Below are 144,179 nucleotides of genomic sequence, written 5' to 3' on the forward strand. Positions count from 1 at the left end.
TTATTCAGTTTGTACATTGAACAGTAAAGGAAACAAAAGAAAAATTTGAAGTAGGAATTAAAATCCAGGGAGAAGAAATAAAAAAAACTCGTGGTTTGCCGATGACATTGTAATTCTGTCACAGGCAGGACTTGGAAGAACACTGGAACGGGATGGGCAGTGTCTTGAAAGTAAGATATAAGATGAATATCAACAGAAGCAAAACGAGGATAATGGAATGTAGTCGAATTAAATCAGGTGATGCTGAGGGAATTAGATTAGGAAAACAGACAGTTAAATTAGTAGATGAGTTTTGCTATTTGGGCAGCAAAATAACTGAGGATGATCGAAGTAGAGAGGATGTAAAAAGTAGATTGGCGATGGCGAGGAAAGCGTTTCTGAAGAAGAGGTGGCTGGGTGTTGTGTGATGTCCTTAGGTTAGTTAGGTTTAAGTAGTTCTAAGTTCTAGGGGACTGATGACCATAGATGTTAAGTCCCATAGTGCTCAGAGCCATTTGAACCATTTTTTTGAAGAAGAGAAATTGGTTAACAACGAGCATAGATGAAAGTGCCAGGAAGTCTTTTCTCAGAGTATTTGTATGGGGTGTAGCCACGTACGGGTGTGAAACATGGACGATTAACAGTTTATACTAGAAGAGAATAGAAGCTTTTAAAATGCTGTGCTACAGAGGAGTGCTAAAGATTAGATGGGTTGATCACGTCACTAATGAGGACCTACTTAATAGAACTGGAGAGAAGAGGAGCCGGCCGGTGTGGCCGAGCGGTTCTAGGCGCGTCAGTCTGGAACCGCGAGACCGCTCCAGTCGCAGGTTCGAATCCTGCCTCGGGCATGGATGTGTGTGATGTCCTTAGGTTGGTTAGGTTTAAGCAGTTCTAAGTTCTAGGGGACTGATGGCCTCGGATGTTAAGTCCCATAGTCCTCAGAGCCATTTGAACCATTTAGAGAAGAGGAATTTGTGGCACAAGTAGACTAGAAGAAGGGATCGGTTGGTTAGACACGTTTAGAGGCATCAAGGGATCGCAAATGTAGCACTGGAGTGAAGCGTAGGGGGTAAAAATTGTAGAGGGAGATCAAGAGAAGAATACACTAAGCTGAATATGAAGGATGTACTGTATTTATTCGGTTATGAAGAGACCTGCACAGGACAGAGTAGCATAAAGAGTTGCATGAAACCAGTCTTTGGACTGAAGATCACAACAACATTACATGACAATTAGGCTGAAGGCCTCTCACCATATACGTAAGAGTAACGAAAGTTTTCGTTACCAACCAATGTCCAACAGTAGAGTGTTTGACACATCGAATTTATCAGCGAAAACGGTCATCAGAAACCGACTCCACGTTCTTGGCTTGCGCACGAAGAGAAACGGGCCAGTTTCTCAACTCAGATTCTAAAGACATCCCAGCACTACAGCGACCGACTGTGAAAAGCAAAGAGTTATGTTATTCCTTCCCTTTAAAAAACAACGTAACTTGCGGAGAATGATGGCATGCTGCAAATACGTTGCCACCTTCAAACGGCCGTGAAGGGGTTTTAGCGGTGGGAAGGTGAAGGCCAGCTAAGGAGCTATGGTGTGGAAGGGTAACCAAAGTGTAACACAACAGCAATACCATTCACAGGTAAAACGTTTTAACAGAAAATTTATTTAACAGCTGGCAAGATTAATTTGAAATAGCATGTATTTATGATAAAGGAGTCTTAAGGATTTTTCTTTTCACTGGTGCCACTCTGCTTGAACAACCTCAGATATAATTAAGACAATTATTTCTTCAAAAGAATAAGTTTTCTTTATAACATAAACAACATATACAAAGAAAATGATATTTAAAGTAAGCTGTTTTCTTTACATATTTAGCCATTATTAAGGCAATCAACATCTTCAACTACTAGCAAATCCATGATTTCGTGTGGAAGCATGAGGCTAACAAATACTGACGTTAAGGAAATTACTGATTAAAGTTACAACATCAGGAATGAAAACACGAATATGACCGTTAGTTATTCCATTTCAAAAAATAATTTCTCAAGACACACAACTGGTTAAAATCGTAAAACCCACATTCAATAACTGGCTAATAATGTACATAGATTAAACAGTGATTTAAAAAATAGCGTGGACTCCCACAGGTACGTACCTAAACGCAGTTAAATTTCAAAGCGGCTAGAAAATTAAGTGAGACACTTTAACAACCCTTTCAACATCATAACTTTAACACAATTGTTATGTACATAAGTTAATCCATAATAATCCAAGGCCAAGGCGCCGACTCGTTCTTTGTTACAGCAATATTACAATTACGGTTTCTGTACTCGGAAGTTTCCTTCCTTCCTTAACTGTTCAGTCCAGACTATTTGGACCGCGATGAACAGCTTGAATTGCTTGCCCTTCAGGATTGAGAGGAAGGCGACCAATTACAGGACCACAGGAGTAGTGCACTAAAACAGACTAAGTTTATAATAGTACTAAGGAACGATAGTTCGCCGCACCGAAAGCTTATACTGCTTAAGGGGACGCTTGGCATATGAGCACTGACAAGCTTGAACTCCGTTATCTGACAATAATGAAATCTCAATGTACCTAGTTACTACGAGTTTGCACTAATATGGTTCTATGTGTGTAATCGCAGATAGCACGACACGAAGGGGATCGTTTACAGTTGTGAATGCTAACAGACAAGGCCATGTAATTCAGGTGACCAAGCTACACCATAAAGTCATATGCAAACTTATAATTGAGCCTATTACATTTTTGAGACATTTAACCAGGATACGCAGTTCCAAGCATTAATCTCTACTCGCCACTTTATAAACAGTCGTTACACCCAGCTTTGTGCGATGCGCAGCAAGGCTCCTCGTTTTCAAACGCCGGAATTGGTCCCATCGGGCAGCTTACACACTTCATGGGTCCACGGACCACTTCAGCGAAGGACAACGTATTGTACTGTATGGGAATGGGGACCTAGAAACGATGGAAAGGCTTCGTCCCCGCCGTAGCCCTCAGTGGTACACAACCCCACAACAGTCACCGCCGCCTCACACTGAACCCAGGGTTACTGTGAGGTTCAGCCCCCAGTGGAGCCCCCCCCCCCCCCTTCCCCCCACTCCCAGCCCCTGCCCCTCCCGGGATCGTTTCACATCAGACGAGTGTAATTCCAATGTTTGCGTGGTAGAGTAATATTATGGTGTACGCGTACGTGGAGAACTTGTTTGCGCAGCAATCGCCGACGTAGTGTAACTGAGGCGGAATAAGGGGAACCAACGCACATTCGCCGAGGCAGATGGAAAACCGCCTTAAAACCATCCACAGACTGGCCGGCACACCGGACCTCGACACTAATCCGGCGGGCGGATTAGTGCTGGCGACCGGCACGCATTCCCGCCCGGAAAGCAGTGCATCAGACCCCGCGGCTAACCAGGCGGGCAAGGACAACGTACTCGACAGACTTTGGTCTCGTCTCCACAACCCCTGCACCCCCACAGCACTCGCTTCCACTCACTGTCGCGACATCCGCCCGCAAGCGTCTCCTCGTTCGCACCGCAGAACCGAGCTCCGGCGGCAAGTTTCTCTTCTCGAAGCGGTGTCTCTAAATTCCCGCAAAGATCTTCTTGCCCAATCAAAGCGACGCCACGCATTGAGCGCTACGGCTCAGGCCGTTTGCTATAGAAAACGGATTATCATTTTTTTTATCATTTCGAGTAGTGTCACAAAATTTCTTCTTGTACTTGTGGTAACCAACAAGCTCTGTTTCTAAACCTGCAGACAGCCTTGTTTGTCTCCAAAGCTTCGTCCGTTTTGTTCTGCTTGTATAATTTTCTCCTTCCTTAATCTTTCTAATGTTGTGCGCGACGCTCAACTCGGAAGTACGAGGTGTAAATGCTGGTAGTGGATTAAATTTTCACCGCCTGCATTTGCCAGGATGGGGAAAAGATCTGGTGGTGTAAAGTTCCTGATCATTGTAGTCTAAGGAAATATTCTGGATTAAGTTACAGTTCTCTTCACAGTGTGTCCTTGAGCGAGAGTATTTGTTGATGGTGATCAGTCTGTCGTATGAGAACGTTAAATTTGATGACCTCCTTGGGGCTGCGCAAAAGGAAAAGGCTATGTGCTGCACCAGGTGCCGCCTTGCCTCTTTCCACATCATCATGCAACACAAACACAAAACCACATTATTCTACTGTTTCGGTGGTGCAATGACCATTATTGGCTTGTGAGAGCCATCTTGATGCTCGACTCCAATCCGTTACCTCCTCGCGTTGAACGAGGACTAGAGAGAAAGGTGAATCCTGCAAACAGATAGGAGGACGAACAGAGTAATTCTTTATTAGCCCAGCTGATTTGGACAATCCTATGGGTGCGCCTTCGTATCAGGCGTGCCTTGGCGGTGTCTTACAATCTGCACTCTTGGCGTGACAAGCGAAGTAGACATATCAGATGACGTGTGGCGCTCGCAGACAGCTGGAAGACAGACACCCTGAACTGGCCTAGGTGGCATACTGGAGTGCTGGCGCGGTGTTGACACGGCTCTACTGGTGGTACGAGGCAGCCAAATGTGTCTTCTAGTTTCGTGGCAGGCGACGGTGAAGACCAGATTCTAACTCCGGACCATCAGCGAAGTGCACCAAGGGCTGGATGGCGGTTCAAAATGGTTCAAATGGCTCTGAGCACTATCGGACGTAATTTCTGAGGTCATCAGTTCCCTAGAAATTAGAACTATTTAAACCTAACTAACCTAAGGACATCATCACATACATCCATGCCCGAGGCAGGATTCGAAACTGCGACCGCAGCAGTCGCGCAGTTCCGGACTGTAGCGCCTAGAACTGCTCGTCCACCCCATCCAGCGGTACGGCAGTGGCAGATACGATGGCGAGGAGTCTTATAGATACTATGGTGGAGTGTTGGCTGTGAAGGGACTGGATGGCCAGGCAGCAGCTCACGGGAACTGTATCGTTTTCATGGCTTAGCCTCTCAGGATGAGTCAACGGGACTTCAAATGATTCAAATGGCTCTGAGCACTATGCGACTTAACTTCTGAGGTCATCAGTCGCCTAGAATTTAGAACTAATTAAACCTAACTAACCCAAGGACATCACACACATCCATGCCCGAGGCAGGATTCGAACCTGCGACTCAACGGGACTCGTGGTAATCAGTGACACATTACAGCTGATGCGCGTGGCCCTGCTATCCTTATGACCTATCGGGCTGGGCTAGGGGTTTAAGTACAGCTGCCCAGCACTGACTGTGCAGGAGGAGCCCCTTTTCTGTGCCTCACAGAAGTGTCTCAAACAAAGGCCACTGACTGAGATACAGCTTTTGCCTTACGGTACAACTGTAGAAACCTCTTAAAGTTGGAATGTATCCAGATCATTGAAATGTGGAAGTTCACTATGGAAAATATTTCATTAATGCCGGTCAGGTAGACTGTTGTCCGGCGACGATCATGCTCGGAAATTGGCTCTCTGTCTTTGGCAGTGAGCACTAGCTGTGGTCTAGGCCATTACACAGCATATAACCGGTGATCAGAAAAGTTTCCATTTAAGGGAATTTCTGCAGCGTGCATGCAACACAGCGCGACTCTAATGCAGGTATAAAATCACCTACAAGTAGGGAAGTGATTAGTGTGACATTCATGTCATTCCAATGTGCATGTGCTAAATGTGGAAATGTTAACAATGGTGACATCACCAAACGCTGAAACGTCCCCTTAGAAAACTTAATGAATTACTATGCAGATAAAGCTCTTACATTATTTGCTTTTCAAACAGCTGAGCAAAACTGAACCTACTCGGACATTACTCTCTTTACTTATTCTGATCAACACTAAACTGACACACAATATTTTTAACGCAACGCAATCCGACTTTCAAAAATCCCTACAAAAGAATGACCCTGACTAACATTAACCTATACGTTTCACAAATCACTTACCTCACAAAAATATTCGTTACTCGAACTACTGCAATACAGCGAGCGCCACTACTGCCAGCTAAATAAAAGATTCAACCTACTGAAGGCACTAACTACTGGTAGGCATAGTTAGCAAATGAAAGATTTTGATAGAGAACAAGATATGTATTTACGTTAATAGTGTTCAAAAGTCATAATATATATATAGCAGTTCATGATATCCAATATTACATATTTAATCTTTCTGGTGGACACACGTCCAGATTGTCCGCTCTCAAAATTCCGCCATCTCTCTCCCCACATCCACCACTGCTGGCGGCTCACCTCCAACTGCGCAACGCTACGCGCTGTTAACAGCATAATGCCCAACACTACAATGGCGAATATTACTCCAACAACGCAAACCAACCACAGCCTTCACACAGCACAGTCAGTGATTTTCGTACAGAGCGCTACGTGGCGTTACCAATAAAAAAACCTAAACAGGCTACTTACAACGCGTTCAAAGAGGATGGATGCGCTGTAACTTTCTTGGCTGCCGAAAGACAGACTCTGGTAGACATCAAAACAGAATGCAGGATGTCTCCCGAAAATTGCCATCTCTGAACGGTGCGCCAAGTTCCGTGTTAGTCGCAATTCGACACTAGAAGCTGGTCGATGTGGGAGGCCAGCAGAAGTTGTCACCTCAAAAGGGAGATATTCGTGCACCCGTCCTATAGTCCTGATCTTCCCTCTCAAAAAATGTTTTGAAGGGTCGATGGTTCCTGTTATTTTATCAAATGGTTGACTTTAACCTGGTGCGTCAGTAGGATGGTTGTTTCAGTGCTCGTGGCGATTTTGCGTGTTTGGCGTGCACATTGTGGGACCTTTTTGATCGCCCCTTTTACGTATCCATTTGAATCATCTACATTCAGCAGATACACATGAGACACAACTCTCTCCTATCACAATGAAAGGACTTATTGTTTGCTCAGAAAGATAACCATTTTCAATTAGGAGGCTTAACGCACGACTCCAAGCTCCTCACCCAACTCTTGCTTTTATGCAGTGGGCTATCATAATATTACAACCGTTTTCTTGCCTTTCACAGTTCCATACCACGAAAAGCATGCAGCATGGTTTGCCGCCGTGACATCGTCCACATGGACTTTTCCTTCCCATTGTTAAGATTCTTAGGAGCCTCAAGCATTGAAAAAAATATTGACCATCTATTAAACCGATGAAACTAAAATAAAACAGTAGAAAATGGAATAGTTAGCAAGCATCTGTCTACGAAATTAATGTTCTTAATCTCACTCACAGGCAAGAAGAGCATAGTTACTATAAGGATATGTTGAGGAACTGGTCGTTAAGTCAGTTGATGATCAAGGGGATCTGGGGGTCCTCAGCACACTGTAAAATAATAAGGCACCTGGCTCACTTGGCATTCACGATTATTAAAACATTTACAATGGTGCACGTAAAGCTCCAGCGTTAAGCAGGAATTGAATGAATACCCTCACCAAGAAAAATTTCCAAGCGTGTGGAAATCTGTAGAGGCTATAATCTTGAAAAAGAGGAAGGATGATGATTCTAAAAAGAGGTTATAAGTTCACAAGTGTGAAACTGAAATCAATAATTGTAAATATATCTTTAGAAATGGGTGATCTGCTGAGGATGCTACTACAAAGACTGTAGAGATCTAGGATTCAGAGTCCCACTGTGTCGCCCCTATTCTGACTGACGTATCTGGTGTCTCACAACTATTGATGGCAACGCTGGTAGAGCACTTGGCCCGCGAAAGGCAAAGGTCCCGAATTCGAGTCTTGGTCCGACACACAGTTTTAATCTGCTAGGAAGCTTCATATCAACGCACACTCCGCTGCAGAGTGAAAATCTCATTCTGAACTATTGATGGCCCTCATTAGTCACACGGCTGAAGAGGTTTAACTGTCGATGTAAAATTCATATATGTCTTCTAGAATACGGTGGGCATAGAGAGGTTAATCTGTTGTGTCGCGACAATAATCGGACAGAAAAATTCAACACTGGTTGGCCTCATGTGCCGTATCAGATTTTGCGACATTAACCTCTAAACATTCTTTGAATAGCCTACAACAAAAACCGCAACCTTTGGGAGGCACTGTGTATGTTAACAATACCATACTTTTAGACGAAGGTAACAATAGACAAAAAGTAGAAAAGAATATGAATGTGGTGTTGGACACAGCTCAGGAACGTGTAACGGTTGATATTCTCCTCTCTGTAATGTCTGTCTACCTAAACAACCCAGGAATACTGTTCTGTCACCTCGTACAAATGACTAATGACCTGCTAACTTTCACTATAAATAAACGACACAGATCAGGCCTGTTACTGCTTCATCAAAATAGATCATTGCTAAACAAATGCCTTCTCTAAACATGACCGTAGCTATCACTTCTGCGATTGCTAATAATTGAGGACTTCCTTCTATTGTTTGGGGCCAAGTTTATGCTTTGTTTGGTTGGAATCCCCTTATATCTATGATGAAGATTCTTAAAATGGTCACTGACAGATTTTCCAAGAGAAGAAAAGTACTCATTAAAAACATTTGCAATCTGACATTGACATTTCGTGATATGCCCTTTATGGTTTATAGTAAAATCACTTGTTGATCTGTCCTTACAACCCCTAAAGCTATTTAACACCTTCCAAACAGCTAAACCAGTGTTAGTAGAGTTTCTCAACATTGTGGCTATATATTTACTTTTAGTTTCTAGCAGAAGATCTTTATAATAATCCTGATAGTTCTTAAAGTCTACCTTTAGTCTATTATTATTGTTATTATTTATCATTGTATATTGGAAAACTCTAAATCTCTCTCTTGCTGTTTTTACTTCATGATTTATCCAGTTATTTTTTTGTATCTTTTTGCAGTCATTTACTGTAAAGGTCATTTCTGGGCATGAGACATTGAAGCAATAATAAAAATCTGATGAAAAATCACTGAAAGTAATGCTGTTTTTTTCAACCCAATGTAAGCTTTTCAGCAAACTGTTGAAATCTTTAACATTGTCGTCATTGGTGATTCTTTTTGTCACATATTGTTTCTCTTTTCTATTGACATGAAGATTTTCAGCTTCTATCAATACCTGTATTGTATGATGGTCATAAATGGCAAGCTTCAGAACTGACGCACTGCATGTAAAGTAGACATGTTAGTTATAATGTTGTTAATGCATGATTTTACACTATTGACCTCTCTAGTGTAACCGCTGGAAGAAACCAAATCTAATTACAGTCGTTCTCAGGTAGTACGCCGGAAATTGTACGTAGTACATGAAGTAAAAATGTAGCGCTGGACGCAAGGCATGGCAGGGGGGCCATAAAAGAAACACGACGCAGCTAGAGAGCCGAGGCGGCAGTCCAAACTGCCTGCGGGGCAGCTGTGCGCGATAAGAAAGCAAACAGCCACCGAGTTATAAAGATGCAAAGGAGCTCTGTGGACCACTTCCGGTTAGAGACGGAAGTCTGGGAGCGGAGACAGAAAGAAAGAGGGCCCCTGGTGGGACTGCACTACGTCATGGGGGACCAATGAAGGGTTCAGGACGCAGTACGTGACCATACAGGGAGAGGCCCTTTTATCCCTCCACCCAGCTTCTGAAGAAAATTAATGAAATTAATACTTAAACAATACCCAATAAGGACAAGTTGCTCTCGACGCTACGTCATGCCAAGCGCTAGCGTGGTCGAAGGGGAAAAGTTAACAAAACTAGGGAGCGCGCCGCTCCGCATCTCACTCTCTCTCTCTCTCGAAGTTAGGCTCCCGGTAGTGGCAGGAGCCGACTCGGGCTGAGGAACGGGCTGTAGGCAGGCAGCCGGAGACAGTCGCCGATGGACGTTTAAGGCAGTGGCCGTGGGACTCTGACGTAGGGTGCTAGTGTGGACAGAAGGTACTGAAGAGCTTCTATCAGGCAGTCGGAAAGGTGGAAGTTAAACACCGTCTCTGTAATAGACTTGGCCATCCTGTTGGTACAATCACTACGCAGTTAGGGCAGTCTGTATTACTTCTGAATAAACTAGAACTTGTGTAACGTTCGGGAGAGTTTACTTCTACACACTTCCTAGCCTTGTACCTTCACACCAGGCATTTCAACAACTTAGCCAGATCAAAAGTCTCCCTCTCACTAAGGTCGACCGGTTAAATCCCTTTCACGAACCGTGTCGCTCAATCCCTTGCAAAACCCACGCTTGGGACGCGATAATATACATAGTCAAATTTACATTAAGCTGTTAAAAATATAAAATTACAACAATACTTGTAAGTTTACTTGCTGACAAACCTAGCATTGCCCAGGTATTGATTCTGCCAATACTCTGTTAGAAAGGGAAACAACAAAAAATTTCCTTTCAGTGTATTCTTGAAGACACCTTTGAAATTATGAAATAGTCTCACAAAGAAGTATGCATAATGTACACATGTATAATAAGTACAGCTGCTTCGTGTGTCTTCAGCGCGATTTTGTAAAAGTCTTTAACCAATACCTCTTCATGGCTGCATAAATGGCTATCGTTTTCGTCTACAGACGTAAGCACTTCGCAGTTGAAAGCTCTCAAATGCGCTGCCAACTGTCAGGTATTCACCAAACTTGTCTATAGGAGTGTCTTAGCAGTAAAGAATGAACGTATTAAAAGCTCACGCATGGTGCGAAATTTTTTCACGCGTCTCAGTGTTTATGACGTCGTATTTCTTGAAATATGTATCGTACAAGGATGTATTTGTGCAGGTACATTCAGCGGAATATGTGGATACCGTTTCCGAAGTATCTTGCGAATAGAATTAGTAGCAAGGAATAATAAATTTAAACGTCATGCATCATGTTGCATATTTGGATAACACTTCCTGTAGTTTCATACGTTCATGTGTACTGAGAGCGGTAGCTTCATTTATCTTATGATCAATAAATGTTTTCAAGTCCATTAGCTCTGTGTCAGATGAGTGTGTGTGCATGTCTTGAATGTCATTGTCAAGTACTAACTGAACCTTGTACCCCGTACAGTGTTTGTCATGCTTTAGAGTTCTCCTGTCCAAATCAATAATAATTACACTGCTGTTATCATTTAAAATACATTTACCTTTGAAGAAGTCTATAATGCAGTCCTTCTCGCTCATAATATCTAATCCTAATATGCAATTTTTCACAAGGTTTTGTACAACCAGGAATGGCCATTGTACGGTTCCATTACCTATTTTAATGTTTACAAAAACTTGCTTCTTAACCATACATGACTTATTACTTAGAGCAGTAGCTATTTACTGTTTTGGGCGGGAAACTCAGGCACAGGTTCCAATTCACACATCTTTTTATAGAAATTAAAAGACAAAACGCTCACAGCTGCACCTGTATCTAAGATAATAGTAGTTGGAATCCTACCTACTACACCAGTAGTAGAGGCTAAAACAATTTCATTTGTGTTTGATCGACATTGTGTACTGTCTTGCAAAAGTTCATCTGATATATTCTCATTGTGGTTGTATCTTATGAATAAAACAGGTAGTTTTTGTTTACAATTATTAGGCATATCAATATTTTGCTGTTCAATGGTGGTGTGAAATAACTGATTAACACTGAAGTCGCCCCCCATGAATTCTTCAGCCACGACCCGGTGCATAGAAGTGACTGTTTCTAGTTTGTTGGATTAGCATTTGTATTAGGTACTGACACAGATTGAGGTTGTGTATCAGGTGTCACTTCTATTATATTCACATTCGGATATTGCATGTTGTGATCTCCATACTTTTGCGGTTATTGTTGCTGTTGCGCATTATGACTTACCTGTCGGTCGTAAGGTATATTCCAATTTTGTCCTGGTGGCTGCTGTGGTATTGCAGTGTTTGAATGAAAGTATTGATCGCTACGAGTCCAGCCTTGATGCTGCCTTCGCTCGTAGTTATTATGGTTTCTGTTTCTGTTTGTGTTTTTGTTGTTATATTTGTATCCGTTGTTACCGTTGTTGTTGTAGTTATTACCGCGGTGCCTTTTGTATGGATTGCCCCATGAAATGTTATTACTGTTGTAACTGTTGTTTGTATTGGAATACGCGTGTTGATTTTGATTTCCGTATTGAGACGGCATGTGAGTTTTCGGTTTTTGGTGTACCACGTATCCAACTGTCGGCTCGCCAGAACTGAGTTGGCAAGCCTGCATGTTTTGCATACCACTAATATAAACATTGTGGCTGCTGTTTTGCCGCGCGAAGCGCTGATCTTCTAGTAAGATGTCAACCGAATCTAAAGCTGTTAAAAAATGATCTGGATCGTCATCCGGAATATGTAAGAGTTTTTCTTTAATGTTGAAAGGCAATTTGGCCTTCAACGCACGGAGTATATCACGTGTTGTGACTGGTTCGTCCAAAAAATGTCCCATGTTCAAGTACTTTTCAAAATATCTGCGTAAGTTACCATTTTTACTGTTAAAAGTTTCAGGTTCTAAAATTTGTCTTCTGAGTCGCTCCTGGACGGATTGCGACCAGAATTTGTTCAGAAAGGCACACTCAAACTCACTGTACGTGGTACATACGTCAGCTTGACTGTATGCCCAAACAGCTGCATCGCCTTGGATGTAACCGACAATATATGAAATCTTTTTCCGGTCACTCCAAGTGCGTGGAAATGCGTTACTAAAAGATTTAAGAAAAATCACCGGATGAATGGTTCGTTTTTCTGGGGTAAAAGTCTGAAAATGCCTCTGTTTTGTTAAGCTTTCTTCTTCCTTTGCATTATGATATGGATTTGTTCCACTGTAATTACTGTAATGTTCAGATGGCGAGTAATTACGATAATGTTGCTGTGGTTTACCGTGATAATAGCTTGTGTTTGTGTTCTTGTCGTGGTGTGTTTTGTTCTTGTGTGTTTGTTGTGTGCGGTATGTGTGCGTCATACTCGTATGTATATTGGTTTCTGAACTGTACATTTTGACTGATATTTTCGTTACATTCAGACTGTGGTTGATCGGTGAATTGTCTCATGGGTGCAGCGACGGATTGTACTGCGTCACTAATCAGCTGTTTGTTATTAGTGATGTATTCCGCTACGGAGTCGCGCACAATTGTTGGTAAGTTTTCACGTATGCATCTATCAAAATGTTTGTCTTTGTTCTCTTCCCAATCATGAAATTCCTTATTAATATTTTGAAAATGAGCTGTGGCATCAGATTGTAATTTGTCAGTCAGGTGTTGTTCAACATCGTCAAATTTATTCTGCACGTCAGTAATTCGTTTTTCAAGGTTGTCATGTACTCCAGGATATGTTTGAATTTGTCCAGTAAGAGCTTCACACGTGACATTAAGGTTTTTTACTTGTGTCTGTAAAAGTGCTACGTCATTTGTAGTCTTTTCTTGTATCGTATTAAGCTTGGAAAATTTCGTAGTGAGTTCAGTCATCTGTTTGGTCACGTTTACATAAAGTGTCATTACCTGTCTTCATTGCTATGAGATCAGATTTAAGTCTTTAACTGTTCATTTTGTGTCTTTAAGGTTGCCGTATTTTCTGCGTTTTGTTTCATTAGCATTTGTAACATGTTGGCAATGTTTACTGTTTGCAAGGTCACTGCCCCCGCCGCGTCATTAGACGTGACGTCATGTATTAACATGGGCTCTGACTGAGACTTTGAAATTTTTGTGGTTGACGACCTATTGTCAAAATTTCCGTTAACACTTGCGTCAATATTTGATGAATCGTCACTACCGGTTGCTGTCGTAAAGTCATTTTCTAACATTTGTCTCTCGTCCGAGTCGGATTGCGTCTGAATAGTATGTCTTTGCTGTTCCTTCTTTGCGTATTGTTTTCTAGTTATGACCATGCCACACGTAAGATATGCTTCAAGAAAATAAAGTTTGACACTGGTTTTAAAATAAAATGCAGTTGAACATGAATCGCTAGTAGCAACAATGACTGTTTGCTGATTTAAAAATGTAAACTGAATATGGGATTATTGATAATGGCTGCTGGCCATGTTAAACGTATCGTACAGAAGTCGGCCATATTGTACACTCGTGTATTGGTGTTGTTGCAGAAGTTATTGTTTAAGGAAAAGCACTGAGAATGAAATTTATCACTGAAAACTGCTACGTGCGAAAGAAATACTACAGAATCTACTGAAGAGCTAATACACTGAATTATGCGTCTGGTCAAGCCTGCCAACGCAAAGATGTTGCGTCTTACCTTATTTTGCTGGAAGCTTCGTTGCGTCCTCCCGCAAAATTTTAGAATTGGAAAATATCTTCAGATTTTTGTTATTACTCATATATTCAAGGCCAAGTCCAGAAAGTTGATTTTTCACATGAAACAAAGAGAACAATGTAACAAATGACGAACTGAACAACGTCCTGTCACGGTCGCCAATATAAAATAAATAAATAAATAAAACAAAATAAAATACTGGTTATTTTATATGTATGACAGTGATTGGTTGTAATTAATATTTGCTTATCTGGAAGGTGGACGTTTAATTATTTCGTATCAGACGCTTGACAATGGCTTTTTCGTAAATGCAATGTTATTCGTAGTTGACCTTGAAATAAGACTCAAATAATTGGACTTCGTATTTAAATCGTTTCCAAAGACTGCTGCGGTAGGTGCGGACTCAAAATCTAAATCTCAATATTAGAATAATTTGCCAGCCATGTCAATACGTTGTACAGAGGTGACTGTCTACTAAACATAAAAAAGTTTACACAGTTAGTTAAATTCGATATATTCAACGAATAAGCCCACAGTTAAATAATTTTACTTACTTTCATAAATATAAATTCTTTACAGAATCGAGTGCCTAGTAAGATTGCAACTCGCAGTGTTCTTATATAAAATATGGCAGTGTACCAGTTAATAAAATATACGTGCTTCCCGCACCAGCTATTCTACTCGACCCCCTTCCCCTTAATGAAACATAAGAGTGTCTTAATTGTATTTTGTTTTATCAGCGGCATAGCGCTGCACTTCTGTGCCATAGGCTTTATTTATTTGTCAGAGATTAATTATTTAATTAAGATTTCTCGTTTCCGAGGAAACTCACGCACGGCATGCAAATGTGCCTTTATACCCTGAACTATGATAGGTGTGTGGTTTTTATTCCAACAGTGATTGTTGCCTTACAGTAAGGGATATGTGTACTAAGTTTGGCTGAAATCGGTCCAGTCGTTTAGGAGGAGACAGGAAAACACACACTCACATGCTTTTTAATAATGTGTATGGATTTAGACAGGTAAGTTATGCCTATGTTTTGACAGAAATGCAGTACATCAACGTAGTTAGAAGTACTTTTCTTGTATGAAATCAAAAATACTTAAACCACTGTGAATTATTGAATCTATTAAGCTATCTGCACGTATGAGTAAAGTGATGATGGAATGGAAACTGTAGAAAACATGGCTCTTGGAAGACTGCTACTGTAATGTAAAAATTTGAACTTTATGTCAAGTTCTGTTTTCAGTTATATTTCACATAAATGTCAGTGCGAAGTTGATTCACGGACGACTAATGACGCAGGACATTGGGAATGTTTTACTATGCTAAAATTTTAAACGATAATTCATATTATTCGACTGAGAGAGAGAGAGAGAGAGAGAGAGAGAGAGAGAGAGAGAGAGAGATAGTCAGTGTTTGACTGTAAAATATAACATATTAAGTTTATTATTATTCTATGTAAATGTCTCAATCTGAATGTCTTTTCCTGTTGACTACCTCTACACAAAGTTCCGGTGAAAACATTCACAAATGTGTTGGGATGCTAGCTGACCATATAGGTATGAACGCTTCCCTCACCTAAGAGTTAACTGGTGTGGCAGGTGACAATCACTTGGCCTATTGTGCATCACATGTCTTTGATAAGGCAGGAGCAGCTAAAGATAACTGTGAGGTACCCCGTAAATGAACAAATTAATAAAACAGTCACTTCAGCGCACCTCCCTGATTTGGAAAATTCTTTAAACATTTCGGATGTAATATGAAGTGAAATATGCTGAGCTGCTTAAGATAGTCACACAGCTCTTTAAGCAGAACAATGGACGACCACTCAAATATTTATTTGAACAGCGTATCGTCACTTTACTGCGCTCTCACTTTTGAATAATGGCCCTCAAAAAATGGTTCAAATAGCTCTGAGCACTATGGGACTTAACATCTGAGGTCATCAACCCCTAGAACTTAGAACTGCTTAAACCTGACTAACCTAAGGACATCACACGCATCCATGCCCGAGGCAGGATTCGAACTTGCGACCGTAGCAGTCGCGCGGTCCCGAAGTGAAGCGCCTGGAACTGCTCGGCCACAGCGGAAGGCAGTGGCCCTCACACTAACTAAATTTACAATATTTACTTCGTTCTCAGTTCAGTTAATGAAACACTAAATTAGTAAAGAGTCACTTCCTGTAACTAGGTCCACATGAATGCTGTAGATCCTGGTCTGCCCGCAGTCCAATAAGGATATTATTACTTTATTTCACAGCCTCCCCTGGTACGCCAAATACTAGTGCCTAGTGATGAAAAATACCAACAGTTCTCATCCTCTCAGCTTCTTGAAAACTTCGCTCTCCTGTTGTCTTCTGTGATGACCTCTGAGACGTGGTAGGGCAACAAATGGTAGCACCAAATTTTTTCTTTCAACAGGGTGGCTTTATTGGAGTGAACAGTTACACTAATTCTCAGTCTTTCAAATCAGCTTTAGTTCTTTAAGGCAAGCAGCTGCGATTAGTCAAAACAGTAAACACTTTTAATACAGTAGCAAAGGGCAAGCTGGAAAGACAATGCAATTTAAATAACAAGTCTCCACATATATGGCTTCACAGGTAAGATTAAATTTATGATTGTTAAATTTTTTTCTGACATCGCAGCAGTAGGCAAGATAAAATTCGCTCAGTGAACAAAATACAATTGTACCAAAACTCAAATACAAGTTAAAATTTAACACACACGGTCACAACCCCCAGCTTGCAATAGTTCAAAACATTATTCAATCTCATAGATGTCACTCCCAAGGGGATAATGCGAACCAACTTGAATAACTATAACCTGGCATAGACCAAATTATCAGGAAACGATCACCGTCGCCCACATACTCACTCGCGCACGGGCACAAAGGAGCCAACCTTAAGCTAGGGAGACAGGACAGGCAGGGTGCAAAAAAACAATTCTCGTGGCGCACACCGAACCACTGGACGGGAACTACCAAAATTCACTCACTTTAAACTTTACATACGACCCCCGAGCGAGGAAACTGGATATCGTACCGGCACAGTCCAGGAAAAACCCCAGACAAACACACAGAATCCGATAAATTTCAAAACATAATTTAATCAATTATTCCCCAAAACCCGGGATCTTGGTACAAGCGAAGTTACAGGCCACAGGATCCAAAGGCACTCTGCAGTAGAGTAAGGAGGGAAAAGGTTGAACAAAGTTCTGCAACGGCACAATAGAACGCCAAGAAAAACACGCTAAGTAAGGTACATCACCCCGAAGAAAGCCGAGAAACACCAACACTGGGGTTTGCCCATGTTTCCGACACAATCATAACAACGAAGATAAACTTCTTCTCCGGCCACAGCACGCTGAAACACACACACAGCACCAAACTTCTGAGGACGGAAAAGTACTCCCATGTAAACTATATCTGGGAGCAGTGCAGCCACAAGCTCCTGCGCGGTCCAGGGAAATCGCAGCGAGAAAGATGATCCAGCACGAGTATCGTCACCCAGGCCTCAGCAAGCACAGTCAGACAGGGCAGGAAAGCTGGTAATCAGGCGAGTCCAACTACGGACCCCGAGAGCAGCAAGTAGCATCAGACCCGGCCAGCGACAGCGCGGAGGGACCCACCGCCCGATGCAAAAGGCAATGCTCGCGCCGCTCGCTCCCAAACTTCACTGCCCACGCACACGCCACCGGGCGGAGACGGCGCCATCCGCCGCAATGAAGAAAGAAACACCACTCGGAGGCCCAACGATCGAGAATCTATCGAGAATACTGCCGCCACAGCACAACCTCTTTCCAATTCTTGAGTCTTATGTCTTGACTTTTCCGCCCTGCACTTTTCTTCTTGGTTTGTAAAGTGCAGTACAGACGTCTCTCCCTAAAATTTGGTACTTGATGAACAAAAGTGATGAATTCAGGTTAGAGGAATATATTAGCTGCTAAACATGCCACACTGTATGTTAATGGTTTCTCTTCGTGCACACTGTCAACTGTACAGGGTGTTACAAAAAGGTACGGCCAAACTTTCAGGAAACATTCCTCACACACAAAGAAAGAAAATATGTTATGTGGACATGTGTCCGGAAATGCTTACTTTCCATGTTAGAGCTCATTTTATTACTTCTCTTCATATCACATTAATCATGGAATGCAAACACACAGCAACAGAACGTACCATCGTGACTTCAAACACTTTGTTACAGGAAATGTTCAAAATGTCCTCCGTTAACGAGGACACATGCATCCACCCCCCGTCGCATGGAATCTCTGATGCGCTGATGCAGCCCTGGAGAATGGCGTATTGTATCACAGCGGTCCATAATACGAGCACGAAGAGTCTCTACATTTGGTACCGGGGTTCCGTAGACAAGAGCTTTCAAATGCCCCCATAAATGAAAGTCAAGAGGGTTGAGGTCAGGAGAGCGTGGAGGCCACGGAATTGGTCCGCTTCTACCAATCCATCGGTCACCGAATCTATTGTTGAGAAGCGTACGAACACTTCGACTGAAATGTGCAGGAGCTCCATCGTGCATGAACCACATGTTGTGTCGTTCTTGTAAAGGCACATGTTCTAGCAGCACAGGTAGAGTATCCCGTATGAAATCATGATAACGTGCTCCATTACCAACAATGCCTGCCTAAACGTTCACAGAAAATCTGTGTTGATGACGTGATTGCGCAATTGCGTGCGGATTCTCGTCAGCCCACACATGTTGATTGTGAAAATTTAGAATTTGATCACGTTGGAATGAAGCCTCATCCGTAAAGAGAACATTTGCACTGAAATGAGGATTGACACATTGTTGGATGAACCATTCGCAGAAGTGTACCCGTGGAGGCTAATCAGCTGCTGATAGTGTCTGCACACGCTGTACATGGTACGGAAACAACTGGTTCTCCCGTAGCACTCTCCATACAGTGACGTGGTCAACGTTACCTTGTAGAGCAGCAACTTCTCTGACGCTGATATTAGGGTTATCGTCAACTGCACGAAGAATTGCCTCGTCCACTCCTGACGGTTCTGAACACTCTCCTTGGAGGACAACAAACTGGGTTCACCTGCTCGTAACATATGCTCATAACTTCGTTTAACAGCCTGCAGCGGACACGGTTGTCAAACGCTTTCTAGGAATATGGAATCTGCCCGTTGCCCTTGATCCATGGCTCGCAGGATATCGTGTGAAAAAAAGGGCAGGCTGAGTTTTGCACGAGCGATACCTTCCAATTCCGTACTGATTTGTGAAGAGAGGCTTCTCCGCCTCAAGGAAATTTATTAACTTCAGTCTCAGAATGTGTTTAATAATTTTGCAGTAAACCAATGTTAAGGATATTGCTACGTAATTGTATGGATCCGTTCTTACCCTTCTGAGATGGAGTGTTCCAGAAATTCCGGTTACAATTTTCTTTGAATTACAGAGGGGAGTGTGTACACAATAAAGACAATTCTTTTAATAGGAACCCATGTTCGGAAACATACCGTTTTCGTGCTATATCCGTTTGAAAACAAAACTAGGGATGTACGCAACACGGTAGACAGGCTGAACGGTGGTTACTTCCGATCAGCTGATGTCATTTGTCGTCTATCCTACCTCTCTGAACTGATTTTAGCCTCTTTCAAGAATCTGTGAGTGTTAGAGCAACAGGGTTGTGTACACGATTGCAGAATACACCGACATGGCCCTTCCGAATGAAAGAGCTGCTCGTCGCCCTTATCAATATCGTTCTCTACAGCGTCCGACACTATCGTATGCCATTTTCTCCACAATTACGCAACGGCTTCTAGAAAGGGGTACCTTCACTATCGGCAGGCACGACTGTGGTGCTGCAGAGTGACGCTGCACACCGGTATTGGAAGAGACTGTACTGCATCACGTTCGAGCGAAACTGGCAACGAGCAAACGAGCAATTTCTTTGGCCATTTATGTCTGAAACTGTAAAATAACTGATGTGCTGGGTCACGCCTAATCAATTACTTGTAAAAGTGGTCGAGTTACCAACATGTTTTCAAATGGTTGCACTACGAAAATATTAAAAATATTATGTATTCATCCCCCAACAAGTTCTAGAAATTTATAACGTGAATTTGCGAACATCCTATGCACAGGAGTCACCTGAGTTTCCTTCGAGTCGCTTGGGACTAGCCGGCCGTGGTGGCCGAGCGGTTCTAGGCGATTCAGTCCGGAACCGCACGACTGCTACGGTCGCAGGTTCGAATCCTGCCTTAGGCGTGGATGTGTGTGATGTCCTTAGGTTAGTTAGGTTTAAGTGGTTCTAAGTTCTAGGGGACTGATGACCTCCGATGTTAAGTCCCATAGTGCTCAGAGCCATTTGAACCACTTCGCTTGGGACTTTACACTGGCCGAGAGTTTTGTTTTACATGCACGCTGAGTACGGGGAATGACGGTCAAACGAAGCAAGTTTTTGTTGTTGCCGCAAGATCGGCGGCGGTTGTCGCAAAAAAAACGTGCTAGGATCCCCCGATAGAGAGTTCGAAGTGTGATGTGAGGCTAATAAGTTTATCTGAGGGGTGAAAGGCAGTTATCTAGTGGTACCTTTGCGTGTGTGCTGCATATGCGTGTTCTAAGCTTACATTAGTACTCATCTTCCGCCTCGGACTGATGTCATCTTGATGAAGATGATGATGATGCCGACGAGAAAGCCATCGGTAGACGTGTGTGGCTTGGCTAACTAATGCAGATCTTCGTGTGGGAATAACGTGTGGACAGTGCAGCACTGAGAGAGAACTAATTTCAGAATAGAATTTATTTTACTCCACGTGTGCCTTAAATGGTACAACAGCATCCATTCCTACCGTGTCAGACTTTATATTGTGCTAAAAAAAAAAAATATTTCAGCATATATACGAGCGATAGTATCATGGTGGGGCGCATCCTGTGCTGAAGCTGTGCGTAGGTAGTACAGGCCACGGCTGCAGCTTTCATTTCAGTTAGCGAAGTGCAACGTAGAAACTTTTATTATTCCATCTGGTCTTCTAATAGATTATCAGCACAGGTTTAACTGAAATAGATAAAAAGCTTGCTGCAGGTATATGAAATACAAACAGAGGTATTTCTTTCTCTGCTCTAAACTCTTATTCACGGCTTTCAATTGGTCCATCATGCACTATTCAGTTTTACAGCCAGCATGTTTCTTTGCCTTATAGAAACGTGATGTTCTTTGTCTGTGGTTGGTGGTGATATTAGTAAATAGCTTGTATATTATGCATAGGATGTCCGCCCCAGTAGCTGAGTGGTCAGCGTGTCGGATTGCCGTCCTCTGGGCCCGGGTTCAATTCCCGGCTGGGTCGGAGATTTTCTCCGCTCAGGGACTGGGTGTTGTGTTGTGTTCATCATCATTTCATCCCCATCCGGCGTGCAGGTCGCCCAATGTGGCGCCGAATGTAATAAGACCTGCGATATGGCGGCCGGACCTGCCCCGCGAGGGGCCTCCCGGCCAATGACGCCAAACGCTCATTTCCATTTCCATGCATAGGATCCTGTAACATCTTCAGTAAAATTATATCTAGTCTGTCCCTGTTTGTGTGAATGCGAAACATTGCAACATTTATCTGGTGTTGAAAAACTGTCCTTTTTTGGAATTCATTATCTAAATAACATTTCATGCCCCTTTAATGAAACGTATAGTCAGTTTCATAGAAACACCCTTTCTTCATGCATCGAATGGTTTTATAGACCTAGTTTGGCTTTACTTCCGGAATCTCATCGTATACACTATTAATTATCTGCTACTAACTCATCTCTTCAGTTGAAGAGATGGAAATCATGTACAATTGAACAGTTGACCCTCGGGTATTAGTTATTGTATCATTTTCTGCCTTAACTGTTGATATGTGGTGGCATCCAGCGTAAGATTCCATTAGACCTACTTCACTTGCTGCTGTTTACTGCTATTTTTCTTATCATATATTTATTGTATCATATCACATCTTCCCCAACCAATTTCTGAATTGTTATCTCTGTGATAACTGCCTTCTTCTGTTTCAGGGATGCCTTACTTCCGTTCACTTCACAGCTGCTATATGGTTTGCTGCTTCCACAAATACTTTTTTTGAATAATGCAACCCTTCATCTGCGTCTATATGTGTTTCAACTCTGAACTGCTAGCATAATGTATTCCGATACACCTCCATATCGACAAAACAAATTATCATACTCTACATTTCCCACTTCGTAACTGATAAATCTCCTTTTTTTGTCCCTCTGTACCTGTTTTTATTCTGCTTCACGCAATTGAGTAATCTTCTAAGATTCTTTAATACTGCCCTGTACAACGTCTAATTATTTGATAAAATGCTATTTCCTTTTTATTTCCTTACGGTATATTTACTATTACTTTCCTTTCGAACGCATCTTTTAAAGACAAGTAAGATGTTCTTATTGACCAGTGTTACTCATTTCCATCGCACAGTTAATACATCCCAGCACCGACATTGGAATTCTTTTTTATAAACATAATAGCGTGGAGAGAAGGTGGAAGGACCGTTGCAGTCTCCTCACAATAAATCTCTTCGGGCTAGTCTCTTTTCACGGTCTTTTTAATGCAGCCAGGGACTACCAATCAATTATCGATGGAATCGCTGAAGTTCTCAATTCTGGATTCTATGCAGCTTGGTTGAGCTCTAGCCGATCGGTCGCGTGTGAAAGATTGTCAAACTTTTTTTCATCATTATCTGAAGAGCAAGAGCTTAGCCTGATTTTCGCCCTTTGGAACGTGAATTAAGTCAACGGTTTGAAATTAAACTTTCTGTGGAATGACTGTAGGAACTATCTCCAATTTATCACCTTATACAAATTTACTAAATGGCAGAATACTCTCTCCGCGAGAGTAATCCCTTACAGAGGAGAAATAAAAATGGGAATAGACATGGCGTTTTTAAAAATAGCTTTTTATCTTTGATCAGTGTGAAAGTATTGCTGTAATGAATAAATGTTAGTGCATTTAAATCGCGTTCGTACAAACTTATTAATAAACAGTTTGTTACACGAACTCCCTGTAATAACCTAAATTTCACTGCGAAATAGTAATACAATCGTCATCTCTTTACTGTCTTTTTGTCAGATTCAACACAATCGAATATTAAAGATTACACTGTCTTCGCTGATGACGGTTTCGTACGTAAGATTACACTTCAAAATTACACTGACCCACGTTTTATAATAATAATGATAACAGTAGTAATAATATTTGATAGTATGCGGCTACCATGCACGATTTTCCCCCTTGTCGCAGTTTCTTCCTCTCAGAACCCCAGTTGCACCAAACGACGTAATGCATAAATTCCACTGTGTCCTTGCTACAGTTTAGACCTTTATAGCTCGCAATTATCCTTCTTATAGTTACTGTTTCCAATACATCTTTTCTCGCTGATATTGCAAATAGCCTCTTCATTACCTATTTCTTCAGCAAACGTGATTTTTCAGCAACGTTCTGTAACACGACATCTAAAAGGTTACGATTTTCTTATTTTCTCTTTTCCCCTATAGTCCGTGATTCACTTCCACCCAATTCTGTGGTCCTCGTACACATTCTGCGAAATTGCTGTGGCAAATGAAGGCCTTAGTTTGATTATAGTTGACTTTTTTGTGACGAATGCTCTGTCTTTACTGGTCTATCTTCTTTGCTTTGTCATTATTTTGCTTTCAGTGTAGCAAAATTCCTCCAGCTCTTCACTTCTCCAATTCGTCTACCATGTGACCCTCGATTCTGATGTTGCGATAGCCGCTATTCTCAGTCCTTTTGCTCATCAATACTTTCACCTTTGCTTAGATTACAAATGAAGACTATATCCCTACACATGCTCTTTCAGCTTCCATTCCTTTTGCTCCACCTTACGTCCTACACATATTGTATATGTTTTGTTTCCATACTTTCTAATGACTTAAGAATTCTTGCGATACCGTTCGTCGGAAGTTTTATGTACGTCACCAAGTACCATGAAAGTGTCTTAATATTTTTAAAGTCTGGCTTCCCTCATGAAGAATGACGTCATAGCTGCCTCTAGGTTGCCTTTACGTCTCGTGAAGACAAACAGGTTATCATCTAACATATCTTTAATATTATTTTCAGTTGTCCTCATATTATTGTGGTCAGCAACTTGGATGCATGAGCAGTCAAGTCGATAGTGCGGTAGCTCTTGCGTTTTATAGTTTTAAATGTCTTCGGTGTTGTGTCGACGGATATGGGTCGCGCACTCTGACTGAAAGCATCAGTATAGTCAGCAACTACATCTACAGTTTTAATTCATGACTTAGGTGATGGAAACGTCGTAAAGTTAGATTATCTGCATATTTCAGTTAGCTAGTTTATGGAATAATATCTTGTAACAATTCCACTTATAGGCACAAAATTATTCATTGCATGAAAATGTGTTGTGAGGATAATACCTGCTGTCAGCAACGAAAGGCGTATGCGCAACATCCCATTTTTAAAGAAAGTTATATTGACAACTTGGATATGTATTTACCCTTGCGAAGTATACTGTCAATGTCAGATCAGAATTTGAAAATAATAGTTGTATTCGCAAATACATCTTTTAACCCTCTGCCAGGCACTTAAATGTGATTTGCAGAGTATCCATGTAGATGTAGATGTAGGAATAAGAATAGCCTTCCTTACCCAGAACTTAGCCTTAATCTAACACAAAAAGAAACAGCTTATACAGCCATCAAAATATTCATACGAATGAATACAATCGCAGCGACGTCCACACATATTGAAAAAATGTATATACGTTTACAGTAAATTTTTTGATGTACCTTCCACAACTCCTGCTAAACCACGGGACCAACTTCAACCACACTTGCTACTCACATCACTTACTGTCCAGGTATAATTGCAGTGTGGGGAAGAACCTCTTGCATATGAAAAGGGTGCGGGTCGAAGTGAAACAGTAATGTAGCTCACAACGAGCGAAACTCGCAGAACTTTTTCATCCAATATTGGACAATGATAACACGTAGTAAAATGGCTCGAAGCACTATGGGACTTCACAGTCCCCTACACCTAGAACTACTTAATCCTAACTAATCAAAGGACATCACACATATTCATGTATGATGGCCGGCCGCGGTGGCCGTGCGGTTCTAGGCGCTTCAGTTCGGAACCGCGTGACTGCTACGGTCGCAGGTTCGAATCCTGCCTCGGACATGGGTGTGTGTGATGTCCTTAGGTTACTTAGGTTTAAGTAGTTCTAAGTTCTAGGGGACTGATGACCTCAGATGTTAAGTCCCATAGGGCTCAGAGCCATTTAAAACCCCCCATGTATGAGGCAGGATTCGAAATTGCGACCGTAACAACAGCGCGGTTCCGGACTGAAGCGCCTAGAACCTCTCGGCCACAGCGGCCAGCCTAACAGTAACTTGCAACAAAGTGTACACATAATTTTCAACCTTTAGGAAACTTCTCCTTGCTGATAATCCCCACAAAATGAAGCATGAAAAAAGTATATCGCTTACTACATTGACGATGTTCATGCAATAAAACTGCCGCATCAATCTTGACGTTTCCATTTTTTATGGATTTACTAATAACAGTATTCAGGACTTATTTTGCAGTATTTACATATACCACTGAATGTACCTGCAAAACTATATCATTGCCCAACACATACTTCAGGACGATGACGTCATAAAAACAGAGCTGAGTGATTAGCTACCACATCACGCATGGCGTTTAAATTTATTACTTCTTTGCTAATAGGTCTATTGACTACAAAATTAGCAGAGAGTATACCCATATGCCGCTAAATGTACCTACAAAATAATGTTGTTGTACGACACTTTGTTCAGGTGACATTACGTCATAGAAATAGGACTGCGTGAAACTGAAACTGTGGGACGAAATTCTCCACAGATACAAGGGAAATATGTATACAAAAACATGTGGAAATGTTAAATATATGTGACATGTGCATTCTGTGACAAAGCCAAGGCTAAATAGCTGCTCCTCAATTCCTTGATCGATTTTCACTTAACGTGGTACAAATATTACTATCTGGAAAGATACACTGTGGTGGTAAGAATCAGCAATCTCCTACTGGTTTGGGGTTGATAACGTGAAGAGAGAAGGGGGAAAGAAGAAGAGACGGACAGACAGAGAGGGGAGGAGAACATGGACACAGATACGAGTGAGGAGGAGATCGACACCATAAGGGTGTATGGAAAATTGGCAGAGAAAGGGAGAAGGGGGAGACGGACGGAGAGAGAAGGTAGGAGGAGGCAAAATGAGTGGAGAGAAGGGTAGCAGAAGAGGATGGACTGAGAGGGGTGGGTGGAGGGGATGAAAGACGGGGGAAGGAGCAAATGGACAGAGGGGGCAGGAGTTGATGGACAGAGAAAGTGGGTAGGAGCAGATATACAGAGAGAGCTGGCCATAGTAGATGGACAGAGAGCAGAACAGGAGGAGATAGACAGTGGGGGATGGAGGAGGAGTTTGAGATTGGTGTTTAACGTCCCATCGACAACGAGGTCATTAGAGACGGATAACGAATTCTGATTAGGGAAGGATGGGGAAGGAAATCGGCTGTGCCCTTTCAAAGGAACCATCCCAGCAGCTGCCTGAAGCGATTTAGGGAAACTGTGGAAAACTTAAATCAGGATGGCCTGACGCGGTTTGAACTGTAGTCCTTCCAAATGCGAGTCCAGTGTGCCAGCCACTGCGCCACCTCGGTCGATGAGGGCGGAGAATATGGGAGAAAGGACTGAGTACGATATGGACAGAGAGGAGGGGGGAGGAGGACATTTGTTGATGGAAATAGAATAAATACACTCCTGGCCAACGCTGGGTACTCAGCTAATAAACCGATAAAATTTTCTCAGGCTGCTTCAGATGTTTTAAAAAATACGAGCTTGAGAGAGAGTGCTCCTTGGCCACAGTCTAGTGGTGAGTGTTGTGAGGCTATGCTGCCCCCTTTATGTAGCAGCCACAGCTACTGTGGTCTCAGTGATGCTCACTCCTATGTCATATATGGTAACTAGAGCAAGTGTGTGTTTTGCCGTTCAAAGTCTGTATACCGTAGTGAGATGATCAGGTCTGTTTGGGATCAGAGTGTGCGTATTTGTTAAAGATAACAAAAGTAAATTATTTTATAATTATTCCAGTTACCTTGGTTTCGCCATTTGAGGTGTGCACGCTGTAGTGAGAAGACCGTTAGCAGCAGTTATCCCAATTAAAAATGGTATGAAATATTACCATAATTTATAAGAGGAGACATTTTACAGTGTGTGGTGGAGTTGCCTTAGATAAACGATATCAGGGCATATTTTGCAAAATGGATGTAAGTATTACCATATTGTAAGAGATAAAGCACTTACACACTAGAGTCTGTTGTTAAACTCTGTAAAGAAATAACGTCATTGCATATTCTGCATAATGACGGTAAATATTGACGTAGTCTATGACTTAAGATAATATGAAATCACAGTTTATGACTGATTTACTATAATTTCCTGATATCATTACAATTCGGAGAAATGGCGGTGAAAGTTAATCCTCAAGGTGAACTATATGAGTGCTTATTATGCTGTTTCAAATATGGTACCCAGTATTACTGTAATTAATGATCCAAATACCTCGCCTTCAAGTTTTGAAGCTTAATTAGCACAATTATCAACAAAGTATTTAACGTTTTCTGTAAACACTTCACCTCACATTGCTATTTACAACTTCAGCCGATTTTTCCACAAATACTCGCTTTTCATATTAAGATACACAGGATTATTTTTCCCACCGCGTTCAAACTGTAGGGATTGATCAGTGAGAGCATATTCAACAAAAAAGGTCTGTGTACTTATGTCCATTTAGTCACCATTTCTTCAATCATACATTACTACACAGACTGCTGTCTAATACGCGCTGTACCTTGCAACCACATTTACGGTGTGCATGGCTTCTTCCTACAGGGTGGTACTGTACCTCATACGTTCGTCATGCCCTAGCACCTACTATGGCAGGAGATCCCTCTCCTGCCATAGTAATTCGTAATGTTGTGTCACATCCACTTCTTTTGCTGATTCACCTTGTAGTGGATGTGATACAACGTTGTACTCAATTTTCCGTATTCAAATCGAGAGCTTGCCGACATGGTGTTTACTTATGTAAAGGCAAATGGAAAAAGGTGGCGGGCAGCAGGACTTAATTAGCATATCATGATCATGAAAGTGCACTTGGCTAATCGAAATGTGATTCAAGTAATCCCTTCTCCCATTTGCATGTACATACTTTTCGGTGGGAATGGAGACCTGGAATGGAGAGGAGGCGACGAGCCACACTGCAACATTCAACATTTTTCTTTGAAACCGGCTTTGCAGACTTGTGTCAAAGGATAGGGATGGGTCATAAGCACCACGGCCTCAAGGGACGCAGCATGGGTTTCAACAGAGTTGCATAGCTCATTTCACCACAGGGGGCCAAGGGAGTGTTTCCTACGTCGTGTGTCCCGAGGAGAGCTGACTGCGCCTCATTTTCGGAGGTGGAGAAGTAAATACGTACTTAAAACATTACTTGGCACTCACACGAACACTGCATTCTATATATATATATATATATATATATATATATATATATATATATATATATATATATATATATACTCCTGGAAATGGAAAAAAGAACACATTGACACCGGTGTGTCAGACCCACCATACTTGCTCCGGACACTGCGAGAGGGCTGTACAAGCAATGATCACACGCATGGCACAGCGGACACACCAGGAACCGCGGTGTTGGCCGTCGAATGGCGCTAGCTGCGCAGCATTTGTGCACCGCCGCCGTCAGTGTCAGCCAGTTTGCCGTGGCATACGGAGCTCCATCGCAGTCTTTAACACTGGTAGCATGCCGCGACAGCGTGGACGTGAACCGTATGTGCAGTTGACGAACTTTGAGCGAGGGCGTATAGTGGGCATGCGGGAGGCCGGGTGGACGTACCGCCGAATTGCTCAACACGTGGGGCGTGAGGTCTCCACAGTACATCGATGTTGTCGCCAGTGGTCGGCGGAAGGTGCACGTGCCCGTCGACCTGGGACCGGACCGCAGCGACGCACGGATGCACGCCAAGACCGTAGGATCCTACGCAGGGCCGTAGGGGACCGCACCGCCACTTCCCAGCAAATTAGGGACACTGTTGCTCCTGGGGTATCGGCGAGGACCATTCGCAACCGTCTCCATGAAGCTGGGCTACGGTCCCGCACACCGTTAGGCCGTCTTCCGCTCACGCCCCAACATCGTGCAGCCCGCCTCCAGTGGTGTCGCGACAGGCGTGAAAGGAGGGACGAATAGAGACGTGTCGTCTTCAGCGATGAGAGTCGCTTCTGCCTTGGTGCCAATGATGGTCGTATGCGTGTTTGGCGCCGTGCAGGTGAGCGCCACAATCAGGACTGCATACGACCGAGGCACACAGGGCCAACACCCGGCATCATGGTGTGGGGAGCGATCTCCTACACTGGCCGTACACCACTGATGATCGTCGAGGGGACACTGAATAGTGCACGGTACATCCAAACCGTCATCGAACCCATCGTTCTACCATTCCTAGACCGGCAAGGGAACTTGCTGTTCCAACAGGACAATGCACGTCCGCATGTATCCCGTGCCACCCAACGTGCTATAGAAGGTGTAAGTCAACTACCCTGGCCAGCAAGATCTCCGGATCTGTCCCCCATTGAGCATGTTTGGGACTGGATGAAGCGTCGTCTCACGCGGTCTGCACGTCCAGCACGAACGCTGGTCCAACTGAGGTGCCAGGTGTAAAATGGCATGGCAAGCCGTTCCTCAGGACTACATCCAGCATCTCTACGATCGTCTCCATGGGAGAATAGCAGCCTGCATTGCTGCGAAAGGTGGATATACACTGTACTAATGCCGACATTGTGCATGCTCTGTTGCCTGTGTCTATGTGCCTGTGGTTCTGTCAGTGTGATCGTGTGATGTATCTGACCCCAGGAATGTGTCAATAAAGTTTCCCCTTCCTGGGACAATGAATTCACGGTGTTCTTATTTCAATTTCCAGGAGTATATATATATATATATATATATATATATATATATATATGTGTGTGTGTGTGTGTGTGTTACAAAAAGGTACGGCCAAACTTTCAGGAAACATTCCTCACACACAAAGAAAGAAAATATGTTATGTGGTGGACATGTGTCCGGAAACGCTTACTTTCAATGTTAGAGCTCATTTTATTACTTCTCTTCAAATCATATTAATCATGGAATGGAAACACAGAGCAACAGAACGTACCAGCGTGACCTCAAACACTTTGTTACAGGAAATGTTCAAAATGTCCTCCGTTAGCGAGGATACATGTATCCACCCTCCGTCACATGGAATCCCTGATGCGCTGATGCAGCCCTGGAGAATGGCGTATTGTATCACAGCCGTCCACAATACGAGCACGAAGAGTCTCTACATTTGGTACCGGGGTTGCGTAGACAAGAGCTTTCAAATGCCCCCATAAATGAAAGTCAATAGGATTGAGGTCAGGAGAGCGTGGAGGCCATGGAATTGGTCCGCCTTTACCAATCCATCGGTCACCGAATCTGTTGTTGAGAAGCGTACGAACACTTCGACTGAAATGTGCAGAAGCTCCATCATGCATGAACCATATGTTGTGTCGTACTTGTAAAGAAACATGTTCTAGCAGCACAGGTAGAGTATCCCGTATGAAATAATGATAACGTGCTCCATTGAGCGTTGGTGGAAAAACATGGGGCCCAATCAAGACATCACCAACAATGCCTGCCAAAACGTTCACAGAAAATCTGTGTTGATGACGTGATTGCACAATTGCGTGTGGATTCCGGTCAGCCCACACATGTTGATTGTGAAAATTTACAATTTGATCACGTTGAAATGAAGCCTGCACACGCTGTACATGGTACGGAAACAACTGGTTCTCCCGTAGCACTCTCCATACAGTGAAGTGGTCAACGTTACCTTGTACAGCAGCAACTTCTCTGACGCTGACATTAGGGTTATCGTCAACTGCATGAAGAATTGCCTCGTCCATTGCAGGTGTCCTCGTCGTTCTAGGTCTTCCCCAGTCGCGAGTCATAGGCTGGAATGTTCCGTGCTCCCTAAGACGCCGATCAATTGCTTCGAACGTCTTCCTGTCGGGACACCTTCGTTCTGGAAATCTGTCTCGATACAAACGTACCGCGCCACGGCTATTGCCCCGTGCTAATCCATACATCAAATGGGCATCTGCCAACCCCGCATTTGTAAACGTTGCACTGACTGCAAAACCACGTTCGTGATGAACACTAACCTGTTGATGCTACGTACTGCTGTACTTGATGCTAGTACTGTAGATCAATGAGTCGCATGTCAACACAAGCACCGAAGTCAACATTAACTTCGTTCAATTGGGCCAACTGGCGGTGAATCGAGGAAGTACAGTACATACTGACGAAACTAAAATGAGCTCTAACATGGAAATTAAGCGTTTCCGGACACATGTCCACATAACATCTTTTCTTTATTTGTGTGTGAGGAATGTTTCCCGAAACTTTGGCCGTACCTTTTTGTAACACCCGTATATATATATATATATATATATATATATATATATATATATATATATATATATATATATATGTTTGTAGAAGCGTTGGACGCTACGGTCGCAGGTTCGAATCCTGCCTCGGGCATGGATGTGTCCTAGGGGACTGATGACCTCCGATGTTAAGTCCCATAGTGCTCAGAGCTATTTGAACCATTTGAGAAAAGTTGGACTCTCTTAGTGAGCTGATTACACTAAGAAATCATTTTATTGACAGTCATTTTATGTTCACAAGGCTCTGTGATCCATTAGCAGTTAAAAAAAATTTCTTTCTTGAAAATGAAGGAATGACTTCTTTGAAAACTTAAAGTTCTTGAAAAATAATACAAGTAAATCTCTGTGTGAGACTGTCTTCTTGCAAACATAACATATTATCCTCTTGGACATCTACAGTAGGCAGAAAATTAAAGTCCCATCTCACGAGCAGTACGAGAAGTTCGAACATCGGAGTCCACAGCTGGAACAGTGGGTCACGAAGCGCGGTGTTCCCGGGTGGCAAGGGCGACGCCCAGTGTGGGCGGTGGCGTGAAGCTGGCGATCTTCCAATTCTGCTGACAGATACGAATGTGCCTGCTGCTCGCCGGAAGAGGGCAGTTACACCCGCGTTGTGGATGACAACCGATAGCTATTGGTGTAGCGATGTGGGCTAGGACTGGCTGAGGAAAATGGTGCGGCGGTTGCAGCTAATGGGCCGTAGATATGGCGGACTCTACAGCTCTTGGGCGCCCCCTCTGAACTAGCCTGCTTGATGCAGGACAGACGGACTTCGGCTGACTTCGTCCAGTGCGCCTGCGCAACAGTCTGAAAATTTCGAGGGAAGGGAGACTGTACTCTTTACGTCATTTATTTATTGAGGTGGATTTTGCGGATAGGAGGATGTCTGGAAGTAATGTTTTGAAAGTGAGAGAAGTAATTCCTCTTTGCAGGTTTGTTTGGCAGACACCGGTTTTGAAGGGAGGCAATGTCCTACACAGAGCGGGGAGAGGTAGCTCAGATAGGTAATTCAGAGCCAAGAAAGGGCTTCTTTCTGTCCAGAATGTGGTGTTGGTACTTGGAGTGTTAAACGCTCCTTGGGGCATGGAGAGAGATTTATTCTGTGGTCAGTCTGATCACAGTGGGCTCCATGTAGATCAGCTTTAAATAAGCTGAGAGACTTGTATATTATCTAAGTGGAGGAATGGAGGGGAGTCCAGTTAGTTAATAAGAGCTTGCGAGGGTATCACTGTGCAGATCTCCCCACCAACCAGGCGAGTACACACAGCCATTATAGACAGACTAGGGACAAACCGTCTCCTGCTTCAAGAAAGAACTCGGTAAGAGTATATGACTGACACTTCGGTACAGAATAAACAGTTTACAGGTTAACAGGCAGCGTTGAGCAGATGCAGTAGTCTGGCGTCCTGCACATCCAACGACATACTGTGCATCCAAAGTAAATAACGCATTTCAGTCCCACAAGGAGTACGTTATATGTGACGTTGTTACAAGTGTACCTCTTCGTCCAGTTCATTGTTTAGTTTGGAGTAGTATGCTTACCTCTCCTTGTTGTGTTCAGCCAACCAAGACCGTAATATTGAACCTCTAGTAGGAATGGTTGTCCAACTATGTTAATTTACGCTCTTTATGAATAGTATATTTTGCTCAATCCATTTCTACAGAGGTTACTTCTCTTCTTACTTGTTTGTCTTGACTTATCGGTTAACAAAGCAATGTCATGTAGAAATGTCTGATAGTTGTATCAATATTTGTGTGTCCTTTTTCAAATTTAATTATCAGCAAACAATTTCTATCCTGAATCACTCTGTACACAACATGACAGTAAAAACAATACAATAGTACATGGATCATGTCGTTTATTGTAAAAGTAGGCTGCCTACTCTCGATTAGTTAAATTTTTTGATGTAGGAAATCTTTCAGGAATCCACAACCAACCATTTTCCTAATGTCTAACCAATTCCACGGTTCATGCTTCATACTTGACAGGCCGAGAACGTAAACACTTCTACAAACACTCACAGCCCTGAATGAGATTTTCACTCTGCAGCGGAGTGTGCGCTGATATGAAACTTCCTGGGAGATTAAAACTTTGTGCCCGACCGAGACTCGAACTCGGAACCTTTGCCTTTCGCGAGCAAGTGCTCAACCTTTTTTTTTTTTATTTTTATTTTTTTTGCATTTTGTTCGTTATTGATTGTTGTGTTTCGTCGTCGCGGACGTCGCAAGATATCCAGATATCCTGTTCAAGTTCGGTGGTTGATCCACTCAGTTTTTTTATTACAGAGACCAACAGGCTCTCTGACCGAACACGCTGAGCTACCGTGCCGGCTACTTCCGCCAGTATCTCGTCTCCTACCTTCCAAACTTTACAGAAGCTCTCCTGCGAACCTTGCAGAACTAGCACTCCTGAAAGAAAGGATACTGCGGAGACATGGCTTAGCCACAGCCTGGGGGATGTTTCCAGAATGAGATTTCACTCTGTAGCGGATTTGTGCATAGATGGTAGAGCACTCGCCCGCGAAATGCAAAGGTCCCGAGTTCGAGTCTCGGTCGGGCACACACTTTTAATGTGCCAGGAAGTTTCATATCAGCGCACACTCCGCTGCAGAGTGGAAATCTCATTCTGGAAAACATCCCCCAGGCTGTGGCTAAGCCATGTCTTCGCAATATCCTTTCTTTCAGAAGTACTAGTTCTGCAGGTTTCGCAGGAGAGCTTCTGTAAAGCCTGGAAGGTAGGAGACGAGGTACTGGCAGAGGTAAAGCTGTGAGGACGGCGTGAGTCGTGCTTCGGTAGCTCAGATGGTAGAACACTTGACCGCGAAAGGCAAAGGTCCCGAGTTCGAGTCTCGGTCAGGCACACAGTTTTAATCTGCCAGGAAGTTTCCCTCACAGTCCTCCTTGTATATCAAGTGGTGGTGAACATACTGTAAGAATCGTTGGCACTTTAGAACATTTTTTTTTTAAAAAGTCTGTTAACATTCTATAAAAGTCTCAAATTTCATTACAAGCTGTCTCTACTTTATACAGCATAGGCACTGGTGTTTTATATTTCCTATCAATGATTTCCAACGCTTTCCTCCTAATTTGTTTCCAGTACGTCTGTTGCTGATGCAACGCAGGTCACATGTAGGGGAATATAACAGTAACATCTAGACACCATGTTTCCAGAAAGTCACGTATTTCTGTTATTAAAGCGCATACACGAGGTGCCACTCATTCCCTGTATCTATTGGCTGCAGTTAAGTCGTACACCTTCCACCACAATATCTCTTATGGATTGTAAATAACATTGCCACTTCCCTCTTGCACACACAGAAGTTTAGGTTTGCTCTTAGGCAGTCACACATCGGCAGTGTGTTAAAAAGCCCAGCAATGCCTTGCATTATACCCACAAATGATACAATAAACTAGCCACTTAATCCATTTGAACATGCTTTTTAACAATTGCTAATGACATAGCCCAAGGAAGCAACATACTGCCCACAGCCTATCCCTAGTATTTTTGCCATCAATAAACCTCTCCGTTAAACACAACGCCTATGATGCAGGATCTGCCACCTAGGTAGAATATTTAGAGGTATTAAAGTGACACATCGTTGCTTGACAGATAACTATATCTTTGTGCAGTAAAGTGATAGGCACACTGCAAAGTCCAAACACATCTGTAGCGCTTACAACGATTGTGACCACCCACAGGAATTACTGAGTAACTGGAGAATTGTTCCGATAGCTGTGTAGAAAACATACCTGCCCCTCCCCTCCCAACCCCCACCATGTAATCCACACTTCTTAAGAAGCAGTTCTGGACAGTTTACCATTCGTCCATACATGTTCATGCTTGGGAATGCATTTAGAATAATATGATCAGAAGGCCTACCACCAGCACGTGCTTTTTTTTGTTGATGATGATTGTCTGTGCCAATAGCAAGAGAACTGTGACAAAGTTGAGATGTTGATGATAGATCATTGAAAAATAAACAAGTAATCTAATCTTGGTTTAATTGGTAACTTAGCGAGAACAATGGAATCAGTTGCATAACATCGAATTCAGTATTGCTGATTAGTGCTGCCTCTTGCCATTACGAAATTTTCCGTTAAATCAACAGTCTTCTATGGTGTGCATATATATATATATATATATATATATATATATATATATATATATATATGTGTGTGTGTGTGTGTGTGTGTGTGTGTGTGTATGTGTGTATGTGTGTGTGTACCTCCTGATTTTGAAATCCTATTAGCTTAAGAAGAACAGGCAGCAGCGCAGCAGATCCGTGGAAATGGTTGCCCAATATAGATTATCTCATAGTTTAAATACAATTCTTTAACAGTATTGATCCAGACAGTCAATTAATAACGAACAGAAACCGTTCGATAGGGTCCTGAAGCTCCACTGGTACCGACCAGCCACCGTGTCATTCTCAGCCCTTAGGCATCACGGGTGCAGATAATGAGGAACATGTCGTCAGCACGCCGTCTCCCGGCGGTCGTCAGTTTTCGTGACTGGTGTCGCTATTTCACAGTCACGTAGCTCCTCAATTGGCCTCACAAGGGCTGAGCGTTCCCACTTGCCAACAGCACTCGGTAGACCCAGAGGGTGACCCGTACAAGTGTTAGCAAAACCCGACGGTGCTTAGCCTCGGTGATCTGACAATCTGAGTTACCACTGTGGCTAGGTCATTGGCAGTCACTCCATTTCCCACCGGTTTGTGGTTTTATATACAGGGTGTCCAGAAAAGGACTCCCTGATTTCAAAATTAAATATCTCAAAAACAAAGATCGCTAGAGGAATGCAGTAAACGGTATGTTTATTGTGAAAGCTTTAAGAAGTTTATACAGCAGTTTGAAATAATAGTTACAAAAGTTGCTAACAGATGGCGCTGTAATCGCTATACGTAGTGCCTAGTATAAATAGTGATCCGAAGCCCAGAGCGATTAGTTCCACTATTGAAACGTGAAAGGAGGTTAGCGTACCGAAGGAAGAGATTAAAACCATGTACTCCATTGAACAACTCGTTTGCCGGCCGAAGTGGCCGTGTGGTTAAAGGCGCTGCAGTCTGGAACCGCAAGACCGCTACGGTCGCAGGTTCGAATCCTGCCTCGGGCATGGATGTTTGTGATGTCCTTAGGTTAGTTAGGTTTAACTAGTTCTAAGTTCTAGGGGACTAATGACCTCAGCAGTTGAGTCCCATAGTGCTCAGAGCCATTTGAACCATTTGAACAACTCGTTTTTCTGGTGCTAGAGTACCACAGGTTAGAAGAGAGTCCTACGGCAACGAGTCGAAGTTTTCAAGCACGATTTAATGTTCCAAAAGGACCCGATGCGAAAACCATTCGTACGCTCTTCGCAAAATTTCAACGAACAGGCAGCGTAACTGATGATCTAGTGGGGCATGTTGGCCGCAAGCAAACCGCAGTTACGCCCGAAAAATATCGCCACAGTTTCTGGAGTTAATCTGCTAAATCCAATGTCATCCGTCCGTAGAATTGCATCTGAGACTGGTTTGAAGCGTTCCAGCACGCAGAAAGTACTGAGAAAGAGCCTAGACACGTTTTCATTCAAAATTCAAACGCACCAGGCCATACCCGTACGAGCTGTGCAACAAAGGGTTGCCTCTGCTAATCAGGCGCTCACAATGAATGATAGTGAAGGATTTGATGTTGGCTGCATCTGGTTTACAGATGAAGCACACTTCCATCTGAATGGATACGTGAATAAGCAGAACTGGTGATTTTGGGGTTCCGAAAAGCCATATTGGTGTGAAGCGAAACCCCTGTATTCTCCTAAAGTTACTGTGTGGGCTGCAGTAAGCAGCAGAGGCATTATTGGCCCTTTTTTCATTCGAGAAACGGTCACTGGTGCACGTTACGTTGCAATTTTGGAACTATTTGTCGCCACACAGCAAGCGTTAGAGGATCGACCAGGTACCGAACGGTTTGTGCAAGATGGAGCCCGACCACATCGGACCGAACAAGTGTTTCGCTTTCTTGAGGAATACTTTGGGAATCGAGTCATTGCTTTGGAATATCCCAAATTTACTGGTCCAGGCATGGATTGGCCTCCATATTCGCCGGATTTGACTCACTGTGACTTTTTTTGTGGGCCACAGTGAAAGACATGGTCTACCCGAAGCATCCCGCCACGCTGGACGAGCTTGAATCGGCGATCTCTGTGGCATGTGAATCCATTTCGGTTGAGAATTTCATTCTTCGTCTGCGCCACCTCTGTAGTGCCAATGGTGAACATTTTGATAACATTGTGATGTGATTGCTTGCAAAGATTGTTTTCATACGCTTATTTCACTTATATATGCTGATATGAGCTGTACAGAGTACAGCGCCGTCTGTTAGCAGCTTTTGTAACTATTATTTCAAACTGCTGTATAAACTTCTTACGGCTTTCACAATAGACATGCCGTTTACTGCATTCCTCTATCGATCTTTGTTTTCGAGTTATTTAATTTTGAAATCAGGGAGCCCTTTTCTGGACACCCTGTATTTGTTTGTTTGTATAAATCACTGCTGTAGTATTTTTAAGCCATAGCGTTGTGACAGGCACTCACAGTTTGTCAGTGCTCCTGGGCGGCTCTGTTGATTCATCAACAGCATCTCTAACTTCCACACAGCGACCATATGATATGGATCGTATTTGTGCTGGCTGCGTCCTTGCCCATCTCTCTAATGTGTGATAACTCTCATTCAAAGTCAGTCAGTTTAAATCGAAATCAGTAAATTGCATATGTGTCTAACGCAGTACATTCCCCACCACTGATATTTCCAGAGAGAACAAACAAAAGAAAATGGTTCAAATTAGGTGTATATTTATTTGTTGATACTGTATTAGATCCTTAAGGCCCTCTCTTACATCTCACCAGGAATAAAACATACAAAAAAAATGAACGATCACAATAACGATAAATTGTATTATTACTGAAGACAAAAACTGGTGATAAAAATGATAATACTCATAGTAACAGTAACAATAATGATAAAATAATGGAGGCAATAAGAATGATATTGATTCATTATTATATAGTAGTCTGAGTAATAATTTGCATTATTACCAAACGATAATGATTATTATTAATAATAACAATATTAATAATAGCATTAGTAATGCTGATATAATAATAAAATAATGCAGGAGTTAAGAATGATGTTGATTAATTCAGCACATTGAAAGCCCTGTTTGACATTAGACGAAGTGGAAGGGTTAAAAAACGGGAGGAAGGTTGAGATAAAAGTGACGGGGCTGTTCGGAAAGAAGAGAATTTCAAAGGAGAACTCTGTAGAGAAAAGGAAGGCAAAATTGGGAGAGAGGAAGAGTTGACAAGAGTGAGCTGCATAAACGTGTTAAGTGAGGTGGCTATTATGATGTGGTGGGCCATTAGGTGTTTTTTTTATTTTTTTAAAGTGTGAAACGATTTTAATTCCTCTAATATTTTGAGAAATATTGTACTTACCTTGGCCTTTGGTACAGAGAATGGGTTGAGAACACGGGAGTGAATTGTATTGGTACAGAGAGAATTTTACTTTGTTGAGAACGAGTGTTTCTGTTACGCTTTCAAACTGTAGTGCAAGGGCTGAAGATAAATCACTGAGAAGTCTATGGAGGAAACACAGCGCATGATAATCTCTATGCTTCTTGAGGCGTAGGCATGATAATTGTTCTTAGGCGTGTTGTTGAAACAGAGCATGTTACAAATGTATTGCACACAACCATTCATCACCAGATCCACCTGGTGTGAGCTCTCATCCGAGAGTCCTTGGAGAGTAAGTCACCATAATGAAGGATGGGTAGTATTAGGGAACCTTATGAGCTTCTCTTTGATCTTGAGAGGAGATCCTTTTTATATTTCTGCAGTAAATGGTGTGCTGCTGACACTTTCTTACGGATTGTGTTGTAGTGTGTTCAGTCAATTCCAAGTGATGGTTCCAAATTGTCCCCAAGTTCTTTACAGGAGAATAAAAGGTTATTTTTGTGAAGTTTACGATTGAGGTTGAAAGTGATTCTCTGAAATGAGGGTGACTAAGATTGCTTGCGTTTTAGATGGATTGAGATTCAAACCTACATTCTGTGCCCACTCTGGTAAGGCAAGTAAGGCAGACTTTACGTGATGAACGGCTGTGTGCAGGTTTGTTGCCCTTGCATTTAGGTATAGCTGAAGATCGTCAGCGTGTAAATTATGTTTTTATTGGGAGCTTATGGTCTACACATCATAACAACAAAAGTAATGGGCCCGATAATGAACTTCGTGGGATGCCTGATAGCACATTCCTCCATTGTGAACTCTTTGTTCCTACCATTATACGGTGTTGGCGGAACGTAAGGTATTAGTGACGACAAAGGGCTTTTAACTAGGCAAACACCGAGCAACAGTATTAGCTTCTAATCTATCCTGCAGATGACATGTGTGCTACTCTTGTTCCACGCAGAACACTTTTATCCTCCGTTAGTGAACTACTAGTAATTTCATCAGTTGTAATGTCAACGTGTGCTCCATGTATACCGCTCATCATTTTCTGGAATCCAAAAATCTTACGGTTCCAAATACATATGTTCTGCAGCTCGCAATTATTTTGAGAATATCACAGTATTCAGAATACGGAGAAATAGTGTTTTATAGACCACACTCAACCAAGCTGATATCACTAACAAAACGACTCGAAGTGAGGAAGGGCATGTAAACAACATTTTTTTTTTGTCAATATATTTTCATGTATAGATCCAGCAGTGTAGCAGACAAATTGATGGCTACGAGTTACACCGCATATAGAATCTTATAGAAGGGAGGGTATTGTACTCGTAAATGACGCTTGGTTATTTGAAAAACAAAAAAATACATTTCACAGCTTATGTGTAATACTTGTGACACCCATGTTAACAATCTCATCCTGTTTCATAGACATAACATGGTTTATCGGTAGCAGTTTTGTTTTTCTGGTACTCTTCCTCTGGCACATAGAACACGTGGTCTTATGTTAAGCAGTCATACGGCAGAATTTTGTAAAAAAAAATTCCCAGCAAAGTCTTGCATTATATCCCAAAGCTGATACAATAGTCAAAGCACTACTTGAACATGCATTTGAAGTGAAATCTATATGACGTAGCGCCAGGTTCTTTATGTTCCCTATAAAAGGTTTCAGATACTTGCCTCCTAATTTCATTCTGATATACCTGTCGCTAATGCAATATGGCTTACAAGTAGGGAATATTGTAGTTACGTCTTGTCACCGTGTCTCTAGGATGTCGCACCTTTCTGTTACTGAACCAAATACAGGGTGTTACAAAAAGGTACGTCCAAACCTTCAGGAAACATTCCTCACACACAAAGAAAGAAAATATGCTATGTCGACATGTGTCAGGAAACGTTTACTTTCCATGTTAGAGCTCATTTTATTACTTCTCTTCAGATCATATTAATCATAGAATGGAAACACACAGCAACAGAACGTACCAGCGTGACTTCAAACACTTTCCTACAGGAAATGTTCAAAATGTCCTCCGTTAGCGATGATACATGCATCCACCCTCCGTCGCATGGAATCCCTGATGCGCTGATGCAGCCCTGGAGAATGGCATATTGTATCACAGCCGTCCGCAATACGAGCACGATGAGTCTCTGCATTTGGTACCGGGGTTGCGTAGACAAGAGCTTTCAAATGCCCCCATAAATGGAAGTCAAGAGGGTTGAGGTCAGGAGAGCGTGGAGGCCATGGAATTGGTCCGCCTCTACCAATCCATCGGACACCGAATCTGTTGTTGAGAAGCGTACGAACACTTCGACTGAAATGTGCAGGAGCTCCATCGTGCATGAACCACATGTTGTGTCGTACTTGTAAAGGCACATGTTCTAGCAGCACAGGTAGAGTATCCCGTATGAAATCATGATAACGTGCTCCATTGAGCGTAGGCGGAAGAACATGGGGCCCAATCAAGACATCACCAACAATGCCTGCCAAAATGTTCACAGAAAATCTGTGCTGATGACGTGATTGCGCAACTGCGTGCGGATTCTCGTCAGCGCACACATGTTGATTGTGAAAACTTATAATTTGATCACGTTGGAATGAAGCCTCATCCGTAAAGAGAATATTTGCACTGAAATAAGGATTGACACATTGTTGGATGAACCATTCGCAGAAGTGTACCCGTGGAGGCCAATCAGCTGCTAATAGTCTCTGCACACGCTGTACATGGTACGGAAACAACTGGTTCTCCCATAGCACTATCCATAGACTGACGTGGTCAACGTTACCTTGTACAGCAGCAACTTCTCTGACGCTGACATTAGGGTTATCGTCAACTGCACGAAGAATTGCCTCGTCCATTGCAGGTGTCCTCGTCGTTCTAGGTCTTCCCCAGTCGCGAGTCATAGGCTGGAATGTTCCGTGCTCCGTAAGACGCCGATCAATTGCTTCCTGTCGGGACACCTTCGTTCTGGAAATCTGTCTGGATACAAACGTATCGCGCCACGGCTATTGCCCCGTGCTAATCCTTACATCAAATGGGCATCTACAAGCTCCGCATTTGTAAACATTGTACTGACTGCAAAACCACGTTCGTGATGAACACGAACCTGTTGATGCTACGTACTGCTGTGCTTGATGCTAGTACTGTAGAGCAATGAGTCGCATGTCAACACAAGCACCGAAATCAACATTACCTTCCTTCACTTGGGCCAACTGGCAGTGAATCGAGGAAGTACAGTACATACTGACGAAACTAAAATGAGCTCTAACATGGAAATTAAGCGTTTCCGGACACATGTCCACATAATATCTTTTCTTTATTTGTGAGTGAGGAATGTTTCCTGAAAGTTTGGCCGTACCTTTTTGTAACACCCTGTATATGTGGTTCGTTTCTTCCATGTATCTATCTAGGAATTACACTGAAATGGTACCACAAATTCCAGTGTATGGTGTCATATACGTCCAGTCGCTATGCCACAAGTTTCCATTGCTTCCTCTATGTCAATAAAAAATATCCTATATGCACATAATGTATCCATAATTTTACACACATTCAGAATTCTTCATATTCTCTATAAATTCCTATCGATTCCATAATTCTACATGTTTTTCATACTGTATCAATGTTACCCATATATTCCATAATTTTACCATATTTTGCTGCTTCTCCAATTTTTTCGTATTTCTTCCACGTTCTTCATATTTTTGTCGATATAATATGTGTAGATGCACTAGACCATCTAACATCTTACCAAGTTTCTTTAGCATCCAATAGTAATTTTGATCTCTTAACCCCCCCTCCTCCCCCCCCCCCCCCCTCCCCCGCCCTCACACAAAGACACGTTGAATGGTGGCTTTAGAAATCTTAAATACAGCTTTATGTCAGTTGATACTTACAAAAATGTGATTCCATGAAGATCTAACAACTAACAATGTCGAAAACCATTTCTGTTTTGTAATAAGCCAATAACACAGAATACTGTCCAAGTATGACTGTCAGAGCTAAATCCTCTATATCCTAAAAATTTCGATTGTATGTACGTAACACATGGAAACTCTTTAATATAACATCATATTCAATTAAATAATTTTATATGATTGTAAACACATTTGTGTCTGCCTTTGTTGGTCTTCATTTGGGCCATCACACCCTGACCTCAAGATGTACCATGGATGGATCCATTTCTGGATGCTACCAGAGGACGTAAAACTTCTGCATCCATCTCCAGAGATTAAGACAATCCTGTTAACATTATGACATTGTACACCATGTGGCCTGGACACATGTCCCTACTGAGTTGAGAAGGGTGTCATAAAGCCATTGCGTCCACTGCTGAGGCAAGCTGGCCCACAACGGCGTAATTCTTCTTTGACATCCGGCATACTGTTACAGGGACACAGTTGACGTCCGAACTTGTATAGGGACACGTGTCATTTGTGTCTGAGCACTGTCTCGTCGAAATTTGAAAGCGTGATACTGTTCCATGAGAGATAACACGTGTCAACGCAGAATGTCTGTGACGTACCATTGTACCATCAGAGATCCCGCAATCACTGCCAGATCTACATCTACATCTACATCTACGTGGATGCTCTGAAAATCACATGTAAATGAATGGCAAAGGGTTCGTCGAACCACCTTCACAATTCACTATTATTCCAATCTCGTATAGCGTGCTGAAAGAACAAATACCTATATCTTTTCTGAAATCCCTTGTCAACAGCACTCAACACTGTGATGTGACGTGAACTGCTACCCAATGGCTCTCTGCACCATGACTCAAGGAGTGACGCCGCTGTTCCTCGCCAAGTCGTGGGAAAAATTTTAGCTCTTCCCAGTTCGTCGCTATACCCGCTGACAACTGTCATCTGGAATTGTCCAGGACCGCATTTCATCACTGAACAGTGTGCGACACCGTTTATCAGCAGCACATATTTCAAAGTCGTGGCACCACTACAAAAGCAGCCATTTATGTTGCAGTGTTAAGACAGCTATACGCTTGGGAGGGTAATTTAGTTCCCCTATTCTGGCAGCTGCATGTCACCAACCAATGGTGCGTGATGACACGAAATTTTGCAGAAGTCCATTACGTGTTCTTGGATGTGAGGTGCAGATGTGAAGGTTGTACTCCTTGCTTGGTGCAGGGTATGGCGATCCTCCCTCGTGGTGGTAAGACGTGGTCGACTTGAGCTTTGATGACGAGTGTGCCTACCCTCATACTCCCATGCATTCCAACACTGGGCCACCATCACATTTCAATGGCCCAAAAATCCGATTGTTGTATGATTCGATAAACCAGCCGAAATGAGACCGACTACATGATCCGTCCAAACTCTGCCAGAAGCTGATACTGTTGTCTAGTTCAAACCAAGATCATCCTTGTCCCTTTCACATTGACCACTCAATATGTGATTCCTGCATGCCATTTATATAACCTGCCAGGCCTAGTAACAACACTAAACATGAATAACTCTAATTTATTGTAATGCCCATGCCACCTTTCGCAAAGAACCGCAGTTCTAATGAGTTACTTGCCTGTCGATTATGGGTACCTATACGAAACAGCATTGACAACCGATCATGTCATCTGTATGCTTCACTTTTTTCCTTGGTTGGTGTATATTATTTGTAGCAACCATAATTGAGTCTGTCACTACATCGTCAAACCTGTTTGACGTTTTAGCTAAGTAAAGTAAATGATACTTCTCCGAAATTTACGTGGATGGGAAGTTTATTGTGTACATTTGTTGTGTATGTTGTTGTGTAGCCTCAACAAATTGAATTAAATGTATACTGTTGGACTGTTCTTACAACGGTATGTCAAGTGACTCATATTGAAGGAATTGCGTGCTTTCGAATTTGCTCTTAGACTTTCTGGATCTGTGAGATTTCTAAAGTTATGGAAAGTTTAATATATTAACCAATATTTTAATAAAATTAAGTCAGCTGACGCGTCTCGATTACAGTTGAATGTGATTTTCCATCCTCCAGCATCGATTTTAAATTTTACTTTAATAGGTTTGAATATTACGCAAGAGGTACAAATTTAGGATGAGACAAATGAGTTCATCGCCTGTGAAACCTGTCATTCTATTATAGTCTTTAATTGTTATCGATTCTCAGTTCACACTAGTATAACGTGGATAGTGTATTAAGCTGATTTGAGCGAAAGGAATATGGATTTCTGACAGGAATCCTTAAAACAAAATGAACAAACAACACCTTTTCGGAAGGAGTGAATAGTATCATTGGGACCATCTAGCAGTCATCAATATATAGCTACATCGTCTTTAGCAACAGGGTTCTGCGATAAAATATATTTTCCAAAGCAGCCGCTTCAAATTCGGATAGAACCCAAATTTTCCATCATCTACTCCATTCCCGTCGTCGTGGGTTTTGTTCGATGGTCGTGGAATTGGCTAGGTGAGTTGGGAGCCTTCTTAACTTCATGATGTCAGACAATGCCCCAGACGATGACGACGGAGACAGTTATCGAGTACTTGGAATTCTGTCCGAAATTTAGGCGTCAAGTTTACCCAGAAGTTTTTGTTCTGTCAACATATAAAATGTAGCTATGTAGACTTATGTAAAATGGTAAGAAAATGCTAAAAATTTTTATTTAGTATCAAAGAGTTTCTTGTTGGATGTCGTAGACGACCTTGTTTCGATAACTGATTATGAAACTCGATTCAAATCGCACTATATGTTTTCAGGGTAGAGAATTTGTACAAATTTTTAGATGAACGCCTACCGCGATACACAATCAGTGAGTTGGTGAAAAGGAGCAAGAAGAAAAGCAAATAAAGAAGTTCACTGTCAGGGAGTAGGTTAGCAAAGTCCCTAGCTGGCCAGTTAGTGACAAAAATTTCACATTTTTAATAACGCTTCGGCTGAGGAATAACGCGTCGTTCAGGTCGCGCACAGACATATGGAGAATCACCAGTTGACAGACTCAGCCTCTAGTAGGTGCTGTGTGTCGTTTCTGAGGCGTTGTTCCTAACAGCGGCGACATGGAGTGAGTTACTGCTGGACACATGGGACGATATGTGCGCACGCCGCCAGACAGCACTGGTGTCTGCTACCTGACGTTGCGTCCCCGCGGATACAGGTGGCAAGCTAAGATAAATGGCGACCCGGCTCGCGGAGAGCGTGGCTCCACATCACCAATACGGCCACCCAAGCAGACTCAGATGAGTACATGTACAACGACCTAAGCAGACACCGATGGCTACATACAGTCAACACGACGTCTCTGGAGGAACGCGATACGGTAACGGGCGAGGGCGTAGGGTGGGGTGGGGTGGGGGCTAGAGAAACAGGGTGAAAGGCGCAGTAAATACGTTAGGCGGAGAGAGCAACAGGAGTCGACTCCAAAAGTTTGATGTTGTGGTTAGTCCATGTATCACGTCGGAACAGTCTAATATCCGGAGTACAATAATAGGTAAAGTCCTGCGCGCACGCACATACACACACACACACACACACACACACACCGTTCATACGCATCAGTGGCCCAACTGAAACATAATGTTCTCGTGATTAATGATTTGTGAGACACTTTCAACCAACTCCATTGCCCGACTGCCTTCTGTACATTAATAAAAATAATAGCGGTTGATGTTGTACAACGGCGTACGCGTTGGAGACAGTTGTATTCAAGACAAAGATGAAAACAAAAGAAGATAACAGCTGCACTTACTGTGTTCTCTGAGCGGGCTGTTGGAAAGAAATTATCTGGTACAGCTGCTACAACACTGAGATTCCAAAACTATACATATGAATAGAATTTTCTAAAAACGCTGTCAAGGTTTCTAGTCTAATGTCGTTCATAAGATGTAATTAAACGATGAAATGCACAACAATTAATGAAAAACTAATTATTATTTCCTTTATAACACCATTTTATCTTGTAGATTTGAAAATTAAGAAATATGTTCTTCAGCTGGTAAATATTTCACTTTTTTTGTATTTCGTATCGTCCAAGATAAAAATAAATGATAAAACGTTTACCGTCTTTTGGAAGACTGCCAGCCGGTGTGGCCGAGCGGTTCTAGGCGCAGCAGTCTGGAACCGCGCGACCACTACGGCCGCAGGTTCGAATCCTGCCTCGGGAATGGATGTGTGTGATGTCCTTAGGTTATTTAGGTTTAAGTGGTTCTGAGTTCTAGGGGACTGATGACCTCATAAGTTAAGTCCCATAGTGCTGAGAGCCATTTGAACCTTTTTTATTTTTTTATTTTTTAAAGACTTGCTCTCTCACCTCGAATTGCGTAAATTACCACAGTTTTATCACGGGGCATCAATATTTTTCCATTTTCATGTTGATTAAACTCGCATATCACTTTTAGAATGATTACTTGTTTCATCGTAAGCTTCGTGGGACGTTTCTTTCTCTTGAGTAATGTACGTTTTAATTAAAGTAAATGGAAAAGGTCAGAAGGTACAAAACAGTAACTACAGTTAAAACGAAGTTAAATACAACATGAAATGTCAAGCTAAATCCGTAGGGCTGATCATCTTTGAACTACAGCAGTGTTGCATTTTAAGCTGCATCTTTCACAGACAGACTGGCAAAAATTCTCGCTCTTTCTAACCAAAATTGTTTATCGTATTCTGTACCACTGACATCCGCTGAACAGCTCATTACAACAAACCACCCAATGTTCATTACGTGATTACGTTACTTCTGGCGTGTCTACGGTCGATTTTTCTTTTCTTTTTCTTTGGGGGGCGGGGGGCGGTTCCTGTAAAAAATCAGTATTCCCAGTGTTCAACTTGCTGACTATGGTCATAGCTTTATGTATGGGTACTGTGTAATACTTCTGTTGCTTGCAGATATTTTATAGTTCATTTTTTTACACTAAGTCAGTGCGTGACGCTATATCACAAACGTATCATGGGTTCATTTTGTTTGAATGAGATAGTTTCCTTTAAGTACCATTCCTTATTGAAGTACCACAGCCATTTGGCCACAACCGCAGAATTAACCTCGTTCCGCGGCGTAATGTACGTTGTACGGTCGTGCTCAAAAGTATCAGAATGACCTGAATTGCATTTCGCTTGATTCGCATGCAACCCACATAACGCAGCTGTCTAGCAGGTCCTCTAATCGCTCCTTGGTACAGTCGTTTGACTATTGAAAATGGTTCCAACAAGTCACCACTAGAAAACACTGCTCTGTATCGCAATAACTCAAGATGTAAAGAAATACCACGACACTACAAATATCAGGGAACACCTTATCACAGATAAGACTGTCCTTAAGGCTTGTAAGCTCACATTTATTACAATAAATGACAAACCTGAAATGTTACCACTCTCATTATTGCGCAGATAGGTAATGCACGTAGTAATTCGTCGTATTCATGATTTCCTCTTCAAAGTAACAGACCGTACTTATTATTTAACACAAAATGACATTAAAAATTTAAGTTATTCACGAGCAGCTAGTTGAGAATATGTGTGAACTTCAAACGACACGACGAACCGTCTCGTTCTACATATGGATTCAAACTCGGGTCATGCATATTAAGCAAAGATTTCGTGACTGACGGAAACTAACAGTAATTCCTGATTAGGCATACAGAGAGTGATATACCTCGATTTTAGACACTATCAGTTAGCAAATACCAACTTTAAATTACATAACGCAAACATTTTTAACGGACGCGAATTCCTACCCAGCAACTATTGTCCCTGTTAACGAACTATGCGAGATGTTAAGTATTGCCAAACCAAATAACAAGAGATATTACTGCCTTCTGATATACGTCGCTGTCAGTTCTTCCATATGATTTGGTCGACATGACCTGTTTCAAATTGTGTATGACAGACAATGTTTTAGAAAATTAATTGTTTTCCTTTGCAATAAACAGATAGATTTTCATTCTTAGCTATCCAAGTACAAAATTTTCGCAATATTAGTTCAAATTTAATATTCGCTTCTATAATGTAGGAAAGTATTTCACAGTTGCAAAACTCGCAGCCGACTCATTGACCTTACAGTTGGTCGCTGACCATAAATTCTAGCTCAGAGTGACACCAGATTAAGTAACCTAATGTAGCGAAGACTGTTTGCCAGTGATCTTTCTCACCGGAAAATACTCAATTCACTCATTGGGCTCCATAAGTACACTGTAACAGGAACACTACTTGTGATACCTCATAGACAAAATACTTACGCAGTGCTATCAGGTGAAAAGACCAACCTGACACAAACTGTGGGAAGTTTGTTTTACAACCTTCGTACCTGGATAATAAGCTTTTTCCTATTTGAGATGTCTGTGAACGTTTTTGTTTGAGATGATTTAGGACGAAACTAAATTCCTTCAGCTACGACAATGTTTAAAGAAATCGTCTTAACGGCACTAAATCGTGGTTTGTGAATCGTTTACAGGCCGTACTCTGCAGCATTTCGCTGGCTGAAAGGGTAAAAGCTTACTGACAAATTTCACAGAAGGAAAAGAGGGACGAAATGTCTCCCACTGAAAGGTCATGTTGTTTTATTTAAATTATTACAAAATCAGGTAAAACGAACAGTCAGGTTGTCAGTATAAGCACATTACTGTTGTCAGTATGATTTTGCACTCCCCAGGGCCTGTAATGACAAAGGGCCCGTTTAGGTCAGGCATATTGTATACAGAAGTGGAAGAGAGAGCACCACTAAATTCTAATCCATATGCATTGCATACACACAGAAATTACTGTTACAATGTACTTATGGAGCCCAATGAGTGAACTGCGTATTTCCCGATGAGAAAGATCACTTGCAAACGGTCTTCGCTACATTACGTTACTTAAACTGGTGTCACTTCGAGCTAGAATTTATGGTCAGCGACTAACTGTAAGGTCAATGAGTCGGATGCGATATTTGCAACTGTAAATTACTTTTCTACATTATAGAAGCGAATATTAGATTTGAACTAATATTGCGAAAATTTTGTACTTGGATAGCTTAGAATGAAACTCTTTCTGTTTATTGCAAAGGAAAACAATTGATTTTCTAAAACATTGTCTGTCTACACAACTTGAAACATGTCATGTCGACCAAATCATATGGAAGAACTGACAGCGACGTATATCGGAAGGCAGTAAGATCTCTTTGCCTTTTGGCAACACACACACACACACACACATTTTTTTTTTTATTTGTTTGTTGTGCTCGACTATCAGCGAGGCACGAAAACGTCTGTGAATGAATTTCTTAGTTTTGAGTACACTTACGAAAGAAATATAAAAACAACTATGAGAGTTACTGATTTATGATGCTTAGTTTGCAGCCAGTTCTGAGTATTATTAGTAATTAAGCTCCAGTCCCCGACCCTAGTTACAGAAATACGAATCAGACGCATTACGTATTCCAGGCCGTAGAAGCCACGACTTGGAGACACCAGCTATGGTCACTTCCAGCCCGCTGTAAGATCACATCGGTTCGTCTTCTTCCTGCTGGTATTGTAACTAAGATTTGGCAACACGTCGATATATGTTTGGCAACTCTGTGATCGACGAGTTACTTCCTGGTGTGCACGGAACTAAGCCTCAAAGTTCACTTGATTTTACCTGTCATTTCCATTGAATAATCTGAGTTATTATCGCTTGAGGTGTAACAAAAGATTGTAAATTTACGTGGAAATCGCAACTAATCTCGTCCTCCAAATAGCGGTTTACGAGTTCTAGCCACTATTGGTCTCGTAAGAGGAAGCGAAGAAACGTACTTCTTTGCATAGCTCTGTGGTAACGTGCTGACCTATGAAACAGCGTATGTTATGGTTCGCGGTTCTAGTCTCACTGAATGTAGCGTTTTTATCCCTTCAGTGACAGAGCTACAAGCAGTCAGATCAAACATCGCTCAGGAAATATCAAGAAAATACTTTCAGCTCATGGTGAAAAACTTACAATGCTGCACAACGGGTAACGCCTCTTTCCGCTGCTGACAAGCAAATTTTGGGTTTCTAGGAGTACATAACTTTATATTTATGAAATGCCGCGTTTGCATACCTCTTGAGTATGACATAGCATACCAATTATACACAGACCCAATCAAAATCTAAGTGAGTAGTATTTTACCAATTCGTGATGATAGAGGCACGCTTGTGTACAGATACTCAGTTTTATTAAAACAGACTTTCGTCGTAAGGTTATCGTAGGTAGTTTTATTTCATTTTTTATAATACAGTTCACAATTTTCGTAAGGTTTCCTTTAATGTTGTTAAAACAATAGTAAACATGAGAGAGAAATTAATGATCAGCGATATATGCGAATCTCTGATGTCATCTATAACAGTCTGGAAATGCACATGCATTTTATTGATTACATGTATGTAGAAAACTTGTTCTGAGTTAAAGCTGTTAAACAAGGCTTGAAGAAGAATAAAATGCCATTACCAGACGACAGCTAATGTAGAAAATGCTTTTCCGATGTATTTTGGCACGATGCGCTCTACCAATACATAATACAAAAGTTTCGAGATGCATCTACCGTCTGGCTGTCTATTAAACCTGAAATGAAAAAAAATGTCGCAGAAGTTAGCCCTTTTCCCACATACGACTATTTTGGATTGAGAAGTGAAGGAAATTATGTTACAAGTTCCATTAGATTGATAATTTTTGCAGACAGCAAAATTGCGTTTTAAAAAATATGGCACTGTATATGCTCGAACTCGCGACATCTTATCTACCGTGCGCCGTACTTACCATTACGCCACTAGCTGACACATAGCTATAACAGCTCCAGAAGTCAAGAACAAGTCCTCCAGAACTTCTGCATATCCCCAGGTCAACACTTCTGAGAGACGAACAGTTATACCTTTTCTTTTGCACTGCACGACGATTTCAACAAACCGATAGCGCAATAGAGTAGCTCAAGTGGAAAGGAACACTTCCTATTTTAGTTTCTGCATCCTACACTGTTGGCAGTTCTATGTTGGTGGCAGTTACGTGATTTTATTTTGGTGATTACAAAATAAAGATGAATGCATGCACTGGGTAGCCGAGGCAGTTAGTTCATGGTGATTCGGTCAACAAAGTAAATGAATTTACTGAACATGCTGCAAATTGATACAGGGAGCCTGTGTGTCAGAATTCTCAGTCAGTGTGGTACAACGGCATTATGATAGAAAAATGAGCCCCCCCCCCTCCCCCGAGAAGAGGATTTGGTGGTCTTTTGGGCTGATGATAGGTTCATATATCTATGGTCTGGGTTCGATTCCAACTTAGGTCAATGATTTTAGATAGGGAGAGACAGATTCCATTCTCTTCTGGCTACACCAAGTAAAGAATATATAATGGCATTGTGGTCTGAAATTCACATTAAAAATGATATTCCTTCTCTACCAAGTAGACGTTAGGTTGAGCCATAATAAAGTCTGGAGTGGCGACATGTAGAAACTCTATCACCAGTAACCTTTCACATACTAGTTATTTCTTTCTAGTGACGAAACAAACGCTATGTAGGCTCACAGCACACTTATTCAAAATTTTATCTGACCTTCTGTATGTCGATAAAATTGGTTCTGAACTGGGAATGCAACTCAGACCGCCCTTAACGCGGAATTTGGTCCCTTCGTGACAATACAGCTCGGCTACAGTTTGTTGTTTGTTCAAAACTCCAGATTCCTCAACATCTCCACATATTGCGCGTGAATGTGTTCGAATCCTGGCCCGGCACTAAAGATTTCATTATGTATTATCAAGCTCTAGCATGAGAACACCTATCTGCTGGTGTGTGATAATTTCGATTTTTAATGTATTTTCATTCGTTGTCAAAACTAACGATATTTGACGTTTTTGACTCCCAGTGAGACACAGAACTATTTGCGATATCACTGTAAGTTCAAGATGTCATTCCGAGCTGCTGGTGGAGAAAACTTCGGTAGCTGACGTCTCTTTGTGTGTAGTCAACAACGATATGCGTGGAGTTCTATTCCCAGTCAGCACTGAACTCTTCGTCATATTATTTCTAGTTCAAACATGCTCACATGTCGCTGCTGGTGCAACAAACCCATATTTAACGTTCGTTTTCTCTAGAATACAACAGCGATAGGTGCCGGGTTGGAGTCCTGGGAAGGAAAAAGTTAATGTTTCGTTTCGTCATTTCAGTTAAAACATCTAGCTACTACCGAGAAAATCCGATATGTCACAGTTGATTGTGCTTCGATATCTATCTTATTAGGTTCTGGGTTCCAATCCCTGTCCAACACATAGCTTTACCGCACGGCATTTCAAATAAGTTACTTGTTAAGAAGCAATATTTAACATCTCTCATAGATCGTTAACAGGGACAATAGGTGCTGGGTAGAAATTCGCGTCCGTTGAAAATGTTTGCGTTATGTAATTTAGAGTTGGTATTTGCTAACTGATACTGTCTAAAATCGAGGTATATCACTCTCTGTATGCCTAATCAGGAATGACTGTTAGTTTCCGTCAGTCACGAAATCTTTGCTTAGTCTGCATGACCTGAGTTTGAATCCATATGCAGAACGAGACGGTTCGTCTTGTCATTTGAAGTTCACACATATTCTCAACTAGCTGCTCGTGAATAACTTAAATTTTTAATGTCATTTTGTGTTAAATAATAAGTACGGTATGTTACTTTGAAGAGGAAATCATGAATACGACGAACGTACTACATGCATTACTTATCTGACGTAATAATGAGAGTGGTAACATTTCAGGTTTGTCATTTATTGTAATAAATGTGAGCTTACAAGCCTTAAGGACAGTCTTATCTGTGGTAAGGTGTTCCCTGATATTTGTAGTGTCGTGGTATTTCTTTACATCTTGAGTTATTGCGATACAGAGCAGTGTTTTCTAGTGGTGACTTGTTGGAACCATTTTCAATAGTCAAACGACTGTACCAAGGAGCGATTAGAGGAGCTGCTAGACAGCTACGTTATGTGGGTTGCATGCGAATCAGGCGAAATGCAATTCAGGTCGTTCGGATACTTTTGAGCATGACTGTACATCTGCACCGTTACAGAGGGTCCATAGCTCCTAAGCAACATTCTGCATCATGTATAGAAACAGTTCTAAGATTTTAATACAATGTTCTCTTACATACGGTACTAAAGGAAAGAAAGAAAGAAAAGGAATAAAATGTAGAAGAAGATTGGGCCTAGAGTTATTATTTACGTCAGAGTCGATATTATACCGTTTGCTTTCTTAGTTCTTTGTCAAGCCGAGAATAACACGCTGCGGGCGACAGTATTACCTTTAAAGTTCATGTTATGAAAATAATGAGCACTGAAGTTTTTCGAATGTGACATAAGCTCTCGAGAATAATATCATCTGTATGCCACTTACGCTGATAATAAATTGTACTCTGTATGTGAATCCAGACTGCGTTATAAAGTGCTCCCGTGCCTGCTGTGGTAATTGTGCCCCTGCAGATTGCCACTCAATTTGCGAACCGAATGTGGCGTCACACCGCACAGCCGCAAACAAGCTCAGCACGCCCTTCTCCCACACCTATGTCCTGTTGCGCGAAGGAGAACACTACACTCTACGCGTAGTAGTGCAGTACGTGACCTAAAATGAACAGAGCACCAATACAAGACACCCAGATGTCTACTGCGCCCCGGGCTCAATGTGAAAAATGATGATCATGGATATCGTCGAGAACATTTATTCTTTTAATGTTGCTGTTATACATAAAGAGATATTGTTAAAACGAACACAGCCTTTCCTCATACATCCTCCTACCAGCACGAAAACATAATCTAAAATAGTATGCCTTAGTTTCAGTGGCGCGAAACGAACACCAATAACTGAGAGCAACGTTGGTGCCCTGGTGCCCCTGTTAACGAGCAGAATTGTTTGTCAGATTCGCCGTTTTATATCCACTGGCTTATCAAATAAGCTTGCAGGCGTACCAGTGTATTTTGTGGCATTCAACTTCAATTTCGAAGTAGCTGTCACCGTGTGAGTGCATATCGCGAGGTATTTTGACACTATTGGGAATGGCTACCTATTCTGGGATGTCAGTTGTGCTGTTATAATCTGACTACCAGAGAAGGGAATCACCTCTTAATATCACGCAAATTAATTTAATGGATATAGTAGTGGGACGCAAACAGAAATGCCTTATTGAAATGATTGTTAATAGGGGTGGCTCAATCAGTCATGATAATGTGGGTACTACGCCATTTATCTACGTTGCTGGGGAAAAAATATTGGTACAGCTGGAAATACGACGTCGATGTTGATCCGATGACAGCATAAGACACTAGGGGGGTAGTAGATGTACTGGTATGGTCTTCAGCATATGGCTTCAACATCGTCAGCTAGTAGATAACGTAGTGGCAAAAATGGTTCAAATGGCTCTGAGCACTATGGGACTTAACATCTATGGTCATCAGTCCCCTAGAACTTAGAACTACTTAAACCTAATTAACCTAAGAACATCACACAACACCTAGTCATCACGAGGCAGAGAAAATCCCTGACCCTGCCGGGAATCGAACCCGGGAACCCGGGCGTGGAACGTAGTGGCGTGGCCACCAGAGCGCCATCTGTGTTTACCTGTTAACGGGGAACGCTCACAGCCAGAAGGCTCAGTGTGGTGCTAACGTGTGAAGCAAGCAGGCGACCACGTCACGGAGATGCACTCGCGCTTCCTAGGACCAACTGAGAGAGTCTGAAAGGAGTCGAATTGTGTCCTTCCGAGTGGCGCGATGGTCCTTTAGAACTGCCACACAAGTTGGACGTGCTGCGTCAGCCTATTCCGTCTCCCTTACTTCACCTCTCACTTTTTTACTACTGGAGTTAATTTTATTCGGCTTATGGTTATGGAGTGGGAGAGGAAATAAACACTTTTATCATAAGTGTGGCACACCGTGGATCAAATTATTGCTTTTCCACATCTGCTCTGGATAAACATGTAAGGAACATTCACTTGCTACTGTAACGTAATCAAGAAAGAAAGAAAACTGTATCTGAACTCACTACCTTGCATAGTATTCAGAAAAGTCAGTAATGAAATTCAAATGATCGTTACAGCACTGAATGTTGTTTACGTTATGCAGTGGATTTTTGAATACTGTTAAGTAAAACAGGCGCGCGGCTAGCCCACGTTCTCTTAATCTCAGGGAAAAATTGTAAAATATTGCTTTAGTTTACAGAGCATACATTGCCACAAAATGTGAAAATGATAAAGTCATAACACAGTTACTCGTTATATTTTTTGCGGCCGCATGGAACATGTCGCACAGCACCTTCCAAATTAAACCAATGCACTGAATAATATGAAATAGTCTGCCGGCACTGCTGGAAGCTGTAAGGATATGCTAAATACTATTATGTTACCTCGCTTTACCGGCCAGGCGACTGCGATGCCTAAAATAAATGTTTTTTAAATGTGCCGCGTCTGCGGCCGTTGCCCTCGCAGATTGGTACAGCGGCTTCCGCTAAATTAAACGCTGAAAATGTCTAAATTATTTACGGGATGAATGGCTGGCAACTTTACAAATTATTTTAAAAAACATATTTGCTCAAACTCTATATATTCAAACATAAATGCATTAATTTTACACACCCTTTTACAACTCGCCTAATAGCGGATCTCAAGCTTCATGAACAAAAGACTCACGGCTAGCATATACATTTGCTTAACACGCGAGTGTTACTCGTAACGAACCCCAAAGAGAACAAAGAAGTTATTACAATGCTTTTCACTGTTTATACATGTACTGAATTGTCCTTTTTATCTGAGGCACAGATCATAATCACTAATTCATTTAACAAAATTTTCAAAGATAATAATATGTCGTGGATTCAAAGTTAACAAATGCATAAAACGTCAAATAATTATGAATGTTCTACATACACACATAGTATATCCGTGAAATGTTTACACAGTCTTGCTTTATTGCTTCACTTGGTCGTGTTTAAATTACTTCTCTTTCGCCGTGTGCGTGGCACTTTATCGATACATGTTAACTGGTCTTACACACACGGAAAAATTCTATCACACGCTTTTTATGACGACTGGCCAGGAGACGCTACAAGCCGCGCAACGATGCTGGTGTCAGTGGTCGCGTGAACATTCGCACATCTTTAGATGAGGTTCCGGAATCCACGCAGCGCACACATAAGCCACTATCGTCGTATTGTAAGGACGGCAGTGGCAGGTTGCACAGTTACCACACCACAGATGAGAGGGCTTCTAAGCCTAGAGGCGTCAACATGGACTGCTGCAAACCTGTTATTAGCAGGGAACTACGGGCACGAACACCTCTAGCCCATCTTCCACTCACGCCACACCATCGACGCGCACGGCTCGACTGGGCCGTCAGATGATCACTTAGAAGATGGAATGGCGGGACATAGCCTTCAGTGATGAAAGCTAATCCTTCGTGCACGCCAGTGATGGTCGTGTGCGCGTATTTCGTAGTTCTGCTGAGCGCTGTCTAGTGGATTGCACTCGTCCACGCGACACCGGTCTAAGTCCGGGCCTTATGGTCTGGGGTGCGACGAATTACAGTTCTCGTTCACCTCTGGCTTGTCTGGAGGGGACGCTAACCAGCGTTCGGTAGGTTTAGAAATGTTGTTAGACCACTTATTTTGTCGTTCTTGCAACAGAAAGATGCATCGTTCCTAGCAGGATAATGCCTCGGTACGTACTTCCTGTGAAATCTTGCAACTCTTCGACCAATAGCTTTTACAGAACTAAGTTAAGAGGTGGAGGATGTTTGGCGTAACGGATCACAGGACAGTATCCGCCATCGGTGGGATTAACTGGCGTCGGCGCCCACATTGCTGCCTGTGGAGGCTATGCCGCGTACTGCGTCAGTACCTGGTACCTCAGGACCGCTTGTGCTATTGACATGCAAATGTAATCATTTCATTTACTCCATATACGAGGTATGTCCACAAGGCAAGTTTCGTTTGGTTGTACACAACAAATGTGTACAGATAAAGAGAAAATATTTATTGTACAAAAATCTACAACTGTTAAACTACTTTTCTACATAGCTTCCGAAATTTTGTAGGCGCTTGTCATAGCGTGGCACATGTTTTTGTATTCCGTCGTCATAGAAGGTTTCCGCCTGTGTGTTCAACCATGTGATAACATGTTGTTTCAGCTCGTCATCATCACTGAAGTGTTGACCTCCACGGACAGATTTTAGGTGTTTGAGAGATAAAACATTCGTCGTGTGAGGTCGGGCGTTATTGCGGAAACAGAACAACACCTTCTGACACTAATTCTCGGTGCTTGTTCTGTATTGCGCGGCGCAATTTCTTAATGCTCTCGCAGTAACCATGTGCATTGGTTGTTTGGTCTCGTAGTAAGAAATCAATCAGCAAAATGCCTTTTATGTCCCATAAAACGGTGCACATGGCTTTTCGACTTGTCAAGATTTGCTTAGGCTTAGCTTTCGTTGGGGATTCCACTGATTGCCGTTTTGTTTCAGGGGTGTCGTACGATACCCAAGTTGCCGGCCGGGGTGGCCGAGAGGTTCTAGGTGTTTCAGTCTGGAACCGCGCGACCGCTACGGTCGCAGGTTCAAATCCTGCCTCGGGCATTGATGTGTGTGATGTCCTTAGGTTAGTTAGGTTTAAATAGTTCTAAGTTCTAGGGGACTGATGACGTTAGATGTTAAGTCCCATAGTACTCAGAGCCTTTTGAACCATTTTCATACCCAAGATTCACCCCCCGTGGCTATCCGAGAAAGGAAACTATCGCCTTCTTCATTGTAGCGTGTCAAAAACTGAAGTGCACTGCCCATCCGTTGTTTTTTGTGTTGTTCAGTAAGAATTTTGGGTACCCTACGTGAGTAAAGTTTTCGAAATTTCAGTTTTTCAATAACATTCTCATGAATTAGCGATAGTGACATTTGCGGAACTTCCATAGGAAGGGCACTAAGTGTAAACTTACGGTTGTGTTTAATCTTCTGTTAATTGTGTGAACCAGTTCATCAGTAACCAGAGACGGGCGTCCACTTCGTTCTTCATCGTGCACTTGATGACGTCCTTCATTGAACATTCTGACCAATCTTCTAACCATTGAATCACTCATAGCATTTTGTCCGTAAACCTCCCAGATTTGACGATGAAATTCCTTTGGTTTAAATTTCTTTCCATTTAGAAAACGAATCACAGATCTAATTTCACGCGCGGCGGCATTTTCAATTACGGCTGACATCTTAAAGAAGCACTAAAGAGTACACGTCGGCAACAGCGATCCGAGAATGGCGCACATGTCTTCTCCTTGAGACAAGAGTAACTACCGCGCATGCTCGGAACTGCGATCGTAGCGCTCCCGCGGATAGAAATAGAAACGGAAATTACTTTGTGCACGACCCTCGTGTACCGTTGCGACAATAAATCTTGAGTGAATTGGAAATCTTTAAAAGGGTGTCTATTTTTTCCGACAGTGTGTAACAAAAAAAAAGTGGTCACTACAACAATTAGGTTTATTATCATAAACATGAACCCGTGAGTAACACTGATGTAATAGAACGAACCCAGGTCGGTGGGCACGATAAAAGCATAGTCATGAGAATATTTCACGGTTATGAGAACAACCTATGACCAGACAGTTCACCAAAGCGCATACTGAGTGCAACTAGCTCGCTGCAAAACATTAAACTTGTAAAACTCGCTCTTAAAGTGGATGAACGAACTTTGTTTTCCTACCGGATAGGTCTTTGCAACAGCGGCCCATCTTACCAAACTCGCATAGCGTGAATGCAGAAAGCACTAGCGCTACCGGGTAGAGCTTCTGAGTGCAGTTCGCTCTCTGAACTCAGTGCTGAAGTGGAGACATCGTTTCGATAGACTAGAAGCCACGGCATTATTCCTCCGCCTTCGAGCAGCAAGTGTTTACTCATCGATAGCAGCAAGAGCTTGCTCTACGATCTCCTGGTAGCCCCCTATCCTAATACTCTGAAATTTTACTGTTTCTGTCAGAGCAGGAATCACATCCGTCAATAGAAGTAGACTTTGCGACTTCTGTCCATTGAAAGTTTAGCAATGAGGTTAAAAAAACTCCTACTCTCATGGATTTCGTTATTATTAACTAATAGTGTTGTGGCGTTAGGAAGCGGCTAGGAGACTTCTACCACTCCATGATATGATTCTGGAGCTGAAAGTAAAAGGGATCCCATCCGGACAAGCAGGAAAAAGCGTGCGCTCTGCGGAAATGACACTATGAACTAACAGCTACAACTGTTTCAAAAATTTAAACAGAAATTTGTTCCATACCATTTCCTCTGGGGCAACGGCTTTTCTCACGGTGGCGTCTAGGTAGTGACACCTGGTTAGATTGTTTTACATTCCAAAAATAGTTCTTCGAACAATTCTGTGATTTTGTCTGGAAGATAGAAGTCCCTGTGAAACACCATGGTGGTGGTGGTGGTGGGGCGGGGGGGGGTGGATGCGAATGCTGTGTTGGTTACCAAAGGCTGAAACTCAACCTTGGACTAACAAATTTCACTTAAGAAAAGTCGTATCTTTTGGCAGCCAGCTCTTGGCTGTCAATTCCGCAGTTCCTTACCACAATAAAAGAGAAGTGAAAGAGAAGGTAATAAACAGGACAGTCACTGGACGTACTGAACATGGTCTGTAGTTATGAAGCAGCTTGAAAGAATGACTACATTGATCAAGGGCATGGACAGTTGAAGATAAAATCTGACATATACCATAATGAAGGTAAAACAATTTCTTGCACACAATCTAGCACTGTGATAAAGGAGAAAAAGAAGACAAGGCTGTAGCTAGGGAACGATTGAAATTGAAAGATAAATATACTCATGAAAATAAACTGAAGAAAATAGTACATTCAGAACCTGATGATCACATGAACTTTGATTAATTTTTTATTTTGCTCTCGCTTAGGTGTTGTTCGCATAATACGGATTTACTTCATAACGACTTCCTGTATAAATAATATGTGGCTGTGAAAGATACAACACTTCTACAGTTTTCGTAATTTGTTTCTATCGACATACTAATTGCATAGTGGTTTTCACAATTGTGGTAACTTACGGTATTGTCATATTAATTGCAACAAAATATCTTTCGTGGCAAACAAGAACGCCGAAACATCAACACAAACAAAGTCCGACTTCTTATCAAATCAACCATATCAACCATCGCATACATTTAACATGGTCTGTATTTGACAAGCACGAAAAAACAAAGAATCACATTGGCAAATAGTTTGACGGACTAGTAGCATTTGGGAAACTGTTGATCTACTGCAAGGGACTTTGCGCTATGTAGCACTTACTACTGTGAAACAGTGAGAGTCAGATTTATACGATTTCCGACAACTGCTTGTTCTCAAGAAGTGCATCAATAAATCCACTTTTTTTCTTTTTTTTTTTTTTTTTTTTTTTGACTTCAGTCTTCTGACTGGTTTGATTCGGTACACCACGAATTCCTCTCCTATCCTAACCTCTTCATCTCAGAGTAGCACCTGCAACCTACGTCCTCAATTATTTGCTTGATGTATTCCAATCTCTGTCTCTCTCTACAGTTTTTGCCCTCTACAGCGCCCTCTAGTACCATGGAAGTCATTCCCTCATGTCTTAACAGATGTCCTATCATCCTGTCCCTTCTCCTTACCAGTGTTTTCCACATATTCCTTTCCTCTCCGATTCTGCGCAAAACCTTCTCATTCCTTACCTTGTCAATCCACCTAGTTTACATTTGTCTGTGGCACCACGTCTAAAATACTACGATTCTATTCAGTGCCAATTTTCCCACAGTTCATGTTTCACTACCATACAATGCTGTACTCCAGACGTACATTCCCTGAAATTTCTCAAATTAAGGTCGATAGGTGATATTAGTTGACTTCTCTTGGGCAGGAATACTCTTTTTGCCATTGCTAGTCTGCTTTTGATGTCCTCCTTGCTCCGCCCGTCATTGTTTATTTTACTGCCTAGGTAGCAGAATTCCTTAACTTCATCTACTTCGTTACCATCAATTCTGATGTTATGTTTCTCACAGTTCTCATTTCTATTACTTCTCATTATTTTCGTCTTTCTGCGATTTACTTTCAGTCCATACTCTGTACTCATTACACTGTTCATTCCGTTCAGCAGATTATGTAATTCTTCTTCACTTTTACTCAGGATAGCAATGTCATCAGCGAATCGTATCATTGATATCTTTTCACCTTGAATTTTAATTCCACTCCTGAACTTTTCTTTTATTTCCATCTTTGATTCCTCGATGTACAAATTGAAGAGTAGGGGCGAAAGCCTACATCCTTGTCTTACACCCTTTTTAATACGAGCACTTCGTTCCTGATCGTCTATTCTTATTATTCCCTCTTGGCTGTTGTACATATTGCATATGATTTGTCTCTCCCTGTAGCTTACACCCATTTTTCTCGGAATTTCGACCATGTTCCACCATTTTACATTGTCGAACGCTTTTTCCATGTCGGAAGATCCTATGAACCTGCCTTGAGTTTTCTTTAGTCTTGCTTCCATTATCAACCGCAACGTCAGGATTGCCTCTCTCATGGCTTTACCTTTTCTAAAGTGAAACTCATCGTAACCTAGCACATTCTCAATTTCCTTTTCCATTCTTCTGTGTATTACTGTGATCAGCAACTTGGATGCATGAACTGTTAAGATGATTGTGCGATAATTCTCGCTCTTGACAGTTCTTGCCGTATTCGGAATTGTGTGGATGATGCTCTCTATCAGTTCCTCCTCTTTCCTTTCTATGTCCATTTCCTTTTCTTCTTTCTCTCTGTTCATCTCCTCCTCTCTTCCCTGTCCATTTCTTCCTCCACTCTCTGTGCCCATCTTCCCCTCTCCCTTCTCTCTGTCCACCTCCTCCTTCTCCTTCTCCTCCCTCTATCTTTCGTCCCCAGCCTGTCTATATTAATTTCCTCCTCTTTCCTTTCTCTGTCCAAAAGCTCCTCCCTACTCTGGCGATATACTTACTTCCCCTCTGTCCATCTCCTCCTTCCGCTCTATTTTCTTCGCACCCTCTGAGTCCTTATCCTCGCTCCTCCTTTCTCACTCATTTCTTCCTTCGTCCTCTCTCAGTTCATCTCCTCCTCCCACCAGTTTGTGTCCTTGGTCTCCATTCTGTCTCTCCCCCCTGCTCCACTCTCCAAATTATCACCCTAAACCAATAGGACGCTGTTTGGTACAATCCCACCTCATTTCTGGCCAGATAATAAGTAGTACATGTAGCAAGTTCAAAAAAAAAGGAGCAGTTTCTTACCTGTGACTTTGCCCACGCACCCACATTCCGGTTGTATTTCACATACATTTAATGCATTTCACACTTGTCTGTACACTTATATCTCTAGCGAATATCGCCCTGCAGCTTCGTTTTCACGCAGCACATTTATTCTGAAACATGGGCCGTGCGATAACATAATTTTGTAGTTACATTCAGCGCCAAATATGGATACTGTTTACGAAATGTGTTGCGAATAGACTTAGTAGCAAGCAAGCAATAAATTTAAACGCCATGCATGGCGCATCAGTTTTTCACGCATCTCAGTGTTCATGACATCATATCTCCTGAAAGATGTGTCTAACAATGATATAGTCTTGCAAATACATGCAATGGTATATGTGAATACTGTATAAAATGTGTCGCATACATAGTTAGTAATAAACGGGTACTAAGTTGATACGTCATTCCTCATGCAGCAAGTTACTGTATGTATGGTGAAAATGTATGATCGCTTATGATCATATACTTTCCTTTCGTCATTTTGTGAGGGGTTACAGAGAGAGAAAGTTTCGAAAAGGTTTGAATTTATGTGCAATGTTTTTTACAAGTAACTAAATACTCTCATTCACAAATACTGGATAAATGAAGTCTGGGTGTTAGCAAGTCGCGAGCTACACTACTTTTTCACCCCAACCTCATTGAAAGGTAGACAGTTGTTACCCCGCAGCGATTATTTGAAGACAGTGAGTGACATATGTAGTTGGTCTGGTTGAAATCTGTCCAGTGGTTTAGGAGCAGATGTGGAACGTACATAGATACTTGCGCATACACACATTTTTATAAACACTGTGGACATCTTTCTTCAGTTACTAGGTTCTGATGAAACAATGCCTATACATTGCCTCATGCTACGATCAAGTTACATGTGAAACACTCATGAAAGTTCGTCTAATAGTTTTAGAGATTAGCGACAGCCACGACACATTTAGCATATTATTATTCCTATAAGTATGTTCCTATAAACAGTGGCTGGAAAGCACTTAATTTATAAATGTGATCTTGTCAGTGACCTATGTGGTGTTAGTGGGCAAGAGTTTGGGTTAATAATGTGGCATCTAGCTGCTGTCTGCCGTTGGCAGAATATTCTAAAGGAGAGTCACCGTGCTGTTGTCACTTGGTGCTGAGTTACTGCAATTATTCCACCTTAAATTGTGTTAATAGAAGACTGCATCATTAGATCTGCTCCACTAAAGAATTTTTGGTGCTTTCAGAGTGGGCTGTATTGAGTGGAGCCAATAACACTCATCCAGAGTATGTCTTACAGGGTAGGTGTCAATACGTCTGATGGGATAGGACTGACGTGTTCATATTTACAACACTAGCCTGCTGTAATGCGATACTTGACTTACGTGGTATATATGAAATTCCATAACACCTTGGTGACTTACTTCTGTTACATAGGGAGGCAACGAAAGCCTCTGGGCTTCTTCAGATTCTAGAAGAGCGTAGGCTGTTGTGATGAATTTGAAACCCATATGCTCCGGAAAGTATGCCAGCCATTATTATTGACGACATTGAAACAGAGAATATCGAACACATTTTCCATCATGTTACACTTGGGACAGTGTCTCAATTTAATACGATGTTAATAGTTCCAACTGAGCAGCTTTCTTACATAATAGCTCACTTAGCAACTACAAATAAATACTGAGTTAATAAACTGATAATTACTCCAGTACACCCATATAGTACTAGCTCAATGAAGTTATATTGCTTGTTCGAATGAGAAAACTGGCCAGGAAAAGCTGGAGAGATATACTCTGCCTATAAGCTGAAAAGCCAGTAGATCTTGTAGTACACTACTGGGCATTGAAATTGCTACACCATGAAGAAATGCAGATGATAAACGAGTATTCATTAGACAAATATATTATACTAGAAATAACATATGATTACATTTTCACGATATTTAGCTGCATAGATCCTGAGAAATCAGTATCCAGAACAACCACCTCTGGCCGTAATAACGGCCTTGATACGCCTAGGCATTGAGTAAAAGAGAGCTTGGATGGCTTGTACATGTACAGCTGCCCATGTAGCTTCAACACGGTACCATAGTTCATCAAGAGTAGTGACTGGCGTATTGTGGCGAGCCAGTTGCTCGGCCACCACTGACCAGACGTTTTCAGTTGGTGAGAGATCTGGAGAATGCGCTGGCCAGGGCAGCAGTCGAACATTTTCTGTATCCAGAAAGGCCCGTACAGGACCTGCAGCATGCGGTCGTACATTATCCTGCTGAAATGTAGGGTTTCGTAGGGATAGAATGAAGGGTAGAGCCACGGGTAGTAACACATGTGAAATGTAACGTCCACTGCTCAAAGTGCCTTCAATGCGAACAAGAGGTGACCGAGACGTGTAACCAATGGCACCCCATACCATCACGCTGGGTGATACGCCAGTATGGCGATGACGAATACACGCTTCCAATGTGCGTTCATCGCGATGTCGCCAAACACGGATGCGACTATCATGATGCTGTAAACACAACCTGGATTTAACCGAAAAAATGACGCTTTCCCCTTCGTGCACCCTGGTTCGTCGTTGAGTACACCATCGCAGGCGCTCCTGTCTGTGATGCAGCGTCAAGGGTAACCGCAGCCATGGTCTCCGAGCTGATAGTCCATGCTGGTGCAAACGTCCCCATCTGTTGACTCACGGATCGAGACGTGGCTGCACGATCCGTAACAGCCATGCGCATAAGATGCCTGTCATATCGACTGCTAGTGATACGAGGCCGTTGGGATCCAGCACGGCGTTCCGTATTACCCTCCTCAACCCACCGATTCCACATTCTGCTAACAGTCATTGGATCTCGACTAACGCGAGCAGCAATGTCTCGATACGATAAACCGCAATCAAGATAGGCTACAATCCGACCTTTATCAAAGCCGGAAACGTGATGGTACGCATTTCTCCTCCTTACACGAGGCATCACAACAATGTTTCACCAGGCAACGCCGGTCAACTGCTATTTGTGTATGAGAAATCGGTTGGAAACTTTCCTCATGTCAGCACGTTGTAGGTGTCGCCACCGGCGCCAACCTTGTGTGAATGCTCTGAAAAGCTAATCATTTGCATATCACGGCATCTTCCTGTCGGTTAAACTTCACATCTGTAGCGCGTCATTTTCGCGGTGTAGCAATTTTAATGGCCAGGAGTGTAGTAGGAAAAGATGCCTTTCTCGAAAGAACTTTACAGGAGCCATATGAGACGACTAAGAATCAGTTTCCCATTAAGGATGTAGAATGGTATGCAATGACTTATTTAGGATCTGTACATGTAGTACGTGTTTCTTGTGTTAGTACTATTAGTAATTAATATCTGTATTTCATGTAATGTTGACGCACTTTCTAGAAAATAAGGAACCGCGTGCATGTTTACGCAATGCTTCACCAACGGTTCATAAGACGAGTTGGGAGCTGCGAGTTGTTATTTACTAAGTGCAGTAGCGGGACTGGGGAATCGCCTGCTTGTGCTTCAGTTTGCAGATCTAAAAAGTGTGGGAAGGGCATGACCACTATTCGGAAATCTACCATCCCTCGTGAATCTGTCCTTCATCACCCCCTTTCCACCCTATTACACAACCAGAACATAATTTATCCGATTCTGTCCTTCATCACTTCCTTTCCACCCTTTTACACAACCAGAACATTATTTATCCCATAGTACTGTGCTGCTACATTGAGATGTGGTAAAATATTTAATGTTCATTCTTAACTCTTTAGTTTAGCCATAAACTTCAAATATATGTGATTAAAACGCTATTTTTAATGAACTACTGTTTTTCTCTCCCCTGTAACGGGGATACTGTTCCTAGCGAAGGAATGAAAAGGGCCATTTTTGTAGGAAGTTTAATGTAGGTCAGTTTTGTTCTAAGGAACATTTTTGCTAGAAGCCACGAGTTTTAGGTTACTCAAGATAAATATTAAAAAGTGGGCTTACAAAGCCACCTCTATCACCATGCTCACACCCCAACGGCCAGGAGTTTTAGTATGTTGTACGTGAAACTTCCTCCTGCCTTTTTACTAAACTTGTACAACTACACGAATGTTTTCCCCTAATTTTCCTGCTCAGATGCTCCCACGAAATTTAACTTTCCTTCAATCAGGAGGTAGAATCTACCCCCGAGATGAGCTGTCTCTAATTGGTTTATTAATTTTGTTACACATTCTTAATAACATTACACGAAAGCTGGCACGCAACCTTTTGCTTACAGTCGGTGTTTACGGTGTTTTCTGATCTCTTTTGTTTCTTTCATACTTACGGCGTTGGAAGATCTTAACTAAGCCCTATTTCGAACTCATCCAGGTCTGCTAATTGTGCCACTATTCATGTTAGTTGAGTGATGAATCCCTGGTAGGAACATCCTATGTATTTCCCAGTTAATTTTTGTAAACGCGATATCAATAATTACACGTCCTCTTTTTATTTTCAAGACAGGCCGCTAGCTTTCTACAGTTAAAAAGGGGGCAAGACAGGGATGTATTTGCTCCCCTCCTACTATTCAATCGATACACTGAAGAAGTAGTGACTGAAATAAAAGGTAATTTGTACAGTGGGAATAGAAATCAAGGTGAAAGGATAACGTAGGTAAGATTCGCTGATAACGTTGCTATCCTCAGTAAAAGTGAAGAAGAAATGCTGGGTGTGTTTATTGGAATGAAGAGTGTAATGAGTAGAGAATATGGATTGAGATTCAAGCGAAGAAAGACGAGAGTGATGACAAGTAGCAGAAATAAGTTTAGCGATAAACTTAACATAAGAATTGGTGACCATGATGTAAACAACGTTAAGGAATACTGTTACCTTATAAGAAAAATGAGTCATGACGAGCGAAGCAAGGAGGACACAAAAGCAAACTTCCTCAGGCAAAGAGCTTTTTTCTTTCCTGGCTATAATCTGAGCAAGAAGGCTCTGATAATGTACGTTTGGAGCACAGCATTGGACGGTAGTGGATCATGAGCCAAGGAAAGATTGAAAAAGAAGAGAATCGAACGGTTTCAAATGTCGTTCAATAGAAGTATGTCAAAAAGTGGGTGGACAGATAATGAAGAGGTTGTTCACAGAATTGGCACAAAAAGTAGCTTATGGGTAACACAGATAAAAAGATACGTGATGATAGGATATATGTTAAGACATCCCGGAATAACTTCCATGCTACTAGAAGGAAGTGTAGACGGAGAAAACTGTAGGAGAAGACTAAGCTGAATGGAGTAACTTCCTGAGGATATTGAAAGATCTTGGTGCAGAATGGGACACAAGACTGACAGAAGAACTGAAACCAAGTCAAGAAGTGGCAGCAAGGGTTGACTAAGAAGAAAGTAACGAGGCAAGTACTGGAATAAGTGTTAGTGATATCAGCCACATATCTTTTCAGCATTAGCGTTGAAAAATTAAATAATGAAGCATTGGAAAAGCCGCAGTAATTGGAGTTGATAGGTATGACTATTTAGCATGCACTCGATATAGCAGTATGCGCAGAATCAGACTGATTGAAAGAAATTATGATAGTACCAAGACGTATCATATTATACAGTAGTGAATCACGGGGAGTCAAAAACAAGGATGAAAAATAATGTACAGTTTTGAACTGTGTTTGACAAGGAAATATTGTTTAACGTAAAATGTAATGAAAGAACGAGTAATGAAGATATTCATAAAAGACAGGGGAGATCAGAAGACTAATGGAAACAGTAAAACCTACAACATCTTGATATGTTACGAAGAAACTGCTTCGACAGGTCATCGAAGAAAAGATAGCAAAATTAAAAAAAGTACTTGGAACGTTGAATGAGACTAAAAATTGACGAATATTAAGGACAGTGTTAAGCATCCACCGGATGCCTGTCATGCGACAGATACTGGAAACTGGTAATCGCGTGTAGGTTTGTGCTAGGAGTAAGAGCGCACAAAGTTCTCTTGATTCAACAGTTAGCAGTCTTTCTGCGGCCAAAAGCAAAGATGGCTCAAAACTGCTGGTATATCTCCGAATTTTAGGTCGAGTAGTCAGATAATGTTTGAGATCACCGTTGTATTGCTGCAGTAGCATCTGATGAAGGGTTATATTAACAGAGTTTACCTTGGGCATAAGATGTGCGTCTTTGTTTTTCTTCTTCAACACTAATACAATTCCGAAGAGAACAAGAACTGACATGTGCGAGAATTACCGCACAGTCAGCTTAACAGCTCACGCATCCAAGTCACTAACAAGAATAAAAATGGCTCTGAGCACTATGGGACTAAACATCTAAGGTAATCAGTCCCATAGAACTTAGAACTACTTAAACCTACCTAACCTAAGGACATCACACACATCCATGCCCTATGCAGGATTCGAACCTGCGACCGTAGCGGTCACGCGGTTCCAGACTGAAGCGCCTAGAAAAGCTCGGCCACACCGGCCGGCAACAAGACTAACGTACGGAAGGTTGGAACAGAAAATTGAGGATGTGTTAGATGACGATTAGTTTGGCTGTAGGAAAGATGAAGGTAATTCTGACGTTGTGGTTGGTGGTGAAAGCAAGACTAAAGAAAAATCAAGCCACATTCCTAGGATTTACGGATCTGGGAAGAGCATTAGAGAATGTTAAATGGTGCATGTTGGAAATTTTAAGAAAAATATGGGTAATCTATAGGGAGAGACGGGTAATATACAACACGTACAAGAACCAAGTGAGAAAATAAGAGTGGAAGCCAAAGAACGGAGTGCTCGAATTAAAAAGGGTGAAAGACAGGGATGTAGTCTTTCGCCCCCTACCGTTCAAACTATACATTGAAGAAGCAGTGACGGAAATAAAAGAAAAATTCAGGAGTGGAATAAAAATTCAGGGTGAAAGCATATCAATGGTACGACTCGCCGAGGAAATTTGCTATCCTCAGTGAAAGTGAAGAAGAATTGCATGATCCGCTGAATGGAATGAGCTGTCTAGTGAGCATGGAATATGGATTGAGAGTAAAGACGAAAAGAATGAGAAGTAGCAGAAGTAGGAACAGCGAAGAGCATAAAATCAGGCTTGATAGTCACGAAGTAGATAAAATTCAGCAGTTCTGGATCCTAGGCAGTAAAAGAGCAAACGGCGGACGGGGCAAGGAGAACAGTGAAAGCAGACTGACAGTGGCAAACAGGTATTCATGGCCAAGAGAAGTCTACTAATATCAGATTTCGGCCATAACTTGAGGAAGAAGTTTCTGAGAATGTACGTCTGGCTTACAGCATTGTACGGTAGTGAAACGTGGCCTATGGGAAAACCGAAACAGAAGAGAATCGAAGCATTTGAATGTGGTGCTACAGACGAAGTTGAAAGTTAGGTAGACTGATGAGGTAAGGAATGAGGAGGTTCTGCACAAAATCGGAAAGTAAATGAATACATGGAAGACACTGATAAGAGAAAGAACAGGATGATACGACGTCTATTAAGACATCAAAAAATAACTTCCAAGATACTACAAGAAGGTGTAGAACGTGAAAACTGTGGAGGAATAACTGAGAACGTAGGTTGCAAGCGCTGCTCTGAGATGGACAGATGGGCACAGGAGAAGAATTCGTGACGGGCCACATCAAATCAGTCTGAAGAACTGACCAGAGTACTACTAAAGGAACATTATTGGGCACAGTAGATTTTTAAAGCCGATAATACTTGCAAAAATGTTTTTACCTTTATGGCAATTCTTCGTGTTCCTGTTTTCAGTTTAAACGAGTAGCGGTCCTTTGTACGGAAGTATACATAATGTACTACAAAAAGTACGTTGCTACTAACAGTACACCGAGACAGCTCCAGCAATAAATCATTCATCCCAGCCGATTCGATTCTGCAGGAATAATATGAAGAAATTATAATGCACGAGCACATTGAGTATTATTCATAAATCTCACTTTGAATAACGACATAGAAAAGTACCGGAGTAAACGTGATTGTGGACGTGTTGCGCACTTTAGACAGCGCTGTAATCGTTTCATCTACATACGTTTTGTTCTTGCATGGTTCCCAAAAGATATAAGATGTTAAGAAACTTACGTGTGCGAACATAACTTATGTTAGTTCCATTAATTTCATCTTTTGACGTGCAAAATATGTGTTGAAAGTAATGAAAGTTTAAAGGATGTTGTTGACAGCTTATAAATGTTAACTTAGTGTACTCAAATAGACAAATGTTCGATGTTAAAGAAACCACAGGACTGGCTCATTGCTTCTTTCTTGGAAATTGTTTTGTAAGAATCGAGAGACGTATATAAGAGCGGTACGTGTTTCTAGCTGCGCTCGAAGATTTCGCCGGGGCTTTGAAGAAGTCGCAGCAAATCACTGTGAAGAACAACTAGGTGTGAGAAGGGTAGCAGCGGTGTGCCTTTTGATATTGGAATGTGAGTTTCATGACTGGTGAGGCAGCTTTCTCGCTGACGTGCTCTCGATGTTGTTGTTAACATCGCTCCCGTTGTCTTCAACATATCACACATATTTGACATGCAAAATAAGTTACCCGTGACCCCCAGTTTTAATAATTTTCATTTTTCTGTGAATACAACCTAAAAAATTTTGTATTCATTTTTGTTCCGCATTAAGGTGCCGAAGATACCATCAGTTTCTCGGTCATCAGAACTACAGAATAACGATGATTGAACATTGCAACATACGTCTAGTAGGGATACTGCTAACCTGGTAAAAGGGAAAAAAAGGGCGTAAATTTAGAGAACACACTGGATACAGTATCAGAGCCAGCGTACGTGTTTGACAAACTGTTAGAAGATAGGTAACCAGACAATGAAAAAGTAACATACCTTCTACATTTCCGAAATCGTTGGGTGCTACAATTTACACGTATTCAGACACTACAGATAGTAATATCTGAAGCAGTCGATAAAACACCACAACTAGTTTGATTATACACTTTCAGTTATCAAGAGTATTCGACTCTCATTTTCAGAGTACCACTAAATTATTGATATTTCGTTATCACCAGAATATTTGTTTGTTCATTTACAAGCACGCACGTACACACACACACACACAAAACTCACTTTGTTGGCCGGACATATATGCAGTGTAATGAGTCTGAATTACACTGCTACAATAGACTTGTGCCTGTGACGTTACGGTCATAAATGCGGGTATATGCGGCAACCGTGGATCTGTAGGGAAAGCTCGGGTACTATTGGAAAAATAAGCTTTTACTAAAGGCAATATTTTCTGAGGGTTCTTCACGCTAAACGGTACTATAAACACATTAATGAATTGTAATTTTATAGAAATACGTATTCGACATATTTAAATATTTTTTCAACTTTTATGTTTTTGACGTTTAAATTCTCGGTGGTTATATTGTGCATAAAATTGTAATGCGTAAAAGTGTCTTTTTGTTAGAAAAAACTTTTAATTGAATCGTTAATGGTTACAGACCCGAGCTACTCCATATGATGGCGTACTTTGTCAAAGAACATGTCAACTGCGTCCTTTCGGAAACTTACTAATCACCGGAAACTCGTGGATTTAGCTTCAGTCTTCGTGTGTTTTCATATAATCGTATATCAAAATAACTTTGACTTATTGAACCAATACTTTATTTTCAGTTGCTCTGCAAATTTGCTCATAGGTTCAAGAACTCATCCTTACTCCAAGCCATTCTAACAAAATTTTAAACGTGGTCAAAAAATAATTTCTCCTGTACTCGGAAAACCCTTATCTCCTTAAACAGGTTTCACTGCCACCTCTCTGATTTGACGTAGAGCCGTAAGTCTATCATCTAGTGTACTTCTTTCAGCTGAATATCTGTTTCTCATTTCTGTTTCCGTCATTTCTAGAAGTCTGAGTCTTCCTATGCCTCACTTCATGTTATGCATTTCCCACTTATGTCCTCACTTTTTCAAGTTTAGCTGTTACAGAGAGATACGTAAATATTTAAGTTTATATGCTATCTGTTTTACTAAGAACAACTTTAAATTTTCCGATAACAACCGCATTGTGGTAATTTAAAATTACCATTGATGTTATTTGGGTAGACTGACACAATCACGATCTACAATATAGACAATGATGTCAGCTGTATCTAAAACACAATGAAAATGTAGTGTTATTTTCTTGGAAGCGAAACAAAAAGAAAAAAAAAATACGATCACATTAGTTGTGGCAGCCGCCAAATGCACTGTTGTTTTGATTCGAAATCGCTTGAGTCAACTTTTTCTTCCGTAGCTGACACAGCAGTGATGCGACATTTGCTGCCACTATTGCTCGAGTTTAGAAACAGGTCTTGTCCGATAAAATCCGCTGTCCGATACCACCTGACCTTGAACAGTCGCCTTAAAAAAGTCAGAAATCCTTGCTTAAACGGTCTAGTGCCATGGCACTGAAGGCGTGTGGGAATGTTCGACCGTAGAATAGGGGACCGACGGGTGAATTATTTTGTACTTCTCGCCTTTGTGACCGTTGTTTCTTACCATTTACACTACCAGTCTTGTATCATGCCACTGTAAAGTTGATGTCAGCAGATCGTACATGGGATGGCACCCCAGATAGTATCTACATCTGGTCTTACATCCACAGCTACGCCTAAATCTACATACATACCCCACAACCCAGGATATTGCGCATGGTGGAGGGTACCGTACAAACTACTAGTCATTTCCTTTCTTGTCCTATTCGCAAATGGAGTGAGGGAGAAATGACTTTGTATGTCTGAATACACGCCCTAACTTCTCTTTACTCTATATTAGTGATCCTTAAGCTAAGTATACGTTCATGACAGAGAATCGTTCAGCAGTGCCCTCCAGCTGTAGGTTCTCTAAATTTTCCCAGTGGTTTTTCCAGAAACAAAGGTCCCCTTTCCTCAAGGGATTCCCTTTTGAGTTCACAAAGCGTCTCGGTAATACACGAGTATTGCAATTGCTTCATGAGTTCGTTTAATGCTCCCTGCTGGGGATCAAAAACACTAGAGCAGTACTCAAGAATGGATCTCACTAGTGTTCTACACACGGTTTCCTTTAGCTACTCTTTGTTGAAGCTTCCCCAATCAACCTATGTCGACCAGAGTGTCTCTTACGGAGCTGACCGGTCCAGTGTTACACTCAGAAAGCAACGTCGTTAGGGAAGTCTACGTTGGGTTTCAGGTCTAGTTGTTATTCTGGTCGATGGTGGCTTATCTGTGCTATTGAAAAGAGCACATTCACACACCAGCCAGAACGTTATGATCATCTACCTAATACCCAGACTGCCCCACCCTTGGCAAAGATAACAGCGGCGATGCATTGTGTTAGTGGCATGGAAGCAGCGAGCCCTTGCTAGGTCGCTGGAGGGAGTTGGCACCACATTTGCATTCATAATTCACTTAATTCCCCTAAACTCCGAGGGAGGGGATATGAGCTCTGACGCCAAGTTGAATCACATCAAAGGTGTGTTCGATCGGATTCAGATCTGGCGAATTGGGGAGGCAGCACATCAGTTGGAACTCGGCACTGGGCTCCTCGAACCATTCCATCACACTCCTGGCCTTTTGACATGGCGCATTATCTTGTTGAAAAACCTCACTGACGTCGGGGAACGTTATCGTCATGAAGGGGTTTACGTGGTCGGCAACGAGTGTACGATTCTCTTTGCGCGAGCTCCACTGGTCCCACTGATGCCATGGGAATGTTCCCCAAAGCATTATGGAACTGCCACGAGTTTATCTGTGTCCCGCAGTACTGATGTCAAGGAGGTCTTCTCCTTGAGGAGGGCGGATTCGCGACCCCTCATCGCCATGATGAAGAAAGTATCGGGATTCATCAGACCATGCAACGCTCTGCCGCTGGGACAACGTCCAGTGCGGATGGCTTTTGTCCATTTAAGTCGTAGTTGCCGACGTCGTGGTGTTAACATTGGCACATGCATGAATCGTAGGCTGTGGAGACCCATCGTTAGAAGTGTTCTGTGTAATGTGTGTTCGGACACACTTGTACTCTGTCCATACTCTGTAAGCCGGCCGGGGTGGCCGGCGGTTCTAGGCGCTACAGTCTGGAACCGTCGACCGCTACGGTCGCAGGTTCGAATAGTGCATCACGCTTGGATGTGTGTGATGTCCTTAGGTTAGTTTGGTTTAAGTAGTTCCAAGTCTAGGGTACTGATGACCTCAGAAGTTAAGTGCCATAGTGCTCAGAGTCATTTGAACCATTTGAACCATACTCTGTCGAGCATTAAAGTGTGATGTTAGTTACGCCACAGTTCATCGATTACTCCGCACTTTACCAGTCTGCTCAGCCTACGACGTCCGACGTCTGTAATGGCCGCCCAATTCCACGACGTCTGGACGTGGTTTCTCCTGGGTTTCGCCACGTACTGAAGACATTCACCACGGCACTCCTCAAACACCTGACATCTCGTGCAGTTTCTCAGATACTCTTGCCGATCCTCTGGGCTATCACAATCTGCCCTCGGTCAAAGATCGCGCCCCTTCCCCATTCTACACAGTCACAGCACGCTCACTGATACTACATGCACTGTACGTGTGACTGAATAGTAATCATTCCTCGCCAGGTGACTCTACTGTCACCTGGACGGGCTTACACCGATTGTGTGTGTTGTGATCTTCAGTCCTGAGACTGGTTTGATGCAGCTCTCCATGCTACTCTATCCTGTGGAAGCTTCTTCATCTCCCAGTACCTATTGCAGCCCACATCTTTCTGAATCTGCTTAGTGTATTCATCTCTTGGTCTCCCTCCACGATTTTTACCCTCCACGCTGCCCTCCAATACTAAATTGGTGATCCCTCGATGTCTCAGAACATGTCCTACCAACCGATCCCTTCTTCTAATCAAGTTGTGCCACAAGCTCCTCTTCTCCCCAGTTCTATTCAATACCTCCTCATTAGTTACGTGATCTACCCATCTAATCTTCAGCATTCTTCTGTAGCACCACATTTCGAAAGCTTCTATTCTCTTCTTGTCCAAACTATTTATCGTCCACGTTTCACTTCCATACATGGCTACACTCCATACAAATACTTTCAGAAACGACTTCCTGACATTTAAATCTATACTCGATGTTAACAAATTTTTCTTCTTCAGAAACGCTTTCCTTGCCATTGCCAGTCGACATTTTATATCCTCTCTACTTCGACCATTATCAGTTATTTTGCTCCCCAAATAGCAAAACTCATTTACTACTTTAAGTGTCTCATTTCCTAATCTAATTCCCTCAGCATCACCCGACTTAATTCGACTACATTGCGTTATCCTGGTTTTGCTTTTGTTGATGTTCATCTCATACCCTCCTTTCAAGACACTGTCCATTCCGTTCAACTGCTCTTCCAAGTCCTTTGCTGCCTCTGACAGAATTAAAATGTCATCGGCGAACCTCAAAGTTTTTATTTCTTCTCCATGGATTTTAATACCTACTCCGAACTTTTCTTTTGTTTCCTTTATTGCTTGCTCAATATACAGATTGAATATCATCGGGAATAGGCTACAACCCTGTCTCACTCCCTTCCCCATCAGTGCTTCCCTTTCATACCCCACGACTCTTATAACTGCCATCTGATTTCTGTACAAATTACACCGATAGCAGGTCATAATGTCCTGGCTGATCGGTGTATAAGCGCGGTGTTTATCTGATTCACACGTTTCGATACTGTGCAGTAGGCATTGGGTATTGAGGGACCTTAATATGTAACAGTCGCTTGTCCGCGGCGATATGTACGAATATGTTTTTGTCGGACCTGACAACTCGGAGTAAACCGAAGACACCGCCAGCGTGCACTGTGGCGGGGTCGCGGTTTTTTTTTCTCTTATTTCTGGCACGAGGTTCCGCCGAACGTGATGATTTACCAGCAGCCGTACTCAGCGAAGGTTCATCCTTCCCTCGTGCTAACACCACAGTAATCATGGGGAGAGCAGCGCAGAGAGACAGTCGGCGCTTTCCGCACGGCTGCTCTTACGCTTCCGCCGGATGTTACGTCAGTCTCGAATGCGCCAGTACTGGGTGTGAGGTCCCAGCCGGCCGTACCGAGGCGTCCCTGACAATGTGACACGCAGCCATGTTCAGTTCGCTGACGGCTGGTCCAAGGCAGCGAGGCGGCAGCGGACCACGGCTTCATTACTTCTCGGCGCGCCCCGCCTCTGGAGACTACATCTGCCGTCACCTGCGAACGTGTACAGCACAGTGTGAAATACAGACGTAACATAATGTTTCGTTACGCATTAATATGGCAAATAATCTATATTGTTACTGTCGAAGTTTATTATTATTGTACACAAACAGCACAAATCATATAAAGTTTATGTTACAATCTATTGTTGAGTAATGTTAAGGGAAAGTCGGGTAGGGTGGCGAATTTAATGTCTGGATATTTTTGTGACTTTAGTATTGTTCCTTGGAGCTAGAATCTTAGAAGAATAGACTAACTTATATCTACTGAAGGAAATTTTTAAAAAAATCCGAATTTAGACATTTTAAATTTCTTTTCTTGTACAGGTTGACTCAAAAAGGCTTTTACATCTTTGAAATGATATAGAAATTTATAGATATACGAGGGCTATCCACAAAGTACATTACGTTTTGGAATTAAAAATAAATAAAGTATTGGAAATTGTTTTTTTATTATATACAGATGAAAGCCACACTTAAATACTACTTTTCTACATAGTTGCCATTTAAATTAAGGCACTTATCGTAGCGATGGACGAGCTTGGAAATTCCTTCGTCGTAAAATTCGGCCGCCTGCGCCTTCAACCACGTAATGACTGTCTTTTGGGACAAAAAAGGTGTGATTTTTGTGGATTACCTGGATAGAGGCACTACAATAAACTCTCAAAGGTATTGCCAAACTCTGCACAACCTCAGAAGGGCAATACGAAACAAGCGCAGGGGAAAGTTGGGCTCAAAGATATTGCTGATTCACGACAACGCCCGGGCCCACGCGGCAAATGCCACTCGTGAAGTTCTCGAATCTTTTGAATAGGAGTTGTTTCCTCATCCGCCGTACAGTCCCGACCTGGCACCGAGCGACTTCCACTTATTCCCAGCAATGAAGAAGTGGTTGGCTATGCAGCGTTTTGATGACGACGCACAGCTTCAAGAAGAGGTAGCCACGTGGTTGAAGGCGCAGGCGGCCGAATTTTACGAGGAAGGAATTTCCAAGCTCGTCCATCGCTATGACAAGTGCCTTACTTTAAATGGCAACTATGTAGAAAAGTAGTATTTAAGTGTGGCTTTCATCTGTATACAATAAAAAAAATTTCCAATACTTTATTTATTTTTAATTGCAAAACGTAATGTTCTTTGGGGATAGCCCTCGTACTTACAGAATCGGTAGATGTGACATTTCGTAACAAACAATCTCAAGTTTGATTTAAGTAGTACATGAGTACCCCATTCCGCCACCTGGAGCGCCAGCATAGTGCACAGTTAAAATGGCTGCTTTCAGTGATGCAGAGCAGGCTCACTGTGTGTCGTGGTTTCACTAAACGAACTCAGCTACAGCTAGTCGGCGTAAAGTTCGCACCAAATACGTTAAAGAACCTAAGAGTGGGCCTAAAATTTGCTCTCGGCACAGCAACTTTATTGTAACAGGTTGTTCTCTGTGTCATGTCCACCGTGTCATCCATGTTTTGATGGTTATGTCGAACAGGTCTACAAAAATCGACGCGACGTGCTTCTCGCGAGACTGGCATTCCACAAAAGACTGTTTGGCGAATACTGCTTAGACGCTTACACTTGGAACCATACAGATTCACATTGGCGCAGCACATTAGTGATGCAGATAGGGTTGCAGATAAGGTTGCTCGTGGGAAATTCTGTGCAGGAATGTTGCATCGGATAGAGGACGACGAGACATTCCTGAATACAATAATCTTCAGCGATGAGTCAACATTTCATATCAGTGGCTTGGTGAACACCCACAGCTGCAGACTATTGGGCAGCAGGAATCCACATGCAACGCTGGAACACGTTCGTGACAGCCTCAAAGTTAATGTGTTTTGTGTCCTTAGCTAAATGAAAGTGTACGGCCTTTCTTCTTTATGGAGAAAACTGTCACTGGTATGGTGCTTTTCGATGTGCTTGAAAACTCCTTTAATTCCACATATCGATGAAGATGACCTAGGAGGGATGCTTTACCACTAGGAACACGGCACACCATTTAATTTCCTCACGGGAGTTCAAAGTTTCCTCAACAATCGCTTCCCAGGTTGGTGAACTAGCCGTGAAGGGCCTGGCTCCACAGAGTTGTCATCACTGGATTTCTTTCTCTGGAGTTTCATTGACGACCGACTGTATGTTCTTTCTGTCGCAAACATTTTAGCCTACCTGATAAAACGAATCTACGCTGCTATTGCACAAGTTACGCGAGAATTGCTGCAACGAGTATGGGAAGAAGCATCGCAAATGGTAGTCACATCGAACCAAAACGAAACTTAACTCTTTTACGAACAATGTGAGGTTGTTTGCTACAAAATGACTGATCTACCTATTCTGTAAGTTATCTCAATAAATTTCTGTATTATTCGGAAGTTGTAAAGTCATTTTAACACTTCCTGTACATCCGTGATATTACGCGAATATACTGGTAAGTCGACAATGTAGTCGCAGAAGGTGCCAAATTAAGACAATGATATACCACAATAACACAAAATACTCGTATTAGTTTTTCAGTTATGCTAAGTATTAATACCCCTGAAAACAAATAAAAGATGACAATGGATAAGAAAAAGTAATGACGTGATGACAAATCAGTTACATTTCTCACAGCTAGGAACTGTTTCTGTACGTCATTGTGTTGTGATATAAATACAGTTCTCCGTTGTTGGTCAATTACTTTGGAAGGAAGGTTCTGTGGTCGTCATAACCTAGCTTTTCATGTAGGAATAACTGTTTCTGATGTAACATAGTAGACACTTTTGTCTATAACAAAACTGCTTGAAATTATTCACCATAGTTCATATGTCTCATTATGTACATTTACTAATATAGTGGAATTATAATATTTACTTTATCTTTCCCGTTTAGAAATTATGGGTAGCTCTACTAACATTTATTGTCAGAACCACCTCCCGTTTACTGTTACATGACACGTATATGATACCAGAACATTGCTCAACTTTTTTGAGACTTTATTTAAAAAGCATTTTGAGCCAACTGAGACAGCTAAGAATGGGATCGAGATACCTCGTTATTGAAACCTGATTCCTCTATCTTTAATACTACTGTGAAACGTCCCCTTCGAAAAATTATTGAATTACTGTGCTGGTAAACCCCTTACGTTATTTGATTTTCAAACAGCTAGGTTATTGTTAGTCAGGGCCATTCTTTTGTAGGGATTTTTGAAAGTCAGATTACGTTGCGCTAAAAATATTGTGTGTCAGTTTAGTGTTGATCAGAATAGGTTCAAAATGGTTCAAATGGCTCTGAGCACTATGTGACTTAACTTCTGAGGTCATCAGTCGCCTAGAACTTAGAACTAATTAAACCTAACTAACCTATGGACGTCACATACATCCATGCCCGAGGCAGGATTCGAACCTGCAACCGTAGCGGTCGCTCGGCTCCAGACTGTAGCGCCTAGAACCGCACGGCCACTCCGGCCGGCGATCAGAATAGGTAAAGAGCGAAATGTCTGAGTACGTTCAGTTCTGCTCAGCTGTTTGAAAATCAAATAATGTAAGAGGTTTATCAGCACAGTAATTCATTAACTTTTCTAAGGGGACGTTTCAGAAACCAAATGCTAAGTCATCTTTAATCTCACAGAAAGTACTTCAAATAAAAAATGTCTTTTCAAGTAAACCAAATGTTGCATTAAAATCTCATTAGCAGTATATGTTCTAAGTATGTAAGCCGTATATTCGCTATGTAATCGTGCAACTAACAAACAAGAATGTACACACACAATAACACTGTGTCGTCTGTTCACTATAACAATGCATTTGTAATTACTTGTCTAAATAAGTCCCTAGGTTCTTGGCTGGATAGTTAACTTTAGAACATAGTTGCATGCTAACAGTTTCTAAGTGTGGCAAAGAGTATTAGTAAAGGAAAGTGAAAAATTTTGCGGCTAAGACTAAGTTAAAAAACAGTCTCTCAATAAACGGTTTTACGTGTGAAATGTAGTGCAATTCTTTACTCTTCCTAGTACGCAGAGTTTCAACTTCAACGCAATTATCATGTGGTATACGTCGGATTCTGTAAGGTCCATTGTAAATCAGAAAGAATTTGTGACTCAAGTGTTTCTTCTTATGTGACAATGAATGAGCTTTAATGAGAACTTTCTGACCAATATATAGTTTCTTTGCATTTGCTTTAGCGTGTAGTTTTCTCCTTTTGTCTGCTGCGGATTTTATATTTTTAATAGCCAAATCAGTTATGTCTTTGTGTCGAAGTTTACGTGTATTCGGAAAAGGTACAATCTCTATGATTCTGTTCGGTGGTTCTTCATTCTTCAGTACAAGAATAGCTGCTAAAGCAGTGGAGTCATGAGGCATTTCATTCAGCACGTTTTGAAATAAGTGTAAATGTCTGTCCCAGTGCTGATGCTTTCTGTGACAATAAAGTCTGCAAAGCTTATTGATTTCTTTCATAATCCGTTCAGACGGGTTACAGTGTGGTGAGTACAATGAAATAAAAATAGGTTTGATTTTATGATTCCGAAGCATGCGTGACCAGACAGCAGACCTGAATTGTGGTCCGTTATCTGAAATGTCTTTACTAACGTGTCCAACTTCACGTAAGAAATATTTAACAAAGACGATGGATACAGACCGTCCAGTGGCTTTACGTAACGGTGTGAAAGAAACAAATTTTTAAGTAAGTTCAACAGCGACTAGAACGTACGAAAATCCATTCGATGTTCTGACAAGGGGTCCCAAGAGATCAACAGCAGTAAATTCTTTTAATTTAGAAGGAATGATAGGAAACAACGGAGCACGATGTGAGATGGTAGATGGTTTAGGTTTTTGACAAAGTATACATATAGACAAGACTCTTCGAATTCTCTTTTCCATATTGTTAAAATAACAAGTCGTCCGAAGAATATGATTTTCTTGGACCAAAATGTGCGTAGCTGAAATGAATGTACCAAATGAGCTTATTAACAAAGTCGTCACGAATATACAGTACCCATAGCTTGTCATCAACAGTGCAGCGTTTGAAGAGTAAGTTGTTTCTAACCAGATAATAATGCCGAATCTGTGTGTGTGTCTTTTCATGCCATTTACTTTTAATGTCTTTCCAAATCGGATCTTTATCTTGTTCATGAGCAATGTCCTTCAAAGATGTGGTGATGAAGTTTTCGAAGGCGACTTTCTGAATGTAAAGAATACTGAAATTTTTCTCGAGGTTGCCTTCTGTGGTACTTTTCTCAAGCCCAGCCGGTGCGCGTGACAGAGCATCCGCAACAACGTTCTCCTTGCCGGGAATGTAGACTATTGTGAAGCGGAATTCTTGCAGAAACAATGCCCAACGTTTTAACTTGTCGTGATTTAATTTTGAAGACATAAGAAATTGCAATGCCCGATGATCACTGTGTACTTTTACGAGCTTACCAGAAAGAAAGAAACGGAATTTGTTAAATGCCCAAACGATAGCTAAAGTTTCTAATTCAGTAACGGAACAATTTTTTTCAGATTTCGTTAGCACTTGGCTAGCAAAAGCAATGGTTTTCTGAACGGTAATGTCATTTTCAATGGCTTCTTGAAATAAATGGGCACCAAGACCGACTTTAGAAGAATCCGTGCTAAGGCAAAATTCTTGTGACAGATCTGGATGAGCTAGTATTGGCGCGTTAAGTAGCGATTCTTTCAAAGAATTGAATCCCAACTGTGCCTGTTCGTACCAGTTCCAAATAGTATTTTTTCCAGTGAGAGAACAATGTTTTGGTGTAACTAGAATTTGCATATTAGAAAACGACGGGTAAAAATTTACGAGACCTAGAAAACTGCGGACTTGTTTTTTGTGGATGGAACTGCAAGCTCTGATTGCTTCTAACTTTTCAGGGTCCGGCTGAATGCCTTCAGAAGAAATAATATGTCCCAAAAACATCACCTTTGTCCTACCGAATTCAGACTTTTCCAAGTTGACTGTAATTCCAGATTCTGCAAAAATACGTAACACACTGTTGAGGATGCGATTATGTTGTTCCCATGCGGCTTCTCCTATCAGGAAATCGTCCACATATAAGGTGATGTGACGTTTTAAGAAATCAAGTAATATGTAATTTAGCCCGCGAATGAATGCTGCCGAAGAAATGTTAAATTAAAAGGAAGTTTCCGAAACAAAGAAAGGCTGTGTATTTTCTACATTCTGGATGAAGTTCGATCTGATAAAAGCTGGATCTGAGATCAATAGAAGACAACATTTTTACACCACTAAAATTTTGAAGAAGTTCTACCAACGTTTGCGGCCAGTCTGTTTCAGGAATGATGATAGTATTCATTTGTCTCGAATCTAACACAAGCCTGATCGATCCATTTTTTTCTCAACAAAATGTAATGGATTGTTGTATGAGCTTACTGCAGGCTCAATAATGCCCTCGTCAACCACAGATTGTATTTCTTTTCTAACACGGTCCCTATAATTTGCCGGAATTACGTATGGTCTAACACAAAATTTAGTATGCTCACGATCACGACATTGGTATTGAAACCCCTTGATTGTTCCTGTTTTGTGAGAAAAAACTGTGGCATGTGCTTGTAAAATCTCAAAAAGGTCCTGCCTATCAGTGTCATTACAATTCTCAATTGTTTGAATTTTATTCTGAATTAACTCATTAGTATCAAATACGCCGTCGATATCATCCCTGTCAGTACTTGCAGAGTGATTGTTAGTGTCAAGTTCCGTCGAAAATTCAGAACTGTTTTCTAAAAGGAGGTAAATCCGATTAATTTCCTCGTCATGGTTTGCAAGCCAATCTTCATATTTCAAAGCTATTGACTTACCTTCTTTCTCTAAACTTATTTCAGCATCGTGAAAGTTTTAGATTGCTTTGTATTCATTCAAAAAGTCTACTCCCAACACAATTTCCGTCGACAATAATGGAACAATAAGAAAGTTCGTAGAGAAGCTGTGGCTTTGACAAAAGAATTCTAAGTTGATTTGTTGGCGTACATCTACACTTTTTCCAACGGCTGCACCTTGTAATTTAATCTTATGTAACGGAAGTGTGGGGCAATCGTTCGATTTGTTACATTTGCTAAAGGCTGTTTCACTAATTACTGCCAGAGTCAAGTACTGCCGTAAATTTTACGTCATTTACTCTAATGTGAATTCCAGGATATGCAATGTTGTTATGATATACATCGTATTCCTGGAGTAAGATGTCCCTAATATCTTCCATTTTTACGTAAGTACTAGCCACGGCAGCTACGTCTTCAGCTTCATAAGTACGTTTTGTGGCTGCCAGCGGTGTGAGTCATTGCCTATTGTCTCTCTGTTGGCGCGCGTCGTTATTGGGATTTGGAAATCTAACTTCTACAAATTCACCTTGTCGAGAGGGCCCTGCCCTGTTTGAATCCCGCCAATTCTGATGAAATTCAGGTCTGTCGTTTTGTCGATAGTTTACATAGTTCCTTTTTTGTCAGCCGTGTGGTGGAGAATTTCTCCCGGAATCGTAACTGCGTGGTGGACCGTTGCGTCTGAAGTTATTCTGTCTCCCTTGATAATTATTTTGGTTCCCATATTGTCTGTTTCTCTGATTGTCTCTGTGATAGTCATTACGGCGGAGAGATGATTTCTCCCTGTAATTATTACTACTGTGCCAACGGTTGTCATACGGGTGGTGTCTGTTTTGGTCACGATTTACATTGTAAGAATAGCCTTGTCGTGTTCAGTTATTATTTCTATCATAGCAGAATTGTGACGGATGGGACCTGTAATAGTTGTGCTCCTGTTTTCGACTTCTGCGATTGTCAGTGTCGATTTCCAATTCTTGTAAAAGTCCTTGAAAAGCTTCAATGTTGTCTTTACAACGTCCCGCCAAAATAATATGTCGTAAATGTTCAGGAAATTTGATTAAGCAAATTCGGATGAGTTCTGAGGGGCTGTATGGGTTTGAAAGATACTGATTCTTATGTAACATGTCTTCGAAATATTTTACAAGAGTGGAAAATTCAGATTGTTCGAAATGTTTCGTCATTATGGTGCTATGTTTTACTCTGCCTTGTGTAGCTTGAGACCAATATGCTGAGAGGAAGGCGTGATAAAATTCTCCTTCACTGTGACAGTCGTGAATGAACGATCGCATTCTTACAGACAGTTCATTCCCTAAGTAGCCGCACATAAATTCTAACCTGTGCTCCAATGACCAGTTGGAGGGAAAACAATGAGAGAATTGATGGAGCCATGCTTCTGGATGAATGTCATTGCCAGAATTCTTAAATGTTTTGAATTTACGTGTAGTAATGAACAGCTTATAGTCAAAATCATCATGTCGGCTAGTCGCATATCGGCCATTGCTACTTCGTTTCGGCGGTTCCATCTCAAAATTCGGTGTACTTTGCCAATTTCTTTCATAATTTCCGAAGTGCCCTGTGTTATTATTTTGTCGCTGTTCCGTATTTCTATGTCCCTCTTCCCGTGTTGGAGCGCGAGTCTCCTCTGAAATATGTAATTCTTGTATTATTTGTGCCAACTGATCTTGTACTTCCCGGATTTCTCTTTTGTGTTGCGTATTAATTCGATTCTGATTTTGTTTGAATTTCCTAATTTGTTCGTATTCTTCTGTGACATTGAAGGCTACAGGTCTTGTGTCATTCAGATCATCAAGCTAGTGAACTGATCCGAAAGTTCGGCTACTTTCTCCGATAGTGAATTGATTTCCTCAGTGTGTTTTTCTGAACCAAGTTTCAGAGTGTCCATTTGTGTTGAAATCGTATCTACTGTGTCCTTTAACTTTTTCTGAGTTTTTGCAAGTTGCGTAACCGAATCAGTAGATGCAACTGAGTCAGTTTTAGCTTGCAAGGTGTCGTGATTTTCATGAACAATAGTTTGCAGTACTTTTATGGCAGCTTCATGATTCTGTAATGCATTTTCATGACACGAAAAAATAGGTTGAAAATGCTCACAAATTTGTGTTTTTACCTCATTACAGACTTTTTGACATTTAGATTCGATTTTAAGTAACTCAGCAGTTAAACCTTCACGTGTTTGTTCAAGCGTGGTGTCTAACTTTGAAGCTGTTGCTATGACTGTTTTTGATTTTGTTCCACTGCGTCTAACTTTTGCTGTGTTTTTCTTTGATTTTGTTCCATTGTGTCTAACTTTTGAAGATTTTGTTCCATTAAGTCTAACTTTTGAAGCTTTTGTCCCATTTGTTGCATTCATTGTAATAACAATGCACTGGTGTTTGAAACATGTTCCTCAGTGCTATTCGACAGAGCATTTGAACCGGCAATATTCGCATTTTGAAAAGCAGAAAATGTGTTCAAATGGTTCAAATGGCTCTGAGCACTATGGGACTTAACATCTACGGTCATCAGTCCCCTAGAACTTAGAACTACTTAAACCTAACTAACCTAAGGACAGCACACAACACCCAGCCATCACGAGGCAGAGAAAATCCCTGACCCCGCCGGGAATCGAACCCGGGGACCCGGGCGTGGGAAGCGAGAACGCAACCGCACGACCACGAGATGCGGGCAGAAAATGTGTCTTTACTTATTTGAGAAAACGGTGAGGACGCAAAACCTGAATCTACAGTATTTGCAAGATTGTGTCCTGTCATTTTGGAATCCTGAGGCGAGCTGTTGCCGACCGATCGATCGACAATACTTACCTGTTCACTATTTGTTTCACCATCTATGCCATTATTTGCCGCCTGCTCCATTTCCCTATGCACAGTTACCAAATTACTACTTTGAATGTCTGTTAATTCATTACACAGTGGTGCTGATAAGCTACGCTCGTAGACACTATTATTTCTCAGTTTACTTTGGAGCCTAGTGTTACGTTTTTCACACGCCATTATTATCACAATATTTCACACAATAACACAGAAAAGCACAATTTGAAGAGCAAAAATAAGAAAACGCATTAACATATCATTGAAAATAATATCTAGTTAATTGCAAGCACAGCTGCAAATACTTGGTGCAAATCTACATCCATGCCACAACTGTTTTACTGTACAACAATGAAAAACTACAACTACAGAGGAAATTCTCTCTATAATTATGCTCTACCAATAAACAATAGCTTCACTAATTACACAAACCAAAAGATAAAATCAGTAGATTCCAGTGAGGTATCCTGGCAGGGTCGCCATATGGAACATCCCTTGTAAAAATTATTGAATTACTGTGCTGGTAATCTGCTTACGTAATTTGATTTTCAAACAGCTGAGCAGAACTGAACGTACTCAGACATTTTGCTCTTTACTTATTCTGATCAACACTAAACTGACACACAATATTTTTAGCTCAGCACAATCTGCCTTTCAAAAATCCGTACAAAAGAATGGCCCTGACTAACAATAACCTATACCTTTCATGTACCACTTACCACACAAAAATCTTCGTTACTCGAACTACTGCAAAACAGTGAGCGCCAATACTGCCAGCTGAATAAAAGATTCTAACTGCTGAAGGCACTAACTACTGATAGGCATATTTAGCAAATGAAACATTTTCCTAGAGAACAAACAATGTATTTACCTTAATAGTATTCAAAAGTCATAATATATATATCAGTTCTTGACATCCAGTCTTACAAATTTACTGTCTCTGACGGACACACGTCCAGATCATCCGCTCTCAAAACACTGCCATCCCTCTCCCCACATACACCACTGCTGGCGGCTCACCTCCAACTGTGCAACGTTACGCGCTGTTCACATCCAACTGCCCAACACTACAATAACGAATATTACAACAATGCTAATCAGCCACAGACTGCACACAGCACAGCCAGTGATTTTCATACAGGGCGCTATGTGGCGTTACCAATATAAAAACCTAAACAGCCTACTTACAACTGGTTAATTTAATCGTCGATAAGAGTGTATTGAGGACTCTTATACCACAAATATGAATATGTGCCTTCTGCATGGTCCATCTGAAGATGAGCCTGAAAAGGCTCGAAAACTATTAAAAAAACTTTACAGACCGGAAAGTAGAGTGAACTACCCAGAGGACATAGTAGCATTTCAATATAACTTATACGTACACGCCACTCGCAGGTATGTAAATTACTAGTTGCAATTATGTGTGACAGAACGTTCAGCAGAGAGCACTGGTGTTACTCGCGTGTAGTGTTTTTATCACGCCAGGTAGGATATATAAAGAACGTTCAGCAGAGACCACTGGTGTTACTCGCGTGTAGTGTTTTACCATGCCAGGTAGGATAGATAGGGGTGTGAATGGGTCACATGTTGACAGATCACTGTGAAGGACTCAGGAGATGCCGGATACTTGTTTGAGATTGTGTTATCAGCTACTCACAGAATTTGAATGGGGTGTGATTATGGGTGTCCTTTTGGACTGCTGGTCAACTCATGTAGTATCCAAATTTGTGGGGTGTTCGGATGTGATAGTGACCCAGTATAAGACAGCGTGGGGACCTTCTTCACATTTGCTCCTGCGGCCGAGAAGAAACATTCTGTGGCGTCCTGTGCCGTAGGAGGGGAACTAGCAACAATGACGCTAGGGAATTACTATAGTGTCCCATTTGTAAGCTGCCCTCAACACCACATCACAAACGGCTGCGTTTAGAGAGATGCCGTCACCAGGTAGCGTGGACTGCTGATAAATGACGTCGCACAGTGCTGTGGATCGTGGTGCTGCACTACCCCAGACAACCATTGTCTGCGAGTATGGAACTAGAACTAGAGAAACGTCGAAGTCTTCTAATGTTTTAAACACGAACAATGGTCTAACAATTGGCGTCAAGGTGTGGCGTGCGTCGGTCACCCGTGGTAGTGGTTTGGGGAAATCTGGCGGCACATCGACACACTATGGACATCTAGCACTGTCGTGTGTTTCACGGACAGTATCGTGATGTCATTTTTCGATATGACACTGCTCATCCAAAATTTGGCACATTTCTAACTCGACTGTCTACTTGATAACGAAGTACTCCCGTAGCCAGCCTGCCTCAGGAAAGAATATTGCAGCTTCACCACACCTTTCCGAACCGCATGCAATGACGTCAGAGGCGGTGCAACATCATACTCATCAGAGGACCTTTACTGTGAAGTCCTTTGTGAATACGACTCGATATTGTAATCACAGGGTTAACATCACATACCCTAAGAACACGTGAAGTTACATTTCGTTTCGTGCTCTCCTTCTGCATGCTTGTCTTTTTTGTCAGTCATTTGGTCCGAGTCATCTGTATTTACATGTAAATAATTTTAAAGCTTGCGCAGCGCAAAGTTTTTCTACTTAGTATATAAACATAAAAATACAGTGCATTAAAATAATTCGAGAATAAATCGACAATAATGAAGCAGTAGGAACAGTTTGTTTACGCCAAAGCCCTTATGTAGGACTCAGTTACTGTACCTGGAAGGTATATCAATAAACTCATCCTCGTCCCTACTGAAAAATATACGTACGTTGTATCCAATACTCTTTTATTACTTGTATTCATTTTGTCACACGTTTCTCTGAAACACAATTTTTTTTATTTTGCTGTACAAATTACACTTGTTTTAGACTGTAGAACTTCTTCAGCTATCGCATTAAACGTTGCTGACTACCTCAACTCTACCTTCTCGTGTCTCTTTTGTACCTTCTTCCTGTTTTATTAATATATGTAGGCTGTGTGAGAACCCAATCCCACGAGCTGAGCCACCTATGCAAGGTACTCAGGAATAACGGCTACAACGTTCGTCAAGTAATTGAAGTTATTTCAAGCAAGAACGACAATAAGACCACCGACGAGGAGGAGGAAAAGAAATTTGCTGTCTTGCCGTTCTGTGGCTCCGAGTCTGGCAAAATAAGCCGCCTTCTGAAAAAAGACAAAACCATATCGACTTTCAGGACTCCGACAAAAAACAGCAATTACTGAGACTAATTAAAGTTACAGCCCCCAAGAAGTGCAGGGAGGGCAGCGGGGGGATGCGCAGAGAGTTGTAGGGGAGACGCTGGCTTTCATTGCAAGATTTATATTTAATATCTTGTAAGAAAAAGACTTCCAGTGAAGAAGAATTGTTAGCGTAAGATTCTTATTTCCATGAGCCAAGTCAGAAAGCTTTCCTATCGCTCATTTCCTGTCTTATTCCACATGAACAAGGAATGCTAAGAAAAGTCGCAGCCTCTGTCACCCATCATCGGCAGTGTTGTACTTACCAAACATTTAAGAATCGGTAACGACAGTGAGTGAACAATTTGCACAATGGCCTTATACAACACGAAACATTGGCCTTAAATGCAGATGGAAAGTGATCTGTCAGTTGCTGTTTCAAAGATTCACGCACACACGTCACACCAAATGTGCAAACGTCAGAACAGTTCCGAATTTAAAAAATATGAATTTCTACTCGTCTTTAATTACTTTATGGATGATCAGTTCGAGTACAACAGTTTAGAAACTGACATTAAAATGTTGACTACTGTTCTGTTGTTGTTTATATGTCATGGCCTTTCAAATATTAAAATATTCTAAATGAATTAAAAGTAATATAGATGGAAACAAGAAAACTTTAACTAATCAATTAACCAACTAACTTGTCAACGAATTAGTGCAAAAGTATCTTGTGAAATATTCGTAATTGCTCAGTTACAAATTTCGAAGGGAATTTTTCGAATTCCTTCCACAAACGGGTGAAATAGCGGATGAAAGATTTTTTTCAAAATACTTCCCTATTAAGAGACTGTGAAGCTAACTTACGAAAATTTGTATTTGACTCTTCGATCAGAAATAATGAAATTCTTGTTTCAGCATTTCTGATAATTTAAACGCTGTTGTTGTTGTTGTGGTCTTTAGTCCAGACTGGTTTGATGCAGCTCTCCATGCTACTCAATCCTGTGCAATCTTCTTCATCTCTGAGTAACTACTGAAACCTAAAAACTTCTGAATCTGCTTAGTGTATTCATCTCTTGGTCCACCTCGACTATTTTTACCCTCCACGATACCCTCCAATACTAAAATGGTGATCCCTTGATGCCTCCGAACGTGTCCTACCAACCGGTCCCTTCTCTTAGTCATTTTGTGAAAAACCCATTCTCCCCAATTCTATTCAATACCTCCTCATTAGTTATGTGATCTACCCAACTAATCATCCGCATTCTTCTGTAGCACCACATTTCGAAAGTTTATATTCTCTTCTTGTCCAAACTATTTATCCTCCATGTTTCACTTCCAGACATAGCTGCATTCCATACAAATACTTTCAGAATAGACTTCCTGACACTTAAATCTATACTCGATGTTAACAAATTTCTCTTCTTCAGAAACGCTTTCTTTGCCATTGCTAGACTACATTTTATATACCCTCTACTTCGACCATTATCAGTAATTTTGCTCCCCAAATAGCAAAACTCATCTACTACTTTAAGTGTCTCGTTTCCTAATAAAATCTCGTCAGCATCACCCGAGTTCATTCGACTACATCCCAATATCCTCGTTTTGCTTTTGTTGATGTTCATCATACATCCACCTCTCAAGACACTGTCCATTCCATTCAACTGATCTTTCAGGTCCTTTGCTGTCTCTGACAGAATTACAATGCCATCGGCAACCTCAAATTTTTATTTCCTCTCCATGGATTTTAATTCCTGTTCCAAATTTTTCTTCTGTTTCCCTTAATGCTTTCTCAATATGCAGATTTAATAACACCGCTGATAGGCTACAACCCTGTCTCACTTCCTTCTCAACTGATTTCCTCTCATGCCCCTCTACTCTTATATCTGCCATCTGGTTTCTGGATAAATTGTAAATAGCTTTACGCTCCCTGTATTTTACCCCTGCCACATTTAGAATTTAAATATAGTATTCCAGTCAACATTGTCAAAAGCTTTACCTAAGTCTACAAATGCTAGAAACGTAGGTTTGCCTTTCCTTAATCTATTTTCTAAGGTAAGTCCTATGATCAGTATTGTCTCATGTGTTCCAGCATTTCTACGGAATCCAGACCGATCTTCCTTGAGTTCGGCATCTACCAGTTTTCCCATTCGTCTGTAAAGAATTCGTGTTAATATTTTGCAGCCGTGACTTATTAAACTGATAGTCAACACCTGCTTTCTTTAGTATTGGAATTATTATATTCTTGCTCCTTTTTTTGACTTCCGTCTTTCAGCGCTCTGTCTTCATGCAGTGTCGTATCCCCATTTCATCTTGATTTACGTCCTCTTCCCTTTCCATAATATTGCCCTTAAGTACATCGCCCTTGTGTACACCCTCTATATACTCCTTCCATCTTTCTGCTTTCCCGTTTTTGCTTAAGACTGGTTTTCCATCTGAACACTTCATATTCATACAGGTGGTTGTCTTTTCTCCAAAGGCCTCTTTAATTTTCCTATAGGCGGTATCTATCTTACTCCTAGTGATACCTGCCTCCACCTTCTTACATTTGTCCTCTACCACTCTTGCTTAGCCGTTTTGCACTTCCTGTCGATCTCATTTTTAAGACGTTCGTATTTCTTTTTGCCTGCGTCATTTAATGTATGTTTATATCTTATACTTTCATTTATTAAATTCAATATCTCTTCTGTTACCCAAGGATTTCTATTAGCCCTCGTCCTTTTACCTACTTGATCCTCTGCTGTCTTCAGTATTTCATCTCTCAAAGCTACCCATTCTACTACCGTATCTTTTTACATTGTATTTGTCAATCGCTCCCTACTGATCTCTCTACAACGTCTGAATCTCTCTCATTATTCAGGTCCCATATCTTTAAATTCCTACCTTTTTGCAGTTTCTTCAGCTTTAATCTACAATTCATAACCAATAAATTGCGGTCAGAGTCCATATCTGCCCCTGGAAATGTCTTACAATTTAAAATCTGGTTCCTAAATTTCTGTATTAACAGTATAAAATCTATCCGAAATCTTCCAGTGTCTCCAGACCTCTTCCATGTATACAATCTTCTTTCATGATTCTTAAATCGATTGTTAACTATGATTAAGTTATGCTCGGTGCAAAATTCTACGAGACGGATTCCTCTCATTCCCCCCAGTCCATATTCACCTACTACGTTACCTTCTCTTCCTTTCCCTACTGTCGATTTCCAGTCCCCCATGACTATTAAATTTTCTTGTCCCTATACTACGTGAATAATTTCTTTGATCACATCATACTTTTCTTCAGTCTCCATCACGTGCGGCGCTAGTTGGCATATATACGTGTACTACTGTGGTAGGCGTAGGCTTCGTATCTATCTTGGCTACAATAATGCGTTCACTATGCTGTTAGTAGGAGCTTACCCGAGCTCCTATTTTTTTATTCATCATTAAACCTACTCCTGCATTACCACTATTTGATTTTGTATTTATAACCCTGTATTCACCCGACCAGGAGTCATGTTCCTCCTGCCACCGAACTTCACTCATTCCCCTTGTATCTAGCTACAACTTATCCATTTCCCTTTTTAAATTCTCTAACTTATCTGCCCGATTAAATGATCTGACATTCCACGCTCCGATCCGCAGAACGCCAGTTTTCTTTCTCCTGATAACGATGTCCTCCTGAGTAGTCCCCGCCCGGAGATCCGAATAGGGGACTATTTTACCTCCGGCATATTTTACCCAAGAGGACGCCATCATCATTCAACCATACAGTAAAGCTGCATGCCCTCGGGAAAAATTACGGCTGTAGATCCTCCTTGCTTTCAGCCGCTCGCAGCAAGGCCGTTCTGGTTAACGTTACAAGGCCAGATCAGTCAAACATCCAGACTGTTGCTCCTGCAACTACTGAAAAGGCAGCTGCCCCTCTTCAGCAATCATACGCGAGTCTGGCCACTCAACATATACCCCTCCGTTGTGGTTGCACCTACCGTACGGCTATCTGTTCCGCTGAGGCAAGCAAGCCTCCCAACCAACGTTACGTCCATGGTTCATGGGGGTGAAACTGGGGATGAAACTCTTTTTTTGAAATAAATCATTATTAAAGAACTACTAACGCTCTTTTAAAGCTACGTCTATGAAAACTGATATTCGGCGTATCTGTTAGGAACAAAAACAAATATGCATTTCACGGTTTTTGGAAATTCAACAGCTAAATGTTAATGAAAATATTTCATATCGAAATAACTTTTAATGGTAAGTCTTTGAAAACCGGTATATGGCTTCTCGGTTAGAAATGAAAAAAAAAAGTTTCCATTATATTTTCAGAGTTCAACCACATAAGAAAGTGAAATACAGGATGGAGAGTTTATGAGATTATTTCACTATGAAAGCATTTTCAAGGCTAAATCTACGAAAATTTGTATTTGGTTTCTCTGTTAGGAATAAAAGAGTCTTTCAAGGTTTTTGGGAATACAGCTCATAAGGAGGTGAAATAGGGTATTAAGACATTCTAGAAGAATTTCATTATATTAAAAAAATTTAAAGCCAAATAAGATAATTAGTATTCTACTCCTCGGCTGAATATAAAGAAACGTGTTAGGGAATCAAAGTTTCTATGGTAACATCACCAAGTATATCCGTAAGAGACAATGCTTCTATGGCCCTAATTAGGGTGAAAAGTTTAGAAAGTGTGGCAGTTTGTGATCAACAATAAAATTCAGTTAAAGGAAAACAAAAAAAGTCACTGCATACATCACAGGCTACCCCAGCGAAGCGGTGTGCGCTAAGCTACTGTACGATTTTTTTTTTTTTTTTTTTAAAAAAAAAGTGTCCCTGATGTGTTCGGAGGGCACAATCTAATTCCTGCTATTGTTGTAACTAATAGTTGCAATAAACAGACAGAAGTAAATAGATACCGTGGGCCGTTTTTTTTTTTTTTTTATCAAGTATGCGAACGGAACCCTTGCTTTAGAAAACGGTCACCATTTCAAATTTGTCGAAATCTGTGTGCTGGCTCGCACTAATAGCTTCTGAGACTGTAATTAAAAAAGATATGTAAAGAAAAATCTACAATAACAACCTTAAGCTGTTAGCACACGGACAACGTTGAGCATGTTGCAATTCCGACGTCATAGCATGGAGAAAGCAAGTGGGGGTGGCTTTCTGAACGTGCGGAACAATATTAAGCATGACAGATATTCTGAACACGCGTTTGAAAGTGGACCGGTGAGATGGGAAAAAAGTCACCTATGTGACTCATAGACTATTTCTTTTCACTAGAGAGTCAGAGACGCCACATTACCTTTCAGCTAAAGCTCGTATTTGGTGTGTTTCGTATTTGACTTACTGTTCTTGTAACTTGAGTGTTATGAAAGTATGCTGTTGCAAGGAAACTAACGACTCAGTGAAGATCGATCAAAAACGCATTGTTCTTGGTACGATTTGTTGTAATTAAATGCGAGTTAGTAACATATCTGCGATTAAATCTTTTAAGGACAAGGTAAGATGCAAAACATGATCCAAAATCGTAGCTGGTCGCTATAGTATAATGAGCAGAGACCTAGTGCTGTAAGAGTATTATGTGTTGCTGATTTGCGTGTCATAACATCTAAATATTCTGTTACCTATCCTCGCGTTATCTAATTGGTTTTGAGACTAGAAAAGACTAGAAACACGGTCAGTGCAAGAGAACCACAGAGAGAAAAAAGACGAATAATTTGACCACTCGACGCGAGACAGGCAGGAAGAGTAAAAGAGTCTGCAGTGTGAGGGCTGAGGTGGGCCCCCAAGCTAGGCAACCACAGCCCTGTTTGGGCAGAGGAGACAACAGAGTGTTCTGCCAACCCCTCACTGGTCTGAGAAGGTTATGTGGCTCTCCCTTAAGGAGACAGGTAATATCCCCCTTCAGAATAAAACATAAAACTAAGTCAACTCGTAACACCGAGAATACAAATAATATACCTTCTGCACATCCAAAACTTTTCGCGGTTTAATATCCGTTCATAACTTGTGCTGTACTTCTGATTCTGAATTTGTAAGCTTTATTACACAAACTGTATTTAATACGCAATCGATGTCATAGCTTATTTATTTCTGAATGTATGGGTTCAAATGGCTCTGAACACTATGGGACTTAACATCTGAGGTCATCAGTCCCCTAGAACTTAGAACTACTTAAACCTAACTAACCGAAGGACATCACACACATCCATGCCCGAGGCAGGATTCTAACCTGCGACCGTAGCTCTGAATGTATATAATTGATTGTAATTACAATGAAAGTATTGTGAATTGCTGAGTAAATGCCAAGTAAACTTTATTTAAATGTATTGATAGAAACGACAAAATGGTAGTAGCTGTACCGTTGTTTATCTTTGCGTATGGAGAGTCTCTGTCGTGCTGCGAGCAGAGAGAAAGGGGAGCAGTTTGGGTTTTGAAAGAGAGCGGAAGTGTTCGTTGGAGACGACACGGGGTTGTCAACCAGCAGCAACAGCGGCAGCCCGGCATTGTCGTCGGTTACATTCTTCGTCGTTCGCACAGCCACAACATCCTAAAAGCGTGAAGCGACAGAGTATTATAGAGGCACTACCCAGTAACATTTCTTTCACAAAGTATGGCTGACTTGAATAATAACCTGCAATAGTTGAAACTTGCAGCGCATTTGTGTTGTCGTTGTCCTCAGACTTTATTACCAAGCATCGTCCCCTTCCTTTCCAGACAATCACAGAGTGTAGTAAAATTATGAAAATTGAACAATTATTGGTTGACCGTTAATGACCAGTTTCGGTCTAAATTTTCTGCCTCTGTAACTGTTTATTCTTGTATTGCATGACACAGGCTTAACTAAATTGCAGTTTTGAGTATTAACTTCATCCACTTAAAGTAACTTAAAATTTCACAGGCAAACCTAATAACTAAAAATACAGCTCATATTAAGAGTGGACAATTTCATTTATTCTGTATTCAGCTTAGTGAGTGACTTCTGCTGGCTTTGTATGTATTTTATTGTTGTTATATTAAAAGTAAAATCAGTTACTCATTTGCTTCAAGGGAATACAGTTTTTCATTAATCAAAAGTAAATTGCATACCCTTTTCTAAATTTTGCATTACGTTACATTGAGGTTACCAGAAGTAATTTTTTTACATAACATAGTTTTAGTGACATATATTTAACCAGTAACTCCATTTAATTTTACTTTCTAAATTTAATATTTCAGAATGAGTAACTGCAAACTCAGTGCTTTCTGATTCACTTATTTTCTCGTGAACTGTTGTTCTGTGGAAAAGTGTGACAACCTTCCGATGCCACCCAAGTGATTATTGGCTTAAAGTTCTGTCATTACTTTTCTTAGGAGTCTGAAGATGCATTGCCCTAGCGGGCTGGCGACCGTTTAATTATTGCCTTTTTAGGTAATTTATTTTCGTGTATTATCAGTATCTTTTTGCATTACATATTACTTGGTACCCCTTCCTCCTCCTGTTTTGTTCGTGAGCGATTGCAGTATATTTCTGCCATTTTAAAATAATCACCAGCATTTAGATTAAGTTTAGAACAGATTCTTCCTTCAGAAAGGTTTATTGTACACTTTCCTCCCACCAACCAGTGTTATGTTCCTTTGGTAACGTTAGCCCTACTCACAGTAAAATTTTATTAGGCATATGCGATAACGGTCAGTTATATCGCAGTCCAGTTGGCTGATTAGAAAGAGGGAGGTTACAAACCGCTCCTAACAACAGGGATAGTGACTCCGGGAGATTAGAGTCCGCTATAGGGTAGCTCGATTGGGACAGTTGAGAAAGATGTGGACCACCGCCAAATGGGAACCACAAGGAGAGTGGGGTGGGCCCTTGTGGCTGAGTCGACCATGAGCCAGCTAAATTTGGCAAAGGATGGTAGAATCCTTGCAAGAGACCTACATTGAGGACGCCTGCAATGAGGACCTTCACAGATTCGTAGACTCCTTTATCACTCGTGATTTGTTTGGTGAAGTCGGAATGAGCCATTGCATATTCCATATCTCCAAAACTTGATGGCATATTACTGATAAGAGGTTTGTTTCTGAAATACCAATCTCAAGAGTCGGTTTACTGCTGGCCGGTCTTTGGAAGAAGGAGATGGTTGTTTGATTTCATAGACAAGCTGCAAACGAGTGTAGCATAATTGACAAGTTGTTGCTGACACATGATCGACAGAGGAGGGAAGCCAGCCTCCATGAGTAAGCTGTTCACAGGTCTAATTCCAAAGGCTCTTGTCACAAATCGAACCCTGCAGTATTGTATTAGACCCAGTAACCTTAATGATGAGGGCAACGCTGAACTGTATGCCAGACTCCCATAATCAAGACACGATTGTATCAGAGCTTTGTTAAGGTGCAGGAGGGTAGTGCGATGTGCACCTCAGCTGGTATTACTGAGGCTGCCAAGATGCAGCCAGCACTTTCGCCGAAGCTGGTGAAGAAAAGGAATCCATGTCAAATGGGCATCATAGACTAGTCCTAAAAAGCGATAAGACTTCGCTACATTGAGTAGTTCGTCGTCAAGATAAAGTTCTGGTTGTAGGTTCATGGTTCAACGTCAAAAGAAGGGCATGATCTGAATCTTGACTGCTGAAAACCGAAGGCCACCATTGAGGGTCTCCACCTTTCATATGGCGCCTTGCAGTTGACGCTCAGCGACGCCCGCACTATAGGAGCAATAGTGGAGGCAAAAGTCATCAGCATACAAGGAGGGTGATGCTGAGGACTTCACTGCTATGACTTCACCACTGATCGCTACTAGAAATAGAGGGATACTCAGTGTAGAGTCCAGTGGAGCCCTATTCTCTTGACTAAAGGGAAAACTGTGGGAGGCGCGAACTTGAACCAGGAAAATTTGGTGAGACAAGAAGTTCTGGACGAAAATCGGGAGTGGACTCCAAAGAACCCACTCATGTAAGGCAGTGATGATGCGGTGTCGCTGTGTAGTATCATAAGCCTTTTGCATGTTGAAGAAGACGGCTATATGATACTGATTTCCCGGAAAAGCTGTTCAGATGGCAGATTCCTTGGCGAAAAGCACCCTGGCACAAAGCCAGAAACCCCAGGACGCAAGGAGCCAACACAGCTACCGGATCACCATTCATTCGAGCAACTTACACAGAACTAACTGGGCGATAACTGTCCATCACTAAAGAGCGCTTGGCTGATTTCAGTACTGGATGCTTGCTTGCTCGCCACTACGAAGACAACTCGTCTTCTTTTAAGATGCAGTTAAAGATGACAAGGATATCATGCTGACAATCTACTGATGTCTGCTTGACCATTTGGTTGTGGATGCGGTCTGGCCCTGGTGCTGTATAAGGGGGGGGGGGGAGGGGGGGGGATGGGCTAGGACACTGACGATTTCCCACTCACTGAATGAAACTTCCATGGCTCCAGGTGGCGCGTAGAAAAGGATAATTTCTTTCGCTCCACCTGCTGTTTTAGGACACGAAAGGCAGTTTGATAATTCACAGATGCAGTAGAGGGACCATAATTCAGAGCAAAATATAAAACATCCAGTGATAGTATCTGGATCAGTGTAGACAACGCCATTCAAAGGTACACATGCAGATTTCTGGTATCTGTAGAGATGTCTGATCTATGTCCAAACCTCGGAAGGTGAGGCATGTGATCCGATGGTTGAAACATACTGTTCCCGGCATTCTCGCTTCTGTCATTTTATTTGGTGGTGGACCTGGGCGTAGAGCTACTTAAAAGAAGCGAGGTGCTCCATCGATGGGTGCTACTTACGGCGTTGGGGAGCCTGCCTACGATCTCCAATGGCCTGTGGAATTTCTGATGACCACCAAGGTACTGTCTTCCATTGGGTCAGACCTGAGAAACAGGGGTCACTATATCAGCTGCTGGAGTAAAGGCTGTATTCTGGACTGCCTCATTGATATTTCCATGTGATGGAGAGCCAAGGGCGACAAAAAAGGCGAAAGCCTATCTGAGCAGGTGTGCAGGGGAGTGATGCTGATGGAGGGACAGGAAGATCGGGAAGTGGTCACTATCACATAGGGTATTACAGACTCGCAAGTAGATGGATGGGAGAAGACAAGCGCTGCAGATGGAAAGGTCAAACACTGAGAAAGTTCTGTGTACAACACTGAAATATGTGGTGCACCAATTTTCAAATGGCAAAGGTCAAGTTGTTTTAGTAAGTTTTCGAGGCTTTGCTGAAGCCCAAGTGTTACCAGCATTAAAATCATGGTGCTGAGAAACTAATGCAAACACTATGTTCTGAAGCATTTTACCATCAGGAGGAATGGAAACATTGCAGATGGATTGCAGATGGTAATATTCTGTAATGCCCTTACTGTAACACCCACAATATCCAAAGCTGTATTAAGAGGCAAAAGTTCGCTAAGTAGAGTGTCCAAAACATACATGCAAACAGTCAATGGCAGCACAGTTCTTAAAATGTCCATGATATCCACGAAGGGTTGGGTTCCATGCTACTGCAAACGAAGTATCCTAAAGGGTGATGCAGAAGGCAGGGGAAATGCTTAAAAGATTATAGAAAGACCGCTACAATTCCACTGGGCAATAATGTTGTCGATGTACTGTGAGGACAGGAACGGACCGTGGAATCAAGTTACGCTCTAGGGTTGCCTGCTACCACTGGTTGAGAGGTTATGATGACAACACACATAGGTTCTGGATTCTGTTGCGGTGTGACAGAGGGCCTCAGGGCATGCCAGAACCTCTGCCTCGTATACAGGAATGGAGCATGCAGGATATCTGGTGACATGTGGGCCACCGGAATCTTCTTTTCCTTAGAGGCCTTCTTCTTATGTTTCCTCTTCTTAGAGGACTGAATCAGTTTGAGGTTGTGATGTTGATTGTGAAACCCTGCAACCAGCAGTCCTTTCAGCCACTGGCTTGTGTCTAGTCGTAAACTGGCAAAACCTTGGGAAGAAATGTACCAAGAAACCCCTTCCTGGTGAGGGAAGCCATTGGAAGGTGATTTGTCACCAGCTGGGAAGCAGGGACCAATGACCCCAGTGAACTGGAAGCCAACGGTCCCAAAGTAGTAGGTGTAATGGGCGAGAGTGCTGTTGCTAAAGGAGTCGACATCGTCATAATTGTGGCATTCGACACTGTTATACTTGTGGGGGAAACTGTTCTTACTTCTTGACCCCTTGATAAGTTAGTTTGTTCAGAGTCTTATGCTCTTGTATTCTCCTCTCTCTCTGTAAAGCGGTGCAATCTGGCAAGCAGGGGGAATACTGCATTCCATAGTTGACACAGATGGAGTGTTCATATGCAGTGGTCATCCACAATCTCTACACATGGATCTAGCGTTGCAATGTGAAGACCTGCCTCAGTTTCAAACACATGAAGAACTGCATGGGAGGAGGGTAGGAACTTACACTTTTGTATTACATCAGTATATCATCACCTCGATCTTTCCAGGCAATGTATTGCCCTCAAAGGCCAAAATGAAGACACTGGTAGCAACACTATTGTTCTTTGGCCCCCTTGGACATAATGGAGAAAATTGTACACCTCGTTGTGCCAAGTTGGTGCACAGTTCATCATCGTATTGGAAGAGTAGGTCTTGGTGATAAATGATGCCCTGAACCATATTTAGACTATAATGGGAAGCGACAGACTCTGGTATGTCACCCAGTTTGTTGTAGGCGAACAGCGACTGTGGCTAGGCAGGGGATGCTGTTTTCATCTAAACGGACCCACTTTTCATTTTAGAGATGGCTGACACTTCCCAAAACTTGTCTTCTCTACACAGGGTAAAGGCTTTGTAGCAAAAAAGGAGTCCCATCAATCCCTGTGAAAACCAAGAATTGCGGGGAGTATTCCTCAGCTTGCTACTTAGCCCTAGTCAGGGAAAAAAATATTTTAGGGTCATACCTCTCTGATTCAAATAAGGGCTTTCTTTCCTTAGTGGCTGCCGGCCGAAGTGGCCGTGCGGTTAAAGGCGCTGCAGTCTCGAACCGCAAGACCGCTACAGTCGCAGGTTCGAATCCTGCCTCGGGCATGGATGTTTGTGATGTCCTTAGGTTAGTTAGGTTTAACTAGTTCTAAGTTCTAGGGGACTAATGACCTCAGCAGTTGAGTCCCATAGTGCACAGAGCCATTTTTTCCTTAGTGGCTGCTGGGGCTGTCTGGCCATCAGGAGGACATAACTTCAGCTGCTTCATTTGTGGCTCATCTGTCATGGTGCCACCCACTCTGAACTCCCCCCCCCCTCACCCCAAGGGCAACACGCAGCCTCAGCAATGTCCACATGTACAACTAGTGTATTGGGGTTCCAGTGCCCCAGTCACGATGGGCCCTTGCTCCTAGATATACATGGTGAGTTTTCAGCTCAGGGACTTCATGCAATCTGTGCATGGTCAGTGGGCTACCACAGTGCAGGTAACTGACGACCCCCTCACATTGAGATGACTACTGTGCTGGGTTTTGGGTGTACTGCCTTATTAAGGGAAGGGTGAAAAAGTGCAAAGACAAAAGCAAAAGTGCTCAGTCTGCACTTCTGGTGAATTTAAAAAAAATTGCTGCAGGCCAAACCCAACAATGGGGACCACATATTTACTTAAGGAAAACACTGGAAGTTGAATCTCGAGCCCCAAATCAAACCAGTTCCAAGAAGGGTCTGTGCCAAGAAAACAATCTAATGGAGAGACAGAGGGGGAAAGGGACAGCGGAAGTATAAAGTTGCAGCACGGAAGGGAAGTGATGATACTAAGGCTGGGGACACATGGTAGCCAAGCACATATCACAAAAGTTGTGAGCTCCCTGGGACGAGTTAGTTTGTTCTGTTGGCTTTATCTACAAGATAGCTTGCACTAATTGCAGTAAGGTATTTTGCATTTTCTTGTTTCAGTGCTTGTATTTCACATACTCTAAAGATTCTGCTGCTAAAGAGAAACAGTGATGCAGTAAGGATGGTCTTAGGGTTCCGTTACGTCAGTATGATGGAATATTTTTTATTTTATGTGGAGTACTATTGTAAATCTGTACTGCAATATTTGCAGTGGAACATTCAGAAGCCTGTATCCTCATTAATTGCACACGATACTTTTCTCTTCCCATTTGCCTTATAACGTTTTCATAGATATTGAAGTTTATATATATGTATACTACAGACATAACAACATGAGTAGCATATTGACTAGGAATGAAGTGAACGTTAGTAGTGGGGCAAGGTATGTATGGGGCCACTCTGCTGTGTTGCCACATTTATTCAATATGGTGGCAATGACGTCATCCAAGATTAAGGCGAGTAGACTTGGCAACAGCACATGACTTCATTCAGGATGGCGTATTCTGGTGGGAAAATATGGCAATTGAGCTATGTCCACTAACCTAACAGCCGTACAAATGGCGGGAAAATTGAATTTTGGCGGGAAAATGGGTCAATTGGGCTATGCCCACTAACCTATCCCTCCAGAAAAAATTGGCATTAAATTCAAATTCCAACAGGATATTGTATGCAAAACTATACTTGTCTTTATTATTATTCATTATTATTCATTAGCATTTATTATCATTGATTATCATTTATTATTATTTATTATCATTTATTATTATTTATTATCATTTATTATTACTTATATCATGCACATGTATGTGTAGTCCAACTGTTTTAGTTCATACACTTGCCACCAGATAGTGCCGCCATGACACTATTCAAGTTGACAGATTTTGGCGGGGAAAATAGGTCAATTGGGCTACCTTCAGTAACCTAAACCCCAGAAAAGTGGCGCGAAATTTGAATTTTGGCGGGAAAATAGGTCTATTGTGCTATGTCCACTAACCTAACACACCAGAAAATATTGACGCCAAATTCTAATTCCAATAGGATAATATATGCAAAATCGTACTTGTCTTTATTATTATTCATTATTAACCACTATCATTCATTATCATTTATTATTGTTATTATTATTACTTGCCGTTATTGGCCTACCTACACTAGAAAATGGCGCCAAATTCAAATTCCAACACAATAATGTCTCGAAAACTGTACTTCTACATATTATTATTATTATCATTTATTATTTATTCAACATGTCCGATTTCGGCGGGAAGAAAGCTATTTGCGTTACATCCATAACAAAATTCTGTCACAAGTTCAAATTCCAACACCATAATCGATCACACATATGAAATAGTCCACATCCTTCGAACTTTGATTGTCACTAATGTTTTTTGGCTGCTAACCTATCAAAATCGTGTCAAGTAATAAACTGCACTTGTACTAACGTAATTTACATCCTCTGATTTTGCAGGGAAAAGACTGAAGTCCTTATTTCAAGCAGTACCGTCATCACTTGTTCTCCAACAGAGTACATATCTTCGAGATGGTGACACCCAGTGCACTCGGCACTAGTTCCAGACTCCAACTAACTTATTTCAAATCGTCGCCAGGAGAGGAGGCTACCGCTGGCACCACTGGTCAGTGGTAGCCCGTGCACACGCCGCTGGACCAGCGGCTGCTCGGACCGTGCGCGGTTCCAGGGCGTAAACATGTTTTGCTGGTTCGAACCTGCTGATTCTGACGTCACAATGGTAGGTTGTCCGTTCACCACGTGTATTAGTTCCTCCCACATGTTTCGCACCAAAATTGTTCGCCCGACGGTGGAATCTTCCCGAGCATCACAACGGTCAGTTAACGATCCACCACGTGGTTTCGTGGCGGACAAAGAACATGCTTGGCGCAGAAATTGTTTGCTGGAGAGTGGAATCTGCCCTGACGTCACACAACCGCCGGTACACAACGTGGCGTGCTCGACAAAGAATGCTCTCGCTTAGTTAACTGACTGAAGATGGTCTGCTCTCTCTGTCTCTCTCGTGCGTGCGTTATAACCGGACACGCACCGCGCTGCCGCTCTGCAGGCATCTGACCTCTTATGTCACACATCTCCGATCACCACCTCCACTCACGTGCTGGACGAAGCCTTCTGTAAATATGCTAACACCCACATAACGCATCTAACCTATCAATTCACTAAGTACTTAATTCCATTTCAATTTTAATCATATTAAATAATTCAATTTAAATTTCATATAGGTATGAAAATGTGTTCAACAACCTACTTTCAACTACTTTTCAAGGAACAGACTGCCACCTCTTCCTAGGAACCCTCGACGAGTTCGAATTCTGGCACTAAAGAAAGGTCACTTGCGCTTTCGCTACCAACCTAAGAAAATTGTGCGTAAAGGAAGGACACTTGTACTAACCTCAGTCACCCAACCGACACTTCCGCCTAGTATCATGAGCCAAGTGTGAAATCTGCCGGTAAACAAAGCTCACTTGCGTTTTCGCTACCAAGGTAAGAAAATTGCTGGAAACGAAGCTCACCACCAGACCACTTCCTAGGGGGAGGGTGGTAAAAGGACTCAGCCCGCACTAGGCTGATGGAGGAAGGAAGGAGTGTTGGTTGGTTTGTGGGATTGAAGGGACCAGACTGCTACGGTCATCGGTCCCTTTTTCCAAAACTTCAAACACACACACAGAACAAAAACGAACAATGGAGATGACAACTGACGACACAGGACAAGAAAGACTTAGACGGAGATCAGACAAAAGGAATTAAAATCACACAGAGTGTGACAGTGGTTGGCCGACCATAGAGACAAAAAAGGAAAAGCCAACCACCTAGAAACACACTAAAAAATTACCCCGTCTAAAATCGTAGGTCAAAGGCCAGACTCAGAACAAAAAATTACAGATTAAGTGAGAAAGGTACGATGCGACAGAAAATTTCGTATGAAAATCGGCAGTGGACCACGAAGACCACAACCATGAAGCGTAGAGAGGATGTGATGTCACCATATCGTATCGTATGCCTTCCACATGTCAAAAAAGACAGTGAGGCAGACTCGAGGCTCACCAGATTATCGGCGGCAGAGCGGCCCTTACGAAACCCAGAAGGCCCCGAGACTCAAATAACTCAACCGCCGGCTCATCATGCGTTCGAGAAACTTGCAAAGAACGTTAGTGAGGCTAATGGGGTGGCAGCTGTCCACCTCCAGTGGGTTCTTGCCAGGTTTCAAAACGCGGATTACGATGCTTTCCTGCCACTACGATGGGAACTCACCCTCGACCCAGATACGGTTGTAAAGGTCTAGGAGGCGTTGCTAGCAGTCCACCGAGAGGTGTCTCAGCATCTGACAGTGGATGTGACCTGGCCCGGGAGACATATCAGGGCAAGCAGCTAGGGCACTTTGGAATTCCCACTCACTGAACGGAACATTGTAGGATTCAGGGTGGCGAGTGCGAAATGAAAGGCTCAGACGTTCCAACCGCTCTTTCAGGGAGCAGAAGGCCATTGGGCAATTTGCAGAAGCGGAACTCTGAGCAAAATGCTCTGCTAAGCGGTTGGCAGTAGTGTCGGAGTTAGCACAAACTGCTCCATTCAGTGAAAGCGCAGGGTCACTGATGGGGGTCCGATAGCCGTAGAGTCGCCTAATCTTGGCCCAAACCTGCGGTGGAGAGGTACGAAGGCCAATGGTGGAGACATACCTTTGCAAGCACTCCTGCTTGTGCTGGCGAATGATGCGCCGGGCCCGTGCACGGAGCCGTTTATAGGCGATGAGGTGTTCTAATAAGGGATGCCACTTGTGACGCTGGAGCGCCCGCCTGCAATCTTTAATCCCTTCAGCGATCTCGGGCGACCACCAAGGCACAGTCCTCCGCCAAGGGGTCCCAGAAGAACAGGGAATGGCAGATTCTACTGCAGTAAAGATGCCAGTCGTGACCGAGTGAAACACCACATCAGTGGTGTCTGTGGACATAGGCTCAATACTGGCAATGGAGGAAATTGAGTCCCTGTAAGCTATGGTACCCGTAGTCTAGGGGTAGCGTCTTTGATTCATAATCAAAAAACGTCTTCGGTCCCGGGTTCGATCCCCGCCACTGCCTAAGTTTTGATAAATAATCAGCGTTGGCGGCCGAAGACCTCCGGTATAAGAAGTCAGCCCCATTATGCCAACGGCCTTGTCAAAGAGGGCGGAGGAGCGGATAGAGGTTCAGGGCACTATCTTGTCCTAGGGGTGAGAAATTGCCCCTAAAGGCGGAAGAATCAGCAATGATCAACGACATGAGGATGCAGAAGGCAATGGAAACCACTGCATTAAAGACACGCAACGTGTATCCACAGGACATGTGGCCTGTATTTGAAGAAGTGTCATGATGATCTCTCCATTGGCAAAAGATTCCAGAATAGTCCCTCATTCGGATCTCCGGGAGGGGATTGCCAAGGGGGAGGTTATCATGAGAAAAAGATTGAATAATCTACGAAAGGATAACGTTCTACGAGTCGGGGCGTGGAATGTCAGAAGCTTGAACGTAGTAGGGAAACTAGAAAATCTGAAAAGGGAAATGCAAAGGCTCAATCTAGATATAGTAGGGGTCAGTGAAGTGAAGTGGAAGGAAGACAAGGATTTCTGGTCAGATGAGTATCGGGTAATATCAACAGCAGCAGAAAATGGTATAACAGGTGTAGGATTCGTTATGAATAGGAAGGTAGGGCAGAGGGTGTGTTACTGTGAACAGTTCAGTGACCTGGTTGTTCTAATCAGAATCGACAGCAGACTAACACCGACAACGATGGTTCAGGTATACATGCCGACGTCGCAAGCTGAAGATGAACAGATAGAGAAAGTGTATGAGGATATTGAAAGGGTAATGCAGTATGTAACGGGGGACGAAAATCTAATAGTCATGGGCGACTGGAATGCAGTTGTAGGGGAAGGAGTAGAAGAAAAGGTTACAGGAGAATATGGGCTTGGGACAAGGAATGAAAGAGGAGAAAGACTAATTGAGTTCTGTAACACGTTTCAGCTAGTAATAGCGAATACCCTGTTCAAGAATCACAAGAGGAGGAGGTATACTTGGAAAAGGCCGGGAGATACGGGAAGATTTCAATTAGATTACATCATGGTCAGACAGAGATTCTGAAATCATATACTGGATTGTAAGGCGTACCCAGGAGCAGATATAGACTCAGATCACAATATAGTAGTGATGAAGAGTAGCCTTAAGTTGAAGACATTAGTCAGGAAGAATCAATGCGCAAAGAAGTGGGATACGGAAGTACTAAGGAATGACGAGATACGTTTGAAGTTCTCTAACACTATAGATACAGCAATAAGGAATAGCGCAGTAGGCAGTACAGTTGAAGAGGAATGGACATCTCTAAAAAGGGTCATCACAGAAGTTTGGAAGGAAAACATAAGTACAAAAAAGGTACCTGCGAAGAAACCATGGGTAACAGAAGAAATACTTCAGTTGATTGATGAAAGGAGGGAGTACAAACATGTTCCGGGAAAATCAGGAATACAGAAATACAAGTCGCTGAGGAATGAAATAAATACGAAGTGCAGGGAAGCTAAGACGAAATGGCTGCAGGAAAAATGTGAAGACATCGAAAAAGATATGATTGTCGGAAGGACAGACTCAGCATACAGGAAAGTCAAAACAACCTTTGGTGACATTAAAAACAACGGTGGCAACATTAAGAGTGCAACGGGAATTCCACTGTTAAATGCAGAGGAGAGAGCAGATAGGTGGAAGGAATACATTGAAAGCCTCTATGAGGGTGAAGATTTGTCTGATGTGATAGAAGAAGAAACAGGAGTCGATTTAGAAGAGATAGGGGATCCAGTATTAGAATCGGAATTCAAAAGAGCTTTGGAGGACTTTCGGTCAAATAAGGCAGAAGGGATAGATAACATTCCATCAGAGTTTCTAAGATCATTGGGGAAAGTGGCAACAAAACGACTATTCACGTTTGTGTGTAGAATATATGAGTCTCTCGATATACCTTCTGACTTCTGGAAAAGCATCATCCACACAATTCCGAAGATGGCAAGAGCTGACAAGTGCGAGAATTATCGCACAATCAGCTTAACAGCTCATGCATCGAAGCTGATTACAAGAATAATATACAGAAGACTGGAAAAGAAAACTGAGAATGCGCTAGCTGACGATCAGTTTGGCTTTAGGAAAAGTAAAGGGGCGAGAGAGGCAATTCTGACGTTACGGCTAATAATGGAAGCAAGGCTAAAGAAAAATCAAGACACTTTCATAGGATTTGTCGACCTGGAAAAAGCGTTCGACAATATAAAATGGTGCAAGCTGTTCGAGATTCTGAAAAAAGTAGGGGTAAGCTATAGGGAGAGACGGGTCATATACAATATGTACAACAACCAACAGGGAATAATAAGAGTGGACGATCAAGAGCGAAGTACTCGTATTAAGAAGGGTGTAAGACAAGGCTGTAGCCTTTCGCCCCTACTCTTCAATCTGTACATCGAGGAAGCAACGATGGAAATAAAAGAAAGGTTCAGGAGTGGAACTAAAATACAAGGTGAAAGGATATCAATGATACGATTCGCTGATGACATTGCTATCCTGAGTGAAAGTGAATAAGAATTAAATGATCTACTGAACGGAATGAACAGTCTAATGAGTACACAGTATGGTTTGAGAGTAAATCGGAGAAAGACGAAGATAATGAGAAGTAGTAGAAATGAGACAGCGAGAAACTTAACATCAGGATTGATAGTCACGAAGTCAATGTAGTTAAGGAATTCTGCTACCTAGGCAGTAAAATAACCAATGACGGACGGAGCGAGGAGGACATCAAAAGCAGACTCGCTGCGGCAAAAAAGGCATTTCTGGCCAAGAGAAGTCTACTAATATCAAATGCGGGCCTTAATTTGAGGAAGAAATTTCTGAGGATGTACGTCTGGAGTACAGCATTGTATGGTAGTGAAACATGGACTGTGGGAAAACCGGAACAGAAGAGAATCGAAGCATTTGAGAAGTGGTGCTATAGACGAATGTTGAAAATTAGGTGGACTGAAAAGGTAAGGAATGAGGAGGTCCTACGCAGAATCCGAGAGGAAAGGAATATGTGGAAAACACTGCTAAGGAGAAGGGACAGCATGATAGGACATCTGCTAAGACATGAGGGAATGACTTCCATGGTACTAGAGGGAGCTGTAGAGGGCAAAAACTGTAGAGGAAGACAGAGATTGGAATACGTCAAGCAAATAATTGAGGACGTAGATTGCAAGTGCTACTCTGAGATGAAGAGGTTGGCACAGGAAAGGAATTTGTGGCGGGCCGCATCAAACCAGTCAGTAGACTGATGACCAAAGAAAAAGCGTTATTCATACCCCATCTGCAGGTGCGCCCGTGAGAGGGACGCTGTGGCAGTGACAGAAAGACCGGAAAGTGGTGACTACCGCACAAGTCGTCGTGCACACTCCACTAGACAGATGGTAAGATGCTAGGGCTGGAGATCGAAAGCTCGATGGCTGAGTACATGCCATGCACCACACTGAAATGTGTGAAGGCACCATCATTTAAAAGAGAAGGTCGAGCTGTGCCAATACATGCTCAATGGCGCTGCCTCAGCCTGTTGCCACTGATCCACCCCGCAGATGGTTTTGGGCGTTGAAGTCGCCCAGTAACCGGAAAGGTGGCGGCAATTGGGCTATCAGTGCAGCCAGGACATGCTGCAGGACATCACCAGTAACAGCCTGAGGCGTCCACACCCGGACAGCAACAGCCTCTAAAGGTGTTTGTAGAGGGACCGACTCGCTGTGAAGGGAGTGAAGAATGTAGATGCAGACGCCACCAGATAGCCATGGAGGGCAGGGGTTCGCATTGCCGGAAACCAAGGTTCTTGAAGAGCAATGCAGAGGGGAGGGTGAAGGCTGAGAAGTTGTCTGAGCTCAGCAAGATGGTGGAAAAAACCGCTGCAGTTCCACTGGATGATGACATTGTCCATGGCCGAGAAAGGTGTGAAGGGATCGAGGAGGCAAATTACGCCACTGGGTCACCTGCTGCCACCGATTGAGCACCAGTGCAAGTGCTATCCATTGTGTCTGAGGGACCGGCGAGATCTAGGTCCTCAGACGCAGAGCTTGTAGGTAGCGGTGGAGTACGTGCCACCACATGTTCCTTGGTTTTAGGGGTCTTCAGTTTCGCTTTCTCGCGCTGTTCCTTTGGTTGCCCTTGCTGGGAAGGCTTTTTTGAATTGGTCTCCAGGACCAAAGAGGATCGTAAATCTCAACGACCAGCGACCTGTGGCTTTTTCAGACACTGGTGGGTGTCTGCTGTGCCGCTGGTAGGAACCTGGGAAGGGAGTGACCCAAGGGATCCCTTCCTAGCGAGAGAAGCCGAAGAAGACTTACGCTTCTCTGGCTTAGAAGTGAGGACTGGTGTCCTGAGTGGTTGAGGGCATGCTGCTCCCAAGGTAGGTGGTGCGGGAGCAACAGAGAGAGAAGTGCCCCCACCATCAAGGGGGCAGGTGTGGTCCTCTGGCTCTGAGAGCTGACGGTATGTGGTGCAATTATGGGAACTGTAGCGGGAGTGACACTGGCGGCATAAGATGATGTCATGCATACTGGATGAAGTCATTCAAATTTCGCTTAGCGTCAGTGTATGTCAGTCGGTCCAGGGTCTTGTATTCCATTATTTTCCATTCCTTCTGTAGAATCTTACAGTCCGGTGAGCAAGGGGGATGGTGCTCACTGCAGTTGACACAGATGGGAGGCGGGGCACATGGAGTATCAGGATGGGATGGACGACCACAATCGCGACATATGAGGCTGGAAGCACAGTGGGAAGACATATGGCTGAACTTCCAACACTTGAAGCACCACATTGGGGGAGGGATATATGGCTTGACATCTCGGCAGTAGACCATTAACCTGACCTTCTCAGGTAATGTGTCACCCTCGAAGGCCAAGATGAAGGCACCAAAAATGGTTCAAATGGCTCTGAGCACTACGGGGCTTAACAGCTGAGGTCATCAGTCCCCTAGAACTTAGAACTACTTAAACCTAACTAACCTAAGGACATCACACACATCCATGCCCGAGGCAGGATTCGAACCTGCGACCATAGCGGTTGTGCGGTTCCAGACTGAAGTATCTAGAACCGCTCGGGATGAGGCACCGGTGGCTTCTTGATGATCCCTTGGACCCCAGTGGACGCGCCAGAGAAATGAACACCTCATAACTGTAAGTTGGCGTGGAGCTTGTCATTCGACTGTAAAAGAAGATCCCTGTGGAAAATAATGCCCTGGACCATACTTAAGCTTTTATGGGGGTTGATAGTAACAGAAACGTCCCCCAGCTACTTACAAGCGAGCAAGGCTAATGACTGGGCAGAGGATGCTGTTTTTATCAAGACTGACCCTGACCGCATTGTGGTCAAGCCCTCCACCTCCCTTGACTTGTCCTCTAAATGCTCTACAAAGAACTGAGGCTTCACAGACACAAAGGATTCCCCATCAGCTCTGGTACGGACGAGATATGGGGGCGAATACGTTTCGCTGTCATTAACAGCCTTTAGTTCCTCCCGTGGTGTATCCAGGGAGGGGAACGATTTGGGGTCATACATGTCAGCTTTAAAGTGAGCCCTCGAACGCTTAGAGACTGCTGGTGGCTGGCCACCAGCAAGAGATGATGTGCCACGCTTCATTGCGTGTCATCCACGCTGATGCCACCTACTGCAACCAAGGGCCCTCCCCACGGGGGCCACCCAGCCGCAACAAGAGCCACCTGGCAAGATGGCCTTTGCCAGGAGTCCTGATTCCCCAGGGAGATGGGCATCTACGCCTTGGCATACGTGGGGAGTTAATGGCGCAGGCATCAGTAGAGCAACCCCGTGTTGTCAGGGGGCTACAACCAACAGGGTACATGGCGGCCCCACCACAACGAACTGGCTACCGTGCTTGATATTAGGTTCAATAAAGTCCATGGTCGTCGCCTCCGCAAAAAGCAACACTGCACAGTGCATAGTGGAAATTGCACCCAGGAACGTATCCTCGTCCTAGAGTTGGAGAACGAGTGGGACAGCAATGCGACGACGATAAACTGGCTAGAGGTCTCAATGCACGATGGACAAAAAGCACCATGTAAGGCGCCCTGCACAATTGGCTCACTCTTCGGAAGAATTTCGGAAGATGGAGGTCAAACCCGAGAGGGGACCATCACATACGGGCCGAAACGCTTGAACCTCCTTTTAGTCGCCTCTTACGATAGGCAGAAATACCGCGGACCTATTCTAATCCTCAAACCCGCACGGGGGAGGAAGAAGTGTACTTCATTTATTTAGGGATGGAGTATATTTATCACAGAACACACGCTCTGACATGCCCCACAGCATACAGACCTGCAACCCACTCCTACATGACTCATGTGTAAAGTTCTACACACACACACACACACACTTCCTAATTGTAAACCGTCAAAAATAACACATTGTACAGCCTACAGACATGCGAACTACTCTTAAACTAGAGGCAACACCACCACAAAGTGTACTCGCCACTGAGTCCATAGCCCAACTGACTTAGAGCATATCGACGCCACTAGAGGACGCTGAAGTGACGGAAGTACCGTAATCTAAGATGGCGTCACCTAGTGTGTTTACCATGAGCTCCAGACCGCAAATGTCTTATTACATTTCCTCGCTGTCAGAGGACGCCACAGTGATACCAGCTGATGATGGAAGTACAGTTATCCATGATGGGGGCAAACAGTGTGTTCTCCACGAGTTCTACGACGCTGTCATCCGTTTCGTGACGCAAATCAAGATAGTGAGGGAAGACGACTCAGCCTGCTCTCTGCTGCTGGGGGGAGGAAAGCACGAGTTCACTCTATTTAGCTTCAAACGTTTCCTTATGCGATCGAATATATCAATCTCACTGATACAAAACATCCACCCTAATGTGCTTGGCGTCGGAATACACAATCTGCAGACGCGCAAACAACTCTAAATTTCCGTATACAATAGCAAACCGCTCCTAAATAATGCAGTACACATATCTGAAAACACGCTGAGTACTAGTAAACTGTCCAAATAACACATGGAACAACCTACAGGGCCGCCCGCAAAATAACGCAACAGACGCGCACAAGCACCCACCGCCACCCCGTCTCCCTCGCGAAGTCACACGCCTGACAGCCCTCAAACCGCCCATGGTTGCCTGCTGCGTACCGCAAACATGAGGTGGTGAAAGCCGCGTTCATACTCCGTGCTCGTGAAATCCCTATCCAAATACGTGTTCACCTAGAGACAGCTCCTGGCGCGACCGGCCAGGGATGCGCGCTCCACCGCAGCCGCCAGCTGCCGCCACAGAACACCGCTGAAAGTTGCATCCCTCCGTACAGTCACCGTTATACCGTCGTAGGACTCCAAAGCGCGTTCACGCTAGTCTCGTATTCGAGGCATCTCCAGGCGCTACTCGTCTTTACCATTGAATGCAGAACAGCACAGAGCGTGTTGAGACACGCGCGCAACCGCACGTTCCCGACCCCCAGCGTGACCGACGCAACACCGCCAAGTGCACGCGTATAATCACAAACTCATCTAACAACTTTCCCAATCTTATTCTTACGTCAGATCTCTTTCTAAAAAAAATAAGAGCCAAGTCGACCTCTCGGGAATTGTATAGTGTCCCAGAAAGAGTTAACGCCCGCTTTCTTCATGACTCAGCTTATATGCACGGAAATTCTCACCCTAACATAACCTGTTTACCAAAATATCCCCTAATCCAGTTTTCCTCCCGGACATAACGTGATACCCTTCCTGCTCTCAACATACGTAAATGTTCTCACCGCTACTATATCCCACCACAACCAATCGAACATTCTCATTTGCTCTTATCGAATTTACCAGTCGAACTACTTATGCCGCAGGTAACGAAGCACCATCCACCTTTACTGTCTCGGTAGTTTGGAAACTCCCCACAATGCTGCAAAACTCTTCTACTTTCCTTATTTTGTAAGTGTGTTTTATTTAAAAATAATTCAGTGTTGTGCTATCCGCGTTATGAATATTATTTAGACAGCGTGATGTATAGTTTTCTGTGAGAGGTCGTAGATCAGTGTGTCTTAATACCAGTTTAGAATCTGACATAGAGGTCGAAGTCGTAACAGAAAAAAGAAATGTTTGGCAGTGTACAAAGCGCGTTAGAAAACAGTGTTTCAAGCAAGTAAACAGGGCCACAGTGGACGTATCTTGCGATTTACAGTATAGTACGTGGGATACGATCATTCCCCTAGAGTAGAGGTGATGAAACTTTAAACTATGCTCCGTTGTGTGTCAATAAGTGTGTATTTAATTGGTTTGTTCGACACAGGGAGCAGTAGCAGCAGCAGTTTAGGGGGTAAATTCAGTGAGGGGCGAAGTATACAGTTAGGAATGCGTGTAGGGCTGCACGCTGTGCTATTCTGGGAAGCAATGCGATATATCTCTCTCTCTATCTATCTCCCTCTCTCTGTGTCTCTCTCTCCGGGCTGGACCCCCAACGCAGCTTCGCATCAACACGCGAGTAATGGCTTCTATGCGAGTTCTATATCGGATGAAGTTATTTGAGCTTCTATAGTTGTTAATTTTGTCTGCTTGGGGGGGGGGGGGGGGGGTAGAAGAGAATAACGATGATAGCATGTTGGGCTTATAGATTTGAGTGGACATGTATCGGTAGTACTTGTTTGTAGTTTGGGAACGCACAACAGTGTGAGCATTTCCGCCGAACCGACCAAACACGGTCCTGTCGCAGCATCTCAGTTCGCTCTGTTTCCAGACGGGGTGCAGAAGGTGGCGGATATGGCTTTGTCTGACTTCTGCTCAGTTCCAACTTAAAATGGCATGATCACATAAGCAAAAATGGGAGCAGTTGCAAGATGTGTAGAGACTGACTAAGTCCATGCGGGATTTTTACTGTAGCAGATAGGCTCGAGAAAGAAGGCTCGTTTCGAGATATGATTCAATTGTGGCTGTGATCCTTCTCAATGAGTCATCGCGTTTAACTCAGTGGATATATAACGGAACATCTGACATGATATCGAGACGGAATACGTTACACATACTGGATAAATATCTAGTGGCGTGAGGGAGTTGCAGATACCGGTCACATACTGCATTCCTTAGCCGAATGGCTTTCAAAATTCATTTGATGCTTTTATTGAGTTGAGGGAATATGGAATTTAGTGTGTTGGACACACGTTTCCCTGTTCTCTAGACGTGGGAAAGACCGTAGTTGGTCTGTAAACAATATTGATCGTGTGGGATCTGTTAGATCACTGACTTCGATATTCGAGTGTACGAATATCAGTTTACTCTACTTGTTTCTAGTTAGTCAGTGGTTTACAGCACGCTGCGCCTCGCTAAAGTTTGGTGTTTGTGGAGAAATAATTTACAGTCTATATCTTTCGGATTATGTTGCGTTAGCGATAGGGTGGCTAGTGCTGTGTGCTTGATATCGAGAAGTAAAGCGAAAATTGTATAATATTATGGCGAAAATACGGGTGTTCTTGTAATCAACTAGTCTGGAGATGACTAGAAATGAGAGAAAGAAAGCGGAATGAGTAGAGCGTTTATGCCAAAGGGAGAGGAGGATGTCCTTGAACGTCAGTTCTGAGAGTGACTTCGGTTCGCTGATGTAAAGGGGTGATTTGGTATGGTTGGGGATATGAAATGCATGTTTACTAGATCGAGACAGTACTCGGTCATATATTCCATGGTTGGAGATTGGTTTGACGCTCCAATATTCTTGCTAGTATAGCATGTATTTGATGACTTGTAGACAAATTTCCGATGTTTAGTTGTCGCTGCAAATGGTAATCGGTGTAAAATAGTTTATTAGCACTGAGTGTAGTGTCTGTAGAAAGAATGAACAGTTTGCGGGTGTATGGATTGAGGGAACTGTCTTTGCAATTTAGCAATCTTTGGAAAATAACCGCTTGAAATCAGAGAAAGAAAAGGTGGATGGTGCTTCGTTACCTGCGGCATAAGTAGTTCGACTGGTAAATTCGATGAGAGAAATTGAGAATGCTCGATTGATTGTGGTGGGATATAGGAGCGGTGAGAACATTTGCATATATTGAGAGGAGGAAGGATATCACGTTATGTCCAGGAGGAAGACTGGATTAGGGGACATTTTGGTAAACAGGTTCTGTTAGGGTGAGAATTTCCGTGCATACAAGCTGAGTCATGAAGAAAGCGGGCGTTAACTATTTCTGGGACATTATACAATTCCCGAGAGGTCGACTTGGCTCTTAATTTTTTTTTTTACAAAGAGATGTGACGTAAGAATAAGATTGGGAAGGTTGTTAGATGAGTTTGTAATCATCAGCTCGTATCACTGTGGCGTCCTGTGACAGCGAGGAAATGTACAAAGAGAGTTGCGGTCTGGAGCTCATGGAGAACACACTAGGTGACGCCATCTTAGATTACATTACTTGCGTCACTACAGCGTCCTCTAGTGGCATCGGTATGATCTAAGTCAGTTGGGCTATGGACCCAATGGCGAATACAGTTTGTGGTGGGGTTGCCTCTAATTCTTTAAATAAAGGCTGGTGTATGATTTCGACAGTTGACAATTATCAAGAAGAGTCTTTTACATGGTTTATTATTTTGACAATTTAGGAGTTGTTTGGCTATATGACCGTAAATGCTGTGCATTGTTTAGTAGTAGTTCGCATGTCTGTAGGCTCAGCAATGTATTACTTTTGACGGTTTACAATTAAGAAGTGTGTGTGTAGAACTTTACACATGAGTCATGTAGGAGTGGTTTGCAGGTCTGTATGCTGGGGGGCATGTCAGAGTGTGTGTTCTTTGATACATATACTCCATCCCTAAATAAATTGCTCGCAAATAAATAAAGTACAATCCTTCCTCCCTCCATCAGCCTAGTGTGGGCTGAGTCCTTTTATCACCCGCCCCATAGGAAGTGGTGGCGGCGGTAGGCTTCGCTTGCAGCAATTTGCTTACCTTGGTAGCGAAAACGCAAGTGAGCTTTGTTTACTGGCAGAGTTCACACTTGGCGCCTGATCATAGGAGGTAGTGGCTGTCGGGTGTCTGAGGTTAGTACAAGTGTGCTTTCTTTACGGGCAATTTCTTGCGTTGGTAGCGAAAGCACAAGTGACCCTTCTTCAATGACAGAATTCAAACACGGCGAAGGTTCCTAGGAAAAAATAACGGTCTGTTCTTTGAAAAGTAGTTGAAAGTAGGTAGTTGAACACTTTTCATACTATATGAAATTGTAAATTGAATTATTTAATATGATTAAAATTGAAATGGAATTAAGTACTTAAGGAATTGATAGGTTAGATGTGCGATGTGAGTGTTAGCATATTTACAGAACACTTGTTCTGGCGCGTGAATGAACGTGGCGATTGAACGTGTGTGATGTAAGCGGTCGGACGCCCACGGGCTGGCGGCGCTCTGCATGTTCGGTTAAAACGCGCGCGCGCGAGAGACAGAGAGAGCAGACTGTCTTAAGTCAGTGCACTTTGCAAGATCGTTCTTTGTCAAGCACGCCACGTTGTGGACCGGCGGTTGTGTTACGTCGGGGCAGATTCCATTCTCCAGCAAACAACTTCGAGGCCAAGCGTGTTCTTTGTCTGCCACGAAACCACATAATGAATGGCTAACTGAGAGTTGTGACGTTGGGGATGATTACACTCTCAGGCGAACAATTTTGGCGCGAAATGTGTGGGAGGGACGAATACACGTGGCGAACGGACTACCTACCAAAGTGACGTCAGAATTGGCAGGTTCGTACGAGCAAAACATGTTTACACTGCTGGAACTGCACACAGTCCGAGCGGCCACTGGATCAGCGGCATCCGTACGGGCTACCGCTGATAGGTGGTGCCAGGGGTACCCTCCTCTGCTGTCGATGATTTGAACTAAGTCAGTTGGAGTGTGGACCTAGTGCCGGGTGCACTGGGTGTCGCCATCTCGAAGATGTGTACTCTGTTGGAGAACAAGTGATGATGGTACTGCTTGAAATAAGGACTTCAGTCTTTTTCCAAGCTAAAAAACATAAGAGACAGTCAAAGTTCGTAGGCTGTGGACTATTTCATACATGTGATCGATTATAGTCTTGGAATTTGAACTTGTGACAGATTTTTTTATGGATCTAACGCAAATGGCTTTCTTCCCGCCGAAATCGGACGTGTTGAATAAATAATAAATGATAATCAGTGATGATAATAATAAATAGAAGTACAGTTTTTGAGACATTATTGTGGTGGAATTTGAATTTGGCGCAATTTTCTAGTGGATGTAGACCAATAATAATAAATAATAATGATAATAAATAATAAAAAATGATAATAAATGGTAATGAATAATAATAAAGACAATTACAGTTTTGGATACATTATCCTGTTGGTATTTGAATTTGGCACCAAATTTTTCTGGAGTGTTAGGTTAGTGGACATAGCACAAAATACCTATTTTCCCACCAAAATTCAAGTTTCGCGCCAATTTTCTGGAGGATAGGTTAGTGTAAGTAACCCAATTGGCCTGTTTTCCCCAGCAAAATCCGCCATCTTGAGTGTCACAGTGGCACTCTCTGGTGGCAGGGGTGACCAAACACATCTGGACTGGTTACACATGTGAATGACATAAATATTAATAAATGATAATAAATGATAGTAAATGATAATGAATGATAATGAATAATAATGAATACTAGTACGGTTTTGCATACATTATCCTGTTGGATTTTTTAATTCGTGCCAATTTTTTTTTGGAGGGTTAGGTTAGTGGGAATAGCCCAATTGACCTATTTTCCGGCCAAAATTCATATTTCCCGCCATTTTTATGGAGGTTAGGTTAGTGGACATAGCTCAATTGACCTATTTTCCCGCCAAAAAACGCCATCTTGAAAGACGTCATGCGCTCTTGCCAAGTCTACACGCCGCTATCTTGGGTGACGTCATTGCTGCCATGTTGAATAAATTTGGCAACAAAGCAGAGTGACCCCATACATACCTTGCCCCGCTACTTACGTTTCAATAGAACTAGTGCAGCAATTATATGTCTGTTCATTTCATAAACATTGTCCTGTACGGGGCAGACACAACCGACAACTGTAGTTGAAGCGTGCTGCAATCCTACATACACAATGTGATCAAAAGTATCTGGACACCTAGTTGAAAATGACTAATAAATTTGTAGCGCCCTCCATTGGTAATGCTGGAATTCAATATGGTGTTGACCCACCCTTAGCCTTGATGACAGCTTTCACTCTCGCAGGCATACATTCAGTCAGGTGCTGGAAGGTTTCTGGGGAATGGCACAGCACAAAGTCGGCGTTGCAAAACTACCCCCAACGTGCTCCATAGGATTCAGGTGAGGACTCTGTGCAGGCCAGTCCATTACAGGGATTGTATTGTCGTGTATCCACTTAGCCACAGGCCCTGCATTATGAACAGGTGCGCGATTGTGTTGAAAGATGAGACCACCATCCCCGAATTGCTCTTGAACAGTGGGAAGAAAAAAGGTGCTTAAAACATCAATGTAAGGTTCTGTTGTGACAGTGCCACGCAAAACAACAAGGGGTGCATTAGCCCTCCATGGAAAATACGACCACACCATAATACCACCGCCTGCGAATTTTACTGTTGGGGCCTTACCCACACCCAACCATCGGATCGCCACATTGTGTACCTTGATTCGTCACTCCACACAACGTGTCTCCATTGTTGGATCGTCCAATGTTTACTCTCCTTACACCAAGCGAGGCGTCGTTTGACATTTACCGGCGTGATGTGTAGCTTATTATCAGCCACTTGACCATGAAATCCAAGGTTTCTCACTTTTTGCCTAACTGTCATAGTACTTGCAGTAGATCCTGATGCAGTTTGGAAATCCTGTGTAATGCTCCGGATTGATGTCTGCCTATTACACATGACGACCCTCTTCAACAGCCGGCGGTCTCTGTCAGTCAACAGACGAGGTCGAACTGTACGCTTTTGTGCTGTACGTGTCCCTTCATGTTTCTACTTCACTATATCGGAAACTGTGGACCTAGGGATGTTTAGGAGTGTGGAAATCTCGCGTTCAGACGTATGATACATGGTCACCCGACCATGTTGGAAGTCCGTGAGTCCTGCGGAACGCCCCATTATGGTCTCTCACGATGTCTAATGACTGAGGTTGCTGATATGGAGTACCTGACAATAGTGTACTATGTTAGGTCATGTGTACCACATGCACAAGCTGCATCGTTTCTGAGCGGTTCACGGTGAACTTAGCATGCAAAACGTGGACATTCGAATGCACGGTCCTTGTGCCGACGGCTTTAATAGAGACGGCGGTCAGCAGATCAGGGTGCCGTGGGATCCTACGGCGACGCTGCTGAAGCTGACACATCAAACGTCGAGTCAACGTAAGCCAATATATCTTATGCGGGAGAGTACAGTGACACAACTAGAAAATGCAATACGTGTGAAAATTTGACTTATAGAATTGTGTAAAACTGAATTACGAGGGTTGGGATTTCAATAGTGGCAACTATTCATTCACAGCTCGCGCAAAATCGATACGTGTTTCAAAGTTTACTGACCTTCAAAGTAGTCACCAGCGTTGTGTGTAACCCGTTGCCTGCGATGTGGAAGTCACAGGATACGCTTAGCAGTGCCAGTTGTGCTGACAGTTCGAGCGACGCGTACTATAACCCGACAAATGTGTAGTAGTTCTGAAGCGAATGCCGTGAAATGTTTTCTTCGGTTTACAAATCGAGTTGAACTGACGAGGGCTTAAGTCAGGGCAGAGCAGTAGATGGTACAGCACTTAGCAGCCCCATCAGTCAAACAAATCAGTAATTGCTTGCACTGTACGTGATTGAGCATTGTCTTGCAGCCGGCCGGTGTGGCCGTGCGGCTCTATGCGCTACAGTCTGGAATCGAGAGACCGCTACGGTCGCAGGTTCGAATCCTGCCACGGGCATGGATGTGTGTGATGTCCTTAGGTCAGTTAAGCTTAATTATTTCTAAGTTCTAGGCGACTGATGACCTCAGAAGTTAAGTCGCATAGTGCTCAGAGCCATTTGAACCATTGTCTTGCAAAATGATAGTCAGATCCTGCAGAAAGTGTCGTCACTTCTAAGCTGGTCGTAGTTTGTGTTCCTAATATGAACAGCATAGAGACAGAAGTATCCTATGTCTTCCACATCTCTGGCAACGGGCTATACATAATGCTGGTGACTACTCAGAAGGTCAGCAAAACTTTGAAACATGTATCTATTTTGTACGGGCTGCAAATAAATTGTTGCCACTATTAATGTTCCAACCCTCGCAGTATAGGCCTACACATCATTTAAATTTGCAGTACGTATTTTCGGCAGTAAATTCCATTATATTCTGTACAGCAGTAATAGGGACATGTAGCTCAGTTCTGGTCGAATGGGAAGTGTTTTCATGTAATTGTTAATTAGTTCTCTGAGTAGCGTCACTTGCTTTTCTAAAAATTTATGTTTTTGTTATGACCCATCATGCAATATTATTGCCACTTTTTCGCCCCAAATAATGTTTTTTCTCTCCTTTTCTTACGTGCATTAAGAGAAATAAGATGAAATTGTTTTATCTGAAAAATACGAACTGCAAAATTATAATTTACGAAAGTTAATACAATGTACTAAGGAACATCAATTAGGTGATAATTAAGGAACACTTCTTTAGATAACTCAGAGTCATAAATAGGCTTGTATCATTAGGGATATTTTTATTTAGAGCCGAAATTTCCATTAATTTCTTGTACGCTGCAAACGCACAAAATTTCTGAATATTTACAACAGTTTTAATCGTCAAAGCATTGTGTTTCTTCAGACATACATGGATGTTTGAGGGATATTGGATCCTGTATAAACAGAGACACTGTAACAGTCACCGATATTAAAAATTACATTCAACATATCGTACACATGAAATGTACAACAACTCAGAATGTGCCGCTGTTCTTGAATGATCAATGCACACCTGCCAGTAACAAATATGAAGTGACACTGTTCGTGCTGTGGCGGATCATGAAGTACTCTACAACAAAACTTACACAATTACCCTTAAGTGGACATATAGCGATACACAGATGTCACATTTATTGTGCACGTTGTAGCACTTAACACATATTTTTCAGTGAGATAAACTAAAAATTGTCATTTTTTACTTACAACACTTTTCCTGCCGGGGTGCGAAATGGCGATGCCACAAGCACCAATGACGTCACAGCTGGCAGCGCGTGTAGACAAGGGCGTGTCTGCAACCCACTGGCAGTCATACCGTTTAACAATGGTGAAGGAGTGCTTGACCGAAAGCTCGTGCAATTTTAATCACTTGACACAGCTGGAAATACGAGAACTTTTAATTCAATGTGTAAGTTAGTTTCGGTACCTCATATTTCGATTAAACGCAATGAAAATGCCCTCAAACTTGTTGTCTTCCTTTGCACGCTGTATTCCTTAACTCATAAAGGGGCGAGGAACAGCTGCTGTTTGTAAACAGAGAATTCAGACAGTAATTTGTTATGTATCTAATATCAAATAGTAAAAATAAAACTTAACTTTGTAACTGCTCTGGCTGCGTCAGCTGCTAAAAGTGGCTTTGACTGTAGAGATATATACAGATACAAAAGATTTTTAGATCGCTCACGTTTCAGTCCAAAGTCTATTCGGAAGATGTCGAGCCCTGTTAACTAAGAAAGTCTGTAAAAGCTACCCAATGGCAAACACACATAATGGGGCCAGTGCATGAATGTTTGAACTAAAGAACACCCGCCACTGTAGCTCTGGAGAGGGGATGCTTGCGTCACATTCATCTAGATCTACATGGATACTCTGTACATTTAAGTGCTTGACGGAGGGTTTATCGAACCACCTTCTCATCTCTCTATTGTTCCAATCTACACTCCTGGAAATTGAAATAAGAACACCGTGAATTCATTATCCCAGGAAGGGGAAACTTTATTAACATATTCCTGGGGTCAGATACATCACATGATCACACTGACAGAACCACAGACACATAGACACAGGCAACAGAGCATGCACAATGTCGGCACTAGTACAGTGTATATCCACCTTTCGCAGCAATGCAGGCTGCTATTCTCCCATGGAGACGATCGTAGAGATGCTGGATGTAGTCCTGTGGAACGGCTTGCCATGCCATTTCCACCTGGCGCCTCACTTGGACCAGCGTTCGTGCTGGACGTGTAGACCGCGTGAGACGACGCTTCATCCAGTCCCAAACATGCTCAATGGGGGGACAGATCCGGAGATCTTGCTGGCCAGGGTAGTTGACTTACACCTTCTAGAGCACGTTGGGTGGCACGGGATACATGCGGACGTGCATTGTCCTGTTGGAACAGCAAGTTCCCTTGCCGGTCTAGGAATGGTAGAACGATGGGTTCGATGACGGTTTGGATGTACCGTGCACTATTCAGTGTCCCCTCGACGATCACCAGTGGTGTACGGCCAGTGTAGGAGATCGCTCCCCACACCATGATGCCGGGTCTTGGCCCTGTGTGCCTTGGTCGTATGCAGTCCTGATTGTGGCGCTCACCTGCACGGCGCCAAACACGCATACGACCATCATTGGCACCAAGACAGAAGCGACTCTCATCGCTGAAGACGACACGTCTCCATTCGTCCCTCCATTCACGCCTGTCGCGACACCACTGGAGGCGGGCTGCACGATGTTGGGGCGTGAGCGGAAGACGGCCTAACGGTGTGCGGGACCGTAGCCCAGCTTCATGGAGACGGTTGCGAATGGTCCTCGCCGATACCCCAGGAGCAACAGTGTCCCTAATTTGCTGGGAAGTGGCGGTGCGGTCCCCTACGGCACTGCGTAGGATCCTACGTTCTTGGCGTGCATCCGTGCGTCGCTGCGGTCCGGTCCCAGGTCGACGGGCACGTGCACCTTCCGCCGACCACTGGCGACAACATCGATGTACTGTGGAGACCTCACGCCCCACGTGTTGAGCAATTCGACGGTACGTCCACCCGGCCTCCCGCATGCCCACTATACGCCCTCGCTCAAAGTCCGTCAGCTGCACATACGGTTCACGTCCACGCTGTCGCGGCATGCTACCAGTGTTAAAGACTGCGATGGAGCTCCGTATGCCACGGCAAACTGGCTGACACTGACGGCGGCGGTGCACAAATGCTGCACAGCTAGCGCCATTCGACGGCCAACACCGCGGTTCCTGGTGTGTCCGCTGTGCCGTGCGTGTGATCATTGCTTGTACAGCCCTCTCGCAGTGTCCGGAGCAAGTATGGTGGGTCTGACACACCGGTGTCAATGTGTTCTTTTTTCCATTTCCAGGTGTGTAGTATAGCGCGCGGAGAAAACTAACACCTATATCTTTCCGTCTGAGCTCTGATTTCACTTATTTTATTGTGTTGATTATTTCTCCCTATGTAAGACGGCGTCAACAAAATATTTTCGCATTCGGATGAGAAGGTAGGTGATTGATATTTCGTGGCAAGATTCCGCCGCAATGAAAAACGCCTTTGTTTTATGATGTCCACCCCAAATCCTGTACCATTTCAGTGACCTGTCCACTATTTCGCGATAATACAAAATGCGCGGCACTTATCTGAACTTTTTCGATGTAATCCGTCAATACCATCTGGTAACGATCCCACATCGCGTAGCAGTATTCTAAAAGAGGACGAACAAGCGTAGTGTAGGCAGTCTCTTTAGTAGATCTGTTAAATTTTTCTAAGTGTACTGCCAATAAAACGCAGTCTTTGGTTAGCCTTCGCCACAACATTTTCTATGTATTCCTTCCAATAGAAGTCGTTCGTAATTGTGATTCCTAGGTATTTAATTCAATTTCCGGCCTTTAGATTTGACTATTTATCGTGTAAGGGAATTTTGACGGATTCCTTTTAGCACTCATGTGGATGACCACACACTTTTCGTTATTTAGGGTCAATTGCCAATTTTCGCACCATACAGATTTCCTTTCTAAAACGTTTTTCCATTTTCTTTGATCTTCTGATGACTTCACTAATCGATAAACGACAGCGTCATCTGCAAACAACCTAAGGCGGCTGCTCAGATTGTCTCCCAACTCGTTTATATACATAAGGAACAGCAAAGGGCCTATAAAACTATCTTGGGGTAAGCCAGAGATCACTTCTGTTTTACTCGATGACTTTCCGTCAATTACTACGAACTGTGACCTCTCTCACGGAACTGAGACAGTATTCTGTAAGCACGCAATTTCACTGAAAGCTGCATGTGTGGTACAGTGTCAAAAGCCTTCCGGATATCCAGCAATGCAAAATCAATTTGAGACCCTTTGTCAGTAGCCCTCAATACTTCGTGCGAGTAAAGAGCTAGTTGTATTTCACAAGAACAATGTTGTCTAAATCCGTGTTTACTTTGTGTCAATAGACCGTTTTATTCGAGGTAATTCATAATGTTTCAAAATCCTGCTACATATCGACGTTACTGATATGGGCCTACAATTTTGTGGGATACCCCTATTACCTTTCTTGAATATTGGTGTGAATTGTGAAAATTTCCTATTTTTGGGTACGGATCTTTCGTCGAGCGAACGGTTGTGTATGATTCTTAAGTATGGAGCTATTGTATCTGCGTCTTGGAGGTTTTGTGTCCGTTTATATTTGCCTTGTCTTTTTCGTTGTTTCTGCAACAGTGCTCTGAGCCTTTTTCTGTACCAACGAGGATCAGCTACGTCGTTTGTTAATTTATTTGGCATAAATCTCTCAATTGCTGCCGATACTATTTCTTTGAATTCAAGCCACATTTAGCCTTACTTTGTTAATTTGGAAGGAGTGGAGATAGTCTCTCAGTTTGGACTCAGGTGAATTTATATGTGCGTTTTTGATTAGGTATACTTTTCGTTTATTTTTGGATGATTTGGGGGGTACAATACTCAATCTGTCTACGACAACCCTGTGTTCACCAATCCCTGTATCCGTTTTGACGCTCGTTAATAGCTCAGGATTATTTGTTGCAAAAAGGTCAAGTGTGTTTTCACTAACGTTTACTATTCGCGTGGGCTCACGAATTAACTGATCGAAATAGTTTTCAGCGAATGCGTTTATCACAATTTAGGATGATGTTTTATGTGTAACTCCGGAATTAATCGTGTATTTTCGCCAACATATCGAGGGTAAACTAAAGTCATCACCAACCATAATTGTATGGATCGGGCACGTGTTTGAAATAAAACTTAAGTTAAGAAACTTCCTGGCAGATTAAAACTGTGTGCCGGACCGAGACTCGAACTCGGGACTTTTGCCTTTCGCGGACAAGTGCTCTACCAACTGAGCTACCCAAGCACGACTCACGCCCCGTCCTCACAACTTCACTTCCGCCAGTACCTCGCCTCCTACCTTCCAAACTTTACAGAAGCTCTCCTGCGAACCTTGCAGAACTAGCACTCCTGAAAGAAAGGATATTGCGGAGACATGGCTTAGCCACAGCCTGTGGTATGTTTCCAGAATGGTAGAGCACTTGCCCTCGAAAGGCAAAGGTCCCGAGTTCGAGTCTCGGTCCGGCACACAGTTTTAATCTGCCAGGAAGTTTCATATCAGCGCACACTCCGCTGCAGAGTGAAAACCTCATTCTGGAAACTTAAGTTTACTTTGAACCTTTCAGCAATTGTATCGTCTGAATTGGGAGATCCATTTATTATTTTATTGCGGTTGCCAAAAATGACCTCTGCCCGTACTAACTTACAGGAACTATTTACTTCACTCTCCCGACGAAGTAAACTACTTCTAACAGCAACGAACACGCCACTGCCTATTGTGTTTAGCCTATCCCTTCGGAACACTGCTAGGTTCTTGGCAAAAACTTTGGCTGAACTTATCTCCGGTTTTAGTCAGCATCCAGATTTGAGCGTCAGTCTTTCTACTAGCACTTGGAGCTCTGGTACTGTCCCAACACAACCAAGATAGTTTACAACTGTTATACCAAGGATACCTGTATCTACGTCCTTCCTGTTTTCGGCCTGCACCCTTTGTGACTGAAGCCCGTTTTGTGTTTCCCGAGAGCCTTTAACCTAAAACGCTACCCTGTCTACACCTCTAGCCCCTGCTATCCGTGTAGCCGTCATTTGCTTGTAGTGGTCCCATGACCAACGCAGCGGAAATGGGAAACCCAACCACCCATTGGCTGCAGCGTAATCGTTCGTGGCAGCCCCCTCGTGGTGCTGCAGTAGTTGTAGGAAACGTGGCTGCCTAACTGGAGGCCGGCGTATTTGAAAGTGCGCTGACTGGATAGCAGTCGATATCGCAAAATAACTTTTACGCCTATGTCATGTTTAATTAACGGTTGTGTAAGTTGATGAACTCGTAAAAAACATTGACTGACAAACTGATGATCGTCTTGTACCCCCTCTCTCTTGTGTGCCATCTTTGCAGCTACCTCCAGTTAACTTTCCGGGAATTATATTCATCGGAATACAAAATTACTCCAGTTGATGAGATTTGAGCAGTACTCCATGAATACCGCATGAATAAATTAACGATGCCTACTCTACAGGGTGTTACAAAATGGTACGGCCAAACTTTCAGGAAACATTCCTCACACACAAATAAAGAAAAGATGTTATGTGGACATGTGTCCGGAAACGCTTAATTTCCATGTTAGAGCTCAGTTTAGTTTCGTCAGTATGTACTGTACTTCCTCGATTCACCGCCAGTTGGCCCAATTGAAGGAAGGTAATGTTAACTTCGGTGCTTGTGTTGACATGCGACTCATTGCTCTACAGTACTAGCATGACGCACATCAGTACGCAGCATCAACAGGTTAGTGTTCATCACGACCGTGGTTTTGCAGTCAGTGCAATGTTTACAAATGTGGAGTTGGCAGGTGCCCATTTGATGTATGAATTAGCACGGGCCAATAGCCGTGGCGCGGTACGTTTGTATCGAGACAGATTTCCAGAACGAAGGTGTCCCGACAGGAAGACGTTCGAAGCAATTGATCGGCGTCTTAGGGAGCACGGAACATTCCAGCCTATGACTCGCGACTGGGGAAGACCTAGAACGACGAGGACACCTGCAATGGACGAGGCAATTCTTCGTGCAGTTGACGATAACCCTAATGTCAGCGTCAGAGAAGTTGCTGCTGTACAAGGTAACGTTGACCACGTCACTCTATGGAGAGTGCTATGGGAGAACCAGTTGTTTCCGTACCATGCACAGCGTGAGCAGGCACTATTAGCAGCTGATTGGCCTCCACGGGTACACTTCTGCGAATGGTTCATCCAACAATGTGTCAATCCTCATTTCAGTGCAAATGTTCTCTTTACGGATGAGGCTCCTTTCCACCGTGATTAAATTGTAAATTTTCACAATCAACATGTGTGGGCTGACGAGAATCCGCACGCAATTGTGCAATCACGTCATCAACACAGATTTTCTGTGAACGTTTGGGCAGTCACTGTTGGTGATGTCTTGATTGGGCCCCATGTTCTTCCACCTACGCTCAATGGAGCACGTTATCATGATTTTATGCGGGATACTCTACCTGTGCTGCTAGAATATGTGCCTTTACAAGTACGACACAACATGTGGTTCATGCACGATGGAGCTCCTGCACATTTCAGTCGAAGTGCTCGTACGCTTCTCAACAACAGATTCGGTGACCGATGGATTGGTAGAGGCGGGCCACTTCCATGGCCTCCATGCTCTCCTGACCTCAACCCTCTTGACTTTCATTTATGGGGGCATTTGAAAGCTCTTGTCTACGTAACCCCAGTACCAAATATAGAGACCCTTCGTGCTCGTATTGTTGACGGCTGTGATACAATACGCCATTCTCCAGGGCTGCATCAGCGCATCAGGGATTCCATGCGGCGGAGGGTGGATGCGTGTATCCTCGCTAACGGAGGACATTTTGAACATTTCCTGTAACAAAGTGTTTGAAGTCACGCTCGTACGTTCTGTTGCTGTGTGTTTCCATTCCATGATTAATGTGATTTGAAGAGAAGTAATAAAATGAGCTCCAACATGGAAAGTAAGCGTTTCCGGACACATGTCCACATAACATATTTTCTTTCTTTGTGTGTGAGGAATGTTTCCTGCTGATAGTGCCTGTACATGCTGTACATGGTACGGAAACAACTGGTTCTCCCGTAGCACTCTCCATAGAGTGACGTGGTCAACGTTACCTTGTACAGCAGCAACTTCTCTGACGCTGACATTAGGGTTATCGTCAACTGCACGAAGAATTGCCTCGTCCATTGCAGGTATCCTCGTTCTTGGTCTTCCCCAGTGGCGAGTCATAGGCTGGAATGTTCCGTGCTCCCTAAGACGCCGATCTATTGCTTCGAACGTCTTCCTGTAGGGACACCTTCGTTCTGGAAATCTGTCTCGATACAAACGTACCGCGCCACGGCTACTGCCCCGTGCTAATCTATACATCAAATGGGCATCTGCCAACTCCGCATTTGTAAACGTTGCACTGACTGCAAAACCACGTTCGTGATGAACACTAACCTGTTGATGCTACGTACTAATGTGGTTGATGCTAGTACTGTAGAGCAATGAGTCGCATGTCAACACAAGCACCGAAGTTAACATTACCTTCCTTCAATTGGGCCAACTGGCGGTGAATCGAGGAAGTACAGTACATACTGACGAAACTAAACTGAGCTCTAACATGGAAATTAAGCGTTTCCGGACACAAGTCCACATAACATCTTTTCTTTATTTGTGTGTGAGGAATGTTTCCTGAAAGTTTGGCCGTACCATTTTGTAACACCCTGTAATTGTACGAGTAAGGTACCTCTTCAAAATGAGAGTTTTGTTTGAGCTGTTCACTTCAGTTTCACTACAAGATACACAACTTCTGGCAGCAATAAACATACCACAATCAAATGAATTTAATAAATCCTTTCTGAATATCCTCAGTTCCTTGACAAAACATTCGGCTGAACTTATCTCCACCTTTAGCCAATTTCAGCTTCAACACTTTCTATTATCACCTTCGTTCTGGAAATCTGTCTTGATACAAACGTACCGCGCCACGGCTATTGGCCCGTGCTAATTCATACATCAAATGGGCACCTGCCAACTCCGCATTTGTAAACATTGCACTGACTGCAAAACCACGGTCGTGATGAACACTAACCTGTTGATGCTGCGTACTGATGTGCGTGATGCTAGTACTGTAGAGCAATGAATCGCATGTCAACACAAGCACCGAAGTTAACATTACCTTCCTTCAATTGGGCCAACTGGCAGTGAATCGAGGAAGTACAGTACATACTGACGAAACTAAACTGAGCTCTAACATGGAAATTAAGCGTTTCCGGGCACAAGTCCACATAACATCTTTTCTTTATTTGTGTATGAGGAATGTTTCCTGAAAGTTTGGCCGTACCTTTTTGTAACACCCTGTATATGAAGATAGCAACTGTTCTCAAAAGAACAGATAGCATTGTTAACTGTGCAGCTTCTCTGGAATATATGATAATTAATTGAAACCCTCAGCTGCCGACAGGTGTGGTTGAAATACCTCGATGGGGACAGCTGAAAATGTGTGTCCCGACCTGGACTCGAACCCGGGATCTCCGCACGGTCATCAATGGTTTCTCTTCCATCGCATAGTTGGGAGTGAGCACGGCTCACTTTGTACATTTCACCAACATATATAACTCACTAGATTATTTAAAATAGGATACTCGGTTTCATAAGTACTTAAGGACTCTGAATAGGTTCATGATCAGGATAGAAGTTATGGTTCCAAACACAGATTTATAGCATTTGGATTATTATTGAAATCACTCACACAAATTAACTGGTCCATGCTCTGATGCATATCTGTATGCATGAAGTTGGTGGAGCAGTGGCGAAGTTGTGGTGGCTAGCGATGTGGCGGCTAACTGTACTCACGGCTCTTGATGTTTGAATGTTCTCTAAAATTTCTTCTTGGCGACGGATTTTTAACGTGTTACAGTCGTTCCTTATTGCTGAGAGTATCAACTAGCAGCCAAATCCGCATCCGAGGCAAAATTCCTTGCAAAGCGGGTTCCAATTGCCTTCCCTGGCACCGTCGATTTGTACCATGCAACGGCTAGCCACTGACTGCATACCATTCACACCAAGGTGCCGCCCAGTCCGACCGCCAAAACCACCTTTCACAGCACGCTTCCGTTGTGGAGGGACTTCACTGCATCTTTTACATTTTACAATACAAGTGCCCTAAGCATGAACCAGCTTCCAATACATATTGTTTATCTTATAAACTCAAAAAAATGGCTCTGAGCACTATGGGACTTAACATCTATGGTCATCAGTCCCCTAGAACTTAGAACTACTTAAACTTAACTAACCTAAGGAGAGCACACAACACCCAGCCATCACGAGGCAGAGAAAATCCCTGACCCCGCCGGGAATCGAACCCGGGAACCCGGGCGTGGGAAGCGAGAACGCTACCGCACGACCACGAGATGCGGGCTTATAAACTCACACATACTATAAAATTTCATTATTTTAAACAATAATTTACCTATTTCCATGTATACATTACAGAACTCTAAATTTCCTGTCACAAATTAATGACTAACAAAGAACACACTGTCCATAATCTTAGATACACTGTTACCTAATACAAAGCTGCTACTAATCGATATAAGTTCTAGAACTATTACGAAATATCCTCTAGTAGTGGATAATCTTTGTGAAACTGTAGCAGTTTTCATGTAGTAAATCGTAGGTTTGATGGCAATCCTTGTGTTTAATGATTGTAGCCTGTGCCTGTATAACCAAATGGTCGGTAACAGCGTGTACCCTTGTGGACTGGCGATTTTTCTTCCACACAGAAAACGCTATAAAATCACGCAATACAGTAGCACCACAAATGTCACAAACAAATAATCCTCCCTCGGTTCTGTCGTTGTATGAGGGAACTAATCAAACTTTGCTTCTACATTAGGCAACAAACACACATACACGAGCTGTCCGCTACAAAAAAAAGTTATCAACAACTAGACCTACGAAGTGTTGAGGGAAGAAGGTTAAAGTTACCCCATTAAATAGGATTGTAAATTTTAATCATGTATTGTTTATTGTTAGACCTGTAGATATTGGATATCGCATTTTACAGTTTCCACTCCTCTGGGCCGGCCGGTGTGGCCGTGCGGTTCTAGGCGCGTCAGTCTGGAATCTCGTGACCGCTACGGTCGCAGGTTCGAATACTGCCTCGGGCATGGATGTGTGTGATGTCCTTAGGTTAGTTAGGTTTAAGTAGTTCTAAGTTCTAGGGGACTGATGACCACAGATGTTGAGTTCCACAGTGCTCAGAGCCATTTGAACCATTTGAACCACTCATCTGGTCATCCAGTTGGATAATCGATACAACTTTGTAACAGAAATATACCTACAAATAGTTGATTTCTCTCATAAGTACCACTCGCTGACACATAGCATTTAACACTCGGAAGCCACAATGGTAAGAGACGCTGCATTGAGTTGTCAGCAACATTTACAGTGACGCTCTACGCCACGGCAATCCAGTTAACCTTCTGTGATCCCCACATTCGAATTTCAGCTTCTTGCTACGCGATATTCATTTCCTTCATTTACAGCGATATTCTATCAGCAGTCAATTCGCAACCGTCACAAATGTTTTGTGCGGAAAGATCGTTAATAAGTGTTCCTCTAGCAGATACAGTGTCAATGTGTATTTGTCATGTCAGTGTCATCGCCTCTACGTGTGATGTAACTTGTTGCCGGCCGAGGTGGCCGTGCGGTTCTAGGCGCTCCAGTCCGGAGCCGCGCTGCTGCTGCGGTCGCAGGTTCGAATCCTGCCTCGGGCATGGGTGTGTGTGATGTCCTTAGGCTAGTTAGGTTTAAGTAGTTCTAAGTTCTAGGGGACTGATGACCACAGCAGTTTAGTCCCATAGTGCTCAGAGCCATTTGAACCATTTTTTTGTAACCTGTTGTGACCGCGACTGGAACGGTCGTGGGGTGGCCGAGAAAACGCGGCGGGACAAAACGGAGAGCGGCCCGCGAGCAAACAATCGAACGGAAAGCACGGACACGAAACAGCGACGGACGATGGAGAGAGACCTTACGACGACCACACGCAAGAAGCAACAGAGCGACAGAGACAGCAAAACGAATCCAAAATGTCCACACACGCTGTCTGTTGTCAAAGCGATGTGCCGAACCTCACGGAATGATTATACTTGCTGGGCGAGCTTTTTTTTTTTCTTTATTGAATTTCAATTCCTCCCGAAGGGGGCGGGCTGGCAGCAGCTTAGTATGCCGCTCTTCAGCCTACAGACTTTGTTATAAAGATGAAGAGAATAAATACTAAAAACAGGCGATAAAAGCGGAGACTTAAAGAGTAACATGGCGAAAAAAAAAATCATGGAACAGAGGGATGATGATGCTATTAAAATACATACGAAGCAGACAGGTAAAACAATAGACAGACAATTTAAAAAAACACGGCGACAGTCTGGTTTCTGTTCGCAAAAGACATAAAATTCACACCTAGTGACAGCATGGTTTCTGTTCGCAACACGAGAAAGACAAACAACACTGAACAGTCACTGGAACACTGCACTAAAAAGTTGGCAAATGTGACATACCACAGCCGAGAGCAGGTGGGGGCAAACTGGACAGAGGATGGGAAAATAAAAGAGGGAGGGAGGCGAGGAAAAGCGAAGGGGGGGAGGCGGGCAAGGAGCCGATGGAGGATAAGGATCCATAAGAGGGGTGGGGGGTGCTGGGCAGACGTGACAGGGAGTGGGGAAGGCAGAGGAGGGGAATACAAAAGGAGGTGTAGAGTATGCTGGGTGAGCTTTTTTCTTCCTTTATTGAATTTCAATTCCCCCCAAAGGGGGCAGGCTGGCAGCAGCTTAGTACACTGCTCTCCAGCCTACAGACTTTTTTAAAAAACGGAAGAAGAAAAGAAACAAGAAAAACAGGCGATAAAACGGTGACTTAAAGTGTAAAATGGCGGAAAATTGTGGAAAGTTAAAAGAGAAAGCAAAGGGGTTGGCAATGTTAATAAAATACACAGGAATCAGACAAGTAACATAGTAGACACACAATTAAAAAACATGGCGACAGTTTGGTTTCTGTTGACAAGAGATAAAAAAAACTACACCCAGCGACAATATGACAGCTGTTCGCAACACTTCCCAAAAGACACACAACACGGAACACTCACTGTAAAACACTGCACGAAAATGCCGGCACAAAGATGACACCAAGGGCAGATGGGGAGGAAGGGGGGGACCTGGAGGAGGGGGAAAACAAGGATGGAGGAGAGGAAAAAACGAAAAAGGGGGGGACCATAGGAGGGAGAGGACTCATAAGGTGGAGAGGGGCAGGGCAGATGCGAGAGAGAATGGCAAAAGGCAGAAGAGGCAAATGCAAAAGGACTCGGGGGGGGGGGAGGAGGGGGCAGAGACAGGGGAGGTGGGGAAAAAAGAGGATGGAAGGGGGGAGAGGGAGCCCACGAAAAGGACAGAGGGAAGGAGGGGGAGTGAGGATCAGAGTTGATAGGAGGAATAAATGGAAGGAGAGAGGGCATCATCCGGGAGGGGGAGTTGATGGAAGCCACCTTGGGAAAGGAGATGAAGGGTGTAGAGATGGAGGGTAGGGGGGACACAACAGTGAAGACGTGGCAGGGGGTGGGGATGGGAGAGGAGAGGAGCAACCAGGGGGTGAGGGGGATCAAGGCGGCGGGAGGTGTAGAGTATGCAGATATGTTTGAGGATTAGGAGCAGATGGGGGAAAGGAATGAGGTCATAGAGGATCCGCGTGGGGGATGGGAGGCCTATACGGAAGGCGAGGCGGAGTGCCAGGTGAGCGAGAGGCTGGCGCTTAACTACTCTATCGGGGGCGCCGCTATTGGCCGCTGGAACCACGTGTTCCACTGTGGCGCCCTCACACTAAATGAGGGCTAGGACATGCGCGCGATGGTGCTGAGACCTCTAGGGGTCTTCGACGTCCATGACTCCTGGCGTGGATTCAAATTCGTCTGCATGCGGTACCAGATATAGGAATGATACTAACAAACCCACTCGTTATCTGTAGCTGACCTTTAATCTAACATGGACAGTTTGTATCAATCTAATGTCATATAAGTTACACAAACATCCCACAGACTCAGCACTCTGCACCCCACAGACTCGGCACTGGGCAATATTTCAATAGTTCGAACGTGTAGTGAATGAAAAGAAGCGACATTCTATGAAACTGCTTGTGGTATCGTGTGCATTATTTGGTGAACTGAACCGAGATCAATTAGCCCATGTTAAAGACGATTAGGTCTGGCTTTAATCTGCAGCACTCATGAAGGAATCAAGTCTTAGAAACGTTTAAGGCTGAAAAACAAACTTCTTTCTCTACTAATGCTTGTTTATTTCGATCCTGTTTTCGGCTTACTGGTTCATCGTCAGGGAACACTGGCTCACACGCTTTGTAATCTAAGGATCAAATGTAATGTTTCCATCGAGGCGAACATACATACCACAGTGTTGAAAAAACAGTTATGACGCGATACTGCGTTGTTGAGTTGGTTTGGGTTGTTTGGGGGGAGGAGACCAAACAGTGGGGTCATCGGTCTCATCGGATTATGGAAGGAAGTCGGCCGTGCCCTTTCAAACAATCCATCGCGGCAATTGCCTGAAGCGATTTAGGGAAATCACGGAAAACCTCAATCAGGATGGCCGGACGTAGGATTGAAGCCTCATCCTGCCGAATTCGAATCCAGTCTGCTAACCACTGCGCCACCTCTCTCGGTCTACTGCGTTCTTGACTGGGAGCTCATGCTCTGTTTGTGGAAGGAACAAGAAAGGAGGAGGAGGAGATTAGTGTTTAACGTCCCGTCGACAACGAGGTCATTAGAGACGGAATGCAAGCTCGGGTGAGGGAAGGATGGGGAAGGAAATCGGCCGTGCCCTTTCAAAGGAACCATCCCGGCATTTGCCTGAAGCGATGTAGGGAAATCACCGAAAACCTAAATCAGGATGGCCGGAGACGGGATTGAACCATCGTCCTCCCGAATGCGAGTCCAGTGTGCTAACCACTGAACAAGAAAGAAAATGACTCGTAATGGTATGTGGTGCCCTCCGGCAAACACCCTACGTTGGCTTCCCGAGTGTGTATGTTGATGTAGATGCTGTCTGCCAATATCGGTAAGGTTATCATTGTTCCCATCCATTAGGTATCTCATCTTTTAAGTGTAGCTGCTCAATATACTCTGTCGTTATGTGGTTATGTAGTGTGTAGTACAGTCTAGCCCGTGGTCTAGGGGTAGCATCTTTGATTCGTAATCAAAAAACGTCTTCGGTCCCGGGTTCGATCCCCGCCAATGCCTAAATTTTGATAAATAATCAGCATTGGCGGCCGAAGATTTCCGGCATAAGAAGTCAGCCTCATTCTGCCAACAGCCTCGTCAAAAAGGGCGGAGGAGCGGATGGAGGTTCAGGGCACTCTCTTGTCCTAGGCATGGGAAATTGCCCCTAAAGGCGGAAGAATCAGCAATGATCAACAACATGAGGATGCAGAAGGCAATGGAAACCACTGCATTAAAGACACGTAACGTGTATCCACAGGACATGTGGCCTGTAACTGAAGAAGTGTCATGATGATCTCTCCATTGGCAAAAGATTCCGGAATAGTCCCCAATTCGGGTCTCCGGGAGGGGACTGCCAAGGGGGAGGTTACCATGAGAAAAAGATTGAATAATCTACGAAAGGATAACGTTCTACGAGTCGGGGCGTGCAATGTCAGAAGCTTGAACGTGGTAGGGAAACTAGAAAATCTGAAAAGGGAAATGCAAAGGCTCAATCTAGATATAGTAGGGGTCAGTGAAGTGAAGTGGAAGGAAGACAAGGATTTCTGGTCCGATGAGTATCAGGGAATATCAACAGCAGCAGAAAATGGTATAACAGGTGTAGGATTCGTTATGAATTGGAAGGTAGGGTAGAGGGTGTGTTACTGTGAACAGTTCAGTGACCGGGTTGTTCTAATGTAGGGCAGAGGGTGTGTTACTGTGATCAGTCCAGTGACCGGGTTGTTCTAATCAGAACCGACAGCAGACCAACACCGACAACGATAGTTCATGTATACATGCCGACGTCGCAAGCTGAAGATGAACAGATAGAGAAAGTGTATGAGGATATTGAAAGGGTAATGCAGTATGTAAAGGGGGACGAAAATCTAATAGTCATGGGCGACTGGAATGCAGTTTTAGGGGAAGGAGTAGAAGAAAAGGTTACAGGAGAATATGGGCTTGGGACAAGGAATGAAAGAGGAGAAAGACTAATTGAGTTCTGTAACAAGTTTCAGCTAGTAATAGCGAATACCCTGTTCAAGAATCACAAGAGGAGGAGGTATACTTGGAAAAGGCCGGGAGATACGGGAAGATTTCAATTAGATTACATCATGGTCAGACAGAGATTCCGAAATCAGATACTGGATTGTAAGGCGTACCCAGGAGCAGATATAGACTCAGATCACAATATAGTAGTGATGAAGAGTATGCTGAAGTTCAAGACATTAGTCAGGAGGAATCAATACGCAAAGAAGTGGGATACGGAAGTACTAAGGAATGACGAGATACGTTTGATGTTCTCTAACGCTATAGATACAGCATTAAGGAATAGCGCAGTAGGCAGTACAGTTAAACAGGAATGGACATCTCTAAAAAGGGCCATCACAGAAGTTGGGAAGGAAAACATAGGTACAAAGAAGGTAGCTGCGAAGAATCCATTGGTAACAGAAGAAATACTTCAGTTGATTGATGAAAGGAGGAAGTACAAACATGTTCCGGGAAAATCAGGAATACAGAAATACAAGTCGCTGAAGAATGAAATAGATAGGAAGTGCAGGGAAGCTAAGACGAAATGGCTGCAGGAAAAATGTGAAGACATCGAAAAAGATATGATTGTCGGAAGGGCAGACTCAGCATACAGGCAGGAGATCCCGGGTTCGAGTCGCGGTCGGGGCACACATTTTCACCTGTCCCCTTTGATATATATCAACTCCCGTTAGCAGCTGAAGGTATTAGTATAATTCTAATTTCGTATATCATTTTCATCCCCCTTTACATACTGTATTACCCTTTCAATCCTCATACACTTTCTCTACCTCTTTATCTTCAGCTTGCGACGTCGGCATATATACCTGAACTATCGTTGTCTGTGATGGTTTGCTGTCGATTCTGGTAAGAACAATGCTGATAAGAACGACCCTGTCACTGAACTATTCACAGTAACATACTCTCTGCCCTATCTTCCCATTCATAACGAATCCTACTCTCGTTACACCATTTTCTGCTGCTGTTGATGTTACCCTATACTAATCTGATCAGAAATCCTTGTCTTCTTTTCACATCACTTCACAGACCCCGTCTATATCTAGATTTAGCCTTTGCATTTCCCTTTTCAGATTTTCTAGTTTCCCTGTCACGTTCGAAATTCTTACATTCCACGCCCCGACTCGCATAACGTTACCCTTTAGTTGATTATTCAATCTTATTCTCATGGTAATCTCCCCCTTGGCAGTCGCCTCCCTGAGATCCGGATTGGGGACTATTGTGCAACCTTTTGCCAATAGAAAGAGTAACACTTCTTCAATTACAGGCCACATGACCTATGGATACACGTTACGTGTCTTTAATGCAGTGGTTTCTATTGCCTTCTGGATGCCATTGATCGTTGCTGATTCTTCCGCCTTTGGGGGCAGTTTCCCACCCTTAGGACAAGAGAGTGCCATGAACATCTGCCCGCTCCTCCACCCTCTTTGACAAGGCCGTTGGTAGAATGAGGGTGATTTCTTATGCTGGAAGCCTTCGGCCGCCAATGCTGATTATTAATCAAAATTTAAGTAGCGGCAGGGTTCGAACCCGGGACCGAATACGTTTTGATTATGAATCAAAGACGCTACCCATAGACCACGGGTGCATATGCATTAGAATCCTTATCACTGTAGTCACTTGTAGTCTTCTTAGATATCGACAATATATCTATATCTATACTGCATAAGTCACTTCATGGTGTGTATCTTTACAGCGAAAAAAATCTGCCAAAAATTCTGCCTGTCAACAATGTTACGAAATGAAATTATCAGGGTATAAATGTTACAATAAAGGCAGTTTACAATAAATGAATAAAGATTCAGTCAATGTAAGCAAATAGAGAAAGTTGGTTCATCACAGAAATAGTATATAAATAAAAATCTAGCAGACATATATGCCTAAAAAATTTTTATGGTCAACTGACTTTCTTTATTTGGGTATATTTAGAATTGTAACACATTCAATGTATACTATAATTCTTGTGAGATATATGCACTGAGATTTTTGTCCCTACATGCATGTACATATTTTAACCACTTTGATGGACACAGTCTTCTGCAAATTTTTGTGTATATCATCTTTGTATACGTTAGGCCGAAGTATTTTGATTTTGTGTGTACGTGTACGTGTGTGTGTGTGTGTGTGTGTGTGTGTGTGTGTGTGTGTGTGTGCTCTACAACACTTGGGCGAAAGTCCAGAAAATTGTTCATTGTTGCCTGGAATTAGTCGAAATATGCTTTTCTTCAAGAAAAGTCAGCATTAAGTAGTACATGTAAAGCACTATTGGAACACTTTATTTACTTATGTGGTACCATGTGATCCAGGTCCGTGTCCTACCCACAATGTCGCAAGCCAGGCCCTCCTTATCAGTGATGTCATCAGTTTCATCAATGACAACTGTTTGTGACAAGCTATGCATTCCTCCATATGTCTCCCCTTACGTACCCCTTCCCTCCCCAGCCAGTAAAAATAAAAAAATAATGGATGGAGTCCAGTTGTGCTACATGGAAATTAAAAGTCCAAGATGACGTAAATAGCGTAGAAGTAGTTTGTTCCTCAAAACCCTGCCACCTCCTCTTTCCACCCAATCACATTAGTATATAAATTAAGCAGCCAGTTCATATCTAGTTGGGAAATTCCTTAAGCATCTTGTGCCAAGTTTGAAGACATTCATTAAATACTTACTTGCTCAGGCTCCAAGATCTAAGTTGTCCAATATATTTGCATAAGGAAACTATTTCTTTGTTATGAATGCACAGAGGTACTGTGTACACACATAGGTACCTCTCTATTTAATCAGTGTTATATTAAAATGATGCAGTCAGTTCTGTAAAAACAGTGACAAGTTTGACTATATGTTATAAAATATGTTGTGTCCTTCTCTGAAAAGGTTTCAAGGTGAAATATGCAGTTTTTGTACCTTCAATTGGAAGTTTAGAGAAATACCTAAAATGGTATATTCGCCTCTGAATTGTGCGCCCCCTCCCCCCTCCCCCCCCCCCCCCCAAACACACACACACGTCTGACTTTGCAGAAACCAGACTCAGAACTGTAACAAATCGACCTCCATGTTACAGGAAAACATTAACAAAATGCAAATGTTACAACAACATTCTAACAAATTGTCTTCAGTGTTAGAGTAGGTTTAACGATCTGTCCATGTTACAGCAGTATTGTAACAAACTGCCCTGCAGGTTACAGAAAAATCTCAAGAAATTGCCCTCCATGTAACAGCTGATCATGTTGAAATGATATTTCTACAAATTACTTTCCACTGACAGAATAGCTGTAAGAAATTGCCCATGATACCCCAAAATCGTAGGAAATTATCTTTGAAGAAACAGAAAATTTTTACAGATTGCCGTCTAAATTGCAGTACATTGTAACAAATTGCCCACCATGCATCGAAACGACGCGCTACAACAAAACTGTAATAGAGAGCCTTTAATGTTACAGTCAGTTTGTAACAAATAACCCACACCACACTAAAACTTAAAAAAATTGCCCTACATATTACAGCATTAGTGTAAAACATTGCCCTCAGTACCGTCTCATCACTTACATTTGATCCCACTAAATATTTCCTGTCTCCCTTTCCACCACAGTCTCATCATTAAAGTATATCTCTCTTACACCACACTAAATTCCATCTCTCTCTCTCTCTCTCTCTCTCTCTCTCTCTCTACCCCATCATTAAATTTCATCTCTCATGTGTGGCCACACAACATTTAAGAAAATGCTTCCTATGACTGACACCCTCACACCCTGATGCCCATCTGCCCCTCTTCCACCAGTAGCTGATACACCAGTTGCTGATACTCACTGCAATACAGGAGCAAGTACTCAAAAAATGGCTCTGAGCACTATGGGACTTAACTTCTTTGGTCATCAGTCCCCTAGAACTTAGAACTACTTAAACCTAACTAACCTAAGGACATCACACACATCCATTCCCGAGGCAGGATTCGAACCTGTGACCGCAGCGGTCGCACAGTTCCAGACTGTAGCGCCTGGAACTGCTCGGCCACTCCGGCCGGCCTGCAAGTACTGACTCAACTTTTCTTACTAGGTTTAAAAAAAGTAAATACTCTAGCTCTATCGACAGTAAACCACACACACACACACACACACACACACACACACACACACACACACACACACACACACATGTGCTCGCACATCTTATGGATGTCAGTGCTGTCTCATGCTGGGAGACACAGATCTTGTGGAGGCAATTACATGAGCGGTCTCCGTATGTCCCAAGTGTTTGATTACACACAGCCCAGCTGGTGTCTAAGATAGTGGGAAGGGGTGCATGTCAGGTTACCTACATTACGTTGCGTGAAGTGTAGCCGGCCGCAGTGGCTGAGCGGTTCTAGGCATTTCAGTCTGGAACGGCGCGACTGCTGCGGTTGCAGATTCGAATCCTGCCTCAGGCATGGATTGTGGTGTGTGTACTGTAAGACCTTCGGACACACACCGTCAGATTATTTGACTTGTCGCTCTAGCGAAGTAGACGATTGTCAGCAATATGTCTCGTGGTCTTATTGTGGCGTGTTTATCTTCTGCCGTTAGGTCAGACGATAGAAATGCCACATACACGCTTAGGGTAGCAGATTGACGGTGACCAACTTTATACAGAACTTGATTAATTTTCACGCACATTTATTAAAATAATAAACAATATAGACATTACGTAACTTGATTCTGGATGCTGTTTGCAATTGGCAATCTGAAGTTCCTTTGGTCTTGGTATGTTAATCTTATTCTCACATATCTCTGATACTTGACAAAGTGTCTATACATTTCTCTTCATGGCTATGTACAGGAATATGATAATCTTATTAGGCGCAGACTGAAACTTGCCTACAGACTAATGCAGACTAATGCAGACTACTGCAGACTGACTAATCGGAGGCCTGTACACTCGTTATAATACCTCGCGCGTTCAGGTATCACTGCGCAAGTGTGATCCACGTGGAGAAAAGGTTCTACGTTAGCAGCAATCTCATTGGCTGCGTGACATATTAATATCCGGATCGGCGGAAGCAGAATTTGGTCCGTCTCTAAGACAGCACCATCTCGTAGTGCGGAGACGGACGAGCGCTGCGCCTGCGCTGTTGTGCTTAGCAGGGCGCACTCTAGTGGGAAAGTTGTGTACGTGCTGATTACGCGGAACTATGTAAACAACATGGATGTTTGTGATGTCCTTAGGTTAGTTAGGTTTAAGTAGTTCTAAGTTCTAGGGGACTGATGACCTCATATGTTGATTCCCAGAATGCTCAGAGCCATTTGAACCATTTGCGTGAAGTGCAAATAACATATTACAAAGGTACTGGTCAGGAAAAAAATATACACTCCACTTAAAAGTTAGAATAAATTTTATTTTTCTCCAGATGTAAGGGAAAATTCGAATGAAAATCGTGAATATTTTTAGGATATTTCACAACCACTTCTAAACTGAAATCTTTCTGGAATCGTCAGGTATGGAGGAAGCCAGGAATGGAGGAAGCCATTGAAAAGTGGAGTCTGGAAGACACTGCCACATCGTCCAGCTGTATAGATTAATTACAACAAAATATACTATCGAAAAGTCCTCAATTTTCCATTCGCTATTGCACATGAATTTGATGGTGGCAGCTGCATGTCTGCCGGAAGTGCACGAACTTTGTGCTCGTCGAGTTCCTCGAGTGTGGAACCACAATCAAACTGCCATGCACCATTAAGTCAAAACGTTCAGCAATGTTGCCGGACGGAATCAGCCGGTGGCACAATAATG

The sequence above is a fragment of the Schistocerca serialis genome, chromosome 7 (assembly GCF_023864345.2).
Source record: "Schistocerca serialis cubense isolate TAMUIC-IGC-003099 chromosome 7, iqSchSeri2.2, whole genome shotgun sequence".
Taxonomy (NCBI): Eukaryota; Metazoa; Arthropoda; class Insecta; order Orthoptera; family Acrididae; genus Schistocerca; species Schistocerca serialis.